General features: G+C 37.2%; 2 protein-coding genes and 3 pseudogenes across 2 annotated transcripts; 2 read left to right on the forward strand and 3 right to left on the reverse strand.

Moving 5' to 3' along the window:
- Window positions 1–10,560: 10,560 nt before the first annotated feature.
- On the reverse strand, window positions 10,561–11,010 carry LOC114034574 (annotated as a pseudogene).
- Window positions 11,011–15,733: 4,723 nt separating this feature from the next.
- On the forward strand, window positions 15,734–54,893 carry NLRC4 (NLR family CARD domain containing 4). The gene is given in 4 exon segments (XM_027850361.1): window positions 15,734–15,755; window positions 44,781–44,948; window positions 45,876–46,085; window positions 51,644–54,893. Coding segments are annotated over 4 exon segments (711 nt in total). The 3' UTR covers window positions 51,955–54,893.
- A 61-nt stretch (window positions 54,894–54,954) lies between these two features.
- SLC30A6 (solute carrier family 30 member 6) lies at window positions 54,955–94,002 on the reverse strand. The gene is made up of 14 exons (XM_027850477.1): window positions 93,947–94,002; window positions 90,426–90,512; window positions 84,153–84,237; window positions 83,480–83,522; window positions 78,355–78,420; window positions 72,974–73,054; window positions 68,772–68,807; window positions 67,230–67,324; window positions 65,296–65,344; window positions 64,771–64,890; window positions 63,473–63,575; window positions 62,495–62,542; window positions 61,541–61,609; window positions 54,955–55,995 (listed from the first exon to the last, which is right to left on the reverse strand). The coding sequence occupies exons 1-14, from the start codon at window positions 93,947–93,949 to the stop codon at window positions 55,501–55,503; spliced, it is 1,380 nt and encodes a 459-aa protein (XP_027706278.1). The 5' UTR covers window positions 93,950–94,002; the 3' UTR covers window positions 54,955–55,500.
- Window positions 94,003–104,346: 10,344 nt separating this feature from the next.
- Window positions 104,347–105,314, reverse strand: LOC114034738 (annotated as a pseudogene).
- Window positions 105,315–117,482: 12,168 nt separating this feature from the next.
- On the forward strand, window positions 117,483–119,277 carry LOC114034634 (annotated as a pseudogene).
- The last annotated feature ends 13,353 nt before the right edge of the window (window positions 119,278–132,630 follow it).

Consider the following 132,630-nt stretch of genomic DNA (forward strand, 5'->3'; position numbering starts at 1 on the left):
GCCAAAACACAAAAACATGTACAAAAACTTTTATAAAGATGATTCTACTCATCATTGGTACATGCAAGATGGCACACTTATGGACAACAAAAAATCCAGTAGACCTGAAAGACAAACAGTTCTTCTTGCTAGAGAACTGGGCACACATTAGCAGCTCTGAATGAAACAAGGCTGATAAATGAAGGCCAGCTTACTGAGATTGAACTAGATACACATTTTTCTGGAGTGGCCTCAGTGATGGGGAACACCTTGAAGCTGGCATAGATTTTATAATCAAATCTAATTTAGCCAAAGAGCTTGTAGACCTCTCAAAAAGAGTGAATGACTGGCTTATGACAATGTGATTGCCACTTATAGGAATCACACCATCTTTGCTGCATATGTTTCCACTATGATGAACCCTGATGAGGTCAAAGAAAAATTTTATTAAGACCTGGAGACTTTCATCATCACTGTGCTAAAAGAGGATAAGCCCATAATTCTGGGTGACTTTAACACCAGAGTAGGCACAGACTATCAGACATGGCAGGGAGCCCTTGGGAGAATAGAATCAGAAACAACAACAGCAATGCTCATTTAGTGTTGAAGACTTGTGCATCTAATGACCTTCACTTTGCCAAAACTGTTTTCCTTTTACCTAAAAGCAATAAAACTTCATGGATGCACCCTTGTAGCAAACATTGGCATTTAATAGACTATGTCATTGTAAGGAGAAGAGATAGACAGGATGTGAGAGTGACAAAGGCAAGGTGTGGTGCAGCGTGCTGGACCAATCATAGACTTATCCTCTCCAAGCTAAACATTCACATTCAACAAGAGCAGTGAAAACAAATCATGATAACTATCAGAAGACTCAACATCAACAGTTTAGAACACTTCTGCACGTGTGAACAATTTGTTACTGACTTGAAGAGAAAGCTGAGCCAACAACACACTGTTGGTAACAGTGGAACAGAACAGGAGAGGGCAGCTTTCAGAGATTTGGTGTACAGCATTGCATTTATTCATTTGGGTCAGAACACTTGTGAACATCAGGATTGGTTTAATGAAAATGATGGGGAAATTTAGAAGCTACTAAATGAAAAATAATAATTCTACAGGATCTAAAAAGGCAGTATTTAACTCCATCAAAAGTAAAGTGCAGACAAAACTTAGATGCAGGATTCTTGGACCAGTAAGAAGACAGATGAAATTCAGTTTTATGCTGATAGTAACAGTGCAAATTGTTTTTACAATGTTCTGAAGGCTATTTATGGGCCAAAGACTTTTGTACATCTCGACTACTCTGTGCTGATGGGGCCAGATTGATCAGTGATAAGGACATGATCCTGGAGAGATGTGCTGAACACTTCCATAGTATTCTCAACAGACCATCATTAATCAATGCTGAAGTCACTGACCATTTACCTCAGGTTGAAGTCAAAACATCTCTACCTGAATTTCTAATTGAAGAAGAGGTTTTGAATGCCATTAGCTCCTCTGGTGTGGCAAAGCAGCTGGTGCTGATTCCATTCCAGCAGAGATCTACAAGGATGCCTCTGTTGTCCATCTATATAAAGGAAAAGGAAATAAATTGTGCTGTGGGGAGGTTATCTCTCTCTTACTCCTTGCCAGCAAAATTCTCGTCAGAGTTCTCCTTAATAGGCTGATCCTTCTACTGAAAGATGGTCATCTATCAGACAGCCAGTGTTGCTTCAGAAAGGGCCGAGAAATGGTTGCCATGATGTTTGTTGCCTGACAACTCCAGGAGAAATGCCAGGAGCAAAACAAAGGTCTATGTACAATGTTTGTAGATCTGACCAAGACCTTTGAAACTTTTAGTCATGAGGGCCTATAGAAGATCATGACAAAATTTAGTTGCCCAGAGAAGTTCATCAGTATTGTATATCAGTTTCATGATGGCATGCTTGCATGGCTTCTGGTTAATGAACAATATTTTCAGGTTTTCCCAGTCATCAGTTGAGTAAAGCAGGACTACGTGCTTGTTCTCAAACTTTTTAGCATAGTGTTTCCAGCAATTTTGTCAGATGCCTTCAATGAGGACAAAAAAAAATACATCAAAGTCAACTACCACACTGATGGTAAGTTATTTAACTTGAAAAGGCTACAAGCCAAGACTAAAGTGAAGGGAAAGTTGGTGTGTGACTTTTTGTTTGCAGATGATTGTGCATTCAATGCAGCCTCTGAGGTCAAGATGCAACAAAGTATGGATCAGTTCTATGCTACTGGTGCCAATTTTGACCTGAGAATTAACACCAAGAAAACAGAGGTTCTCCACCAGTCAACGCTGTATAGCAAATGGAAAAATTTTGAATGCTGTGTATAAGTTCACTTACCTTGGCAGTGTATTTCCCAGGGATGGATACATAAGATGATGAGGTTGACACATACACACATTGTCAGAGTTAGCTCAGTGTTGGGGAGTCTCTGAAAGAATGTGTAGGAGAGAAGAGGTATTAGGCTGCCTACAAAACTGAAGATCTACAGATCCCTTGCACTGTCCTCATTGTATGCCTGTGAAACCTGGACATTCTACCAGTGCCATGCCAAGAAACTGAATTACTTCTATTTTAATTGTCTTAGGAAGATTGTGAAGACTACCCAGCAAGATAAGGTATCAGACACTGAGGTTCTCTCTTGAACTGAACTGCCAAGCACTCAAACTCTACTACAGAGAGTACAACTCCCATGAGCTGGCCACATTGTTCAAATGCTAAACATATACTTGCCTAAAAGACTATTTTACAGAGAACTTATACAAGGCAAGTGCTCACAAGGACATCAGAAGAATCAATACAAGAATATTTTCCAGGTCTCTCTGAAGAACTTTGGTATCTATTGTGAAACATGGGAGACACTGGCACAGTACTGCCCAGCATGGCACATCAAAGAAGGAACTATTCTCTTTGAACAAAACAGAATATCAGCAAATGTGAGCAAAGACTCATGAGATATGTGGATTTAGAGATATATCTAACCCAAATGTTCAAACAAACTATTTGTGCCCAACCTGTGGTAGAGCCTTCCAAGCTCCTGGGCAGGTCCTTTAACTTAGTGATGAGATGGGTAGAGTTCTGGGCCGGAAGTCAGGAAGACTCATCTTCCTGAGTTCAAATCTGACCTCATACATTTACTAACAAAAGGACTTCCAGGAGTTATGTCACCTCCCCCAACCCCCTTTACCACATGTGTTCTCTAAACTTGAACCCCTTTGTGAGAGAGTATACCCCACCACCACCACCATCCTGGTTTGGGGGGAAATGTTGTACCAGTTGTACTTACTATACCACCTTAGAAAATATCTGTTTCTAAAAGCTAATTAGATATGGCTAATTAATTGATATCAATTGATAATAGCTAATACTTACATAGCACTTATTATGTAACAGGTACTGTGCTACACACTTCATAATTATCTTATTCTCATAACAACCCCAGGAGGTGCTATTACAGAAACTGAGGCAATCAGAAGTTAAGTGACTTGCCCAAGGTCACACAGCTGGTAGGTGTCTGAGGCTGGATTTGAATTCAGGTCTTCCTAACTCTGAGCTAGGCGCTCTATTCACTGTACCATTCAGGGAAACCCACTTGTGGGGTATTCATGAATTATAATACTAGAAAAACCACCTCAATCCATTCCTGAGGGGAGAATCTGCTAGTCTGAATATGAGTTGGGAGAGTGAGCTATAGAGCATGTAATAATAATGCTTTTTGTCTTTAAATTATAGTAATTTTCCAATCCTTCCTACTTATCATGAATCACTCCTTGTGATAAAGAAAAACAAGACAAAACATTCTATAGCAGAGACCATATTAGATGTCAGTGATGATGTGTCCTATTGGTTCTCCTCTCTGCTGTAAGGGAGGAGATATGTTTCATTATCTCTATCTGGTCTTCAATGGTTAAATTTAAATTTTAAAATTAACTTTTGAATCCAAAGACTAGTTATTCTTTAAGACACCTAAAATTGTTCCCACCTCGTCCCATAAAGATTTCTCACTTTATCCTTCCTTTTATGAATTCCTATAGGATTTGTGATCTATATGTCATTTAGCATATAACTATATTATTTAAATATTTAGATTAAGTTTAAAAAATTTAACAGTTTAAATAATCTTTCTTCCAAAATAGATTAAAACATGTTGACAACAAGGAGATGTATTTTATAATTAAGTTCTAGTATAGTTTCCTATGCATGGTAGGTGCTCAAATTTATGTTGATAGCTTAAAAATCCAAGTCAATTTAAAAGTTAGTTTCTAATCAGCTGCTATGTACAAGGCCCAGTTCTAGGTGGTAAGTATTCAAAGATGAAAAAAAAAACCAATGCAATCCTTAACTTCACGGTGTTTATAGTCTAAATGGTAAGGATGGAAAAGGGATAGAATATATAAAGAAAAGAACACGTAAAGGTAGAACATGATAAGGGCAAAGGAAAAATCCAGTATAGTGCTTTAAAAATTATGAAAGAAGAGGGCTAGAAGTTATAACTCTATAGGGTAAGAAGTGCCTAACAAACATTCATAGAGATTACTGAGGAGATTATGATAACTTAAGAAATGAGAGACGGACTCAGAATTTTCTTCAAGAAAATAAAGGAGGGGCAGCTAGGTGGCGCAGTGGATAGAGCACCGGCCCTGAAGTCAGGACGACCTGAGTTCAAATGTGGCCTCAGACCAAACACTTGACACTTACTAGCTGTGTGACCCTGGGCAGGTCACTTAACCCCAATTGCCTTAAAAAAAAATAAAAATAAATGAAAAGACAAAAGGAATTCATGGTGAAGAGGATGAGGAGACAGAAAGGAGTCTTCCCTAAAGTTTTCAACAGAGAATAAAAGCAAAACTCTTTGTCTAATAAAGAAGAGGGGAAAGGTATAGCCAATACTGAGATGATAAAGGTTTAGAAGTTATTTTTGATTTCTTCTTTGAATTACAGAAAAAGAGGAAATAAGGAATGGGAAAATTAACTATACACCAAAATAAATATTTCCATCTATGATTCAAGTCAATTACTGATAAAATTGTAGGAATTAATGAAGACATATATTATTCCAATTATTTGTAAAAATTCTGATCATCAAGGTGAAGAGTCTTCAATAAAAGTCCTACTGTGATACTTCATTGTGGCATGGAGGTTACACTTGGTTCCTAAAGGATATGATAATGGAATAGAAGCTCTAATAGGTCCTACTAATCGATCAGTAAGCATTTATTAAATGCTGTTTATGAGCCAGACACTGTGCTAGGTGCTGAGGATATCAAGACAAAAATGTAAGTCTCTGACCTCCAGAAGCTTTTCTTTCTTCAGGTAAAACAATATATGCATAAGTAAGTATAGCGCTCCTCTGGACTACTTCCTAACGTATGCTCACATGTTGAGTCCCTCAGGGGATGATTAGCTAAGGTTCAAGCTACTTTGTGAGTCTGCACTCCTAAAATTAACTCATGAGCCCGTACTGTGTATTTATTGTTTATAGTCAGCCAGTTGACACAATTAGATCAAAGCAAACGAATTTAGGAAAATGATATAGCTTGAGCAACAGAAACATTATCCCCATAAATCTGGCATGCTGTCTTCCACAGTCACACACAGCCTCTGTGGGAAGAGTGCACACACACAAAGAGTATACTGGTAGGGAAAAACATACAGTACACATGTAGCCAGAGCAATTAATAAATGCCTCTGATGCTGCCGGGCCACAATGTCTTCTTTCTTCTCATAGTGTCTGAACACAGAATCTTTGCTGGCACATTAGTCATCTAGACTCCTTTGACTACTCCTCTCTGCAGCTCTATTCCTGACTTCCAGGGCTAAGTCTCTCATATAGTATCTCTTACCTTATTGTCTCTGTTACCTGCCCTTTATAGCCTGTAATTTCATCAGGTTGGCAAAAGGAAATAAATTGATCAGGGGTCTGCTATGATTCCTCTCAATTATGTAAGTAAATAATAATAATAATAATAATGTACTTATATAACTTATTATTGTAATATTAATGTATTTACCTAATATTTTTGTTTACTTATGTAGTTTGGGAGGTTGGGGGATGCTTGACCAATTGATTTCCCCCAATTTACTTAGTGAAAAGTATATGCAAATTATATGCAAAAGAAATACAAGTTATGAGCAATTGGGGAAACACTAGCAGCTGAAAGAGTAGAAAATGCCTCATTTAGGAAGGGTAGCTGAATTTGAAGGAAGCTGGGGATTCTAAGAAGATTGTTATTTCTCCTTCATTCTTGAAGAGGATCATGATATCAGGAAGGTGATGCCATGACATGAAAGTGAATTAGATTTAAGATAGGGAGAGCTGTGCAAAATCACCAACCTCATTCTCTCCATCTGGGTCCAGTGGCAAGATATAGATCAGGATGACTGGAGATGACCCTAGATGCAGTGGGACGTATATACAAATGAGTGAAACGACATTTATTGACTACTTATTACTATAGGTGCCATACATAGAGAAGATGTGCATAGAGAAGGATCTTACATTCTTAAGAGGATCCCTATTAGATCCCTCAAGCATCTTACATTCTAATAGGAGGAAAGTCTACATGTGTATACTTTGTGGTGGACAAGGAAAGATATTTTGATAAGGGAAATCATCTGGAAGGCAAATAGAACAATAAGAAGATATGAGAAGCCAGTATATTCCAGGCATAGGGAATAGTGTGTGTAAAGGCAAAGAGGTGGGAGATGGAAAGTTATGCGTGAGGAGTGGCAAATAGGTCAGCTTGGCTGGGCCACAGAGAGATCATACAGAATAATGTAGAATAAGTCTGTACCTTTACTTTCCTCTCATTAATTTCTTAACCCTTTCTGTGATACTTGAGACAATCCCCTCTCTCATGTGAATGAATGAGTGAAAAAGCATTTATTAATTACTTTCTGTGTGCCAGGGCCTATGCTAAGCACAAAAGATACAAATACATCCAAGCAAGACCCTCAGAGGCCTTAAATTCTAATGGGAGAAGACAACACATAAAAGGGGGTTAGAAAGCAGGGGTGGAAGGTAGTATAGTTGCACATACTGTCATGGTCTGGAAATGAGGCAAACCAAGATTTACAAGTGATATGGAAGCCTAATTCTGGGCAAGGTAAGGCAAAAGCTCACCTATCAGGGTCCAGCACCCCAGGGTCAGAATCTAAAGTTTCGATAGGAGGAACAGAAGGAAACGGAATAGGATAGACAGAGAGTGCAGAAGACATGGTTTAGAAATGGCCTGGAAGTAATGTGGACATCTGGTTCGAGGCAAGATCAGATGAAATCTCACCTATCAGAGCCCTGTGTCCCAGGAGCAGAGGCCATGGTCTAGTGGGAAGGGAATCTGATTATTCCATGTGGGGCTACCAAACTATCTACCAGGTTTCAGGTCCTCTGTGGCTCACCATTCACTTAAAATGATAGCTCATGAGCCCGTATTGTTGGGGTTGTAGTCAACCAGAGGATACAATTAGTTCAAAGTAAAGGCAGTTAATGAAATAACGTAGTAAGAAGATTTGCAATGAAACATTTCCTCTATTAACCTAGGGCACAGCCTCCTACAAACATGTACACCGTTGCTGGGGAGAGTGAGCATATGTAAGGAATGAGCTTATGCTTAAGAAGCTCACGTGTGGGAAATCCATGTGAAGGAACAATTCACATCTCCAGCGCTGAAGGACCAATATCTTCAGGGGATATCATTGTCCAGCTTTCCCCAGGCCTGCTCCTACTGGGTATGGTATATCTGATGGACATTTTATTCTACTAGACTCTACCAGTCTTAGGGTAACAATCTTCATTGTTCTCATGGTAACCTCTAAGTCATCTTTTTTTGTTCATAGCTTGGCTGCTTCTCTAATCTCAGCTGAGAGTTGCTCTGGTAGCTTCTGGCTACTTAGGCTTCTATAAGCCTTGAAATCTATAAGCCTTGGCATCAGATTGGATATGGGGATGGAGGGTGAGAAAGAGAGTGAGAAGTTTAGAATGAGACCTAGGTTTTGAGGCTGGGTGACTAAGAATGGTGATACCATCATCATTAATAGGAAACTTGGGAAGAGGAAAAGGCTTGGGGGGAAAAGACAGTAAGTTCCATTTTTGATATGTTAAATTTTAAATGTCCATGATATCCAGTTTGACGTGTCCAAGGAGTAGATGGAGATGCAAGACTGGAGGTCAGGAGAGAGGTTTGTTGTTGTTCAGTCATTTCAGTTGTGTCTGACTCTTTGTGACCCCATTTGGGCTTGTCAAAATATTTGGAAGATACCCTGTTTCCCAGAGCTAAAGCCCAGCAAGCAGACTGTGTCCTGAGCTTGGGATAAGAATAATCCTTTATGCTAAGGATGATATCACCCTCTGGCAAAGTGTATTGCTTGGATCAGTACCAGGTATCTACTAAGGAATTTAGCTCCACTTATTTCCCAGGGCCGTTCATTACATGCTCACAATCCCTGTTCCTTGTCACTGATAGGTGCTGCACTCCTGTTCCTGTTACAAAATTCTGGTTCTATGCCCCACAGGGTGGCCATGACTCCCAAGACTTGAGACAATGACTGTTCTCACTAGACCCAAGAACACCTGTATTGTACCAAGACCTTGACAACTACCTCAAGAACTAAGAATGATTATGTTGTGGGCCAACCCCTTTCATATGGCTCCAGCCTTAGCAGCCTTAAGCCCTTCTTTTTTTTTTTTTTTTGAGTAAGGGGGCTTCCATTCACAAATGTCATTTTTCAAACTCTGAAATTAATTAAACTTCTGTTTCTGTCTTGACTCTCCTGTCTCTTGTCTGTTTGTTTGGCTGTGACCACCCACAGGTTAGAGGCCAGTTCCAGATCAGTTAACAGGGTTTTCTTGGTAAAGATAATGCAGCGGTTTGCTGTTTCCTTCTCTAGTTCATTTTACAGATGAGGAAACTGAGATAAACAGGGTTAAGTGACTTGCCCAGAGCCACACAGCTAGTAAGTGTCTGAGGCCAGATTTCAACTCAGGAAAATGAGTCTTCCTGACTCTGTCCACTGTGCCACCTAGAGGTTAGAGCAGGACAAATAGATCTTGGAATCGTCATTAAACCGATTATAGTTGAATCCATGAGAACTTACTGAAATCACCAAGTGAAATAGTATTTTAGAAAAAAAAAAAGAAAAGGAGCCAGAAAAGAATCCTGTGGAACACCCATATATAGTGGCCATGATTTGCATGAAGAGCCAGCGAAAGCAACTGATTGAGGAGTAGTCAGGCAGTGGAAAGGACAGTGTGTTTTCAGTTCATGATTCTTTTTTTATTAATTTATTTTGATTTTTCAACAATCACTTCCATAAGCTTTGAGTTTTAAAATTTTCTCCTCTCCCTCCCCAAGACGGCACGCAATCTGATATAAGCTATACACATACATTCCTATTAAACATTTTCACATTAGTCATATTGTAAGGAAGAATTAGAACCAATAGAAGGAACCACAAGAAAGAGGAAACAAGGGGCAGCTAGATGGCACAGTGGGCAGAGGACTGGCTCTGGAGTCAGGAGGACCTGAATTCAAATCCAGCCTCAGACACATAACACTCACTAGCTGCGTGACTCTGGACAAGTCACTTAACCCCATTGCCTAGCCAAAAAAAAAAAAAAGAGGAACCAAAACAGAAGATTAAAAAAAAAAAGCAAATAGTATGCTTCGATCTGCGTTCAAACTCCATAGTTCTTTCTTTGGATGTGGGTAGCATTTTCCATCATGAGGCTTTTGGAGATGTCTTAGATCCTAAGTCTATCAAAGTTAGTCATCACACAATGTGGCTGTTACTGTGTACAAAGTTCTCCTGGTTCTGCTCACTTTACTCAACATCAGTCTATACAAGTCTGAAGTCTGCCTGCTCATCACTTCTTATAGCACAATAGTATTCCATTACATGCATATACCACAACTTGTTCAGCCATTCCCCAATTGATGGGCATCCTCTCAATTTCCAATTCTTTACCACCACAAAAAGAGCTGCTATAAATATTTTTGTACATGTGGGTACTTTCCCCATTTTTATGATCTCTTTGGGATACAGCCCTAGAAGTGTTATTGCTGGGTCAAAGGGTATGCACAGCTTTATAGCCCTTTGGGCATAGTTCCAAATTGCACTCCAAAATGGTTGTATCATTTCACAACTCCACCAACAATGCATTAGTGTTCCAATTTTCCCACATCTTCTCCAACATTCATCATTTTCATTCTGTCATGTTGGCCAATCTGATAGGTGTGATGTGGTACCTCAGAGTTGTTTTGATTTGCATTTCTCTAATCAATAGTGATTTAGGGCATTTTTTCATATGACTATAGATGGCTTTAATTTCTTCATCTGAAAAATTCATATTTCTATCACCAGCCTGTTCATATCCTTTGACCATTCGTCAATTGGGGAATGACTTATATTCTTATCCATGATTCTTACTTCTGGAATTTGCTTCATGTTTTGCTTCAACAAATATACAGTTTGTTGGTCTTTAAGGAGGGTCAAAAATATTGTCTCTAATTTGCCTGACTTTTTTTTTTAAATAAAGACATTTGTTTTATTTGATAACATCGGGTTTTTACGCCACTAGGACACAGGCTCCACCAACACCCTTAATTTTTTCCTCTGCTCTTCTGCTGAAGAACTTTGCCTTCAGAATGACTGACTGCTTGGGGAGTTTTCCTTCTCCTAGGACTTTGCAGTACCCCAACTTCACAACATCAATGAAAGAGGCAAGCCCCTCCTTGTTTTTGGCAGCTTTAATCCTGGTCTGCTCACTGACCTGTGTCCACAGCTTATCAAGTTTGACAGTTGGGCAGTAGCTTTGGTTCTTCCTCAAATGGTATGCCTCATACCCACTTTCCTGAAGTAACCTGGATGACATTTGTTGAAGTTGATTGGGTGATGGTTCAGCCCTCCTACATTACCACAGCCGAGCCTCCAGGGTGCTTCTGGTACTTGCCAATGCATCAGTGGCCATGGCTAATGTGTCTCAGACCTTCCTTGTCTTCCTTAGTTGGGAAGGCATATCATAAGCCGCCACAAAAGAGCTTGCCTGACTTTTAGGTTTGAAATATGGAGACCTCTCTCCTTAATATATGTTCTTTAAAGTTAGTATCCTGTGGAAATACATTTTTACTCAAGAGATAAACCCATTGGATTTCAGAACAATGAAAGGCATCTCAAGGTATTTATGAAAATGGAAAGAAAGCTGAGTGGGTAGAACTGACATTCCAAAAATGAGTAAAAAAAATTTTTTTCCTTTTTTGTATCACTGCTTTTATTTCTTAAATCAGAAGCATATATTACTATTTACTTTTTATCATCCTCCCTCATGTGTGTCTTTGCATTGAAGTCCCCAAGTATCAAAATGTATGTTGAATTGGCCAGGTAGTTCTTATCATATTAGTCATAGTCCTTCTTTACCTCCTCTTCCTCAGCAATTGAGATTTAAACATAAACTGCAATTGTCATCATTGTGGTCTTCTTGGTTAGGTTCATTATGGGCACTGCAAGGCAGAGTGACCAATGAGGTGTTCCATAAAATCCTGTTGTTGTTGTTGTTGTTTTAATTTTATTTTCTGAGTGGCAGGTAAGTGGACAGAGCACTGGACCGGGAATCAGGAAGACCTGAGTTTAAATGTGCCCTCCAGATTTATTCTAGCTATGTGACCCTGTGCAAGTCACTTAACCTCTGTCTCATTTCCTCACTGGTAAAATGGAGATAATAACAGCACCAACCTCTAAGTGTGTTGTGAAGATCAAGTGAGATAATATTTTCAAAGTACTCAGCACAATGCTTGGCCCACAGTAAGTGCTTAATGAATGCTTGTTCCCTTCCTCTTCCCATTCCCCTTAGAGAAGGCAAGAAGCATTTATTAAGTACTTTCTGTGTGCCAGGCACCTGTGCTAAGAGTTAGAGATACAAATGCAAACAAAGAGAAAGGCAGTTCCTGCCCTCAAGGAATTTATTACCTTCTAATAGAGGAACAGTGAAAGGGAACTAGAAAGTAAAGGGTGAAGGAGGGAGAGATGAGGTACCTTCATTGAGCCATTCCAGTAAAAATCTGTAGAGTCAGAAGCATAAACAAAGGGAGAATAAAAAAAACATAGCCAGCATCATAGAGGGATATTGCAAGTTGAGAAGACCCCAGGTAAAGAGGGAAGTTTCAGGATCAGAGGGCAGCTGAGTTATGGTAATAATAATAATTATTATTATAGCTAACATTTACACAATGCTTGCTATATAACAGGCACTGTGCTAAGCACTTTACAGTTATTCTCATTTGATCTTCACAACAACTGTGGGAGGTAGGTGGTATTATTATCCACATCTTACAGAAAACTGTGGTTATATGACTTGCCCAGGGTCACACAGTGAGTAAATGTCTAAGGCTGAATTTGAACTCATCTTTCTAACTCCAGGATTGGCATTTTATGTCCTGTGCAAGTTAGCGGCCCCTTCTAGAATCAGAAGCATAGCTGGAGTAAACCAACACTTTTTTGCCTCTCCAAGGAGAACTAATGGGTCATTCTTACATTTAGTTGCAATTTCCCTTTGTCTTCTGGTTTCAATTCTTGTTCAATAATTTGATTTTCAAAATATTTATTAAGCACCTACAATGTGCAAGGTACTGTACTAGGCACTGGGGATAGATTGTTGTTTGTCCTTCATTCTGAGAGAGGACCCTGACATCAGGGAGGTGACACCATGACTAGCAAGTGAATTGGATTTAAGAGAGGGAGGGTTGTGCAAAGTCACCAGCCTCACTTTCTCCTCTGAAGACATCTGGGTCCAGGAGCAAGATATAGATAAGGATGACTGGAGATGGCCCTGGATGCAGTGGGAGACCTTGCCCTTTTTAAGCTAAGGTCTTTCCCAGGTCTCAGTTTTTGTGAGGCAAAGCCCAATCAAGCAGTGATTAAGGTTAGGTAAGAAATGAGATGATTATGTGGTTTTGGATATTTTGGTTTTTGATATGCTGAATTATGTCAATTTCCCCCCCTAATGTTGAACTATTCTTGCATGTCTGGTATAAATCTCACCTGATCGTATGAATGATTTCTTGGATAAATCACTGTACTCTGTTTGATAGGATTTTGTTTAAAAATTTCAAGTCAATACTCATTAATGATATTGGCTTATAATTTTCTTTCTGTGTTTTAACTTTCCTTGGTTTAGGTATTAGGACTGTATTTATTTCACAACAAGATTCTGGTAGGATTCTTTCTTTTTTCAATTTTTGAGAATAATTTATGAAGTCTGGATAGTAATACTTTTAAAGTATGATAAAATTCTCCTGTGAATCCATCAAGCAAAAGGGTTTTTTTTTTCCTTTGGTAGTTTCTTTACAAATGATCTATTTCTTTTTCTGAGATTGGGTTAAGATCTCTATCTGGTCTTCTGATAGTTTGGGCATTTTATATTTTTGAAGGTATCCCTCTATTTCTTTTGTGTTCTCAGTTTTGTAAGTACATAACTATGCAGATTATGCTCTGATTATTCTTTTTATTTCTTCTGGCTTTGATGTGATTTCACCTTGCTCATTTGCTATTTTATTGATTTGATTTTCTGCTCTCTTGTTTTTAATCCAATTAGCTAACAGTTTATAATTATATTAGTCATTTCAAAAACAGTTTTTGGTTTTATTTATAATTTCTATTTTTTGTTTCCAATTTATCTGTTTCGCCTTTAATTTTTAATATCTTCTCTTTTGCTTATTTCATTTTAGGTTTATTTGTTGATTTTCTAATTTTATTCACTTTATTAATCTTTTCTTTTTCTATTTCATTCATGTGTGATTGTAAGAATATAATTTTTCCCAAAAGGACTGCTTTAGCTACATCCCAGAAATTTTGGAAAGTTGTTTCATCTATCATTTTCTTTTACATAGTTATTAATTGTGTCTGTCATTTGTTCTTTGACCTACTCGTTATTTAAGATTTTGTTGTCTCCATTTAGGTCTGTATCTTTTGCTCATGCTCTTGAAACAATGTATATTTTTATTGCATTATGGTCTGTACAGGATGTATTGACTTTCTGCTTTTTCACATTTGTCTTCAATCTTTCTGTGCCTAGTATGTAGTCAATCTGTATCATTGGTAAAAATACTAAGTACCACCCTGTTTGTGGAGTATCAAGAAAGTGTTAAAATTAATCATCTGAAATAGAAAACAAATCGAGGCACAAAGCTTTCAAGTAGTGATTTAATAGTAATGGGTGACAGGCTACCATTAAGTCAGGTCAACTAATTCCTCAGTAATTAGTGACAAAGGAGTGGTTTACAGAACTTATTTTTATAATAAAAAGAGGACTGAAAAATTACAGTAATCTTAGGAAACTTATTTTGAACATAATTCAATTGGACAAGACTGGTCATCTGACTAGTTTACTTCTCCCAGGCTTTCTTAACCCAGATTCATACTGTTGGCAACATTGAGCTGTCAAAATGAGATTACCGGGGCAACTAGTTGGTGCAGTAGATAGAGGACCAGCCCTGAAGTCAGGAGGACCTGAGTTCAAATCCGCCCTTAGACCAAACACTTGACACTTACTAGCTGTGTGACCCTGGGCAAGTCACTTAACCCCAGTTCCCTAAAAATTAAAAAAAATGAGATTACCCCCAGAAATCCTTGCCTTGCAGGTGATGCCCTTTGTAACCAGAAAGCTTACTTTAGAGGGGCCTGTAGTTTGAACTAATTCTGGGAAAGAGGAGCTTATGGTTTGTAGTTAGCTATCATCCCTCATCCTCCAGCTACCAAAAAGGGAAACCCAATCTTAGAAGATTACACTATTCAACTTAAACTTAACTTCTAATTCAAGAAAAAAAGAGAGGGGGAGCTTATCCACTAAGACTGGAAAGAGGAACTTAACCTTTTGTCAACTCCCCTTTCTCCAGCTGATAGAAATGGGAACTTAGCCTTTAAAAAGAGTCTTATAGTCCCATGATTATTTTATTCCTACAAAGATATATGTCTTACTCTAAGTTATCTGCTACTAAATGATAGTCTTATCAATTTATTTATTCACTAAGTCTACAGGTAACCTAGACTTAAGAGAATATCTATGTTAGTTTGGCTTAGTTATTAGCTAGTTTTTCCTAAAGAAGGGAGTTTAATCCTACAATCAAATTAAAAATAAATCAAAGTAATCAGTACCAACTGATCTATAGGGTATTCTTTTCAAAAGCAACAGATAAAATGTGTTAATGACTCAGTCTATCTAATTTGTGACTGACACTAATTTCCTAAAGTAGAATTTGTCATTAAAGAATCCATTACTCAACAAGTATTTATTAAGTGCCTTCTGTGTGCCACACATTGGGCTAGACAGAGAAAAATCCAACAATTCTTGCCATTAAGAGCTTATATCCTGACAGGGGAGACAACATATATATATATATATATATATATGTATATACTAGGTATAAACAAAATAAATGCAAAGAAACCCAGTGGGAGAAGGCACTAACAGTTTGGGCAACCACATAAGGAAATTAGTTAGTCAATAAACATCTATTAAGTGCCTACTATGTGCTAAGCACTGGGAATACAAAAAGAAGCAAAAGACAATCCTTGCCCACTAGAAGCTCACAAACTAATGGGGGAGACAACAAATAGGCAAATACATACAAAAGATACATACAGAAAAAATAGGAAACAATTAAAAGAGGGAAGACAAGAATTAAGAGAGATAGAAGGTGAGATTTTAGTTGGGACTTGAAGGAAGTCAGGGAAGCCAGGAGGTGGAGATGAGGAGTGAGAGCCTTCCAGGTATGTGAGACAGGCAGAGAAAATGCCCAGAACCAAAAGATGGAGTGTCTTGTTTAAGGAACAGTAAGGAAGGGGCAACTAGGTGGCACAGTGGATAGAGCGCCAGCCTTGGAGTCAGGAGGACCTGAGTTCAAATCCGACCTCAGATACCTAACACTCAGTAGCTGTGTGACTCTGGGCAAGTCACTTAACCCCAATTGCCCTCACCAGAAACCAAAAAAAAAAAAAAAGAAAAAAAAAAAGAGGAACAGCAAGGAAGTCAATGTCACTGGATGGAAGAGTACTTGTCAAGGAGTAAGGTATAAGAAAACTGGAGAGGAAGGAGTAGACCAGGTTATGAAGGGTTTAGAATACCAAACAGAGGATTTTGTTTTTGATCCTGGAGGTGACAGAGAGTCACTTGAGTTAATTGAATAGGGGGTGACCTGGGCTTTGGGAAAATCATTTTGGTGGCTGATTGGATGATAAAATGGAGTGGAGAGACAGTTGAGAAAGGCAGAACCACCAGCATGCTATTGTAATAGTCTGAGTGTGAGGTGATGAGGACCTGCATCAGGGTGGCAGCAATATGAAAGGAGAGAAGGAAGTATATAAGAGAGATGTTGCTAAAGAGAAGTTGACAGGTCTTAACAATAAATTGGATATGGGGGGGTGTGGTAAGAGATAGTGAGGAGTCAAAGATGACACCTAGCTTATCAACCTGAGGGCCTGGGATGATGGTGTTACCCTTGACAGTAATAGGGAAATTAAGAGTGGGGAAAGATTTAGATGAAAAAAATGAGTTCAGTTTTAAATATGTTAAGTTTAAGATGTTAAGTCTACTCAATATCTAGTTTGAGATGACTGAAAAGCAGTTGGATAAGGCTTATGAAGGTCATGGAATCTTGAAAGAAATCAGGGATTCTAAGTGGTCAAGATAGCTAAGGAGGTTCATTCCAGGCATGGAGGCACACCCAGGGTAAGAGACGAGAGCTGGAATAAGAAGTATCCTGGCATAAATGTTTTTATGGACTGCAGTAGGGAATGGAGAGTGTTTCTGCCCAACTTTCCTTCTTGGTCCTGCATTTAATGGAGCAATCGGCTTTCAGAAGAGATCAGAATTGAGATTGTGAGCAGCATCTGAGCTGGAGTTGGAAAAGAGAAAGCCTGATTTCTGAGGGAGAAAGGAGAGAAAAGGAGGAATAAGTTGACAGGAGACAGAAAGAGACCTGATCTGAATCTTCTCATCCCCATTTGTTGTTGTTTAGTTGTTTCAGTTATATCTGACTCTCCATGACCCTATTTGGGGTTTTCTTGGCAAAGATACTGGAGTGGTTTCCCCAGCTCATTTTACAAATGAGGAAACTGAGGCAAACAGGATTAAGTGACTTATCCAGAGTTACACAGCTAATAAGTGTCTGAGGCCAGATTTGAACTCAGAAGATGAGTCTTCCTGACTCCAGGCCCAGTACTCTATACATTGCACCAGCTTGCTGCTCTCTGAACGCATAGTTCTTGACAAGTAGTGTTCTCCAGAGCTTGACCCTCATTAAGGACTATTTGTTTGGGGGGTACCCAGCAACTAATAGAAATATTTTAGGGGGCGGAGTCAAGATGGAGGAGTGAAAGCAGTGACTTGCTTGAGCTCTCCCCCAAACCCCTCCAAATACCTGTAAAAAAATGGCTCTAAACAAATTCTAAAGCAGCAGAACCCACAAAAAGACAGAGTGAAACAAAATTCCAGCCCAAGACAGCCTGGATGGTTGATTGGAAAGGTGTATCGCACTGGGCTGGGATAGGAGTGCAGTTTGGCATGAGCATGCAGGCTGCAGCAAATCTGGATCAGGCCTCAGAAGACTGAATCGCGGGCAGCTGTGGTGGTTTCCAGACTTTTCAATCCACCAACGCCAAAGACAACTTAGAAGGTCAGTGGGAAAAGTCTGTGACTGCGGTGACAGAGGAGCTAGGTCTCAGCTGCCCATCGGGCAGTGGCTGCCTCCTGAGCTTCTGGCCCACAGACTGAGGGGGAATCCAGTGGTTGATCAGAGGGGGATTGCAGGAATCTCTTTGCCAGTGCTGAGGCAGGAATCTCTTGCTTTGCCCGTGCTTGGATCTGGGTCACAGTTCTGAGGGGCGGTCCTGGGGTGAGAAGGAGCGCTGGCGAGGTGCAGCTTGTTGTGGTGGTGGAGAGGAAACACCTTGCTCCTTATCATACCACCTTGGAAGAACTGAAAATTTACAGGTCCCTAGAAATATCTCTGAAAACAGCTGTACAAACTCCTGAAGCTTGAGACAGTCTCCACATTGGAAGCAGACTCTTACCTTAACAAAGAGTTTAAAACTCAAGTAATTGGCCGGGATCATGAGTAAGCAGCGCAAAAAGAATCAGACTATATTATCTTACTTTGGTGACAAAGAAGATCAAAACATACACCCAGAAGAAGACAACAAAGCCAAAGCTCCTACATCCAAAGCCTCCAAGAAAAATATGAATCAATCCCAGGCCTTGGAAGAGATCAAAAGGGATTTTGAGAAGCAAGTAAGAGAAGTAGAGGAAAAACTGAGAGTTTTGCAAGAAAATCATGAAAAACAAGTCAACAGCTTGCTAAAGGAGACCCAAAAAAATACTGATGAAAATAACACCTTAAAAAATAGCCTAACCCAAATGGCAAAAGAGGTCCAAAAAGCCAATGAGGAGAAAAATGCCCTAAAAAGCAAAATTGGCCAAATGGAAAAGGAAGTCCAAAAGATTACTAAAGAAAATAAGTCCTTAAAAATTAGAATAGAGCAATTGGAAGCTAGTGACTTTATGAGAAATCAAGACACTGTAAAACAAATCCAAAAGAATGAAAAATTAGAAAACAATGTGAAATATCTCATTGGAAAAACAACTGACCTGGAAAATAGATACAGGAGAGAGAATTTAAAAATTATTGGACTATCTGAAAGCCATGATCAAAAAAAGAGCCTAGACATCATCTTTCAAGAAATTATCAAGGAAAACTGACCTGATATTTTAGAACCAGAGGGCAAAATAGAAATTGAAAGAATCCACCAATCTCCTCCTGAAAGAGATCCCCAAAGGAAAACTCCTAGGAATATTGTAGCCAAATTCCAGAGCTCCCAGGTCAAGGAGAAAATATTACAAGCAGCCAGAAAGAAACAATTCAAGTATTGTGGAAACGCAATCAGGATAACACAAGATTTAGCAGCTTCTACATTAAGGGAGCTCAGGACATGGAATATAATATTCCAGAGGGCAAAGGAGATAGGATTACAACCAAGAATCACCTACCCAGCAAAACTGAGTATTATCCTGCAGGGGAAAAAATGGTCATTCAGTAAAATAGAGGACTTTCAAGCATTCTTGATGAGAAGAACAGAGCTGAATAGAAAATTTGACTTTCAAATACAAGACTCAAGTGGAACATGAAGAGGTAAACAGGAAAGAGAAATCATAAGAGACTCATTAAGGTTGAACTATTTACATTCCAGCATGGAAAGATTATATTTGTAACTCATGAGATCTTTGTATTAGGGTAGTTGGAGGGAAAAAAACTTTATGCATGTATATAGATAGATAGATAGATAGATAGATAGATAGATAGATAGATAGATAGATAGATAGATAGATAAATAGATAGATAGAGGGCACAAAGTGAGTTGAAGATGAAGGGGTCATATCTGGAGAATAAAATTAAGGGGTGAGAGAGGATTATACTAGAAGAAGGAGAAAGGGAGAGGTAGAAAGGGGTAAATTATCTCACAAAAAAAAAACACAGAAAAGAAAAGGCTCTAACAGTGGAGGTAAAACAGGGGAAGGTGAGAGGGAATGAGTGAATCTTATTCTCATAGAATTTGACTTAAGGAGGGAATAATATACACACTCAATTGGGTATGGAAATCTATCTTACCCTACAGGAAAATAGGGGGGGAAGGGGACAAGAGAGTAGGGGGATGATAGAGAGGAGGGCAGATTGGGAAAGGGGGTAATCAGAAGCAAATATTTCTGAGGAGGGACAGTGTCAAAAGAAAGAATAGAATAAATGGGGGGGCAGGATAGGATTAAGGGAAACAGAGTTAGTTTTTCACAGAATGCCTACTATGGAAGTGTTTTGCATAACTGTACATGTATAACATATATTGAGTTGCTTGCCTTTTCAATGAGGGTGGGTGGGGAGGGAGGAAGGGAGAAAATTTGGAACCCAAAGTTTTAAAAACACATGTTTAAAAAAAATGTTTTCACATGCAAGTGGGAAATAAGAAATACAGGAAATGGAGTAAAGAAATTTATCTGTCCTACAGGAAAAGAGAAGGGGAAGGGGATAAGAGAAGAGGGGAGAGATAGAAGGGAAGGCAGACTAGGGGAAGGGGTATTCAGAATGCATGCCATCTTGGGGTGGGGGGAGGGGCAAGATGGGGTGAAAATTTGGAACTCAAAATCTTGTGGAAGTAAATGTTGAAAACTAAAAATAAATAAATTTATTAATAAAAAAAGAAATATTTTATACTGTAGTGCTTCAGAAACTTTGAGGACATATAATGGACTCTCTATAACATATGGGAAGGTGGATAAAGCAAGAAATGAATTACATGAAATAGTATCTGAAACAGTAGTATATTCCAGCATCCCTAAGAGATGAAATAAATGTTGATGATTTTTAATAGGTGATAGAATAAACAAGCTCTCAAAGCCTCAATGTGGCAATGGAGTGCTACATGTAGACGATTCTCTAGATTTTTACTAGAAAGAACTAAATCATATTTACAGAGAAATGTATGGGAAGGCAATATAGTATAATGGACAGAATGATAGAATTGTAGTCAGTAGAGATCGGTTTTGAATCCTGCCCATGTCTTTTACTAGCTGTGAGGCCATGGGCAAGCCACTTAACCTCTCTGCACTTCAGTTTCCTCATTTATAAAATGATGATAATAACTATGGTATTTACCTGGCAGAGTTGTAGAGAGGATCAAAAGAAATAATGTATGTAAAGTATTTTGCAAATCTTAAAGCATTATAAAAATTACAACCATTATTATGAATGTGAATCTCTGATAAAACTCAACTATATGGTTGTTGCATGCATATCAATAGCAATAATAGTCAGCATTTATATAGCAGTTTAAGGTTTGTGAAATACATTACCCATATTATTTCATTTGATCCTCCCAACATTCCTATGACGCAGGTGCCATTATTATTACCGTTTTGTAAATTAGGAAATCAAGGCTTAAAGAGGTTAAGTGATTTGCTTGTGGCCAAACAGCCAGGATTCATACCCTACTCTTCCTGACTCCAAGTCCAACGCTCTGTCCATTATGTCACAGTGCCTCCTATGTCTGCTATAAATATTATGATCATATTGGACCATTTTCACAGAGGATCAGATATCAATCATCATGATGATGATTTTTTTTATTCTTTTGGTTTCCACAGCTCTGATCAAACATTAATACCTTCTATAATAGCTAGCATTTATATAGCTCTTTAATGTATGTCACATGGTTTACACATATCCTCATGACAAACCTGGGAGAAGGTGGCATTATTACCTCCATTCTGTAGATGAGGAAACTGAGGTTGAACAGAGGTTAAATGACTTGCCCAGGGTCACAAAACTAGTTGAGTATCTCAAGTTGGATTTGAACTCAGAACTTCTTGACTCCAGGTCCAGCACTCTATTCACTGAGCCACATAGTTGCTTCCTTCTCTATGTCACTATCTACTTTCAGAGGATCACAAAATTAGATCCAGGAGAAAAAAAAAAAACCCTCTAGGTATCTTCCAATTTAATCCCTTGTTTTATAGATAAGGAAAAAGAAGCTGAGAAAGATTAAATGCTTTGCTCAAGTTATTTTGGCAAAGACACAGAACAGATCTGATTTCCAGGCAAGTGTTCTTTGTGCTGCACCATGGATGAGCATATGGACTCCTGGGATAGTCCTCTCTGTTTCTTCGCCAGTTTTTAAATTACTTTATTCTTCCATCTCTTGTCCCTTTCCATTTCCAAAGCTACTACCCTTGATCAGAATTTTTTCACCCATTGTATTTCAATGACCTTTTAATTGACCTTTTTCCTTCCTCCCTCTGTCCTCCTCAAATTTATCTTTCACATAGCTCCCAGATTAATTTTTCTAATACATAACTCCGATCAAGCCACTTCCCTGCTCAGAAACCTCCGATGGTTCTTTTCTCTCTGCTAGATGCAATCTAAACTTAGATGTAGACAGAAGTTTTGTAGATGTGGAAGAAAGCTCAGAGATTCTTCTCCTTAGCTTGGCAGTGCGGTTACTCCAAAAGCATACTCCAACCTACTGAGGCTAGCTTTATCTAGAAACTGGCAGCATTGTTTGGTGAAAAGAGGCCTGGGAGGCTTAGTTTCCTTCTTTATAAAAAGTTAATAATATTTGGACTAGTTCTTTCACAAGGTTATTTGTGAGGAAAATGCTTTTAAAACCTTAATGTTCTATGTATATTTAAACTACTGGCACATGTTTTGCCTCTCATGAATCTTAGTTTCCAGCTAAACTAGAATAGTTGGTCTTTTGAAAATAAATCCTATGACTTTCTGTCTCTGTGCCTTTGCTTACACTAGCAGTGTCCAAATCAAGGCTTGCCAGGGGCAAGTGCCAGCAAACTCTGGAGTGGGGCCCAAAACAGATTAAAATGTAATTGGTAAGTGTTTAACAAAATAAATAAAAATAGAAAACAATATATTGTTAATTTGTGGTTTTCTAAGTCAATATTACCACAGGGAACTATTTTTATTTGAGTTTGACACCACTGGCTTATACCATTCCCTATAGCAGAATGCCTGGCCCCCATTACCACCTTACTTATAGACCCAGCTCAAATGTCAACTACGTAATCCATAAATCCTCCCAGATTCCATGCTCCTCTCTGCCAGTCAGAAATACTCCCTCTCCTTCCTTTGAAGTCTCAAAGTAGTTTGTTTATAGCTCTAAAGGTCCTTATCACACTCTACTTATTATATTCATTTGTGTATGAATGTTATCTTCCCTACTAGACTTAGTACTTATTCTCATTTATCAACTCCAGGAGAGGCAGCTAAGCCATGCTGTAGATTAGAGTTCTGGGCCTGGAGTCAGAATGTTCTTGTTCAGTCTTTGAGAAAATTGGACAGCAGAAATTAGGTTTAGGCCTTTGTGAAAGCAAAGTTGGCCATCTTTTGCCTCAATTCTTACTTAACCTTTAATTATTGAATGGGTATTGCATCAGACAAACTGAGACCTGGGAAAGACCTTAGCTTAAAAAGGCCAAAGTTTCCCACTATATTCAGGGGTCATTGCCAGTGGCCCTGACCTATTTGTTGCCATTGAACTCCAAGGCCCTTGGAGGAGAGAGTGAAGCTAATGACTGCACAGCACTGCTGCCTCACTTAGATCCAATTTACTTGCAAGTCAAGACATCACCCTCCTGATGTCATTGGTCCTTTTGGAAAACCAAGGACGAACAACAATCTATGGGTAGTAGTAGCTGCCTCACTGGGGACCCAACCTGCCAGTTCCAATTGGGCAATGCTGCTATTTCTTTCTCCTCCTCCTCCTCTTCTCCCTCTGTCCGTGTGGGGAGTCATATCCTTATATGTGGGTGCTCTGTCCAAAGGAATATAAATGTTGATCTGAACACACAACAGGCACACTTTGCACTGCTCATACCATCACACCACACAACACCAATGAATGCTGCCAGAAACACCTTGGCTCAGATTTGAGACTATTGTACGTTATAAATTGCAATGGTTTTGCTGTACATATAAAGTTTTCTGCTCTTACAGAAACATAATAGTTTAATTACAGAAAATAAAGACTTAATATTTTCCTACTGTCATGCCTCAACATACAAGTATCAAATTAGTATATCTTTGGATGGGATTGTGTTGGAATATTTGATTTTTAAAATTGCTGTTATCTCCTTTTTTTAAGAAATTTTTTTTTTTAGGCAATTGGGGTTAAGTGACTTGCCTAGGGTCACACAGCTAGTAAGTGTCAAGTGTTTGGTCTGAGGCCAGATTTGAACTCAGGTCCTCCTGACTTCAGGGCTGGTGCTCTATCCACTGCACCATTTATTTGCCCCCTATCTCCTTCTCTTATGGAAACATAAGTGTTTAATTGCAGCAAGTAAAGTCCTTTAATAATATTTCTCCACCATCACCGCTGTATGTGTTTATAAGTATGAACATCAATTTTTAAAATTAAGCACAAATGTAATTTCATAAACTAAAGCTAGTATTTATTTGAGAAATTATTAGCAATATTTATTTATATTTTAGGGCAAAAATATTTTTGGTTATGGATAAGTGGCTAAATTTAGACAGAAGAGGTAAAAATACTGATGACAATGCAGCAGAGTCTTTGCTACTAGGTGGTAGTACACCTAAATTGAAAAGAAAAAGAAAATATGTTGAATCATTTTTGCAATATGGATTTACTTCTAATAATGATGATGGTGTGAAAAAACCTCTTTGCTTAATTTGTAATGAAGTTTTGGCTGCACAGAGCATGAAACCAGTCAAATTAAAACATCTTAATACTAAACATGCAGTGTACTACAATAAATCAAAGTAATATTTTGAATGACTTTTAAAATCTTCAAATAAAGAAGAACAATGTTTTGAGAAATTTGTTACTGTCAACAAAAAGTTTTTACTTGTTTCTTATGAAACTTCTTTTTTTTAAATTAATTAATTTTTAGTTTTCAACTTTCACTTCTATAACATTTTGAGTTTTAAATTTTCTGTCCCTACCTCCCTTCCCCCCTTCCTAAGATGGCAGGCAACCTGATATAGGCTCTACATATACATTCCTATTAAACATATTTTCACATTAGTCATACCGTAAAAAAGAATTAAAACCAATGGGAGGAATCACAAGAAAGAAGAAGTAAAACAAAACAAAAAAAGAGAGCAAATAGTATGCTTCAATCTGCATTCAGACCCCATTGTTCTCTTTCTGGATGTGGATAGCATTTTCTATCATGAGTATTTTGGAGTTGTCTTAGATCCTTGCATTACTGAGAAGAGCTAAGTCTATCAAAGTTAGTCATCACACAATGTGGCTGTTACTGTGTACAAAGTTCTCCTGGTTCTACTCATTTCACTCAGTGTCAGGTCATATAAATCTTTCTAGGTTTTTCTGAAGTCTGCCTGCTCATCATTACTTATAGCATAATAGAATTCCATTGCATTCATATACCATGACTTGTTCAGCCATTCCCCAACTGATGGGCATCCCCTCAATTTCCAATTCGTAGCTATCACAAAAAAAGTGGCTATACATATTTTTGTACATGTGGGCAGCAGCTGCTTCTAGAGCTCTTGACCCACAAATGGAGGGGGGATCAAGTGGCTGATCAGAGGTGGATTACAGGGATCTCTTTGCTGGTGCTGAGGCAGGATTCTTTTGCTTTGCCCGTGCTTAGGTCTGAGTTGCAGTCCTGAATGGTGGTTCTGGGGTGAGGAAGAGCACTGGCCTGGTGGAACTTGTGGTGGCAGGGGAGAGGGAATCCTCCTCACAGTTCCAAGGCAGAAAAGAGTGCTTGTGGTCACTCACAGACCTGAGCACAGCCAGGAAAGGAGTAAACACCTCTCCTTTGATCACACCACTTTGGAAGAACTGAAAATTTATAGGTCCCTAGAAGTATCTCTGAAAACAACTGCACAAAACCCCCGAAGCTTAGGACAGTACATTCTCCACACTGGAAGCAGACCCCTACCTTAACAAAGAGTTTAATAGTTAAGTAATTGACTGGGAACATGAGCAAACAGCGTTAAATAAGCTAAACCATAGAATCTTACTTTGGTAACAAAGAAGATCAAAACATACAACCAGAAGAAGACAACAAAGTCAAAGCTCCTACATCCAAAGTCTCCAAGAAAAATATGAATCAGTCCTAGGCCATGGAAGAGCTCAAAAAAGATTTTGAGAAGCAAGTAAGAGAAGTAGAGGGAAAACTAGGAAGAGAAATGAGAATGATGCAAGAAAATCAAGAAAAACAAGTCAACAGCTTGCTAAAGGAGACCCCTCAAAAAATACTGAAGAAAATAACACTTTAAAAAACAGCCTAACCCAACTGGCAAAAGAAGTCCAAAAAGTCAATGAGGAGAAGAATGCCTTAAGAAGCAGAACTGGCCAAATGGAAAAGGTAGTCCAAAAACTCACTGAAGAAAATAAGTCCTTAAAAACCAGAATGAAGTAAATGAAAGGTAATGATTTTATGAGAAACCAAGACATTATAAAACAAAACCAAAAGAATGGAAAAAGAGAAGACAATGTGAAATATCTCACTGGAAAAACAACTGACCTGGAAAATAGATCCAGGAGAAATAACTTAAAAATTATTGGACTACCTGAAAGTCATGATCAAAAAGAGATCCTAGATATCATTTTTCAAGAAATTATCAAGGAAAACTGCTCTGATATCCTAGAACCAGAGGGTAAAATAGAAATTGAAAGAATTCACTGATCACCTCCTGAAAGAGATCCCCAAAGGAAAACTCCTAGGAAGATTACAGCCAAATTCCAGAGTTCCCAGGTCAAGGAGAAAATATTGCAAGCAGCAAGAAAGAAACAATTCAAGTATTGTGGAAACACAATCAGGATAACACAAGATTTAGCAGCTTCTACATTAAAGGATCAGAGAGCTTGGAATATGATATTCTGGAGGTCAAAGGAACTAGGATTACAACCAAGAATCACCTACCCAGCAAAACTGAGTATAATCCTTTGGGGGGAAAAATAGATATTCAATGAAATAGGGGACTTTCAAGCATTCTTAATGAAAAGACCAGAGTTGAATAGAAAATCTGACTTTCAAATACAAGACTCAAGAAAGGCATAAAAGGTAAACAGGAAAGAGAAATCACAAAGGACTTATTAAGGTTGAACTGTTTACATTTCTACATGGAAGGATGATATTTGTAACTCATGAGACTGTTCTCAGTATTAGGATAGTAGGAAGGATTATATATAGACAGAGGGCACAGGGTGAGTTTAATATGAAGGGATGATATCTAAAAATAAAATTAAGGGGTGAAAGAGGATTGTACAGGGAGAAGGAGAAAGGGAGAGGTAGAATGAGATAAATTATCTCACATAAAAGAGGGAAGAAATGGGGCAGCTAGGTGGCGCAGTGACTAGAGTACCAGCCCTAAAGTCAGGAGGACCTGAGTTCAAATCCGGCCTCAGACACTTGACACTTACTAGCTGTGTGACCCTGGGCAAGTCACTTAACCCCAATGACCAAAAAAAAAAGTATTTAAAAAGAGGGAAGAAAAAGCTTTTACCGTGATGGGGAGGTTGAGAGGGAATGAATGAATCTTACTTTCAATGGATTTGGCTTAAGGAGGGAATAACATACACACTCAATTAGGTATGGAAATCTATCTTACCCTACAGGATAATAGGTGGTAAGGGGATATAAGGAGGGGATGATAAAGGGGAGGATAGATTGGAGGAGAGGGTAATCAGAATCAAACATTTTTGAAGAGGAACAGGGTCAAAGGAAAGAATAGAATAAATGGAGACTGGAATAGGATGAAGGGAAATATAGTTAGTTTTTCACAACATGGCTATTATGGAAGTGTTTTGCATGACTACACATGTATAACTTGTATCAAGTTGCTTGTCTTCTTAATGAGGGTGGGTGGGCAGACAGGAAGGGAGAGAATTTGGAACCCAAAGTTTTAAAAACAAATGTTAAAAATTGTTTTTACATTCAACTGGGAAATAAGATATACAGGCAATGGGATATAGAAATCTATCCTGCCCTACAGGAAAATAGAAGGGGGAGGGGATAAGAGAAGGTGAGGGTGATTGAAGGGAGGGCAGATCAGAGGAAGGGGTATTCAGAATGCATGCTGTCTTGGGGTGGGGGGAGGGGAGAGATAGGGAGAAAATTTGGAACTCAAGATCTTGTGGAAGTGAATGTTGAAAACTAAAAATAAATAAATTAATTAATTTTAAAAAAGAAATTAGAACAAAATTTCCAACAATTTCTGAAATGTCCCTAAACATACTTTTGCCATTTTTTCTACATATTTATGTGAAGTGGTGTTCTCAGCATTAACGATTATAAAATCAAAATATCCATCAACTCTAAAAAACCTTGAAGATGCTCTACATTCTACAGTATCAAATATTCTGCCAAGATTTAATTCTTTATGTAAAAATAAATAAGCACATCCATCTCTTTAGTATGTAAATTTGCTGTCATCTTTAATAAATGGTAAAATTATATGTATACCAAAGAATTGTTTTAACAAATTTCTTTATGATTTATTATCAGTAAATGTTTGATTTTGTATACCTATTTTATATACCTTTATACCCAGGGTGGCATAAAAAATTCTTAGGCAAAAAGGGGTCATGAATGGAAAAAGTTTAAGAAGCCCTGACCTAGATATAAAAAGTCAGATTATAAGTAAATTAGAAGGATAAGGAACAAATTACCCTTTATATCTATGGAATGGATAAGAATAGATGATCAAGTAGATAGAGCACCAGCCCTGTATTCAGGAGGACCTGAGTTCAAATCTGACCTCAGACACATAACACTTACTAGCTGTGTGACCCTGGGCAAGTCACTTAACCCCATTGCCTAGCCAAAAAAAAAAAAAAAGAGAGAGAGAGAGTAGATGATTAAACAAAGGATAGAAAGGACAAAAATTAAAATTGAAATTTTGATTACATAAAATTTTGCACAAACAAATCCATAACAGCTTAGGACCAATTAACTAAGAAAAAAATCTCTGTGGCACATTTCTCTGGTAAAGATCTCATTTCTAAAATATACAGGGAATTGATTCATATCTATAAGAACAAGAGCTATTCTTTGCTATTACAAAAAGTGGTGCTCTAAGTATTTTGCGGTGTATGAGGACTCTCTTCTTTTCAGGCAGTTGGCTTATAAGCCCAATAATGCGATCTCTTGGTCAAAGGTAAGGGGAATTTTTTAGTTACTTTATTTGTATAATTTCAAATTGCTTTCCAAAATGCTTGTACTTATTCACAGCTCTACCAACAATGCCCTCATGTGCCTATCTTCCAACAATCTGTTGAAATTTGAGTATTCTCACCTTTTTTCATCTTTGCCATTTTATAAGGTATGAGGTAAAACACAGATATAGATATAGATCTGTTAGTTTTTCCATATCTTGGATATTAAACTTATCACAGAAATGTAATATAATTTTTTTCATTCAAGCACTTCCTTTCTCATCCTATGTGCATTAATTTTTTGTCTGTACAAAAACTTTTCAGTTTCGTGTAATCATAGTCATCTATTAATCTTTTGTAATTTTATCTATCCCTTGTTTGGTTAAGAATATATCTCTTACCCATAGCTGTGAGAAGTTTATGATCCTAATATTTTATAGTGTGATCTTTAATATTAAGGTCACATATCCATGCAGAAGGCATTGTGGAACATGGCATAAGATATTGGTCTCAGCCTAGTTTCTATGCGACTACTTTTAAGTTTTCCCTGCGGTTTTTTTTTTTTAAGTCAAATAGGGAGTTCTTTCCTAAGTAATTTGTTTTCCCCTTTATCAACTGCTGGGTTATGGGTTTCATTGTTCCTGATTCTCCTTTGTCTAGTCTGTTCCGTTGATCTATCTCTCTATTTTTAAATCAATACCAGATTGTTTTGATGACTGCTGCCTTATAATATAGTCTGAGGTCTGGAAGTGTTATTCCTCCTTTGTCCCTACTTCTTTATGTCATTTCCCTTGATATTCTAGATCTTATGTTTTTCTAAATTAATTTTATTATGCCATCAAGTTCTATAAATTATCCCTTTCATAATTTGATTGCTATAGCATTAAAAACATAAATTAGGTTTGATAGTATTGTCATTATTATATTGGCATGGCCTAGCCATGAGCACTGAATAATCCTCTAGCTATTTAAGATGGTCTATACTTCTTCTTTTTTTTTTTTTGGCTAGCCAATGGGGTTAAGTGACTAGCTCACACAACAAGTAAGTGTTCTGTGTCTGAGGCCGGATTTGAACTCAGGTCCTCCTGAATCCAGGGTCGGTGCTGTTTCCACTGCACCACCTAGCTTCTCCCTCTTAATTTCTTTAAGGCACACTCTGTAATTGAATCTAAATAAGTGTTTTGCATGCTTTGGTAGATTGATCTTCAGACACATTATGCATTTTGTAAGTTATTTGGAATGGGATTTCTCTTTCTATTATTGCCTCCTGGATTTCTGTTTCTATTATTGCCTCACCTTCATCTTACTGTACATGTATATTTTAAGCCATAATGTTGCCCTAATACACTTTATAGCGAGACAACACTTCTCTAGAGCCCAACTTCCTTTTATTTCTTGTCAATAGCTATAAATCTTGCTAAAAATCATTCTCTTCCCAGGCTACTTCCTCCCCCATTGCATGATAATGGGTTCTCCCTTATCATCAGGTCAGTCAATTTCCAGAAAAGTTGAAACCCCTCTTGCTAAGCAAGTACTGATAGTCTGGGCATGAGTTGGGGTGGATAAGTGGAATAGGTGAGCAGCCCTGAAACCCATAATGCTACCAGATGTGTTTTTAGACTTCATATCCTTAGAACTTTATATACAAAGTCTTCTGACTTCATATCTTTTATATCTTATCTAGGCCTATCACAATGACCCCAGTTATCCTGTCAGTTTTGCCCCTTGACTATTGTAATATTGATTATTTATGATTATATACTCAGGACTTTAAGCTTTAGAAACATCCTTTTTTGAGCTGTATTCCCCCTCTATTAACTCTTAGATACTCTGGGCTTTGAATTTTATTTATTTGTACCCTGAGGTTTTTTGGGGTTTTTTTTGAAACTTTTTTTCCTAAAGGCTAGGGTAAGTGGTCTCCAAGGTGGAGACTGTGGATTAATCTTAATGGGGATATGGCTTGTGTCCAACTCAACTATACCATCTTCTTCAACACTCACCTATTCAGCCTCTTTCTACCTCTGGCCTACAGTAGCTGCTGCATTAGGTGCGGGCCCCTCAGGTCAGCAAGAATATAAGCTAAGCCAACCTCGGCATCCTAGGATCTGTGCAGAATTTCACCCCCCCCCCCCAAATCCCTTCCACCAAGTTTCCTCACATTTCATTCTCTATCACCCGTAACAGCAGTGGAGTAAGTTCCCCAATCATATTTTCAGTTTTTTAGGGGGAAAGAGTGAATAGCCTAGGATGAGCAGTCATGCATGCATTGTGATTACATTATTTTTCCCATCAAATCTATCCCTCTCCCAAATTTCCTTATTTCTATTAAGGGTACTAATATACTTCTAATCATTCAGGTTTTCAACCTTGGTGTTATCCTTGAGTCCTTACTATCTAATCAGTTGCCAAATCTGGTCATTTCTACTTCCATAACATTTCTCACCACTCCCACAGTCACCATTTTAGTTCAGGCCCTCATCACCCCTTGCCTAACTTAGGAGACAATAGCTACCTAATTAGTCTACCTGCCTTGTTTCTCCCCTCTCTAATCTATCATTCCAGACTGCTACCAAAGTCATTTTTCCTAAAGCACGGGTTTGACCATGCCTCTTCCTTTCTCAAACTCCAGCAGTGGCCTATTGACTCCAGTGTCAAATAGGACCATCTTGTTTTAAAGTCTCTTTTTGTTTGATTTTTATAATGTATGTCATTATTTGGGGAGGCAGGAGGGCCAAGGCAATTGGGTTTAAGTGACTTGCTCAGAGTCACACAGCTAGGAAGTGTCAAGTGTTTGGTCTGAGGTGGATTTGAATTCAGGTCCTCCTGACTCCAGGGCCGGTGCTCTATCCACTGTGCCACCTAGCTGCCCCTTGCATGTCATTATTAGTAAGGTACTATGTGTATATAATTTATACATAATGTATATATAATTTATACATGTTAAAGTATATGTACAATTTTTTTTTTACTGATAGGAATGGACAATCAAAAATGTTTGGAGACTACTGATCTTGGCTACACATGTTGTTGTTTAGTCGTTTTTCAGTCATAACTGACTCCTCATGATCTCATTTGGAGTTTTCTTGGCAAAGATAATGGAACAGTTTGCCATTTCCTTCTCCAGCTCATTTGACAGATGAGGGAACTGAGGCAAACAAGGTTAAGTGACTTGCCCAGTGTCACACAGCTAGTCAGTGTCTGAGGACAGATTTGAACTCTGAAAGATGAGTCTTCCTGATGCCAGGCCCAGTGCTCTATCCACTGAGCCACCCAGCTGCTCTGGGTACACATGGGTATACATAATTAGTCCAGAATCTCCTTTCATTATAAAGAACTCTAAAATGATGTGTTTGCTTTTTTTCCCTCAATTTTTTAACATTTTAATTTAAAGTTTTGAGTTCCAAATTCTATCCCTCACTCCCTCCCTGAAATGGTAAGCAATCAGGTATAGGTTATATATGTGCAATTATGTAAAACATTTCCACATTATTCATTTTGTACACAAAAATTTGAATAAAAGAAAAAAATGAAAGAAAAAGTGAAAAATAGCATGCTTCAGTCTGAATTCAATCAATATCAGTTCTTGCCCTGGAGGTGGACCATGTATTTCGTCATGAGTCCTTTAGGATTGTCCTGGATTATTGTATTGCTAAGAATAGCTTAGTCATTCCCAGTTCTTCATTGAACAATATTGCTATTACTGTGTGATGTGTTACCTTTTTCTCAAGGTGTTAAGGTCCCTCAACTTCTCATGTGACATGACATGGCATGGTACGACACAGCACCGCAGAGATTATGACCTAGAAGGTTTTGTCAAAGATGTAGCAATCATTGACCTTGTTATTTAACATGATCATTGCCTAAAACATTAGGTAACTTGTAGCACTGTCCAATGCAACAGACTTGCCCATACACACACAATTTAGGGAAACACAAACACAGAAAATCCCCAAAATAAAACCAGATCTATGGAGTTGCACTTTTGAGTCCCAAGCAGGTCTCACAAAGCTCTCATGCTCTCCCTTCTGTTCTTTCAAACCTAACAGGGACAGCCTAGAAACCAACCCCGGGTGGGGCTGGAGGACCTTCTTGCTTTGACATCCAGCCTGCAGAAAGGGAAGGAAATCAGAGTTCCCCTTACAGCATCTACTATCTTCCTGTTTCCTACACCAAATGCCTTGTCTCCTTCTTTGTGGTCATTTAAACTCCAGTCACTTTCATAGCACTAAGCAGTTCTTCTTTCTTGGCTACAATTAAATATAGAGTCCTGATTGTTTCCTGGATGCATATGAAACCGTAAAACTTCTATTATATACAGGTTTGTCTTTTTAAAGTGCATATTAAATTTAACATCAAACTAACAAAATTGCCATTTTTGTGGCCCCTTCTGTACTTTTTTGCTTTCTTCTACATAGTTTTTCTTTATTCATGCTTTTTTCCTACTTTCTTCTTTTTTTTTCACTTCCCATTAACTTATCCCACAGACCCCTCCCCAATAGAAACTCTCTCTTGTGACAAATAAATACAGCCAAAAAAATAATAACACATTGACCAACAGTGATTTAGAGCATTAAAAATGAACAATTTTGAAAGACTTTAGAACTCTCATCAGCACAATGATCAACTTCTCATTCCTTTTGTTTTCCTGTCTTAAACTTTTCAACCAGTAGCCACAAGCAACCCTTGTTCATAACTGAGCATTTATGGCAACTTTGCCTTTACTATCAGAAAATAATCAAAATGATTGTTTGAAATAATTAAAAAAACACCTTTCTAGGACATTCTAGTTTTGCTACTGATCATAGAAAATCTGTTCTTGAGTGGATCAGTGTGTTCTTTCTTGAAATATATCCTTTCTAACAACAAGAATAATATGGAGGAAAGGATATATGTGAATATTTTATGTAGAGTTGTGTCTACCGATATGTAGGAACAAAGTGAGGACATTGTGCCATATAGGGTCTTTAACTACTGCCCCAAGAAACATCTTAAATGGGTTTTAAAAACCACCAGGTAGCATTGCTGCCCCTAACCTGAGTTTATTCATCATAAGAAGCAAGCATTAAGATGTCCTGTGGCACTCTAGCATTGTGTGTCCCACCCAGCATAAAGTGAGCTCAGGGGAAGTGCAAAGTCCTCGGGGGCTCTCAGCAAGCAGGCAACTTCATGTATAATTGAGATTTGAGACTATAGCCTGCTATTTAACAAACTCCTAGCTTTAGGACCAGCCTCCACTAGAACACACTAACCACACCCTTGACATGTCACTTATTATAAAGATCCAGATATGCTATGTCCTCATTGATCTTAAGTATGCCTTAAATGAATATATGGACAGTTACCATAAGAACAGTCAAAGATGCTGTAGTCAGAACACTATGTTCTGATTTTATGACCAGCTCTGGTTCTAGCTCCCTACTCTCGTAAGACATCTGCATGAAATTTATAAGATGATATTCATCAAATGCTTCAGATCCTGTGGAAGAAAAAAATGAGAATATTTCAATATTTTAATAATCCATTATTTTATCAATGTGCCCCCCCCATTAATGCAGACTACAATTCCTTCTCTTGATAGTTTTGTAAATTGCAGCAGCTGAAAAAAATCCATTACTGGTGGCCAAACATTTAATGTGATAGCTGAGTTGTCTATATTTGAAGCTGGTCTTAGACAACAGACACATCAGACCCATACTTCATATCGTTCTAACTTAATAGGAGCAGACAGAGTTTTTGTGACACATGGCATGAAATCTGAAGAAGATCATAGTGGAGGAACACTGGTATTTTAATAATATTATTACATCAACCATCTAACAAATATATAGGCACTGAAGCTAATCCTGTCTTTCCCATGCCCATAGGCAGGATTGTTGATAAAGGAAATCTATACCTAGTCCAGTTGTTGTTTTCACTGGGTAGCAGGAAACTGTAGAGTCAACAGCCAGTGTTCAAGCAGGAAGATTTTGGGAATAAGCCATGTTGCCAAAGTAGAAGAGTAGAATTATCAGTACTTTGCATAATATAGACCAGAGTGTTTTAACCTTTTCTGTTTCATGGACCTCTTTGGAAGTCTGGTGAAGCCTATGTATTCCTCTTCAGAATACTAAAATAAAATGCATGGGATTACTGAGGAAAGTAATAATATTGAAATACATTTGTCAAAATTTTTTTTTAAAAAACAAATTCACAGACTCCAGATTAAGAATCCCTGTTTTACTGATATTTAGTATATGTTTGTTGGCTTCAGTGTAAGTGCACTATCCGCTGCCTGTTGATCTGAGCACCCAACTATGTTGGGATCATGAGGAATAATCTTACATGTGGATTTTTTGGAGCAGATCATAAGTCAAAGAGAATTATTAGAGAATGGGTCATTCTGAATAGGTGAGCTTTACTCAAATAGTGGAGAGTTAATTCTATTAAGCGCTGGAAATCTGTATGAAATGTTTCTTTTATTGATGTTTTATTTTTACATTACAAATATTTCGAGATCACTTACCCATTGAGATATCTCTCATTAACAAAGTAAAACAATTAAGCAAAACTATCAATACAGTGACTGGATATGAAAGTGCATGCAATACGCTACACTTACAGTTCACCTACCTCTCTATTTTAAAATATTTTTTTAACAAAGATTTATTTTCTCTCCCTCTCACTCCTAACCCCATTGAAAATCAGAGAACAGAAAAACAAATTCCTTTTAACAAACATGCATAGTCAATCAAAACAAATTCCCTAACTGGCTAGATACAAAATATGTATCTATATACTATCTATTTCTATATCTACCTATACCTCATTCTGCACCCTAAATTCCTCACCTCTCTTCAGGAAGTGTGTAACGCATTTCATCATCGGTCCTCTGGAATCATGGATGATCATTTTACTGGCCATAGTCCTTACAGCTTTCAAAGTTGTTTGTCTTTATGGTAATTTTCTTGATGTATAAATTGTTCTCATGGTTCCGCTCATTTCACTCTTCAGTTTTATAAAAGTCCTCAAAATTGTTCATTTTTGTAATATTGAGGCTATACTATAAGTCAGTTCATATAACTGTTTCTTTATGTCCTTAAAATCATCTATTTCCCATTTCTCACAACACAATAATATTCCATCATAATCATATACCACCATTTATGCAGTCATTTTTCAATTGATAGGAATCCTTTTAGTACCCAGGATATTTTTTTTTCATCACAAAAAGAACAGATAAATATTTTTGTACATATAAGACTGTTTCCTCTTTTATCTTTTGGGTATAGGCTTGATAGCTGGGTCAAAGGGCATGCACTGTTCAGTAATTATTTTGTGCATAATTTCATATTGCTTCCCAGAAAGGTTATATCTACTAACAGTACATAAATAAGCCTGTTTTCTCACAGTCCATCCAACATTTATTATTTCCCTTTTTTGCTGTCTGCCAATCTGATGGCTATGAGGTAGAATCTTAGAATTGTTTTAATTATCATTTCTCAACTACTTAGTGATTTGAATTTTTTTTTAATTTCTAAAGATAGCCTTGAATTCTTGCCTTAGAACTGCCCATTCATATCCTTAGGCTATTTATCAATAGGGGAATTGATCAGTCAACTAACTAGCATTTATTGACCTATTTTGTGCCAAGCATTGTGCTAAGTGCTGAAGATACAAAGAAAGGCAAGAAGCTGTCTTTGCACTCCAGGAAATCAGAGTTTTGTTTGTTTTGCTTCATTCCAATTTTCAGAGCATTCGATTTTTGAGCAAGGTTCTCATCATCTGCCCTGACACATCAATTCTCCTTACCATTCCTTCTCCCCTTTAACCATTCCATTTTTTCTATTCCAATTTTTGTCTCTTGTTTTATTTCTTGAAGGTACTTTTACATTCCTTGTGGCTAGGATATTATTTTTTCTTAAGCATAATTTTAACTTGTTGCTTTAATCTTCAGTTACCTCTTATGCAACTCTCAGTCCATGGTTATTTTTTATAACTTTTGGTGTTTTCTTTGGTTTGCTCCTATCAGCAACCAAAATATCTGGGTTGAGGCTTGTGTTTGAGTTAAACTTTGCTCCTGTATTCCTGGATGGTGTGGGAAGGTCCTTCTTGGAATTGTTTGGCCTTGGCTCCTGCTATAGTTCAGGCCCAGGCTACTTAGCTGCTGCCTGGGGACTTGGTTCTGCTTTGGCCAAGGGTTCTTGGATCGTCTTGCCACTGAGGCCCTTTTCTCCTGCTTCCTCAGGCTTCTGGAGGATTTCTCCAGCGTCTTCCTCCTCCTCATTGCTGCAAGGTTCTAGGCCATCCTTCATGCTTCCTGGGGCTTTTCTCCCTCTGCCTTTTGCTGAAGGATTCTAGACCACTCCCTCAACTACTTCTCTTCTATGACTTTTCCCATATAGCCATGGGGCTACTTTGGTTTCTGCAGGATTCTGGCATTCTTTTTGTGTAGCTCTGGACTGAATGGAAGAGTTCATAGCTATTTCTCTTAATTAAAAAAAACAACAACAATTGACATTTTTAGGGCTTCGCTCAGGCATTTGTGGGGATTTGGGCTCTTCTAATTCCTAACATGCTGCCATCTAAAATGTTTCAATGGTCTTCTTATTTTATGACATCAGTATTGCTGACCTCCCTTCTTCTCCACCCCTCAACTAAAAAACAAAACAAAAACAAAAACCTCATGAAAAATAAGCATAATCAAGCAAAACAAATCCACTTTCAAAAGTCTGTTTCCTTTTTTGCACCTTGAGTTCATTATCTCTCTGCCTAGAGGTACGTAACATTCTTTGTGATAGGTCCCATTATATCATTAGTCACTGCTTTTATCAGAGTCCCTGAGTCTGTCAGAATTGTTTTTCTTTACAACTTTATTGTCAATGTATAAATTGTTCTCTTGGTTCTCATTTCACTTAGAAAGACCTAAGTCTTCCTAGGATTCTATGATACGTTTTTGTCATTTCTTATGGTATGGTAATGTACTATTATATTTATATACCACAATTTATTCAGCCATTCCTCAATTGATGGGCACCCTCTTAGATTTCAGTTCTTTGCTTAACATTTTCCCCTCTTAACCTTCCCTTCAGGATCAGGAATTTTATTTTTCTTTTATTTCCTCCCTGGTATTATCTACCCTCTTAAACCCTGCCTCTCCCCCCCCCCCACTCCTGATGTTTCCCATATGCATCTGATGTATTTTTATACCAAACTATTTGTGTATATGTCTTCATTTGTCTAGTACAGATAAGAATCAGGTTCATCTGATGCTCAGGCCTCCCCTTCCTCCTTTCTCCATGTTTATGTATTCTGCCACTTACATACTGTTCTCTCTATATCAGTGTATTTCTTTTACCCTCCTTCCTCTTTTCAAATTCTCACAACAGATCTAACCCACGCCCAAGTCCTCTGTTTCTCTTACGTAAATCCCTCCAAACCTTTTGAAGACATTAGGGTTCTAAAGAGACATAGATTTACTTTCCCTGTGCTGCTTTAGCCTGCTCTAATTGCTCAAATAGATTTACTTTTCTAGGTTTCTCTTGATTCTTCTGCTTGCATTTCAGAGTTCCTACTCAGTTCTGGTCTTTTCATCAGCAATGCTTGACAGCTCTCTATTCCATTAAAGATTCCAAAAAATTATTCCATTATTTTCCTTATATTCTTTAGAGAGTAAGTTATTCTTGGTTGTAAACCCTAATCTTTGGCTTTTGGAATATTGCATTCAGAGATCTCAGTAGCAGCTGCTAGGTCTTGTGTGATCCTGATTATGCTGCCTTGGTGTGTCAAGTGATCCCTTCTGGCTGCAAACAGTAGTTCTTCTTTGACCTGGATACTCTGGGTTTTGGCTATTACATTCTTGGGAATTTTTCTTTTGGGATTTCTTTCAAGAGATTGTCAGTGGATCCTTTCTATCTTCACCTTGCCCTCTTTCTAAAAATCTGGGGAATGTGCATTCATGTCTTCTTTTTTAAATTTTTTTTTATTTTAAACTTAAATACAAAATGAGAAAAGAAAAAAAAAACATTACCATGTACACAGCAGACCATGTACCATGTACATAAGAGAGGATTCAATATAAAATGATAAATTTCCATTTCAAGAAAACCTATATAATAAATACTACACATTGTTTTTAAAGCTGCCCAACTTTTCTTTGTTTCTTTGTTGGTTTTCTTTTGTTCTCTGCTATGTACTTTTTACTTTATTTTTTCTCCCTCCCTCCCTCCAGCACGCTAAAGAAGGCTACAATTAAGCATGGAGATATATATATACACACATACATAAATATATATAAATATACACATATGCACTCATACACATATATGCAAGACTGTACTATGCTTATTTCCTCCTATCATCTGTTTCTCTGAAGGTGGATAGCACCTTCCTTCATAGGTCCAAGTCTTTCACTGTTTTTCTAAATCAACCAGCTCATCATTTCCTATATCCCAGCAATATTTCAACCCAATCACGTCATATCTGAGCGTTTGTCTATGAAAGTCCCCCTCCCCCAATTTTCTGCATTACTTCTATTCTTGGATTCCTTGGTTTTATTTATCCAAGAAAATTTAAATTTAAAACAATCAAAATTATCCTTTTTACACTTCAACAATGCTCTCACTTTATAATATAGTTTAAGGTCTGATACTGTTGAATCTACTTTCTTTATATCTTTTTTCCCTGGTTTCTTTGAGGTTCCTGACCTTTTGTTCTTCCAAATGAATTATTATTTTTTTCTAACTCAGTAAAATAAATTTTTAGTAATTTATTTGAGATGACATTAAACAAATAGATTAGTTAGGTAAAATTGTCATTTTAAAAATTATATTGCCTTTACCTACCCATGAACAATAAACACTGTTTCAATTATTTAGACCAGAGTTTATTTGTGTAAAAAAAATTTTTAGGGGGCAGCTAAGTGGCACAGTGGATAGAGCACTGGCCCTGGTGTCAGGAGGACCTGAGTTCAAATTCAGCCTCAGACACATAACACTTACTAGCTGTGTGACCCTGGGCAACTTATTTAACCCCATTGCCTAGCCAAAAAAAAAAAAATTACGTTTATGTTCATATAGTTCCTCAGTCTGTTTTGGCAAGTATGCATTCTGCTGTTTTATACTCTCTAGGTATTTTAAATGGTCTAAACCAATATTGAACAATATTGCTGACACATGGTGTAGTTTCTCTACTTTTCACTTTTGATTATTTTAACTTTGTCTGAGATCATGATTACTATCCTTGCTTTTTTTTTACATACTAAATTCTACTCCTGCTCTTTATTTTATCTTCATGTGTATCTCTCATTTCCATGATGTTTCCTGAAAGCAATATATTGTTGAATTCAAATTTTTAATCTGCTATCCCTTTCAATGTCATGGATAAACTCATCCCATTCACATTCTAAGCTACAATTACTTGTATTTTTCTCCTCCTTATTTTTCCTCACTATCTTTCTCATCCTAATTACCCTATCCCTCCTCACTCCTCTGCTTTACTTCTACCCACTACCTTGCCCTCTTATTCCTTAACCTACCCTGTAAGAGTCCCTCCCTTATCCTTTCCTCCCAACGTATCCCTTTGCCCTACTTCTTTCTGAATTTAGAAGATTTTTATACCCTTTTAGATATACATTGTTCCCTCTTTAACCCATTCTTCATGACAGTAAGGTTCCAGCACTACTTGCCTTCTCCCTACTAGCTTCTTCAGGATAAATTTTTTCCTTTTTGCCTCATTTGTATGAAATTACTCCTTTTTATTTCTATTTACATGGTTTCATTTTTTTAGAATCACTCGATCATATTCAGCTCAGTCCATGCCTTTCTTTCAAACTACCTACATAATGATGAAAATCATAAGAATACTGCTAATATTTTCACATATACAAAGTAAACAATTTGGCCTTATTGAGTCCCTTATAATTGGTCTTTAATGTTTATCTTATATTTCTCCTGGATGTTATATGATGAATTTTCCCTTTTGTTCTGGGGGTTTTGACACAAAAACCTAAAAGTTTTTGAGTTTGTTAAATATCCATTTTTTTCCCATTCAGGATTATAATTAACTTACCTGGGTAAATTACCCTTTGTTGTAACCCTAGTTTTTTTACTATATGAAATATAGTATTCCAAGACCTATGGTTCTTCAATGTAGTAGCTGCTACATCTTGTGTAATCCTTATTTTAGCTTCATGATGTCTAAATTTTTTTTTCTTGTTGCTTCCAATATTTTCTCCTTAACCCAGGAACTTTAAAATTTGGCTATCACATCCCTGTAAGTTTTCCTCCTGCAATCTCTTTCAGGTGGTGATCAGTGGATTTTTTCTACTTCTACTTTGTCTTCTTGTTCTAGAACTTCAGGACAATTTTCCTTGATAATTTCTTGTAATTTTGTATCAAGATTCTTTTTTTTAATCATAATTTTCAGATAGTCCAACTATTCTTATATTACGTCTCCTCGATCCGTTCTCCAGATTGGTTGTTTTTCTGATGAGATGTTTTACTTTCTCTTTTATTTTTTCATTCTTTTGATTTTGTTTTATGATTTCTTGGTGTCTTCAAATGTCATTAGCTTCCCCTTGCCCGATTCTAGTTTTCAAGGAATTATTTTCTTCCTTAGGTTTTTGATTCTCTATTTCCAATTGGTTGACTTTTTTTCATAATTTTATTTATTTTCTTGGGTTGCTCTTTTTTCTTCTTCTAATTTTTCCACAATCTCTCTTATTTGATTTTTATAGTCCTTTTAAAGTTCTTCCAAGAACTCTTTTCATGCTTGGGACCATTTTATGTTTCTCACTGAAAAAGAAGTGGCTTTTTTAGCTCCATTATCTTCTTCTGAATATGAACCCAGATCTTCTCTATCCTCATAGTAACTGTCTATGGTTGAGTTTTTCTAATTTGCTTATTCATTTTTATTTATTTTTTGTTTTATTTTGTTTTTAGCAGCTATTAGTGTAACCATCTTATAGTCCCAAGATATGGGGAATGATGCCCCAAGCCTCAGTTCCTTCTTACTGTTATTTTCTGAGGTCTCTCTTGGGACCCAACCTTGGGCTCTCCTTTCCAGCCCTAAGCCATGGCTAGGGCCCCTAGCTACACGGTTTCACAAATGATCTTGCTTCCTGAAGACCCCTGGATGGCTGCAAACTATAGCTGTCCTCTCTGCCCTCTCCTGCAAATGCCCACGGCCAGCAGCTACTGCTGCTGCATTTATTAGGTGTGTGCTAGCTCTTTCTCCCCACACCATAGCTCAGGATGCATCTGGTTAGTAGCTGTGCTTGGCATCCCTCAGTAGCAGAAAGTCCTTCAATCTTTTACTCAGTGGTCAGACCCTCACACTGTCTCCAAGATGAAAGTTTCTAAGGTTGAGGCTGCCCCTCAACCCAACTGCTCCCAGGGCTTATTGTTTGTTGATTCCATAGAGTTGGCCTGAAGGCATTTGCACTTAACTCAGGACAAACCTAAGCAGCTGGAGGTCAGGCCTTTCCTGGGGCCTTCTCAAATTATCTTTTTTTTTTTTTAAGGCAATTGGGGTTAAGTGACTTGCCCAGGGTCACACAGCTAGTAAGTGTTAAGTGTTTGGTCTGAGGCTGGATTTGAACTCAGGTCCTCCTGTCTTCAGGGCCGGTGCTCTATCCACTGCACCACCTAGTTGTCCCCTTTCTCAAATTATCTTAAGAGGACAACTGCTTTACCTTGTGTTTATTTTTGCCTCTCAGAGGAAATGTACTGTCTTTTTTGTGGAGGAAATTTGAAGAACCAAAAGTTCTCTGACCTCTGCCATCTTTCCAGAATCCTCTCCATGACTTAATATACAGGTTTCAGGGTGTTTTTGTTTTTGTTTTTTTAAATAAAGCCTGATGACTCTTAAGAGTGTCTCTCCTTAACCTATTTTTTAGGCCAGTTGTTTTTGATGAAGGGAGATGAATTACATTTCCCCTTCTATTTTTTTCATTTTTAAAAAATTTTGTTCTGATATTTCTTGCTGTCTTGAGGATTCACTTATGTCTGTTTGGGCTATTCTGTCAGATAACTTACGTAAAATTGACAACTTTCTGTTTTAAGATGTTTATTGTCTTTCCAATTCTTTTTTTCCAGAGTTTTAATTTATCTCTTGCTTAATTTTTTCTAGGTATTCATGCAGGCTTCAAGGAAAATCTAATTTTTCCTTTGAGTTTCTGCTTGCAGTTGTTCTACAGTTACATTCTCCTATGTTGTATTTTGGGGCATCTTTAGAGTTATAAAAACTCTTTATAGTATTCTGTATTTTCTTCTGCTTGGTCATCCCTCTAGATTTAGTTCATGAATTGGGGCTCTGTGCCAGAACCAGGCTTTGCTTCTCACTGTACTTTTGGGGAAGATGGTCAGCCCTGCTTGGTCTCAATTTGGGTCACTTGGAGCTCCTGAGGTGAGCTCAACCCCCAGGTTTAAGCATCTCTACATCTTTGAGTTTCAGAGTGATGACTCTCCAAGACTCTCTATGGTATTTCATGACAGAGTGCTAGGGAACTTCAAAGTCTTGGGGTCTTCTGGTCTGAGCTCTGCTGCATTATGCTGATGGCTTTCAAGATTCTTGCTGTGGCTTTCCAACCTCTGTAGCACTTTTTCAGGATAGTGTTCCAGTCTTGCTGGCTCCAGACACAAGAGCCTTGCAGACTACAAGTCCCTCTGGTTCATATCTGGTCATGTCAGGAGGCTGCTGGCTTGTTTGCCTATGCTGGTGCTGGTTTTGCTACAGGCCATTTCCCCCATTACCTATTAATATCTGGATGACTTTATGGTAGTTCTGGGATAGAAGTAGTCACTGTAGTTTCTCTTTGGATTTCATGATCATTATTTGACCAGGCATGATTTTTAAGTTTTTACTGGAGTGGATATGGAGGAGCTAATGTCTGCTTCCATTCAAGTGGCCATACAAGTTTTCTCATGTTTCTCTGAAGTCTTTGTATTTGTCATTCCTTATAGTCTGAATAATAATATTTCTATATCATAATTATTCAAACAATTGTTAAGTACCTATCCTGGACCTACCCTGTTTCCAGTTTTTTTTGTTTTTGCAACTACAAAAAGTGCTACCATGATTCTTTTGGTATACATAGGTCCTTTCTGTCTTTGACTTCCTTAGTATATATGCCTAGAAAAGGTTGTGTTAGATCAAGGATATTAACAATGTAGTCACATTTTTCACATAATTCCAGATTATTTTCCATAATGATTGAACCAATTTACAACTCACCCAATAGTACATTAGTATATCTTATCTTTTCATAACTCTGTTCCTCAACACTTACTATTTTTGACCTTTTACCATTTTTGCCAATTTGATTGGTGGGAAGTTTTACCTCAGAGTTGTTTTAGCTTGCAGTTCTTTTTTTATTAATGATCTGGAGCATTTTACATATAGTTATTGACTTGCATTGCTTCTTTTGAAAACTTCTTGCTCATATCCTTTGATCACTTAATTGGGAGTGCCTCAGTCATATATTTGTGTCAATTTCTTATAAACTTATCAGAACTACTTGCATCAAAGATTTTCCCCTCCAATCTGCAGTTTTTCTTATTTTAACTCCATTAATGTTGTGCAGTGTTCAAATTTTTATATAAATTAAATTGTCTATTTTATCTTTTGTAATCTCCTCTATTCCTTTCAGATTATGAATTCTTCCCCTAACTACCTTCCACTCTAAATGTTGGATGTGACTTTTAGTATTTAATTATTCACTTAGAACTTATGTAGTATAAGATGCCAGCTCAAATTCACCTTCTGACATACTACTTTCTAGTTTTTCCAATCAGTTTTTGTTGAACAGGGCCTGCTTCTCCTAGTAGTTTGAATTCTTGTCTTATTGATAGTGCATAAGTTCCTTGAGGACAAGGGCAGTTTCATTTTTGTCTTTGTATCCCCAACACTCAGAATCATGCCTGGCACATATAGATGCTCAATAAATGCTTATTGATTGATTGATTAAACAATGGGCTATGTGTTCATTCTTACATTATATTTAAAGAAAAACATGTAAAGTACAGGCAACTTCATTGATAGTAGTGGGCCTACTTCTTAGTTTGTCAAGAATTCATCTGTAAACCCATGCTGAAGTACAACTAACTCTAGAATTTTTATGTGCTTGTCTCTTTTTCAATACACTGATAGCTAAAGGCCTGATGAGCCCAAAGAAACTGCATTTACTTTGTTTGACCCATTTGTTTCACATTGGAGATGGAATGGATTATATAATCAAGTCAATATCCTCTGAGTGTTGTCATCTTGAAGAAATCCAATCTATTTGAAAATTAATGGTGTGAAAACACTAGGTTAACTGTTGCCTTCTGTTTCACTAGGTAAGAATATGTGTAGAATAATAAGTCATGACCAAATACATACCAATAAATGCTTAGGTTGTGTGAGCTTATCTTTGTTCCAAACTAAAGGTAGAAGAGAAACTAAAAAAAGTTACAGATGAATCCTTTAAAAACATTTCATTTGTTTCTATTTTTTGACATGGCTTTTCCCTGAGAATTAAGATTTAAGCAAATAGGCAATTGTAGAAACATCTCAGTTTGTCTGAAGTTTATAGGCTCATAGTGCTAGGATCATAAAGTCAGAACTGGAAAGGATCTCCAAGTTCACCACAGTTCAGCAAATCAGGTGTTCTGCACATCATACCTACTACATTATTAAAGCATTTTAAGAAACAACTGATCATTGGAATTACCTTTTTCCTGGCTCAAAAATTTCAAATTTGCCAAAACTAAGCAAACTTGATTTATCTGAGGCTTTATGTGAACTGGATAAGAAAGACAACAGCTGAAAATGAGCATCTGCATGCATAGATTAGGGTAGTGAAAGCAGATGTGATCTTGGCCCTGGAGTAGCAACCCATTTATAGGAGACATCTGTGGTCTCTTTTGTTCACCTTATAGCTTTCCACACGCCCAGAAATGAATCAGTTTAGCTTATTTCTAAGCTACACTGAGTTAGGACAGAGAATAGGTGTCTCTTATTTTACCAGCAAATCCCTTTTAATTATTATAATACCATGGACATTTTGCCTCTTCAGGGAGGGCAGGGCAGGGCAGGATGAGACAAAGAGAATTTCCAACATTCCAGGCTTCCTGCATTCTTCCTGACATATCTCCCAAGGATGAACATAGTAGCCATTATACACAGAATTCACTTCCTCCTTATTTCATAATGAACTGTGTTGATGTTGGAATCAACCTGCACTGAACTACTTTCCGCTGTTTTTAGTTGATGTGTTAGATGTCCTGAAACAGCTGATGACACAGTTGCTCCTCTGGGGATGTGATGTGAATCTATACCTGACGAGGCTGATAGAGCAACTGGAAACACTGCTGCGGTTCGTCATACTTGAATTCAGTGAATGAAGTCTTGCAGACACTGACATCCAAATCTTGGGCAAGTGCTAGAGGGACAAATATATGGAATGTATGTGAGAGAATAAGGCCAGGTCTAGACAAAATTGCAAAGTAGGCAGTTTTCAGTATCCTTCCCCTAGTGGAGAGGTCTGGATTTGAAGTAAGGAGAGAACTGGGTTCATACCCCATCTCTGACTTTTACTCAATGGGTGGGAAGACATTTAACTTTCCTTAACTTTAGTTTCCTCACCTGTAAAATGGGAACAGAAATACCTGTAGCACAGGGCTTCTTAACCTGGAGTCTGTTAACTTAAAAAAAATCAATAACTGTATTTAAATATAATTGATTTCCTTTACAATCCAATGCATTTTATTTTATGCATTTGCAAACACTATTCTGAGAAAGGGTCCCAGATTGCCAAGATCCTTGACACAAAAAAGATTAAGAACCATTCCTGTAACAGAACTACTTTACAAGGTCCTCGTGAAGATTGAATGAGATAATGTGATAGTATGCTTTGAAAATCTGAGAGTACTTTGTAGTGGAAAGTTTCAAATTTTCTTTTGCAAGATCCTTGGCTTTTCTCCATCCCCAGTCAAATCCCCTATACTCAATGGTGGGAGCAGCAACTCTAGATAATTTGAATAACCTCACTCAGGAGATCCCTGACAAATTCATGGGGTTGGAAGGGAAGACTCTGGACAAAATTGGGAGGCGGCTGAACGTTGAGGGACAGAACATTAGACTGTGAATGAAGTTAATCATGATCACACCTGGTAGTGAGGACAGACTACCTGAAAGAAATGAGGGCAACTTGTGGTATATGAATGTGATGTAATATTATGGTATAGCAAGAAATGACAAATATGAGTAATTTACAGGACCATGGGAAAATCTGTATGAATTGGACTACTGAAATAGCTTACAGTTATTCTCCCTGCCTCAAGCTTCTCCTCACTACAATCCATCTCCAACACAGCTGTCAGAGCAGCTTTCCTAAGGCACACCTCTGACCATGTGACCCCTGTACTCAATACACTCTACTGTTACCTCAAGGATCAAATGTAATGCTTCTTAGCTTGGAATGTGAAGTTCTTTGTAACTTGGTCCTTCCCAACTTTTCCAGGCTTCTTACACTTTATTCCTCTCCACAATCTATGATTTCTTTTTGTTCCTGGTACACAACATTCCATCTCCCACCTCCTGACTTTGCACTGGCTGTCCCCAATGCCTGGAATGGGTTGGCTTTCCACCTCTGCCTTTTAGAATCCATGGCTTCCTTAAAAATCTTAGTTCATGTGTAGCATTTATTATACAGGTTTTTTTGAAACAGAAATGTATTGTTTTATATTGAATCCTCTCTTATAGTCTGCTGTGTACATGGCAATTTTTTTCTTTTCTCATTTTGTATTTAAGTGTAAAATAAAATTTACCAAAAAAACAAATGAAAAAACCCCTCAGCTCAAAGAGTACTTTTTGTTTTTTTTGGCTAGGTGATGGGGTAAGTGACTTGCCCAGGGTCACACAGCTAGTTAAGTGTTATGTGTCTGAGGCCGGATTTGAACTCAGGTCCTCCTGAATCCAGGGCTGGTGCTCTATTCAAGGAGTACTTTTTGTGGACATCTTACACAGTCCTCTTCCCTCCCTCCTTGCCTATTTCCCTCTTAGGACCTTCTCCTCTAAAGATACCTTCCATCTATTCTGTATCTTTTATGTACCTAATTACTTACATTCTATCTCTCCCAATACAAGCTCCTTGAGAGCAGAGAGCCCTATTTTTGTCATTCCATTTCCCCAGTCGTAGCGCAGTACCTAGAACATTGGAAGCATAATAAATGCTTGTAAATCTAAACTGCTTGATGTAGAACGAAGTAGGTCCAAAATAATACACACAACTACAACCAATGAAAAGGAGCTAATCTCATCAAAAGGAAGCTATACTCTGAGAAATTGAAAAACCAGTGATGATATTGGAGAACAATAGATTCTAAGCTCCTTGAGAGGTTTTGTGTTTTGTTTTTTTTTCTGTAGCACCTAGCACATGGCTTGGCACATATTAGTGCTTAATAAATGCTTATTGATTTAATTTAGAAGAGATGATGGTGGGTTTAGAGCGTAGCCTGCCTCCTTAATACATGCCAGATTTTATATCATTTATTATTTTATTGTATTGGTGGCATATAATATATGTAAACATCGATTACCTTAGCAACTTACTGGGGAATTTTTTTATATTTTTTTATTTTATTTTATTTTATTTTTTTATATTTATATTTTCATTATATTTGGATCTATTTTATATACTTACAGTACAAATAAGCCACAAAAGTGCGGAAAAGAATAAAACATTTTCGGTAATCAATAAAGGCAATACAAATGTAATGCACTTTCTGGTTGACTTGTTCAATAATTGCCAAATCAATAATGTGTTTCTTTTTATACCCCAGGGAAATTTTTAGTTTGTTCCTTTTGCTCCTCAGTCACTATGTTGTTTCCTTGCGCTTATATGATTTATTATTTGCATCTTATACTCTGGAATTTATAAGTATGCAGTCATGGGACACTGATCTACTATTGTTCTTTTACAGCTAATGATCAGTAAATTATTATTGCTTTGAGCAGCTGTACCCTCTCAGTGCCTCTCTTCTCTCTAGGCCTTACTGCTGTCCCAATGGTTGTTCAAGGAGGGACTGTGGCTGTCCTCATCTAGACTGGCCCTTCCTAGATTCTTTAGTCAGAATGGCCAGCAAACTCCAAGATCAAAAAGATGATGCAATCTACTCTCAAAGTGAGTAGTATTAGACATTCATTGCCATGCCCCATCCTCACCCCCTAAAAAAAAAAAAGTGCCACCCTTAAGGTCTACCCAAAGTTCCTCCCCAACATAAAAGTAAACAGGACATGTTTGCCAAATATTTGGTCACCATATATTTCCCTGTTTTATTCCTCATTTGATGCTGATGATTAGAGAATTGGTCATCATGACTGCCTGGAGCAGAGAATATTTTGTGATTTTAAAAAGGGATATAATTTATCAGAGAATTTTTATGCCTTTCTGCTCTACTGAGGTAAAGGTTTGTGTATTTCCCCCTGCTGCTAGTGCGTTTCGAGATCACTTTCAATTTATATTGTCTATATCTTGTATGTTATTTTTTGCATGTTGTTTTCACCATTAGAATGTACACTGCTTGTGAGCAGGTATCATTTATTTGAATTTCTTTATATGTCCAGCACTTAGCACAATGTCTCACAAGTTGTCAGATACCTTGGATTGATGACTTATTTTAAATAATCAACTAACTATAAACAATATGATCATATTATTTTATCCACACAGTTTGCAGTGCATTGAGCACTGGATCTGGAACTAGGAAGACCAGAGTTCAAATGGCCTCAAACACTGATTAGCTGTGTGACCCTGATATAACCTCTTAAACAAGACTTAACCTCTTGTTTGCTTCAATTTCCTCATCTGTAATATGGGGATAATAATAGCACCTACCTCCCAGGGTTGTTGTGAGGATCAAATAATAATACATTTAAGCATTTAGCACAGTGCCTGGCACTTAGTAGGTGCTATACAAATATCAGAAATTGTTATCATTCTCACGTAATTGTGAGGATGTAATTGCCTATAAAAACTGTTTGTTTACAAAAGCTTTTTGCTTCTCATATTGTTGTGCATATACAATTACAACAAGGAGGTCAAGAGGTCCCAGAAACCACTTCAGTCTGATTATCCTTGATCTTCTTCAGTAACTTGCCAAATAGGAACAGGGTGACCTGTTTGCCTTAGAAGCAAGTCTATTTCTGGTCTACTTTGTTTGTAGAGAATTGTTATTCTATTTCCTGTCATTTGATTCCAGGCCATTCTAGAGAATGGTGGCTATGAAACCTTGAGAATCTTCTCTTCTGTCATCTATTCCTGTTGGGAGGCTTTGATCCAGAACCACAGCTCACTGCTTATGACTAGATCTCAAATAGCTTCTCTGCAGGGAAAATAAGAGAGGTGTCCCTGTTTTAGGCTGTCACATAGGATGACACCCTTCTGTTTGCCAGAATTATTCTGAAGATTTAGGGGGACAAAATGATGGCCTTTAGCTCTACTAAGATGGTGTAAAAGGCTCTTTCTCTCCTAATGAGAACAGGTGTGTTGAGCCCAAAGATGGCTGGTGTAAATCACAGATTATAATAAATTCCAGGTGTTTCCCTATAAATCAGCAAGCATTTATTAAGCACTTACTATGTGCCAGGCACTGTGCTAAGAACTGAAAATACAAATACAAGCAGGAAGACAGTCCCTGCCCTCAAGGAGCTTACATTCTAACTAGGAAGACAACACATAAAAAGATGAAAAGAGGTGTGGGGTATGGGATGAGATAAAGGTACTCTGTGTGAGGGCATAATGGATAAAGTCCAGGGTGCAATTCTATAACCTCTAGGATCAAGTTCTCTTTGGGGCAGCTAAAGCTTTTCACAATCTTTCTAGCAATATTACATATCATTCTCCTTCATTCATACTATGGTTATTGTTTTGTCTAGCTCTGTAAAATATCCCTTCAGTAGTTTCACTGATAGAGTACTAAATCTGTCAATTAATTTAGGTATCATTATTTTAATTATTTCGGCAGTTGTTTTACTGGCAGTCCAATCTCAGTTTTTCACATGATCACCTTGATACTCTCTTCTTTTTAGGTTTTAATGATAGTGCTCTCTTCTGATTCACTTCTCACCTATCTGACAATTCCTTCTCAGTCTCCTTGCTGAATCTTGATCCTGGTCATGCCCACTAACAGTGGGTGTCCCCAAGGCTCTTTCCTAGGTCCTCTTCTCTCTCTACAGTCTTTCATTTCATAATCTCATCAGTTCTCATGGATTCAATTATTTCCATGCAGATGATTCTCAGATTTGTCTATCTCCCCCTAACTTCTCTCCTACAATCTTACATTTCAAACTGCCTACTGGACATCTCAAACCAGATGCCCCATAGGCATCCTAAACTCAACATGTCCAAAACTGAACTCATTATCTCCCTTACTCCGACATACTTTTACCATTTCCTAATAACGTCTCTATTATGGTTGAGGGTACAACCATTCTCCGACTCCTCATTCTCTCTCTCATACACCCTCCCCCATCCCCCACACCCAATCACTTGTTGAGTCTTGTTATTTCTCCCATGGTTATATGTCTTGTAGAGTCTCTCTTCTCTCCTCTGACATTGCCACCACCCTAATGCAGTTAGTTTCTCATCACCTCAAACTTGCATCACTGCAACAGACTGATAGTTATTTGCCCGAGCTCAAGTCTCTCCTTACTCGAGTCCATTCTCCGCTTAGCTATCAAAGTAATCTTCCTAAAGCATAAGTTGGACTATGTCTCCTTTTGTCAATAAAATCATGTGGCTCCCAGTTACCTCCAAGAAAAAATATCACATTGTTTTCTGATATTCAATGCTGGTCTAAACATGGCATTTATAAATAACCAGGTCAATGATTCTTTCAATTAGCTCTATATGCAAAGAAAATTTAGAAAATGTGGCTTTGAAATGACTGAAGCTCACTTCAAACTAACACTATCATTATTTCTATTCTTAGGATCATTCTTTGAGAAAATACTTCTGGAAAACTTCCAGCAGTTGGATTTGGCAGGGAATTGTGTGAGCAGTAATGGATGGTTTGCCTTTATGGGAATATTAGTGAACCTCAAGAAATAGGTTTTTGGTTGTTTTTTTTTTAACTTCAGTAGCAAAGAAGAATTACTTCCTGACCCGCAGTTGGTCAGAAAATTTGGTCATGTATTACACAAGCTAAATTATTTGCAAGAAATCAGGTTAATTAGATGGCAATTTGATGATAATGATCTCAATGTTATTCAATCTAATAAATTTAAACTAGTCACTGTTTAAAAAGTCTCAACATACAACTGTTTAAAAGCTTGGCTCTAAGTTCTGAAATACTGGATCACTGTTAAGTGTGTAACATAGTCTCTACAATTAACTCTTAAGTTTGTATAAAATGAAAAAAATCATTCTCTCCACCTTCCACTTTGAGCCCTGGAATGCTGCTCACTACCCATTTAGTCATTCCATGTTTACTGGTTGAATCTGAATTAAATATGAAGTCAGTCAATAGGGACCAGGTAGGAGTCACTGAAATGGAAGCACTGCAGCTATTATTTGTATCTATTCTCTCTTTTATCAGAAAGCAAGCTCCATGAAGGCAGGTTTGTTTTCTTTTTTGTCTTTGTAATTCCAGCAACTGGCAGTGTCTTGTATGTATTAAGTACTTAATAATGTTAGTTGAATCAAACTGAATTGATAGCTGATTTATCTTTGTATTAGCTTCAATACCTACCATAGTGCCCTGTACATGTTGGATTCTTTAAAGTATCGGTTGCATAAATGACTTAATGAAATGTACAAAAATGAGTGCAATAACAGCTTAAAAACAGAGTAACTGTACCTAAACATTCTTAGATTCTAATAGCTTAATTCAAATAATGGAGAATATTAAAAAACACCTTCTCTTATTAGAGATAGATCAGTATCCTTTACCCTAGTAGAAAATCAGCAGCTGCTCATAGCACACAGCCACAATACTGTTAATCACAGGCATGAATTCTAGGTTTTTTAAATCAGCCACAATACTGTTAATCACAGGCATGAATTCTAGGTTTTCTATCAAGGAGCTGCTATGCCTTTTTAATCACCAATCATAGGCTTCAGTCATTGGAAAAGGAGAAAAAAGAGATCCATGTCTGCATTCCACAGGAGTCAAAAACACACCACCCAAATCATTTTAACATCCCCACCTTACAAAAAATGAACCTAAAAGGAAAATACGATGCTAGTTCAAAAATCTAGCCTTACCTCCATGTTGTCTGGGAAAAAAACAAAAACAAACAACTATTCACTTAGCACCAAACCGTCCACCTCCCATTCTCATGGTAGCTCAAGTTAATGGCTTTGGTGTCAGTATAGGTTAAAAGCTGGCCATTATATTGAGGTAGTCACTGCAATAAAAAAGTCTGGGCTATTCAGCAAGGGGGCATTGATATACACATGTGGGTGCTGCTCAGTTCAATGTCTGCTGAACACATCTTTGGAAAAATTTTCATCAAAGTCAAACTAGATGACAAGCACTTATCCTTTCAAATTTCATGTCTTGATACCTACAACTGGCACTATGGCAACATCAAGGTTGTTACTTATAGGCCATTTGCTAGCAAAACTTTTTTTTTCCTGTGGGATAGTCTAGAAAATATGCTTTTTGAAACAAAATGCGTAACAGACTAGCATCACCCAAAGCAGATGGCAGCATGAATGAAACGCCAGCAGGCAGAGCCAGTTCTATTTTCACATCCCATAAGCAACTTTGAATAACCATTCTCAACTAATGTAAACAGTAATTAAAGCACCTTTGGTGGGGCACTTGTATAGGTGGCCACCTTTGAACGGTTGTGGAAGAAAAAGGCTCCATACAGACTCAAGATCAGCACCCAAACACCATTACTCTCATAGAAGTAGAGGTTGTATGTAGGGGATGAAAGAAGAAACCACATGGAAAACATACCTTTTACCACCTCTCAAGATATGGAAGTTCTTCCGGTCTCTATGAAGACACTCACAGGCACGTGTGGTCAGTCACTGGTGGTAAACCCTTCCTGTAGTGGTAGCCTTTTAGTAGGCACTGCCATAGGTGTGGTACAGCATAAAACCAGAGAGAAGGAAAGCGGCCTTACCTTATTTTAGTAAGTCATACTCTCTTCAGGGTATGACAATTTTGATCAGATTTTTCCTACATCCCCAACTATCCACATGACACTATAAATGTGGAAGATAGATGACTTCTCATCAAGTAATTATCAGAATGTGCTACATATTTCCACCGGACGATACAACTCTACTCCATGGAGTTGTCTTCCTCTATATATTGGTAGACTAGACCTCATCCTGATGCAAATAAGGGTCTTTCAAAATGCTTCAAAACAGCTTCTTCATTCCTCCAAGCCTCCAACTTATAATCCCTCAGTGACAGAGAAAGATTTGATACTTTGTTGAAGGAGGGATGGTCTTCATGAACATTTTGAATTCAATGAAAATCTTCTCTAGATGGATGTTAAAGAGTTCAGGTCATGAATCCTTAAAAGCAGCACCAAGTGGAACTTCCAAATTATAATTGCTGGAAAATCCTTGGCAAATGGGGAAGTTTAACTTCATTTACTCATTAAATCGCTTTTTAAAAAACTGTGGTCATAGAGGTCATATAAAGTTGACTACGTTTAAGAGAACATGTGGGTATTACTATGCTTTATACAAAGCAGCACTAGCTATACTGGAAAGTCCACATAATAAACACATGGAAAACATTAAAAATAAATAAAATGTCCTATGCCATTTTCAAAAATATTGCCACCATTACTATTTCACCATTCCTGATAAAGCAGGACAATAAAGTACAATTCTGCTCTCAGGAGATGTAATATTGTATAACAATCTAAAGTCCATTTTGTTTTTGTGACATCATACAGTGTAAGAACAAAATATTTATGCTAATTTGCAAGCATGATATGGCCAATACAACTATGTTCATGAAGTACAGAACAATGAACCAGTAGAAGGGTCATAAATTATACAAGCTGTATAATTATGGCTGTTTCTACCATTATTTCCTTACTGGAGTAATCATAGAATAAAAATCTGTTCATTGCACATTGATGAATAATTTGTTAAAAAGTTAACCAAAAGTGTAATGAAGAGAAGTATGGTTCATTTAAAATTGCAGAAAAATTAGTGAAAATCCTTATTGATAGCTAAATTTAAACAACAACAATAAAAACCATGATAAAAATCTAGTCACAACATTTGAAAATCTTGGTCAGTAAAACATGTATAGAAAACTTCAAGTAAAAGGAAAATTTGATTTTTACTTTGTAACACAATAACTTCCAAAAGCTAGTGTGGCCCCAAAGAAAATATAACTGACTTTGGAAAAGCTGTAGTAGAGATCTTTACTTTTATAATGGTAATTTCTTATTCCTGAAATTCTTACCATTATTCAGGAAACAGATTCATAATCTCAACCGAAGAAAACATCTTTTAACTAAGAAAATGAAATGTTGCCACTCTGTGAAGTGATTCCTCATAAAGCTAACATGATATCATACTGCAATCAATTTCAAAAAATGAAAGAGAAGCAAAATCTGAATTTAGAGGAACACACTTTCTATATAGCAAATCCATTTAAGCCCTGCAAATTCTGGAGAATTTCATTAGCTTAAACGCATTTTATGAAAATACAGTTTTATAGGCTTCATGAAATGGGGATTAGACCATCAATTCCTAATATTTAGAAAGAATGATCAGATGTTGACATTTCTGGCCAGCTAAAGAGACCAGAGGTCAAAAAGTTGATACCCTTAATAAGAATAAATAAGATCAAATGACAGTTTCTTATGGTCTGGGTTGCCCTCTACTGTTAGTTCCATATTTGCTTGGTATATTTGTAAAACCAGTCCTGAATCCTTGAGCTGCTCCCATTCCTGGTGCTCCAAATCCTTGACTGAACATATTGCTATATGGTGTGGATCCATGATTAATGCCCAAACCATAAGGCCTGGTTTGTGTATTTAGAAGAATAACTGGGGTCATATTTTTCCCTGGTGTATTAAAAGAAAATTCTGGAGGTGCAGTACTGGGTTTAGCTGGAGTTGATGTGAGAGGGTTCAATTCATCACCCTTTAAAGGTGGCATTGGAATTATATGATGATCTGGAAGGTTTAGCATATTGGCTGCAACAGGTCCTGATATTAAAGCAGGCCTCATCCAATCATCTTTGAAAATTTGAACAGTCAGAGTTGACACCAAAGTGTAGAGCCTGTTGGTCACATGAGCAAGAACCATTTGCTCATTGGCATCTCTTCGAATTCGAACATGCACCGATCCAGCCTAAAAGAGAATAAGGACACAAGAAAGAGTCTGCGTGAGGCAAACTAAGCTGTTGGTAAGAAAGAAAGACTTCATTTATGATTTGCTTGTGACATTTTCTTAAAAAGGGAACGCATAATTCCTTAACACTTCATAAACAGAGATTACTTAGGGGAAAAGTTCATAAAACCATTTTTGCATGGTAAATAAAAGTACAGGCATTAACCAGGAGAGGGCATGTAGGTTTCTGAATAAACTCAGTTCTCCAGAAGAATCAAATGGCACACAAATTAACCTAGTTTCCCTGCTAGTTCAGTTATGGGGCATCTAAAACCAAAAAGGGGTTCAAGATGGCTTTCCAATATTAACAGAAGAATTATACAGAATAGAATGCTATCAGAAATTCTTTGGTCAATCATGTAGTCAGTATTTGAGACATAAGGGCTGGCTAAATTGTTTGAATTTTACTTGACTGTTTTTATGTAGTTTATACCATATAGTTGCCTTTGACTTCTTCACCTCCCACATTTAATTAGTCACTAGGTCTTGTCAACTGTTTTATGAAGTGTTCTAAATTTGTCTCTCCTAAAACTCCCGTAAAAGTTTGTTTTTAATTCATCTATCACATTTTAACTCAATCAATCATATTCTAAATTTGTAGCACTTATTTTTGTGCATCATACTCACCCAAACAGACTGTCAGTTCCTTGAGGGAAAGAATTCATCCCTATATTTTTCACAGTATCTTTGAAACACAAGGCATTTAATAAATGTTTGCTCCATGAATTCTCTTTTCTTCTCACTACCACCATAATCTGCTTCTTCATTATCAAGTGACCCACAGATTTCCACAACAGTCCACTCTTCAGTCACCTTTCTTCCCACTTCACTTCATCCTGCACATGACTAAATAGACTAATACTGCTTAAAACACTGAATGTTATTTTTTTTAAAGAACCTACAATGACTTCCTACTGTCCAATCAAAATACCTCCTTAATTTCTGGTTAGTTCTTGTCTGTGTTCTGGAAGGATAAGGAATCACTGTCTTTCTCTGACACATATAAAGCACACAGTAGGGTCTTAACTCTTGGTTATCTGAGTACTCTGTTAGCTGCGATAAAAGGAACCTTTATAAATGAATTATACTGCAGCTACATTATTTAGAAATTCTCACAATTCTGTTATGTGACTAATCAGCCAATCCAGGGATTTCATTTGTTTTTACCTGGTCAATTCAGTATCAAGAAAGAACCGCAAGACTTCCAGCGGTGGAGCCAAGAGGTCTCCCTACATTTGCCACCAAAAAACTTTAAAATAATGCCTCAAATTGAAGGCTAGAGTGGCAGAGCCAACAAAAGGTCAGGACAAGACATTTTTCTAGCCCAAGACAACTTATGAGATTGGAAGGAGAGATCTGTGACATGGGGATGGAGGCTGGCTTGAAGTCCAGGTAGATGAAATGCTAGTGGTGGGACTGCGTAGTGGCAACAGATGTAGTAGCAGTTTCAGGAGCTCTCAAGCCAGAGATGGTAAGGGGACCTGGCAATCGGTCAGAAAGAAATTACAGGGGACTCCTGTGCTAATACTGGACGTGGAACCAGACACTGGTAAATCCATTGCCTATATTCACTTTGGGGTTATGGTTCAAGGCAAGAGGTGTACTTTTGGTCAAGAGGAAGTGGGAACCTTGTGGAGTAATATCATTTTTGGTCACAAGGGACGAGGGACCCCGAGGAACAGTATCACTTCCTGCTCCAAGGCATCAGGGACCCTGTGAGATAGTATCATTTCCAGTCCCAAGGGAGCAGGACCCCTAAGGAGCAGTATCAACTGCAATCCCAAGGGATCAGAGGTCCTTCCAGGATAAAGACCAGAGTGCAGATCAAGAGAGCAGTGATCACACTTCTCCCAAGATCATATCACCCTGGAAACACCAATAACTTCCGAACTCTGAGAACCAGCTCTTAAAATAGCAGTATTAAAAAGCCAGAAGACTGAGACAGTACTCCTCCTCACCAATTTTCCCATGGGGAACTGAGCCCAACTTTAACATAAGTTCAAAATCAAGAAATAGGATAGAAAAATGAGCAAACAAATAAAGAATCTGACCACAAAAAGCTGTTATGGTGACAGGAGAGACCAAGACACAATCTTAGAAGAAGACAATGAAGTCAAAAGAACTATAAGCAAAGCCTGAAAGAAAAAAATGTGAATTGGACACAAGCCCAACAAGAAATCCTACAAGAGCTGAAAAATAATTTACAAAATCAAATTAAGAGTGGTAGAGGGTCACCTAGGTGGCGGAGTGGATGCAGCACTGGCCCTGGAGTCAGGAGGACCTGAGTTCAAATACATTCTCAGACACATAACACTCACTAGCTGTGTGACTCTGGGCAAGTCACTTAACCCCAAATGCCTCCCCAAAAGAAAAAAAAGAGTAGTAGAAGAAAAATCAGGTAAAGAAATGAAAACAAAGGATTAAAAATAACATCTCAAAAAACAAATTGGCCAAATGGAAAAAGAGGTACAAAAGCTCACTGAATAAAATAATTCTTTAAAAATTAGAATTGGTCAAGTGGAAGCTAATGACTTCATGAGACATCAAGAAACAAAAAACAAAGTCAAAGGAATGAAAAAACAGAATAAAATGTGAAATATCACATCAGAAAAACAGCTGACCCAGAAAACAGACTGAGAGAGATAATTCAAGAATTATTGACTACAACCAAAAACAAAACAAAACAAAACAAAAAAACCCAAGAATTACTGACTACTTGAAAGCCATGATGAAAGAAAAAGCCTAGACATCATATTTCAAGAAAATACCATGGAAAACTACCCCAATAGTTTAAACCCAGATGGTAAGATAGAAATCCAAAGAATCCACCAATCATCTCCTGAAAGAGATCCCAAAATGAAAACTCCCAGGAATATTACAGACAAATTTCAGAGCTCCAAGGTCAAAGAGAAAATACTTCAAGTAGCTAGAAGGAAACCATTCAAATACCATGAAGCCACAGCCAGGAACATACAAGATTTACAGGCTTCCATGTTAAAGGAGCGGAGGGCTTGAAATATGATATTCTAGAAGGCAAAGGAGCTAGGATTACAACAAAGAATAACCTGCCCAGAAAGACTGAGTATAGGCATACTTAATTTTATTGAATTTCACTTTATTGTGCTTCACAGATAATTGTATTTTTTTTTTAAATCGAAGGTTTGTGCAAAGTATATGAACAGACATTTCTCAGATGAAGAAATTAAAGCCATCTATATTCACAAAAAAAATGCTCTAAATTACTATTGATTAGAGAAATGCAAATCAAGGCGACTCTGAGGTACCACATCACACCTATCAGAATGGCCAATATGACAAAACAGGAAAATGATAAATGTTGGAGAAGATGTGGGAAAACTGGAACACTAATGCATTGGTGGTGGAGTTGTGAAATGATCCAACCATTTTGGAGAACAATTTGGAACTATGCCCAAAGGGCTATAAAAATGTGCATACCCTTTGACCCAGCAATAGCACTTCTAGGGCTATATCCCAAAGAGATCACACAAATGGGAAAAGGACCTACATGTACAAAAATATTCATAGCAGCTCTTTTTCTGGTGGCAAAGAATTGGAAATTGAGAGGATGCCCATCAATTGGGGAATGGCTGAGCAAGTTGTGGTATATGAATGTGATGGAATACTATTGTGCTATAAGAAATGATGAACAGGCTGACTTCAGAAAAACCTGGAAAGACTTGTGTGGTCTGATGCTGAGTGAAGTGAGCAGAACCAACAGAACGTTGTACACAACAACAGCCACGTTGAGTGATGACTAATATTGATAAACTTAACCCTTCCTGGCAATACAAGAATCTCAGACATCTCCAGAGGCCTTGTGATGGAAAATGCTATCCACACTCAAAGAAAGAACTATGGAAGCCAAAGTGTCATTTTTTTCTCTTCTGTTGAATTTTGTTTCCTCTTTCTGATGGTTCCTCCTATTGGTTTTAATTTCTACTTACAACATCACTAATGTGACAATATGTTTAATATGAATGTAAATATATAGCCTATATCAGATAATGCGCCGTCTTGGGGAAGGTGGTGGGAAGGAAGGGGGAGAAAAATTTTAAACTCAAAAGCATATGGAAGTGTTTATTGATAAATCAAAATAAATTAATAAAAAAAAGAAAAAGAGCACAAAAAAAGGCAAAATAAATAAATAAAAATAAATAAATAAATAAATTGAAGGTTTGTGGCAACCCTGAGTCAAGTAGGTCTATCGGCACCATTTTTCTAACAGCATGTGCTCACATTGCGTCTGTGTCACATTTTGGTAATTCTTGCAATATTTGTAACTTTTTCATTCATTATTATTACATGTGTTATGGTTATCTGTAATCAGTGATCTTTGATGTTACTATTATAATGGAGGGGGGGCAGCACCATGAACCATGCCCATATAAACCTCTAATGACCTCTTAAGTGTTCAAGTGAAAGTTAGAGTCCATTGATGCAGCAAATTTCATTGCTGTCTTATTTTAAGAAATTGCCACAGCTACCCCAGCCTTCAGCAACTATTATTCAGATCAGTCAACAGCCACCAACAACAAGGCAAGACCCTCTACCAGCAAAGAGATTATGACTCACTGACGGCTCAGATAATGGTCAATCCAATCTATTAATCTAGGTACTGTCAATAATTTCATTAAAGAGAATGATAACAATGAGACAACATGCCAAAATTTGTGGGATGCAGTCAAAGCCGTAAACACGTACATCAATACATGGTGGCAAAGAATTGGAAATTGAGAGGATGCCCATTAATTGGGGAATGGCTAATCAAGTTGGGGTATATGATTATGATGGAATATTGTTGTGCTATGAGAAATGATGAGCGAGATACTTTCAGAAATATCTGGGAAGACATATATGAACTCACGCAAAGTGAAGCGAACAGAATCCAGAGAACACTGTACACAGTAACAGCAATATTGTAAGAAAGGTCAACTGTGAAAGACCTAACTACTCTGATCAAGACAATGATCCAAGACAATTGCAAAGGACCAATGATGAAAAATGCTATACACCTCCAGAGAGAGAAACATACTTTACTTTCTTGATTTTTCTTGTTCTTTTTGGTCTGTGTTTTCTTTTGCAACATGGCTAATACGAAAATATATCTTGTATGACTTCACACATATAACTTCAAATTGCCTGCCTTCTCAAGAGGGAACTCAAAATTTTTAAGAAATGAATGTTAAAATTTTTTTGCACGTAATCAGGAAATATTTAACAAAATAAATAAAAATATATTAAAATGGAAAAAAAACGAAATAACTGCAATGATTCACATGGTGGGGAACAAGACTGCTGAGAAAAAAGAGAAAAATCTCTCAATACTCATTAGTTTACCAAATGACTGCTTCTATGGGTCCAGTAAAATTCAAACCCTTCAATAGTTCAGATTTGACTATATGAAATAAGTATCAAAGAAATATTTAAAAATTTTCCTTTTAATATATCTTCATTTACTAAAAATATAACACAGTAGAAAACCTACCAATGAACCAAATCCCAGAGTCCAAAAGTGCTCATTTCTGACTTCTAAGACTCCATCCAAGGTAGAAACCTAAAGATAAAAATCATTGATAAAGTCCTTCTTTCCATGTTCAATGCACTCTAATTTCTACCAACTACTGTTTCCTAATATCTAAATTGCACTATAGCTTATGCTTCCAGCAACTGACATTAATGAATTTATTATAATTAGTGAGTTTTTATAAGGCAGTAGTGAATAAGGATTTAGCTTTAAAGCCAGGAAGATCTGGGTTCAAGTCTTTGACATATACTAGTTCTACAAAGTTGAGCAAATCACTTAATATCTCAGTGCTCTATGCAGCTCTCTAAGACTGTAGGTTGCAGAGGTGTCACTTTGAATCGATAGAAGAACTTCCCTATACTGATCAAATCACAGGTATGGTCTCTTATCGCTAGAGATTTATAAAATTAGATAATAGTGAGGTAGAAATCCAGAACTCAAAGCTTTGAAGTAGTAAAGCCCTTCCCTCATTAACCAGAGCTCTGGGATTGATCACAATGCTAGTTTGGAAAAAGAGTTGTAGATGCTACACAATGAGTACAGGGGTCATTGAAGCCCAGGTAATGTTCCAAAGGATGACTGCGACAGAGACAAGTGAAAAGCAGTTGAAACAAGGTATGCCACTTTAACTACTCCAGTACCTGTCTTTGGTAAATTCACTGGCTGGTGTTGATAATTCCTCTCACTTATCTGCCTTTTGTTACCATGTTGTTACTCTCATCTAGGCTACATTATTGAAATGATTATAAACTTCCAGAGAGCAGGAAATACATCAATCCTACCTGAAGTCAACAGAATTTTGGGTCAATCCTACCTGAAGTCTAATAGAATGTTATTCACACCTACTCCTTAACCAAAATTTCACAATATTGGTGATTTTACTAAGTAACCCATTTAAACATCAGTTATTATTACCTCTCTGATAAGTTTATCCAATTGCCCAATAACATGAGGTGGGGTAGTCTAGGAGAAGAAAATAACAATAAATTAGGACCATTATATGACAGACGACTAGTTGAATCAATGACTTAGAAACTATAAGAATTTGGTTACATAGCATACAAAGTGTCACCTCTGAGGTTGCAAGAAGAATAACTATCAAATTTGGAGACAAGACAGGGAAGTAAGGCTAAAAGATTCTAGAGTTCTATAATACAAATTCCTGAGGCTATCTGCCCATACTCAAATTAGTTCATTTGTTGGGGCCCTCTGCCCATCAACCTAAATGAATGTCTAGATGAAAGTGGTTATAAAAGTGTCACTTTCCCTGCTTCTGGAAGTATTATCATGTGTATTTGGGGAAAATGGGGAGAAGGGGAGAGGCAGAAGTGCTTGTTCTACTCCTGGAGATAATCCTGCCTGACCAGCCTGACAGTTACCCTGGTACCAGCCTAATTATCCTGACCATGAGGGTCAGGGCAATTAGTGAATAGAAATTCAAATGTAAAGTCTGTAGCAAAAGAAATCTGTTGTTTTGGTTCAGTAAGACTAAAAGATTCATTTTCTGTAGCTAGAGATTATGAATTCTACACTGTGTATACATAAATAAGTAAAAATGAGAAGCCACACTTCTTTTTCATTTAATATGATTCAGTATAGGGAAATAACCTCACTAACTTGGTTTTGTCATACATTACAAATAGAGGACTAACACTCTATCCATTATCAGTCAGCTATGAGCTTTCACTGTATCCCGATATCACATTTTAGGAGAAATGATTTCATTTTAGTGCCTAAACCTAAATCTAGGTGCCAAGTTATAATGAGTTCTCTAGTAACTTAAAAGTGTGTAATTATGTAGTTTGTCCATTAGGTGAAAAAAAATTAGGAAAACAAGAATCATACCAAGCAGGCAAGTTTAGAGAAGAAATAACCTAAGAAAACTTTCCTTACCTGGAGTAACACCTTCCCACTATATACACTCATTGGATACATAGTACCAACTGTCATCAGAGCAATAGCTATGGCGGAAGCAGTGTCTACAGCAAAATAATTACTGAAATGAGAAAATAATGCCAAAAGTAAATGAAGGTTCCTTAAACCACCTTGTAATTCAAGCTACTTGTGACCAATCCTCAAAATGCATGGTATTATTAAAACTGGTCAATATCAGGAATGGAAAAGACCTAAAGAATTCCCAGTTTTTGAAGATAAATTTTTCCACTACAGTTGAGTCTTTAAACCGTTTAAAAAATAAGCTACCGACATAATGTACATACAAGCAGGTATGTAGACAAATAAGGTTTTTTTTACAACAACTGTTACATTAGGTAATAATAAACCTAAGCGCAGGATATCAGCATTACAAGGAAATTACCACATCAAGCAAGAGATAATGTGGAAGTTCATGTTATACCAATGATATTAATAATAGTTAATTTCCTTGTCAAACATATCTATTTTAATTCTTACATCTCTGAAGCAAAAACAGCTTATTTTGTGTAAACAAATGGAATTTTAAGGGTTCATTCAATTTGCTACAGAAATACTAACTTCTTGATAGGTACTGTGAAAGTTTAGAACTCCCTGAAAGATGGGGAAGGGGGTGAGTTCTCTAGTACTTTATAGATAAAGGCTTTTCTGCTTAAGAGCACAAAATTCCACCAATGGTTTGATTTGTTCAGAAGCTGCATTATGAGATGGTTCAATGCTCCAAAGTCATAGGCTTCTCATACATACTCCTTTCCTAAGTGCTTTTCAGTATATGAAGTATTCTCTTGTAATTAGTGCCCTAAAATAAGGCAGGCTTTATTAGCGATAAAGCGATATTATTCTAATAGCAATAGCTACCATGTATGTGTAGAAGCAAGGTGGGTATTAATAATTTAAAGCAAATAGTTGGGTGTTTCATTTCCTTAAATCGTTCCCACATTAATTTGTTCTGTTTTTCTGGTGATAGCTCACAAAAAGATTAACTTTCAGTATTTTTACTAATCATAAAAATCTTGAGATATTTAAGTGGAAGGAATCTTAGTGGTTATCAGTTCCCACTTTCTCATTTTAACCATGGGGTAGCTGAGGCCTAGAGAAGTTAAACAACTTGACTGAGTCAAAGCAGCATGTTAGTGACTCAGTTGAACTAAAACCCAGGTTTCCTGATTTCTGATCCAGGCGTACATTGCTTTGGCTCCCTTATAAGTCAGGTCCACAGAGTAGTTGTTAGTACTAATAGGAGTAAGAAAAATACTTACTTTATTTCAATTAACATATATGTAATACAAAGAGCAAAAGCTCCAGCAAGATCGATCAAGACAAAAGGATTCATTCGAGGCAGGAATATACTGCTAAGCCCAGGAATGATTCCACACAAACTGCAAGGAAAAACAAACCAAAGTAGAATTTTTTAATAATATTCTGCTGAACATTTACAAAGAAATGAACTGCATTTCAGTAATACATCATTTATCTTGTTTTTATAGAAGGAAAACTTTGGGACAAAACTTAATAACTGGCAAAGGTCTACTGGATTTTTTTTTTTTTGTATTTTATCTCTGGAACTTAGGCTTATTCAACAAATTTAACAAACATACGAACATACCAACAAAAAGCATATAAGAAGAAAAGTTATGTTAGAATAAGAAGCCACCTTCTATGCTATGTACTTAGAGAATGAATACTTTAATTTGTAATTTCTGAACAGAGATTAATTTCTTGTACTTTTAAAAATTATGTATTATTGTTTAATCAAATTATAAGCAAACCTCATTCAAGCTCACCTTCTACTAAGATCAGCAACATGTTCCTGAAGCCAACTAGTAGTAGCAGCTACATAAAATAAGAGATTTTATTATTAACATGACATCTAGGGAGAACAATTCAACAACATTCCTAATTTCCTTAACTTTTAGATAAGTTTAATGAATATTGGGCAAAGTCATATGCAGAAGTACTTCTGATAAGATTCCTTGGAGAGCTTTCTCTTTTGCATGTGTCACCTACAAGCACACTTCCCTGTTCCAGTTGTTAATGCTTTCTTCCCTCCATTTGTTTTCATGGTGTACTCCCAAAGTAGACAATTGGCTCCTGAGGGCAGGGAATACTTTTTATTTTTGTCTTTATATCCTCCAACACCTAGCACAAAGCCTTTTGAACAACAGGGGCTTAATAAATGCTTGTTAAATTGAACAGAATTGTAGGCCATTTAGTCAAAAATCTCATTTGCTCCAATATACTGTAACCAGTTGGCTTGAAAGAACTAAGGTGCATATATAGTACAGTGCTCTATATAAATCTATTTCAGTGAAACTTTCTAGATTATTTCATTCAAATTTCTACATGTCACTAATATGTTCATCTCAAATTTTATCCTTTATTTTCTGGACCATTAGTCCCCAAATTCTAGATTAAAATAAATATGATGTAACTTATAAAACTGTTTGAGCTGAAATGAGAACTTCAAGCATCTGTGTTCTCCAGGTTACCCTACTTTGCAAAGTTTTAAGACCTACTACAAGGGTGCTTAACTTTTTTGTGTGTCACAGACACTTTAAGGCAGTCTGGTCAAATTTATGAACCCCTTCTCAGAATCATGTTTTTAAATGCATAAAATATATAGGATTAAAAAAGAAACCTAATATATTGTAATTTAGTTACCAAGATAAAAAAAAAGTTAACAGACTTTAGATTAAGAATGTCTGTCTTAGTACACAGCTCTCCTTGAATATCTCAAGTTCCCTGACATGCCATGACCGGCTCCGCCTAACCACCCACTTCACCTCCTACTACCACTTCTATCCATCCATTGGCTATGGGCCCTTTCTTGGGTTGAAGGATCCCAAAATATTGAGGTTTCTTAATTAAACCTTATTAACTGGAGCACCAAAGTGACACCTAGTCTGAATCAAGAAAACATCTGACTTGCAAAATATTCTGAAAGAAAGTTTTGTTATTTCCAACTATATGCACTTATAAAGTATTGCCCAATAGATGTCCTCTTGGACTTGTTTTAACTGGATTAAAATTATCTGTAATTAATTCAATTATTTCATTTAAAGAGAAACATTAGAATGCCTCAAAATATGGTTCTTTTAAGGTTAAACATTCCCTTTATAAGACTGTTTACTTATTAATTTGCTTAGCAAAGCCTTTTTTCCTTTACAGATGGTATTAATATACTTCAGCCTACTCTATAATTGAATTATTCAGATCTGAATTAACATTTTTTGTGTTTTGAGCTTTAAAACTGCTATAAAAAAAGTTAAGAATCATTGCTCTTTACCTTTCTTCTCTTCAGAACACATTTTTATATTTGATGTATGTGATTAATATTTTAGGCATAATGAGGCTATCAGAAAGAAAAATAAAATCTTTGGCTTGAAACTGTCATTTCATTTGTGTAGGGAGGTCACAGTGAGGAAACTTCCTTTACCAATTCAGTTTTTACATACGTTCTGCAATTTGTATTCTCAGAAAGTTGCTTGAGTCCTGAGAAGTTAAAAGACTTGCCAAGAGTCACAAAGCTACTATGTATCAAAGCTCGGACTTGAATCTGATCCTCTTGATTCTGAGGACAACTCTCTTTCCACTATGTCATGTTTTCTATTAGAAAAACATATCATTTTACAAGGGAGATTGAGCAATCAATAAAGGTAAAAAAGCTCATTTTTAAAAAATGAATTTTCTTACTTATTATGGCAAATGAAAAACATACCTTCAGAGACATAAGCGAAAGGTTTATTCCTAACAGAAAGCATTGTAAACAAGTTGAATGTGAGAGCCACAAAAGTACCAACTAATAATCGTCCCCTAAAGGAAAAAAAATTCATGTTTATTTTCCTTTAACAACAAATGATATTTCACATGATATATATCATTATCTATACCCTTAAGATGGAGAAACAGAAAGATGGAGAGATAAAGTGGTTTATTTGTTTGCTGTCTTTCAATGACTCAAGAGTCAAAACCAGAACCTGAACTTGGTCTTAATTGATTTATTTATTTTTAGTTTTCAACATTCACTTCCACAATACTTTGAGTTTCAAATTTTTTCCCCATCTCATCCGTCCCCCCACCTCAAAATGGTGTGCATTCTGTATGAACTTGGTTTTTAGAGCCCTCTCAGGTGTCCTAGCTATTGGACCATATACTTCTGTTCACCCTAAGCAATAATAAAAATAATAGCTGACATTTATAAAGCACTCTGAAAAGTACTTTACACACAATATGTCATTGGAGCCTCATAATAACCCTATAAGAGAGGAACTATGGGTACTATTACCATCCCTATTTTGCTGTTTACTCGTTTCAGTTGTGCCCAAATCTTCATGACCCCATTAGGGTTTTCTTGGCAAAGATACTGCAGTGGTTTGCCATTTTCTTCTACAGCTTATTTTACAAATGAGGAAACTAAAGCAAATTTGGTTAAGTGACTTGCCCATGATCACACAATGAATAAGGTCTAAGGCCAGATTCGAACTCAGTCTTCCTGACTCCAGACTTTGTGTTCTATCTACTGTACCACCTAGTTGTCTGTCATCCCTGTTTTACAGATGAATTAATTAAGGCTCAGAAGTTAAGAGACTTGCCTTTGGCTACACAATCAGTAATTGTTAGAGAGAAGATCTGAACACAAGTTCAAGTATTTAATCTACTACTGCACACTGCCTCTCAAGTAGTATAGAAAAAGAATATTCGGCATTCATGGTATTTTATAAAGATCCATTTTTAAAGTCAAATTGTATAAATGTTCCCCCTGTAAATATACAGAACAAGTTATACTTTGATTAGTTTGGAGTAGACATGGACAATCTTCATGCCAATTATTTCATAATTTATAATAACAATTTTAAATGTTTTATATATATATACATATATATGCATGTATATGTATTTGTAATGTGTGTATGTATATTTACACACACACACACACACACACACACACACAATTTAACAATGAAAGGATGAAGGAGTGATGCTTGTGGTGCTATCCTGGGAAGTATAATCTAGGACTGCTTGCAAACTTTTCAGGGCACTGACTAGGAAACTAAATAAAGCTGAGGAAGAAAACACTGGGGCAGCCCAGTGAACAAAATTACTTTTGGGATCTTGTCTTTGAAGCACTTTGAAAAAGCATACTTACAAATGTTTAACTTCAGCTGAAGAAAAAGCAATTGTTATCTATTAAAACATATTTATTAAACACTGAAATGAAAAGTAAATAAATGAAAAATGACACATTAAAATATAATCTTACGTATGTATCTCAGGCTGCTCCAAGAAACGTTCCACACTAAAGAAAGGAATTATATAGATTTTGTTAAATAAATTCTATAAATTATTACAAAAGAAAAATTATTTTGTTTGACCTATCCAAACCTAATAAAACAAAATTACCCCAACTCTCACAATAAAAGTTAACTTTTGAATATTGGAAGTAATGGAGAATAGGGATAGAATAGAGAAACTAATTAATCCACAGATTCATTTGCTACTAAAGGCCTCTACCAAAGACTTCTAAATAACCAAGAAATGGATTTGGCCTAGGCTTAGTAAACTTGATTATCTGATTTTTAAACCATGAAATATACTAATAACTTCTGATTTCATCACTGTGGATGCTTTTCTCCAACTAATGAAGACCACAACTGCTCTAAGCAAAAGTTCTTTGAGAGTTGCTGTGGCCAATCTGATGACAAGTCGCTCCAACCTAGGCTGTTTCTGGATGTCAGACATACAGTCCATCACTGGGCTCAAATTGAAAGACTTTCCAGCTCACTAAGAACTTTCAAAGTGTATAATCTTGATAGCCCATGGTCATATCTAAGATACAATGAGATATCAGTGTAAGGTTTGAGTGGAGGAGCATGTAAACTTAAACATTAAAAAACAAATGAGACTTTTAAAAAAGTCCAGGGTTAGGGTTATAGCATTAAGAAAAATTCTCTGTTGAAATGAGTTTCTACTTAAAGTGAAACAGGGTTTGAGATACCACACTAAGAATTAATCAATCTCCTCTATTCGGCATTTAAAATCCTTTATAATCTGGTTCTGTCTTATCTTTCCAGGGTCCATATTACTCCCCTTCACTAATCTGGAGTCCTCTAAATTTCAACTAAAATCTCACCCTCTGCAAGTAACCTTACTCATTCTCCTTTAATGATAATGCCTTCCCTCTTAGATTACCAATTTATTCTGTCTATATCTTGTTTGTTCATGTCTGTTTGCATGCTGTCACTCCCAGTAGATGGTGAGCGTCTTCAAGACAGAACGTTTTTGGGGGCAGCTAGGTGGCACAGTAGATGGAGCACCAGCGCTGGATTCAGGAAGGACCTGAGTTCAAATCTGGCCTCAGACACATAACACTCACTAGCTGTGTGACTCTGGGCAAGTCACAACCCCAACTGCCTCACCAAAAACAAAACAATACCAAAAAAAGACAGACTGTTTTTGCCTTTCTACATGCACGGCACATGATAAGCTTAGAGACTGACTGTTTAACTTAATAATGGATTAAAAAAAATTAATGCTTTTGGGGACCAAAACTAATAGTCTGAGGATCTGAATATTCTGATCAATTCAAATCAACTGCACAAATGTTAAGCGCTTATTATTCACACCTGGTTGAATGGCAAGCCCCCATCCCACCACCACCAAAGAGTAGTTTTTGATGGTTCAATGTAACACAGCAGGAGGTCTCCAGTGGAGTACCCCAGCGATCTGCCTTGGCTTTGTGCTGTTTTAACATTTTTACCAATGACTTGGATAAAAATACAGATATTATATACTTATCAAATATTCAGATGACATAAGGCATCTTATGTCATCTAGACATAATGCTAGACAGGCTGGACAGCTAGCATACCAGATGACAGAGTTAGGATTCAAAAGAATTTGGGGGCTGAATCTAGTAAGATGAAACTCAAAAGAGATAAATGTCAAGTCTTGCACTTAGGTAACAAAAAAAAAAACCAACAACTTTATAAGCATAAGATAATTAGATTGTCATTGTTCTGGGAAAAAACAAACAAACAAACAAAAACCTGGATGACCGTGATAAGTGAGCTCAATTATCGTCACTAGTGCAACGTGGCAGCCAAAAAAGCTAATTCAACTTTGGGCTGTGTTAAAAGAGTAAGGAATAAAGAAACTTAATAGTCCTGCTGTGCTCTGGCCTGTGGTGACAACCCCTAGGTTATTGTGCTCAGTTCTGAGTAGCACAGTCTAAGGACAGTGACAGACTGGAGAGCATCTAGAACAGGTCAACCAGGGTAGGAAAAAAGGACTTTAGTCCATGTTACATAAGGATCAGTTGAAGGAACTGGGCATGTTCAGCCAGGAAAAAAGACGACTCAGGATGAACATGCTAGCTATCAAGTACATGAAGGGCTGTCCTGTGTAGAAGGGCTTAGAGGGCAGAATGAGTGATGGATGAAAGCAAAGAGGCCAATTGAGGCTTCATGTCTCACAATGAGAGTCCTCTGAGAGGGGAATGACCTGGAGAGTCCCCGGGTCTTGCAGCAGAGAAAGGATGATCACTTGTCAGTATGTTAGTGTGGGGAATCCCTGTTGTGTAGTCATTAGACAGCTGATGTCCGTTCCAGCTCTGAAATGCTATGATTGTGTGATATGTGAAAGGAATGGGCTATGCTAGGTACTGAGGACAGAGAAATGAAAAAACAACAGTCCCCACCCTCAAGGAGTTTAAAATCTACTTCAGTATAATTTGAAATAGAATGTGATAGGGGAAAAGGAGAAATATAAAGCATTATCAGCTGGAAGGAGAGATCATCTTCTGCTAAGAAATTAAGATAGGCTTCATGGAGGAAGTGGCATCTAAGATAAGCCATGAAGGACGAGAAAGATTTCAACAGATGTAGATATAAAGGAAGTACATTTTAGGCAAGGTTTGAGCTAATTCCTTAAGGCAGAAGATGAAAAGGAATGAGAGAACAGTTAACAGTTGCCCAATTTACCTGAAACATATACTGCATGATGGAAAGCAATGTGAATAAGATTAGAAAGTAGATTCAAATGAAATAATATATGTAAAACACTCAACTAAAACTGCTTTAAGTAATCAATCATCTTCATTGCCAAATCTGATGTCCTTTTCTCAGTCCTTCTATTTCCTCACTTCTGAAGTTCGGGTTTTCATAACACCACTGTGTCTTGATTCTCCTCCTATCCGTCTAACCACTCCTCTTAGGGTCCTTTGCAGGTTCACCGTCCATAGGCCCCTAACTATGGGTATTTTCCCAAGGCCTTGTCCTCAGCCCTCTTCTCCTCTCTCTCTATACACTCTCTGAGATCTCATGAGCTCCCATATGATTAACTGTATTCTCTATGAAAATGACTCACTGATCCATATGTATGTGTATACCTACACATATGTATGTGTGTATATACATATTGTGTATATATGTGTACGCATAGATAGATATATACAGATATAATTCTTTACTAATCATATCCCTTAGTTTAAGTTCCAGATACATATTGCCTATTAGACATTTCAAACAGGATGCCCTATAGAGACCATAAATTTAACATGTACAGAGTGGAACTCATTATCTTTCCCCTAAATGTCCCTATTTCTGTTGAGAGTGCCATTATTCTTCCCGCCTTCCAGGTTCATAGCTACAGAGCTAAACTCGATTTTTCACTCTCCTTCACCCACACATGCAATCAGTTTCCAAATGTTGCCATTTCTATCTCTGTAACACCTCTTACATCCATGTCCTTTTCATTATTAACAAGGTACCAGCTTGGTTCAGGTCCTCAACACATCTTGCCTGCAGTACTGCAATAACCAGCTAATTCCTTTCTGTCCCAAGTCTTTCTCCATTACAATCTACCTTCCTCACTGCTCCCAAAGTGAGTCTCCTTAAGCACATATCTGATCAGGTCATTCCCTTGCGCAATAAACTCCAGTAATTCTCTATTACTGCTAGGATGAACCACAAACTTTTCTGTTTTAAAGACCTACATAATGTGGTCCCATTTCTTTTCAGCCTCATTATACATTATCCCCAATTCTGTCACTTCACAGTCCAGCCAAACTGTCCTACACATAGCACTCCATCTCCCGTCTTAGTGCCATTGTGGTAGACATCCTTGATGCCTGGAATGTACTCCCTCCTCACTCCTGCCTCACAAAATCCTAAACTTCCTTCAAGACTCAATTCAAGCACCAACTTCTACACATTAGTATCCTTCCTCTCTAACTAACTTTATACTTGATTAACTTGCAATTCCCTTCTCCCACCATCTCTTTTGGAGATGACGCTCTTATGGATATACAATATACCACTGTACCTAGTAATTCAATAGTGACATTACTGTAAATATATAGCTAACAAGTAACCACTGCCTCTACTCTAAAAGGGTGGCATAAGCAGAACTATACCTCAAAAAGGTATTAGAAATCAGAATTAAACTTTCATAGAATATACTTACCTTTCTTTTAATATAAAGAGAGCTCCCAACTGTGCCAGAACTGTGGAAGCAAATACTGCCAAGACTTCTAATCTTTCAAACCTAAAATCAGAAAATTAGGCTTATTACTTCCATTTCAAATGTTAAATATAATCCCACATTCAGCATCTCTAAAATAGACTGTTCTTATAGAAATGAGAAACAATAAAAAAAATACAAGAGGAAAAAAGCAACTCTTTTCAATAGGGTAAATATGTATTTTATCATCTTCTGGATTCTGCATATAATATGAATTAAAATAGCCACCCTCTTCTCTTTTAAAACTTTATTTTTGGCATTTATACATCTAAGACCAATCCCTTCATTTTACAGGTGAAGAAATAGTGGTTAAATGATTCATCCAGTGTAACATTGCTAGTAAGTGTATGAAATAAGTTTTGAACCCAGATTTCCTGATTCCAAGTCAGTATTTAAGACTAAACAAATAAAATCACACCAGATACAAAAATGCACTTTCAAATTAAACTATTATTTTCTCTAAGTTGGCATTTTTCAAACTAGAGACTAGAACCCCTATAAGTTAAGAGAGATTAGAGGTACAGAATGTCAGACAGCTTTTAGAGCCAGTATAAAGGCAACACACAATTTAACAAGAGTAATCTGGTTTCTTCCAACAATATGGTCCTCTCTGTATGTTTTCTTCCTCTTAGTCTTTAAAATCTTGCTTTAAAGTTGAGCAGGAGACAAGCATTTGAAGTCTAGTTGTTTGAGGATGATAGTGTTTTTGTAAGACTAATGGTAGTCTAGTTCTTTTGAGGAATAGTGGTATTCTTTGTTGATGTTGCAAAATTAAAAGGTTTAACGATCATATCCTTAAAGAAGAGAAAAATGGCAAATGCTGAAGGGGATGTGAGAAAACAGATACTATAATGTGCTACTGGTAGAGTTATGAACTAGTCCAACAATTCTGGAGAACAATTTAGAATGACTTCAAAAGGGCTATAAAACTATATATACTCTTTAACTAAGCAATATTGCTACTAAGTCTATACTCCAAAGAGATGAAAGAAAAAGCAAAAGGACCCAAATGCAGAAAAATATTTATAGCAGCTCTTTTTGTAGTGTCAAAGAATTGGAAAAGAGGGGATGCTCATCAATTGGGGAATGGCTGAACAAGCTACAGTACATGAATGTGTTGGAATACTACTGTGCTATCAGAAATGCTGAAGGGGATGGATTCAGAAAAATGTGGGAAGACTTATATGAACTGATGTCAAAAAAAGTGAGCAGAACCAGAAGAATAATGTACAGAATAACAGCAATGGAGTAAAGATAGCCAGCTGTGAAAAGACTTAGATACTCTGATCAATCCAATGATGCATAACAATTCCAAAAGACTCATGCTGAAAAATGCTATCCATCTCCAGAGAACTGATAAGATTCAGAGTGTAGAATGAAGCATATATTTTTTTCTTTATTTTTCTTACTTATCTCCCAGAATATAGCTAATATAGAAATATGTCTTGCATGATTTCATATGTATAATGGGTATTGTATTTCTTGCCTTCTCAATGCATGGGGGAGGTGGATGAGGGAGAGAATTTAGAACTGAAAGTAAAAACAAAATTAAAAAAAGTATATTTCTGAGTTGAATTGCTATCAGCAATTCAGACTTTACAATCACATATTATAGGTAAAAGGGACCTTAAAGGTGATCTAGCTTACCTCACCTAATATAGAAATCCCTTCTAAAACATTCTTGTCAAATGGGTCTCCAGTTTCTGCTTAAATACTTGCCCTGACACGGAGTTCAATACTTCATGTGGCAACCTAAATGCAGGATTTTACATTCCATTGTGTTAAATGTCATCTTGCTAGTTTCAGTCAAGTGTTCCAATGTGTCAAGATAATTTTGAATCTTGATCTTTTCATCTATTATATCAGCTACCTATCTTAACTTTGTGTCACTTGAAAAATGTGTACCTTCCATATCTTTGTCCAAGTTACTGATAAAAATGTACAACAGGATAAAGCCCTATTGCAGGAACATTAGAGATTTCCATACAGGTAGACTATGAAATCATGAGTCAATACTCTTTGACTAGTCTGTTCAATCAATTGTGAATTTACATTAAATGTAATATTATTTCCTTCCTGTTTCATCTTATCCTCAAAGCTATAATGAGATTCAATTCTTTTACTAAAATCATGGTTAATTATGTCTATGGCCTTCTCTTAATCTACCAGTTTAACGATCCTATCAAAATGGGGGAAATAATTATTATGGCATGCTTTCTCCTTAACTAAACCCAAGTTGTCTACTAGTAATTGTTGCACTCTTTTTAAAAGTCACAATACATATAATAATATTTTACAACTGTGCTGGGCATCAGCAACACATCTTTAGTTGATCTGTAGTTTCTACAATTATGTCTTTATCACACCCAGAATCATATTTATAGTCTCCAGAATCCATTTTTCCCCCATTCTGAAAATCTGTACCTGTCTGATCTTACAGCACCTCTCTTATTCTCCATGGTTTCTCAAAGATTACTGAGAATGGCTCTGAAATCATACTTGCAAATTTTTTTTCACATTCTAGGAAGTAATTTCATTTAGATCTGAATATCTGAACTCACTTAAAGTTAGATTTTCTCTTAATCCTCTCATGTCATGAATTTTATTTATTTCTTAACCATGACTGTTCTTCTCTTTTTAGTCTTTAAAGAGAAAGGCAGAAACCCAGTAAGTATTGAGTAGCTAGTTCTGGCCTTCAGAAATGGGACAGTAGACAAGAACGAGGCTAATATGTAGAAAGCACACAGAAAGGACCAGAGAAAGGTAGTCACTGAGGAATTTGGCCTTGTAAGTAAATAGCCAAGAGTTGGATTTAGGAGGAAAACCACTGTGGGAAAGTTCCAGGAAAAAACAATTGAGATGATTAGAGATCCTAGGGGCAGAATAGAAAACAATGCTAAATTTGGATTCAGAGGACCTGGCTTCTAATCTCAACTCTGCCACTTACAACTTGTATTACCTTGGACGAATCACAATCTCTCTGGGCCTCATTTACCTGGGGACGGACTAGATAGATGACTTTTGAAAGCCTTTCCAACTCTAAATCTATAATCCATGCTCCTAAGGCATCAAACCTATTCCACTAAAGATGGGAATAAAAAGGGACATCTAGGCACTATTACAGATGACAACCTCTTTGGGTTTTAAGTGAGCCAAAGCTATTCTAGTTCCATCAGGAAATATCAGAATTCTGTCCAGACAATCCCTTTTCTGGGCATTTGCAACACAATCCTCCCTATTTATGGAAAGAGGTGAGACGGTAGACTCCATTTGTGAAACAGACACACATCATACCTTGCCTAACCCAAAACCAAGCCCAAAGAACCTGTTAGAATCTCCTGCCCACGGGGGCAGCAAGGTAGAGCGCCCACCCTGGAGTCAGGAGGATGTGACTTCAAATCCAGCCTCAGACACATAACACTCACTAGCTGTGTGACTCTGGGCAAGTCATTTAACCTCAGTTGCCTCACACTCCCCCACCAAAAAAAGAATCTCCCACCTTTCCAGAAAATCAAGAGATAGCACGAGGGTGAGAAATTAGTACAGAATTTACCACTGATTTTCTGTTTGTGAATTCTCATTCCTTCCCTGGAGATTTACACTACTATACTCCACACTCACCACACCATCTGATTTGCATTTTAATGCTAATCTGAACTATAAAGCAACATCAACATCAAGAGGTCAATCTTGATGAAAACATCCTTAACTTTTCCTGTCAACTCTGATGGGGGGTTAGGGGGAGAAGAGGGATCTGCTTATCCATCTACTGGTCTTCCTAATACTTGCTACTTATAAGCTGTGTGGCCCTACGCAATTCACGTAATCTCTGTTTGCCTCAGTTTCCTCATCTGTAAAATGAGGATAATAATAACACCACTTCCAAGGGTTATTTCAAGGATCAAATGAGATAATATTTGTAAAGTCCTTTGCATAGTGCCTAGTACATAGTAAGTGCTATATAAGAGTTGATTTCTCCTCTGGTCAGAGAAAAAAAAATAAAGAAGTGCAAGTCCCTCTGATGGCCTCCTCTACCTTCTGAAAAGCTAAAATTCAACTAGAAAAAGGAAAATTTTGCCCATGTCTTATTTTTGGCAGAATTAAACTTCTAGCAGATGTCCAGATGCTTGAAATTCTGCATCACTATCACAACTTCTGTGTCAGATCTGTAACTGGTACAAGGGAAGTATTCATTATCTACATCTACTATCTAGTTCGGTAGTCCACAGTATAATTCTGTAACAATATTGCTTCTATTGCTCTTTAAAAAAAAGTCATTACTCCAATGTTCTCTACCATGTTTCTACTCAGTTTTGTAGATTTCAACACAGATATCTTTATCATAGACAATGCCATTCTACTGTTCTTCCGGTTAGATGCTTGTTCTGAATAAAGTATATTCTTTCTTTGCCAAGGCATGTATCATTGTTTTATGAGAGCATAGTTCTCTTCCTGCTCAAGTTTAAGTTATTTCAAGCTCACTTTGTTAAAGTAGAAAGCTATGAGTACAGCTAGTAGATTAAATTCAACTTCGGTATGACTCCATTGCTATTACACTTGCTATTCCAAGAATCTAGCCATCCTATATTGCATTAACTCCAAAAGACACATTTATCACACCATCTGAAATGACAAGTCTCATGTGAAGGTCCTTTGTGTTTTCCATTACTAAATGATACAATATCCTTTGTGAGTCAGTAAGTGAGTCAAAAAGCATTTGTTAAGCTTATTGTTTATTTACAGTGTGCCAGGAGCTTTGCGAAGAAGTGGGGATATAAAGAAAGGCAAAAGACAGTCCCTACCCTTGAGGAGCTCACAATCTAATGGGGAAGATAACACACAAATAACTATGTACAAGCAAGCTTTATACAAGAAAAATAGGAAATAATTAACAGAGAGAAGGAAATAGAAGTAGGAGGGATTGGGAAAGGCTTTTTGTAGAAGGTGGGCTTTTAGCATGGACCTGAAGGAAGCCAAGGAAGCCACAAGGTATAGATGAAGAAGCACACTGCAGGCATAAGAGCCAGTGAAAATGCCTGGAGCTAAGGGATGGAGTATCTTGTTTGAGGAATGGCAAAGAGGCCAGGTTCAAGATATAGATTTCCTTCTTTTTCATATAATTTACTTCTTATAATTTCAAGTTCTCAGAAAAAAATCATTCTATTATCTTCATCAAAAGGTATTTTCCTCCTTATTTTTTTCACCAGTCCTCTAAGTTTATAATATTTATCTTCAAGAAATTATCTGACTAGCATTTTAAACTGCTTATTATATTTATCTATTTTATAATTAACCACTTGGCAGAAGACATTATTCAAACTTACCCAAACGAGTACACTGGACTTGGTTTCCTCACCATTACCCAGTAGCTTATCAGACATGTCACTAAACTGAATTAAAAAAAAGAAAATACATTTAATTAGAAGTTAGCTATTTCAAGCTAAAGATCTACATTTTAAAAAGCTCAGCTTTAAGAATTAACAAGTTTCTGTGACTGCCCATAGTAAATTAATAATAAGCACTTCTAAGAGGATTATTAACTATTTTATTTTGAATGTGTGCTCAGATCTTTCTTGGATAACTTTCAAGCATTGAATAAAAACTATTGGCAAGTTATAGAGAAACTAAGCAGATCATTTCCATAAGATTATAACATTTTACAGAGTCATTTAGATGGAAGTGATGTGTAAATCCTTAACTCAGTTTTTTAATTAAACCATATTTTATCTCACAAATGACATATATAATATTAAGGTAAGGAAAAATAACATAAAATAATATCTTTTACTTACATGCTCAATAATGAAAACAGTTCTTAAAAGTTAGAACACGGATACCTCTTTATATTAGCATTCTGCATGGGGAATGTAATGCATGCGTAATTGTTCCATCCCTTGAATAGCAGAGTGCCATAAACAAGCCCTAGGCCATTTACCTCAGAGGGGCTATATTCATTTTGTTGTCTTTTTTTCCCAGCTCCAAAGTCTAATTTTTATCCTTCAACCAAATTTCTGGTAAAAATTTTCTTTGAGTGACCAGGCCTGACAGAATGGTGGTCTTACCCCTGTAGAGGTCCACATTAATTAAGTTTATGTCCCAGAAAGTCAATAAACATTTATTAAGCACCAGTTATGTGTCAGGTACCGTGCCAAGTGCTGGGGATACAAAGAAAGGTAAAAAACAGTTTCTGCTCTCATGGAGCTCACAGTCTAAACGGGGAAACAACATGCAAACAATTAGGTACAAATAAGGGACATAAGAGAATAAACTGGAGCTGATCAACAGAGGCAAGTCACTATACTTAAGATGGTTCAGGAACGGTTTCCTGTAGAAGGTGAGATTTTAGCTGAAACTTGAAGGGAACCAAGAGACATGAGAGGGAAAATTCCAGGCCTGGAAGACAGCCAGTGAAAATGCCCAGAGCTGGGAGATGTCTTGTTGGAGGAAAGGCCAGGAGGCCAATGTCACTAGATCTCAGAATAAAATGTAAGAAAAGCAAAAGGGGGCAGGGGAGGTAATGAAAGGCTATGGACATCAAAAGAGGATTTTTGTTTATATGATTTATTTATCTGAAAGTGGCACCCCCAAGGAGATTGCAGCCTGTCAAGGAATTTGCTACTGATCTTGGGACAACGAGGAAAACAATGTTTTGTTCTGGTATACTGGAGATTTTGGTAACAAGTTCCTGTGGAGAGTACGTAATAAATCATCAATCACTTTGTGACATCAGACGTTGTAGAAACATAATGGACTTTGGAGTTTGGGGACCAGTAAAAAATTCTTCATCAACAGGATATGCAACAATTTTTATTCACCAACAAAATAATCAGATTCCTTCAGTCAACCAGAAAGGAATGTGACTCAACTACCATGTTGGGTCAGAAAACATATTGATTGAAGCAAATGGAATAAATATTATCTTCAAAGGTAAAATGATAATATTTTAAAAGGTGAGAAAAATATACTAGTTCCTTTAATGATGTTTTTGAATTGAATAGTAATATATAGTTTGGCCAAAATTTGTTTTTAGTTGAGAATTGCATTTTTAGCTTTATTCAGCAAAAGGAATTTAACAATCCAACTCTTCAGGACCTCATTTGGGGTTTTCTTGGTAAAGATACTGGAGTGGTTTGCTATTTACTCCTCCAGCTCATTTTACAGATGAGCATCTGAGGCAAACAAGGTTAGTAGTGACTTGCCCAGGATCACACAACTAGTTAAGTGTCTAAGGCTAGATTTGAACTCAGGAAGGTAAGCCTTCCTGATCTCAACCCAGTGCTGTATCTACTGTACCACCTAGCTGCCCGAATTACTATTGACCTTCCTCTAATATATGTTGATCAGAAGGTTGTTTTTGAAGGATTCTTAATGGTTTTCTTAAGTTGTGGTCAGGTAGGTGAACTTCTACAACTACATACTCACTAAATTGGGTACATTTTTGTTACTTTTAGGGACAGTGTGAATAATTTTTTGGAGAGTTATATAGCTATATTTAGCATAAGTACAACAATCCTGTTTTTTTTTTTACCTTGCAATATAGATATTTCCATATTTCTGTATAAGCTTTATTTTTGTCATGCCTTATGGTAACACAATATTCTATTGCATTATGTACCAAAGTCAGTGTAACCATTTTCTCAATGTTGGGAATTTTGTTTTTTCATTTTTTTTTACTATCATAAAGAACATGTCTACAATTTTATAAAAATTGGTCTTTTTTTCTTTTCAACTAAATTATTAGTAACGAACTACTGACAAAATCAGAGGACGGTAAAGGCTTGGCAGGAAGTCAGGGATGCTAGCACACTATTGGTGGAGCTATGAATTAGTACAATAATTCTAGAAAATAATTTGGAACCATGCAAAAAAGAAATGATTAATCTGTCCAAACCTCTGACCCAAAATACCCACTACTAGGCAAATACGCAAAGTAGGTCAAATATCCAAAGGAAGGACGACCTTTCCTATATATAAAAAAAATTAATAATAGCACTTTTTGTTTTTTTCTAGCAAAGAATGAGAAATAAAATAGGTGACCAGTAACTGGGAAATGACTAAGCAAATTGTGATATGTGGATATAATAAAATATTATGGAATATTACTGAGTTATAAGAAACATATATGAAGAGTTTAGAGAAGCATGGAACTGACAAGTGAAATAAGCAGAACTGAGAAAACAATACGAACACTATAAATGCAAAGAAATTTTAAAAAGTGAAACCAATCAAACCTAGACCTGGAAAAGTGTTGAGAAAATGCACCTCCCTTCCTTGTGGGGGGCTGTAGAGGGGAGGAAGGAGTGCCTTTGGTTGTATAATACTGCATATATCAGGCAGATGTGGTAGCTTTGAACTTTTTTTTTTTTTTTTTGCTGAATGGATAAATGACTGGCTTTCTGAGAGAGATCTTAAAAATTAATGAAGGTGATGATAGCAATAATTTCTTGAATGTATGGCATATTATGTTTCTATGATTATGAGGCAAATAAAATTTCAAGGTTGTGATTGTATATTTGCCCAATTTCAGCTGTTGATTAACTGACAATTGCTATAAATATTGAGTTCAATAAGTGATTTTTATTAAAAATTTATTTCTCTAATATATATTCCTGAATCTCAAAGCCAGAATCCCAGTCACCAAAATTCATGAATACCATGTTCTATATTGTGGAAGTGTTGAGCTCTTGTGTCAGAAGAGAGAATACCAGTGAAATCACTGATGTATATTTCCAATACTGGCATTACTAAATTAAAGGATAAGGCTAGTTTTATGATTCGTTTCTTACTGCCTGTTTTCAAAAACGATAGCACATGAGGGGATAAATGTACCCATATTTCAGCAGAGCCTCACCAATATTGGATTTTTATATTTTATTATTTAAGAGATGAAAAATTAAAATCTCAGCATTCTTTTAATTTTCTTAATCATTTATTATTTACAGTTATAATTATTTTAATTATTTATTATTAATGAGACTGAACATTTTTCCAAATGTTTATTTACTATTTGTGATTCCTCTTTTATAAATGACCTATTTAAAACTACTAGCCATTTGTTTACTGAAGACCTGATACTACACCTTTAGATCAGCATAAGGTAAGTTACACTTTCTTGGGGCAGGTAGGTGGGGCAATGGATAGAGCATTGTCCCTGGAATCAGGAGGACTGGAGCTCAAATCTGGACTCAGACACTTAACACTCATTAGCTGTGTGACACTGGGCAAGTCACTTAACCCCCACTGTCTCACCAAAAAAAAAAATGTTACACTTTCTTTAATGAGCTGTCTCACAGTGACTGCCATTCCATTTTCTTCTAGCACAATGCTGCATTTTTAGGGCACTACAGTTACTCCTCTCCATTTAAGCCATACTTATATTTTATTTTCCCTAATGGTTTCAGATAACTTAATATACTTTCAGTCCTAGTTTGGATGTATCTCTCTCTCCTACTAAACTGCAAAATTCTTAAGAGCAGGGATCTTCTGAAATTTAAAAAATTTTATATCTCATGCCCTCACAAACACCTAATACTGTGCTTTGCAGCTGGTAAGTACCTGACAAATATTTACTACATTTAAAAGTAAGTCTTCTATCTTGGAAATGCATTACGGCAGAGGTTTTTAAAAGAATTTTGAAAAATTCCTTTGCAAGTTAAAAATCTTATTTCTTTCCTATTTAACTTTCACAACTAAGATTATTTCACCCAGAAGATTACCTTTCTTTTTAATAATACCTTTTTATTTGATAGCTTTTGTTTTTATGTTATCTAATTTCTCCTACCAGGGCCATTCCCTATATCAAAGAATAAAAAAAGAGAAAAAAACATGTTTTCAGCAAAATTGCTGTAACCAACATACTTAAAAAATCCGACATGTTCAGTGTTCCTTATCCATAGTCACCTGCCTCTGCAAAGAAGGGAAGGATGTGACTTCTTATAAGTTGTTTTTGGGGCCAAGCATGGACATTATAATTTCACAGCAATCAGTTTTTATTGGGTGGTTGTTCTTTCCATTTACATAGTTGTAATCATTGTGTATATTGTTTTACTGATTGTGCTTACGTCACTTTACCTTAGTTATATAAATCTTCTCATGATTTTCTGTATTTATCATATTTATTTCTTACAGCACAGTAATATTCCATCATATTCGTGCACCACAACTTGTTTAGCCATTCCTCAAACAATAAGCATGTATTCTACCACCCCCCATTCTTTACTAATTAAAAAAGTACTGTTATAAATATTCTGGTGTAAATGAAGCCTTTCTTTTTTATTTCTGACCTCCTTGGGGGCACACGCATAGCAGTAGAATCTCTAGATCATTTCATTCAACTGATTATACTTCAAAACCCATTTTCATTTTCTAAAAAGAAAAAATCTCTTTGGTCTTTTAATGAAAAGAAGTAATTCTACATGAGCAGTAAGAATTTTATTTTTAAAAACCTACCTGAAAAGATCAAAGATTGTCAGATATGTATAGGCAGTTAAAGCTGTTTAAAAAAAAAGGAGGGGGGAAAAGAAATGTTATTGGAATAATTGCTAAGAATTAACTAGCTTGAGAACATTTGATTGACAAGCCAACACAATTTTCTGTATTATTCAGGTCATCAACTTCCAGCTATCAATATTTATTTTTGGCAATTATCTAATTATTTGGTTTAAAGTAGACAGGAAAAAAGAATTAGGCTTTATTCATATATTTAAACTAAAAAAACTAATTATATTAATTTAACTAAGCAATTACTAAAGATCTACTTTGTTTAGATAACACAGCTTTCCTATATATCTGTGGAAATTGGTATAGAGAAAAACATTGCTATAAGAATAATAGATCAGTGGTATAAAGTGTCACGAGTATTCTCTGCTTTGAGAAAATATATCTTAAAATTGAACATTAAAAAAAGGGATTAATGACATTTTCAAAACATTTTTTAGCTTTAGAAAGAAAATAGTTATCAAGCTTCCTTTAAATATTACATTCCTAAAGTCCATCGAAAATGTTACTTAATTTACAAAAATTAAATTTATATACATTTCTAGAATATACCTAGAATATAAAACAAGGCATATTTTTATTTAAAATCAGAAAACTAAATGTAATTAATAAAACTGTAACATACCTATACTGTTAGTAGAACTGCACCACATAAGTAGGAATCCAGTACACAGTAAGTTTATAGCACCAAAAAGTAAGATCTTCCAGGACTGTGAATGAAAAATTTGTGCTTATTTGCAAATAAAAAAAGAAACAAAAAACCTTTGAATCAAAAGGACTGCATTACTTTACCAGAAATATAATATAGTGGTATATCCTTTTTGTTTGCCATCTTACTAAATTGCCATCTTACTAAAATTACAAATACTGTGCTAGCTATTTTAAATAGAAATACTCCTATGATATGCAAGAGAAGTATTACTCCTTTATGGTTAGGATGCTTTTAGAAAGAAAAAAATTTTGATTTTATATTTAAAATTCTGAACTTAACAAAAACCAAATGAGTATTTTCATGCACATAGCAAAAGAGAAAAAAAGAAGTGTATGTGAAACTGCCAATCTCTATTATGTACAACTTGCTTTTTTTTAAAAAAATAAAATAAATTCCAACTATTTGAATGAAGGCTGAAAATCACTAATAAGAGAAATGCAAATCATAATAATCCTGAGGTTTCACTTCATATGCTACAAATTAGCAAAGACAACAACACATGGGAATAGTCAAGGTTGGAAGGGCTGTAGGCAGAGAGGCACCCCAGGGCATTTTTGGTGGAGCTATGAGTCAATACAACCATTCTGAAAAGCAGATATACAAATAAAGTAATTAAAATGTTCATATCCACTGATCCAGACATTCCACTAATATGTTTAAATCTCAAGAAGGTCACAGATAAAAAAAAGGCCTTACATACACCAAAATATTTATAGCAGCACTTTTTATGTAGCATGAAGAACTGGAAACAATGTAGATGCTCATCAAACAGAGAACAGCTAAAGAAACTGTGGTACAAGAACATGATGGAACATGAGTGTGCCATAAGAAACAATGAATATGATGAACACAGAGAAATATGGAAATATTTGCTAGATCTGATGTTGAGTGAAGTAAGTAGAGGCAAGAAAACAATAGACACAAGGACCACAACAATGTAAATGGAAGGAACCACAAAATAATCAAAAGTGAACGTTGCAAAATTACAAAGAACAAAGTGTAGACTCAAACGAGATTTGAGAAGGCACCCCTGGCCTACTTTTTGCAGATCTGGCCAAGTTCACAAGTGGAACACTGCATGCATTTTCTGACTTTTAAAAAATATATTCCTGAGGCAGAGTGAAGGCAGGAACTTGCCTGACCTCTCCCCCAAACCCCTCCAAACACCTTTAAAAATGACTTTAAACAAATTCTAGAGCAGTAGAAACCACAAAAAGACAGAGTGAAACAAATTTTCAGCCCAAGACAATCTGGAAGGTCAATAGTAAAGGTCTGTTGCACCAGGCTGAGAAAGAAGCACAGTCCAGTGCAGGCCACATCAGCACAGACCAGGCCCCAGGAAACCAAGAGTAGGAGGTTTGAATGAGGGGACTGAATCACTGGAAGCAGTGGCAGTTTCCAGATTTCTCTGCCCACAAACGCCAAAGACAACTTAGAAGGTCAGCAGGAAAGACCTGGGTGAGAGAGGAGCCCAGTCTGGCCCCAGCAAACCAGGAACAGGTCTTGGGAGTGACTGAATCAGTACCGGCAGGAAGCTGTTTCTGGTGCTCTTAGCCCATAGAGGGTATGGGGATCAAACAACTGGTCAGAAGGAGACTAGAGGGGTTTCTTTGTTAGCACTGAGGCAGAACTCTGTTGCTTTGTCCATACTTAGATCTGGGTCCCAGTCCTGAGTGGTGGTCCTGGGACGAAGAAGAGCACTAGAATAGCAGAGCTTGTGGCCTCAGTGGAGACAGGACGCTCCTCACGGTTCCAGGGCAGAAAAGAGTGCTTGTGGTCAATCACAGACCAGATGATGGGAGAGGAGTAAACACCTCTCCTTAGATCATATCACCCTGGAAGAAATGAAAACTTACAGGTCCCTAGAAGTATCTCTGAAAACAGCTTCACAAAACCCCTGAAGCTTGGGAAAGTTTACCCTCCACACCGAAAGTAGAGCCCTACTTTAACAAAGAGTAAAAAAGTCAAGCAACAGATTGGGAAAATGAGCAAAGAACAAGAAAAACTTCTGACTATAGAAACTTACTTGGTGACAAGGAAGATCAAAACATACAACCAGAAGAAGACAACAAAGTCAAAGCCTCCAAGAAAAATATGAATTGGTTTCAGGGCATGGAAGAGCTCAAAAAGGATTCTGAAAAGCAAGTAAGAGAAGTAGAGGAAAAATTGGGAAGAGAAATGAGAGTAATGCAAGAAAATCGTGAAAAACAAGTCAACAGCTTGCTAAAGGAGACCCAAAAAAATACTGAAGAAAATAACACAAAAAATAGCCTAACCCAAATGGCAAAAGAGGTCCAAAAAGCCAGAGAAGAAGAATGCCTTAAAAAGCAGAATTGGCCAAATGGAAAAGGAGGTCCAAAAGTTCACTGAAGAAAATAATTCCTTAAAAATTAGAATAGAGCAAATGGAAGGTAATGATTCTATGAAAAATCAAGAAATTATAAAACAAAACCAAAAGAATGAAAAAATAAATGACAATGTGAAATATCTCACTGGGAAAACAAATGACCTGGAAAATAGATCCAGGAGAGATAACTTAAAAATTACTAGACTACCTGAAAACCATGATCAAAAAAAGGGCCTAGACATCATCTTTCAAGAAATTATCAAGGAAAACTGCCCTGATATTTTAGAACCAGAAGGCAAAATAGAAATTGAAAGAATCCACTGATCATCTACTGAAAGAGATCCCCAAAGGAAAACTCCTAGGAATATTATAGTCAAATTCCAGAGCTCCCCAGTCAAAGAGAAAATATTGCAGAAAGAAACAATTCAAATACTGTGGAACCACAATCAGGATAGCACAAAATGTAGCAACTTCTACATTAAGGGATCAGAGGACTTGGAATATGATATTCCAGAGGTCAAAGGAGCTAGGATTAAAATCAAGAATCATCTACTCAGCAAAACTGAGTTTAATCCATGAGGGGGAAAAATGGACATTCAATGAGATACAGGAATTTAAATGCATTCTTTAGAAAAGACCAGAGCTAAATAGAAAATTTTACTTTTAAATACAAGACTCAAGGGAAGCATGAAAAGGTAAACAGTAAAGAGAAATCATAAGGGACTTATTAAACTTAAACTATTTACATTCCTACATGGAAAGATGATATTTGTAACTCATAAGACCTTTTTCATTATTAGGGTAGCTAGAAGGAGTATTATGTAGACAAAGGGCACAGGTGTGAGTTGAGCATGAAGAGATGATATCTAAAAAATAAAATTAAGGGTGAGAGAGGAGTGTACTGGGAGAAAGAGAAAGGGAGAGATAGAATAGGACAAATTATATCAAATAAAAGAAGCAAGAAAAAGCTTTTACAGTGGAGGGGAAGAGGGGGGAGGTGAGAGGAACGAGTGAATCTCACTCTCATCAGAATTGGCTTAAAAAGGGAATAACATACACACTCAATTAGGTATAGAAATGTATTTTACTCTACAGGAAAGTAGGGGGCAAGGTGATAAGAGAAGGGGGGGTGATAGAAGGGAGGGCAGATTGAGGAAAGGGATAATCAGAAGCAAACAATTTTGAGGAGGAACAGGGGGAAAGGAGAGAAGAGAATAAGTGGGGGGCAGGATAAGATGGAGGGAAATAAAGTTAGTCTTTCACAACATGACTATTATGGAAGCATTTTTCGTGACTACATATGTATAACCTATATCAAATTACTTGCCTTCTTAAGGAGGGGGTGGGTGGGGAGGGGGGAAGGGAGAGCAGTTGGAACTCAAAGTTTTAAAAATGAGTGTTAAAAATTGTTTACATGTAACTGGAGAAAAAATAAAATACCAAAAAATAAAAAAAAAAAGATATTGCTTGGTTTTGCTGTACTTTTTTCCTCTTTTTTTTTCTTTAAAAAAAAATTTGTCATTTGGGATGGCTCTGGAAGGGGCACTGGGGGAATAATAGGAGAAATTCAGGAATTGTTAAAAAAAAGATATTAAAAATTTTTTTTTAAATAAATTCAACACTAACTTTCAAAACTATCTTTTTGTCTGTGATCCTTTCTGGCCTTATGTTTTCTTCAGTGCTTTAAAAAAAAAAATGGTTCAATGACCCTCTTTTTCTTTTGGCCACTCTATCCATAACTTCCCTCTTCCCACCACCTATTACCCAATGAGAAAGAAAAAACAAAAACAAAACCCCCAAAACTCTTCTAATAAATGAATGAGAGTGTGTGTGTGTGCGCACGTGTGTGTTTTCTCCTCCAAGCAAAACAAATGTCCACATTGGCTGTGTCAAAAAATGTATGTCTTACTCTATATCTTGAATCCATCAGCTCTCTCTTAAGAGGTGGGTAGCATACTTTATCATCAGTTCTCTGGAATCACAGTTGGTCATTGCAACGAACAACTCTTCTGAAGTTTTTTTTTTCTTATGATGTTGTTATTGTATGAATTGTTCCCTTGTTTCTGCTTAGTTCATGTGTGTTCTCAGATTTCTATGAAACTGTCTCCTCTATCACTTCTTATGATTCAATAATATTCCATTAAATTCACCTACCCTCAATTTCCCTCATCTATTTTTTAAACTTTAACATCTCCACCTTCTCTTTTCCTTCTCATCAACAGGATCATCCATAATATAAAACTGCAAGGGCCCTCAGAGCCCATGACTAAAACCTAATCCCCTAACTTTACAGATGAGTAAACTGAGAACAAGAAGTTAAGTGACTTGCCCAGGGTCACACCTTTAATTGTCTGAGGTAGAATTACAACTTAAGCCCAATGCTCTATCTATGGTGCCACCTAGCTGCCTATAAAAATAGAGACAGAGAGGATGTAACTTGCCTAGGTTCTTTTGAATCCAAATGCAACACTCTTTTCATTAGCTCTCACCCTCTCTCCAAAGGAGAGATAAAGAGTCCACAGGTATACTACTAAGACCAATCTCTTGACCTGTACCTTTGATCACACTTCCTCCTGCTTCCCCAGGATCTGGTTTCAAAAGTCACTGAATTCAACAAACATTCATCAAGAGGCTATTATGAACAAGGCACTGGCATTTCCACTTCTCATGAAAGTGATTTTCCAGCCAAGTCAATAAATCAACAAGCATCAATTGAGCACTTACTAGTGCCAGGCACTGGACTAAGCACTGGGAATACAAATAAAATAGAAAGAAAGACAGTTCTTCACATTGCAATGGAGGAAGACAACATGTAAAACGAAGCTGAAATGGGGGAATGGGATAGGGGTGCTCTGATGGAGCATGGTAGCGCAAATCCAGAGAGTCAGGAGTAGAGCCTGGAGAGGAAAGAAGACATGGTAGATCTGGGTATCTTTCCTAGGAAATCAATAAGAGACAGGTAAAAAAGGACTGAGGTGCATTTAATAATGGTCCTAATTGAAATCATTCAACATTTTTCTGTAGTAGGTCAAGCTATTTTCTCTGGCAATGAATGATCTTGTAGTCCAGAAACAGAAGCACAGAAAGTAAACTGTGGAAAGGAGCCAGAACTGAGGATTAATACGCCTTAGATAGCATAAGTTTAATAGGGTGAGAGTCACAGTGTTTTTAAGAACACCGGAAAACTGATCCAGGCTGGGCAGGGTTAATAGTTTATCCTTTCAAAATGAACACAGTTTTGAAGTAGGTTTTTTCTCCTATATGAGTATAGATTTCCCCAGGTGTCCTTTAGTGCAAATTATTCATTATAATAGTTTTTTGTTCTTATATCACCAGTTAAGCATGCCATTTGAAATTTAATAATCAGGGTACTGAATTAAACATACAGAATATATTGATTATAGAGTACATAGAATTGAAATCTTTCTAAAATGTTAGCAGGTCCTGGTCCTATGCAACAATAGTGTCAACAGTACCAAAGTTTCTGCATATTATCCATATTTCATTGAAGTCACATTTTATTATTTTGAATAAAATGATGGTAACAGAAACAATATAGAAAAAAATTCTTAGGTATGCCACCAAAAAATGTGCTATTCACAACTTCACCTGTTTTTTAAATAGTCTTACCTCAACCATTTCTTTTGTTCTAGTTTACCGCTTGACTTATGAATGAGACAATATACCCCCAGACTGTAGGCACCACTGAGGAAAATTAAGATTATGAGAAAAACACTAACCAATTTTTCTTCAAATAATTTTTAAATTAGACCAATAATCTCTACTTAAAGCATTTCCTTCAAATTATAATCACAACCATGTATTAAAAATTGACTTACCCTTCGATCTGCTGCTACCAATTTAAATTCCTGGGATAACTTGCCAACAAAAGATCTTTGTGATTTTCGAAAGAGATGTATTGTCCCCTGTAAAAAAGAAACAATGTAACCTAAATAAATATTTCTTTACCGTGTAAGCATAACATTTTACTGAGTGTCTTATCTATGTTTTCACAATACAGATTCAATGTGAAGTGGAAGATGCCAATCAGTCTGCTAATTCTGAGTCTATGTTATTAAGATGACATTTCTGAAACAACCATAAGAGCAAGAGAGAGACAGATTCCCAATAGACTTTCACAAAATCTCTATCCTGTATCCTGATGCTATGCCCTATTACCTCTAACCTCCATATATTTCAAACAACTATTGTCCAAACTCTATGACTAAAGAATTTCAAACAAAAAGTATAAAACTGCTGGGTTTTAAAGGGAAGGAAAAGTCAGAAACTTTCAGTGTTATTAAAAAATAAGTCAACTGATCAGTGTGAAGTATTTCAATATCTATGTCTTTAAACAAATTTTTTTTTCTGAAAATTACACAGAGAGCAAAGGCCACATAATTACTAAACCAAAGTTTGCTTCATTTTTATTTTTTTTACCAATTTAGTCATGTTGTGAAATATACAGACCCAAAGGGGAAAAAAAAACAAAAAATACAGAAAATGAAAAATAGTATGCTCTGATCTGCATTCAGACTCCGTCAATTCTTTCTTTGGAACTGGATAGCATTTTTCATCATGAGTCCTTTGGAATTATCTTGGATCATTACATTGCTGAGAATAGCTAAGTCTCCATAGTACAGTATTGGTGTTACTGTGAACAATTTTCTCCTGGTTCTGCTCACTTCACTTTGCAACAGTTCATATAAGTCTTTTCAGGTTTTTCTGAAATCAGCCTGCTCATCATTTTTTTTTTTAATTTCTTTTCCAATTACAAATAAAGATAGTTTTCAACATTCAATTTTTGTAAAATTTTGAATTCCAAATTTTTCTCCTTCCCTCCTCCCAGAGCAAGCAATCTGATATAGTTTATACATATATAATCATGTTAAACATATTTCCACATTAGTCATGTTGTGAAAGACGACTCAGAACAAAAGGAAAAAACCATGAGAAGGAAAAAAACAAAAAAAAAAGTGAAAATAGTATGCTTTTATCTGTATTCAGACTCCATAGTTCTTTTTCTGGATGTAGTTAGCATTTTCCAGCAGGAGTCTTTTGGAATTGTCTTGGATCATTGTATTGCTGAAAAGAGCTAAGTCTATCATAGGTAAATCATCTCACAATGTTGCTGTTGCTGTGTACAATGTTCTCCTGGTTCTGCTTACTTCACTCAGCATCAATTCATGTAAGTCTTCCCAGGTTTTTCTGAAATCCACTTGCTCATCATGTCTTATAGCATAGCAGTATTCCATTACATTCATATACTACAATTTGTTCGGCCATTTCCCAACTGATGGACACTACAAAAAGAGCTGCAACAAATATTTTTATATAAATAGGTCCTTTCCCCTTTTTTGGATCTCTTTGAAATACAGACCTAGTAGTGGTATTTCTGGATCAAAGGGCATTAAACTCAAATTTAAAATTCTAACTTGGCTACTACAAGTGGCCACTTAATTGATATATTCCAGTTAAATAGTTGACCAAATCCTTGAGGGAGCAGAGGCATGGAGCTGTGACAAAAGATTAGAAATCTTGAAATAAAGCTGAAAATAGCTTCTTACACTTACACACACACACACTTCCCCTCTCTAATTCAAGGAGACATGAGACCCCTCAATTCAATAACTCAATTTCACAAACATTTACTGAATACCTACTATGTGCTAGGAATGTGCTAGATGCACAAGGGATACAAAGACAAAACTAAACAGTTTCTGTCCTTAAGTTTTACTGGGCAAAACAAACATGTAAAAGTAGAAGTCAGTAATTCCATCACCCAGCATTTATTGAGTACTTACTATGTGCCTGATACCGTGTTAAACTCTGGGGATACAAAGAAGGGGGAGGAAAACATAAGTAAACATAATTTTCAAGGCAGCAAACTTCCAAGGCAAGTATCTGTCATCCTGGCTTCTATTCTCCCAGAGAGTACCTAGAAACTTTATAGCATCATATAGATTTAGGACTGTAAGGGACCTTAGAGGCCATTGAGTTCAGCCCCTTCATTTCACAAATGCCAAAAGGAGGCACAGAAAATGACTTGCCCAGTTACAACAGGTGACTAAAGCCAGATTGGAATCCAGTTCTTCCTTATTCCAAGGTCATTGCCCTAAATTACTTCAAGATGCAGCTCAAATCCTACTTTCTGCAGAAAGTCTTTCCTGGTCTGCCCCAACACCCTTGGGCCTTCCCTCTGATTAGCTCCAATTTACTATTTATATATTGTCAAAATGGGCAGCTATGTGGGGAAGTGGAAATAGAGCCAGCCCTGGAGTCGGGAAGACTCATCTTCCTGAGTTCAAATCTGGCCTCAGACACTTAGTAGCTGTGTAACCCTGGGCAAATCACTTAACCCTATTTGACTCAGTTTCCTCTTCTGTAAAATGATCAGGGGATAGGAAATGGGAAACCACTCCTGTATCTTTGCCAAGAAAACTCCAAATGGGGTTACAAAGAGTTGGACACAACTGAAAAGACTGAACAACAACATGTATATTTGAGTGTGTTGTCTCCATTACAAAACATATATGGGAAACATACACACACATATATCTTATAAACATATATATTTGTGCTCTGTCTCCCCCATCAGAAGGCGAGCTTGAGGGCAGGGACTATTTGTTTTTTGCCTTTCTTTGTATCCTCAGCACCCCAGGACCCGAATTTAGTAGGCACTTTATAAATGCTTGTTGACTATTCCTGTCCAGTCATCCTTGGCAATTCACTGGATATGGGGAGATGAAATCTTACGTTGTTTTGATTGGCATTTCTCTGTGATGTGGAGCACTTAAAGCCTGGTGCACTACAAGTGCTTAATAAATGCTTGTCTATACTGTCCTCGCATTAATAACAATTCTCATTTTGAGAATTCTTTGCTAATGTCCTGGGACCGCTCATGCCCTGCGGGGCGCCTCTTAGTCTAGTTATTTTTACATTAAAGCAGAGTGGAGCCTCAGGCACCTGTGGACAGACCAAAGCACCGGGCAGCCCGAGGGCGCGGGAAGTCGACTCCAATCCGGCGGGCAACCGCAGCTGCCCCCGGGCCAGTGAAGGCAGGAGCAGCCGACCCCAAGGTCACTGGCAGCCGCCGGCAGCCCCCAGCAGCCCCGACAGCTCGGGAGGCTGGAGGCCCCGACAGATGGGAAGAGGAAGCTGAGAGTGGACGCGGGGTGCGAGTGGGGGAACCTTCCAGGAAGCAGCTGTCACCTCGCTTCCGGAGAGACAGAGGACGGAAGCCAGCCGAAACGCCCCAGCCCCACCTCGCCAGGGCCGCCGCACTGTACAGTGGAGGCTCCGAGGGAGCGCCACATACCCCGCGTTCCGGCCCCGGGCCCGCGGCCCACAGCCCACTCACCATGATAAGGGGCCGCGCAGCTCCCGCCGCCGGAAGTCGTTCTGCCACTGGCCGGCTGCTCCCCCCCGCCTCCCTCCGAGCGGAAGGGGCGGGACTAACGCAGGCGATTGGCTGAGGTAGAGGAATCCGGAAGTGAGGAGAGCCTAGATCTCGGAGGGAGCTACGAGAGTGAGGGTATCACAGTAGTTGTGTTGTTTGTGAACCGCGTTAGCCTGAACCGAAGGGGCCCAGCGTGCCCGTAGGCTGCAGGGACAACCTGCTCAGAGCCTAAAAGGGAAGGCAGGTTCATTGCCTGAGGGGGCAGAGATTATTAAGTGGCAGAGCCCGGATTCCAGTTCATGGTAGACTTTCCCAAAGGCTTTTCTGGGATGTCTAAATATGTGTCTTATGGTAGACTTGTCTGAAAGTTGTTTTTTTTTTTGGTGGGGGGGGTGTCTTGTGATAGACTTGTCCAAAGGTTTTTTTTTGTTTGTTTTTTTTAGTATCTGTGTGTCTTATGGTAGGCTTGTCTGAAAGCTGTTTTGGGGAGAATGTGTCTTATGGTAGATTTTCCCAAAGGCTTTTCTGGATGTTTGTATATGTGTCTTATGGTAGACTTGTCTGAAGGCTTTTGGGGGGATGTTTGTGTATGTGTCTTATGGTAGATCTATCTGAAGGCTTTTTGGGGAATGTCTGTATGTACACCTCTGATTTGCCTTGGTGCCAGTAGTTCCCAGCTGAGAAAACCCTCTCCACCTCTGTAGGTATGATGCCTGCTCTTGGATTTATAATCTCGGTGACCTGTTGTAAGGTCCGGAATTCCTCCACCTAGGGAATCTTGTATCCCCCTCTGAAACAGTTTAATACCAAAGGAAGAGATCAAAGAGCTCCAGACTGATTACAGGTAGTAGTTTAATCAATTGGATTACTTACATTGGGGACTAGTATGATGGATCCCTGCCAAGAATTTAGATAATCAGTGGTCTGGGGCAGCAGCCAGACTAATGGTGGATCCCCATGAAAGAACCCCAAAAATCCCTGTGGTAATTATAGAAAACAGATAAAGGGAGGAGGAGCTGGAAAGTGCATCGCTACTGATTGGTGGCTGTTTTTGGTTTTCTGCTGAGTAAGGAGCTTGGGCATTAAGCCAATGTTAAGCCCAAACATAAGTTTGTGTATTGATCATGTACCAGACACATATGGGTCATGATATTCTTGTTATGACTTTCATAGGTCATAGTATTTAAGTTTTGCCTCAGTGTCAAAATTATGATTCAGTATCTTAAGTTTTGATTTTTAACAAGTCATCACTTTTGGGCTTTTACTTTCACAGAGTTTAAGTTTTTATGAATTTTCACTTACTGCTGTATTTTATGACTTCTCCCCAATCGGGACCCCAAAATCCACCCCTGAAGAGCCACCCACCCGAACATTCTTTCCAAGTAATTTCCACAAGGTCTCTGGGGTGGCTGTATACTAGGGTGTTTAGGGCCTTTTTGGGTATAGCCAAGATGGTCCCATTTGTAAGCATAAACCACACAAGCAATATAAGCACACATAGGAAAACAACGTGACCGATGAAAAAAATTACCACAACTGTTAACAATTTTCTTCTATCCCACCTGTAGGGAGGTGAAGGAAGAACCAATGGCATTTGAGGATTAATGGGAGAGCTGAATTTCTGAACTTAGTACAGGTCAGCTGAGTTTCTGAACTAGGTTCAGAGACAAATAAACATGGCTTGGACAGTTTTACAACATATTGTGGTTGACAATACAATCAGTTACAAAATGGGATCAGAACAATTTGATTTTCTCAATTACCCCCTTTTTGTCAAGGGGAGACTTGTACGATGATGATCATCAACTTACACCCAATGTCCTAATTAACACATTTCATCTTGGAATCTAGATATCACATGTAGTTGGTCTCTGGAACATGTTTTCTTGGGGTCATCTGGAAATGTCTTGTCCTAAGGGGCAACTGTTTTCCTGATTCCAAGTTACTTGTAGAAACTCCTTAGATGTTCTTGCTAAAATCTTTTACAAAACAGCCTCTCAAATTTTTCTTCTCCAATAGCCAGTTCATATTGAGAAAACCAGCTCAAACCTTAGAGTTCTGATCTTAATAATAGAGCTATAAGGGGGAGTATCAAAGTAGGAAGCCACAGTTTGCGTGAAGCTTCAGAAAATTTAGGTTTTTACATGCCTCATTAGAATAATTTATATTTAACATACAGGATTATCTGATCTTGTTGCTTTCTCAAACTTTTCCACTCTGATTCCAATTCCTTTAGGAAGATCAGATGCTTTTGGGGATCTAATCCTGTATATGAAAATATAAGTAGCAACACTTTTTTTTTTATTTTTGGAATTTTAATATTTTATTGGCATCTTTTGTTTCTTTATCACCTAGATTTCCTCCTGTGTGCTCCCCCTCCACAGTCCTAGAGAACCATGTCTTATAGCAAAGATTATTTTTTTTAAATTTTTTTTATTTTTAGCATGTGTTTTTAAAGGTTTGGGTTACAAATTTTCTCCCTTCCTCCCTCCCCACCCACCCTCATTGAAAAGGCAAGCATCTCGATACAGGTTACAGATGTGTAGTCATGCAAAACACTTCCATAGTAGTCCTGTTGTGAAAAACTAAGTGTATTTCCCTTCATCCTATCCTACCCCCCATTTATTCTACTCTTTCTTTTGACCCTGTCCCTTCTCAGAAGTGTTTGCTTCTGATTATCCCCTCCCCCAATCTGCCCTCCCCTCTATCAACCCCCTGCTCTCTTGTCCCCTTCTCCCCTTATTTTCCTATAGGGTAAGATAGATTTCCGTACCCCATTGTGTATGTTATTCCCTCCTTAAGCCAAATCCTATGAGAATGAGATTCACTCATTCCCTCTCACCTTCCCCCATTTCCCCTCCACTGTAAAAACCTTTTCTTGTTTGTTTCATGTGAGATATTTTACCTCATTCAGGTAACATCACTCTTGCAGGTAAAGGCTTGCCACCCCTAGGTTCATTGGTTATACAAATGAATTTACTTATAAGAGGCTGACTTTATGCTAATTATAATAAAAGACTTAGGAGGATACTTAGGCAATTAATTCCAAAACAGTGCATATCAATAAGTTGTTTATAATAAAACAGCTAACTATAGGCATGCAGTAAGAACAGGTGCTATTTCCACATTAGCAATAAACTTGAATGAGATTGACTTTTCCGTTAATGTAACACAAAATATTCCATGAGTTACATCCCTCTAAGAAAACTGATTGCACTAAAATTATCTTCCCCAAACCAGACTGAAGATGTTTCTGATTTCCACCCCACAAATTAATAGATTCATATTTTTGTTTTACATTTTACCTTTGTCCATTTATTTCCATAGTATTCTGAAAGAATGAGCTATTTCAGGGATTCAATCTTATATGTATACACTATGTATGCATTAGCAGGCTGATGACAAGCCTGAGTACTAATTGTGGTTTGGGATATAGAATGACTATACATTTAGATTGAAAACAGCAAGATTTCACATACTTGCATTGTGCTCATTTCTTCTACAGACCACTTCCTCTGATTATAGAAATTTGTTATAAAAGGAAACAGCAGAAACATAATTGTACCAGCATCAAACTGGTCTTTCACATTTAAGCCTAAGGCCACATGTGTGACAGGATAAAACAGCCTTAGCTCTGTTTGAGTTCAGGTAAGAGTCAAAGTTTAACAACCAACCATGCAGTAATAATTCTACCTCATGACCAGACTCAGGAATAGCCAGGTGGGAAACATTCCCACCCGTTCAAAGGAACATAATGGGAAAACTGAGCCAGAAGGATCCCACCTTAGGCTGAGGCTAAGGTTTTCCTCTCGGCTTTTTCCCAGATGCAGACCTCCACCTGTAACAGTTCAGAATCACATTCCCTCTGAGTAGCTTGTGGCATTTCTCTGGAATGGTGGATTACTGACTTAATGATCCATCAGACAACTATACCTAAATTCAGACCTCAAAATAAAATCAGTTACAATCCTAAGAACTTTTACCTCAAATGGCTAGTTTCACTTATCACAGCTTAGGGCTAAATACAATTATTTTTACTCTCATGGAGTTGGAATAAGCAATAAAAATTTACCAGGACTCACATACATAAAGAGATTTCACTTAACATTTTTCACTTGTTTTTCTTTCCTTCTCAAGTTTAAATTCTTCCCTGGTGCAAAGATTAATCATTAGAAATAATTTCTGTATTATACTTAAACTTGCAAATCTTCAGCAAACCAAGTTCATTGTTTAGGAACTCCATGACCCAAACAAGGTCTTTTCCCAGGACTGATGACCTTGCCCACACAGATGGTTTCTAGGAACCTGGCAAGTTTACAAAATAAGGGGAATAAGCCCCAGAGAAGGGGCTGACCCTGATGCCCCTGCCTGCCCACCCCATTATATATTATTCCTCTAGACTAATGTAAACCACAAACTTGGTGGGTGGCAAGTCCCCTATTTTCAATCTTAATTGAGTTTGTTTTGCCTTGATTGAATTTCTCCCATGTTCTTCTATGGCTACCCACTTGCCAGGATGTCTTTCAGGATTCCTATATAGCATCATGTATTCTGTACCAGTATCTACCAGAGCAGACATGGTTTTTTTTGTTTTTTTTTTTTTAGGACCTTAGTATATGGTAACTGGCACATGAGGCCTTTGGTCACCCCCTAAAGCCCTGCATTGGAGGGGACCTTGGCCATCTTCCTAAGGGTGGGCAGTTGGCAGTATCCACTCCATTTACCCTTATTACTGCTGTGGACTGTGCTCTTTGATACCCCTCCCTTCTCCAAGGTAGATTTCTCTGAATGGACAGAACCAATCCAGGCTTTCACCTCATCACTTCCTTTCCACACACAGTAATCAATTACCAATTTTAGGTTTTAACATTAAAACAATAACCCCAAATAATTAGCAATCTTGCAACTTTCATAAGTGATAGCCAGATTGTTTTATGTGTAACTTCCTCTTAATTACAGGCAAAGGTGGAAATATCTACTTCCCTACATGGCAGTTATAAAACATTATAAGACAGAGTTAGCCAGGCTGATAAAATAACATAATTGGTTTTAAATAATTTTTCTGCCATCTTTTAATTTCTTTCAGTTCATACTCTAATAACATCCAACTTATGAGAAGTTGCTTGACATAAGTGATAACAAAAGTTTACCAATTTGAAACAATATTATTATTATGTATTTGAAACTTGAACCAAGCCCATTACCAATCAGGTGACTTCAGTTCTGTTGAATGCATTTCAAAATAACCTTACACAGAAAATCAGGCATCTCATCATCACTGGCATTTGTATACTGATCACATCTAATTAAGGAACTAATAATAACAGTTAAAATTTATAGTGTTTGCCAGGCATTAGGGTAGGTATTTTACTGTCATGTGAAGTAAGCTGAGGTAACTTGCTTAAGGTCACCCAGTTAACAAATTTCAAGAGGACGGAGCCAAGATGGCAGAGTGGAAGCAGTGACTTACTTGAGCTCTCCCCCAAACCCCTCCAAATACCTGTAAAAACAACTCTAAACAAATTCTAGAGCAGCAAAACCCACAAAAAGACAGAGTGAAACAAATTTCCAGCCCAAGATGACCTGAATGGTTGATGGGAAAGGTCTGTTGTGGTGGGCTGGGAGAGGAGCACAGTTCAGCATGGGCTGCACAGGCAAAAATGGAGCAGGCCTCAGGAGACTGAATTTCATGCAGCTGTGGTGGTTTCTAGACTTCTCAACCTACAAACACCAAAAACAACTTAGAAGGTCCTAGGAGTATTATAGCCAAAATCCAGAGTTCCCAGATCAAGGAGAAAGCATTACATGCAGCCAGAAAGAAACAATCCAAGTATTGTGGAAACACAATCAGGATAACACAAGATTTAGCAGCTTCTACATTAAGGGATAAGAGGGCTTGGAATATGATATTCCAGAGGTCAAAGGAGCTAGGATTACAACCAAGAATCACCTACCCAGCAAAACTGAGTATAATCCTTCAGGGGGAAAAATGGATATTCAATGAAATAGAGAACTTTGAAGCATTCTTGATGAAAAGACTGGAGCCCAGTTGAAAATCTGACTTTCAAATACAAGACTCAAGAGAAGCATAAAAAGGTTAACAGGAAAGAGAAATCATAAGGGACTTATTAAAGTTGAACTGATTACATTCCTACATGGAAAGATGATCTTTGTAACTCATGAGACCTTTCTTAGGATTAGGTAGTTGTAGGGAATATAAATAGATATGTGTGTATATATATAGATAGATATAGACAGAAGGCACAGGGTGAGTTGATATCTAAATCTATTTGCATGGACAGTGAACAGAGTGAACATAAATGATACTATGATATCTAAATTTGGATATCTAAAAATGTTAATCTAAATCATTTGGTATTAAACTTGTCCCACTGTTTGGGAGGGAGATGCAGGATTTCCCTAGGTGGGGGAATTCTGGATCTAACAAGAATTCCATTGTAGTCAGCAGGATACAGAAAGAATACCAAGTGAGTTGGGGCTGGCTAGTGAAGGGAAAACAAGGCTGGTGGCTAACATGAGATAGCCCTTTTCCATGCCATTGAGAAGAGCCACCACCAAGGAAGGGAAAAATGATGATATCTAAAAAATAAATTAAGGGGTGAGAGAGGATTATACAGGGAGAAGGAGAAAGGGAGAGGTAGAATGGGGTAAATTATCTCACATGAAAAAAGCAAGAAAAAGCTTTTACAGTGGAGGGGAAGTGGGGAGAGGTAAGAGGGAATGAGTGAATCTTCCTGTGTTTGGATTTGGCTTAACGAAGGAATAACATACACACTCAGCTGGGTATGAAAATCTATCTTACCCTACAGGAAAATAGGGGGGAAGGGGATAAGAGAAGAGGGGATGATAGAAGGGAGGGCAGATTGGGGGAGGGTTTAATCAGAAGCAAACATTTTTGAGGATGAGGAGGGACAGGTTCAGAGGAGAGAATAGAAAAACGGGTTACGATAGGATGGAGAGAAATATAGTTAGTCTATAAATTGTTTTTACATGCAACTGGGAAATAAGATATACAGGCAGTGGGGTATAGAAATCTACCCTGTGCTACAGGAAAATAGAAGGGGAAGAGGATAAGAGAAAGGGCGGGGGGTGATAGGGCAGATTGAGGCAAGAGGCATGCAGAATGCATACCGTCTTGGGGTAGGAAGGGGAGAGATGGGGAGAAAATTTGGAACTCAAAATCTTCTGCAAGTGAATGTTGAAAACTAAAAATATCTAAATAAAAAGTTAAAAAAAAAACATTTCGGATCTGTGCATTTCCCCAGTTTGTCTTAGTGCCAAATGATATAATAAATTCTAACTTATCTTTAAGTATCAAATTAGGAGTAACACATTTCACTTAAAATTAAAATGAGTCCAGAATGAATTCAATTACCTTTTGGTTGTGTCCTGATACACAAAAGCTTTCCCCTTTTTCATGAACCAGGAAAGGGTTAAGTACCAGTCCAATTCCAAAGTGCAAGCCTTGAAACTTTCACTGACACAGCCCTCAAACCTGCTTGTCTCTAATCAGTGAAATGTCCTTCTTCTCTAGCTGTAAAACAATAAACCAGTCATTTCGGGTGTGTGGCGGAGGAGGGCAGTGATGGAAAGAACCTGACCACAGTTAAGAAATGTGAAGGAAGAGAACAAAATCTTTACCCACAACTTTTTCTTTCCAGTTTCCAAACTGTTTACTCTCAAACCCTCTATTCACTGTCCATGCAAACAGATTATAACTTTCTTTCTGTCCGTGCTCCTCTCATTCCAACATGCATAAACCTTCTTGCCTTTCCTTGTACCTACTTATCCCTCTAGTGGATTTTGATTAAAGCCCCTTTCAAACTGTATGTCTTATTTCTTTCCTATTCTGATCCCACACTTTCCCTATGGTCCTCTGCTTACCCTTACCAAACAAAACTCAAGTAATCTTCACTTCACTGAAAATATTTTCTCTCTCTCTCTCAACAGTAGATCAAACAATAGATTACTGTTTGATAGTCATTTGACTACTCTGTCTTGTGTACCTAAACTATTCCACTGAGGTGGATGACATATTTATGGATGATTATGAATGTTGTGACTTTCCTCTAAGATTATTGCCAATTTATTGTCTCCTTCTTGTTCTTACATAGTTGTTTACATGTTATCTCCAACATTCGACTGTGAGATCCTTGAGAACAGGGACTTTTTTGCCTTTGTCCCCAGGGCTTAGCACAGTGCCTGGCACATAGTACTTAATGAATGTTTGTTGACTTGACTGTAATGAATACCACACTAATGGAAGTTAAGAATTTGAGAGGGAGGGCAGCTAGGTGGTACAGTGGATAGAGCACTGGCCCTGAAGTCAGGAGGACCTGAGTTTCAAGTCTGGCCTCAGACCAAACACTTGACACTTACTAGCAGTGTGACCCTGGGCAAGTCACTTAACCCCAACTGCCTAAAAAAAAAAAAATGAGAGGGAGAGTAGAAAGTTTAAAAAAAAAAAAAGCCTACAAGACTTACAGTCAGAAGACGGCAAGAATCTCCACTTGGCATTTACAACCCTGAAGAAATCACACCATCATCCTGAGTCAGTTTTCTCAATTACAAAATAGGCAACCTACATGGGATTACTGTGAAGGAGCAATCATTGTTTTTATGTAACCCGTATCTAGTACGGAGACTAGCAAACAGTAGGACCTTACAGTATGTTTCTTTTATCAAAAATTTATTTATTTTTAGTTTTCAACATTCACTTCCACAAGATCTTGAGTTCCAAATTTTCTCCCCATCTCTCCCCTCCCCCCACCCCAAGATGGCATGCATTCAGAATACCCCTTCCCCTCATCTTCCCTCCCTTCTGTCACCCTGCCTTCTTTTATCTGCTCCCCCTTCTATTTACCTGTAGGGTAGGATAGATTTCTATACCCCTTTGCCTGTATATCTTATTTCTCAGTTGCATGTAAGAACAATTTTTAACATTTGTTTTTAAAATTTTGAGTTCCAAACTATCTCCCTTCCTCCCTGCCCACCCACCTTCACTGAGAAGGCAAGCAATTTGATACTGGTTTTATACATGTGTAGTCATGCAAAACACTTCCATAATAGCCACATTATGAAAAACTAACTATGTTTCTTTTCATCCTATCCCACCCCCCCATTTATTCTATTCTTTCCTTTCACCCCGTCCCTCCTCAAAAGTGTTTGCTTCTGATTACCCTCTCCCTCAATCTGCCCTCCCTTCTATCATCCCCTCTTCTCTTATCTTCTTCCCCCCTATTTTCCTGTAGGGTAAGATAGATTTCCATACCCCATTGTGTATGTTATTACCACCTTAAGCCAAATCCAGTGAGAGGAAGATTGACTCATTCCCTCTCACCTCTCTCCTCTTCCCCTCCACTGTAAAAGCTTTTTCTTCCCTCTTTTATATGAGATAATTTACCCCATTCTACTGCTCCCTCTCTCCTTCTCCCTATACGATCCTCTCTCACCCCTTAATTTTATTTTTTAGATATCATCCCCTCATATTCAACTCACCCTGTGCCCTCTGTCTATATATATTCCCTACTACTACTCTAATACTGAGAAAGGTCTCATGAGTTACAAAGATCATCTTTCCATGTAGTAATGTAAACAGTTCAACTTTAATAAGTCCCTTATGATTTCTCTTTCCTGTTTACCTTTTCATGCTTTTCTTGAGTCTTGTATTTGAAAGTCAGATTTTCTATTCAACTCTGGTCTTTTCATCAAGAATGCTTGAAAGTTGTCTATTTCACTGAATGTCTATTTTTTCCCATGAAGGATTATACTCAGTTTTGCTGGGTAGGTGATTCTTGATTGTAATCCTAGTTCTTTTGACTTCTGGAATATCATATTCCAAGCCTTCTGATCCCTGAATGCTAAATCTTGTGTTATCCTGATTGTGTTTCCACAATACTTGAATTGTTTCTTTCTGGCTGCTTGCAATATTTTCTCTTTGACCTGGAAACTCTGAAATTTGGCTGTAGTATTCCTAAGAGTTTTCCTTTGGGGATCTCTTTCAGTAGGTGATCAGTGGATTTTTTCCATTTCTGTTTTGCTCTCTGGTTCTAGAACATCAGGGCAGTTTTCCTTGATAATTCTTTAAAGATAATGTCTAGGCTCTTTTTTTGATCATGGCTTTCAGGTAATCCAATAATTTTTAAGTTATTCCTCCTGGATTTATTTTCCAGTTCAGTTGTTTTTCCAGTGAGATATTTCACATTGTCTTCTCTTTTTTCATTGTTTTGGTTTTGTTTTATAATGTCTTGATTTTTCATAGAGTTGTTAACTTCCATTTGCTTCATTCTAATTTTTTTTTTTCAAAAGGCAGAAATTAAGGCATTTATTTCAAAATCTGAGTTACAGTTGACCCCTTTACCGAGTGCCAGTGGTAACTTGCCACACCCGTACCAACTTGTCTGTGTATCCAGCAAATAGGGTCTGGCCATCAGCAGATCAGGCTAAGGAAGTACACTGGTGAGGTCAGCCTTGCTGCTGGTACTGATCACTTCTTGCTTGAGCTCATCCACAATGATCTTGCCCTCTAGGTCCCAGATCTTGATGCTGGGCCCAGTAACAGCACAGAGCCAGTAGCGATTGGGGCTGAAGCAGAGAGCATTGATTATGTCACCACCATCCAGAGCATAGAGGTGCTTGCCCTCACTGAGGTCCCACAACATGGCTTGACCATCCTTGCCTCCAGAGGCACAGAGAGAGCCATCAGGAGAAACTGTAACTGTGATTAGGTAGCCTGTGTGGCCAATGTGGTTTGTCTTCAGTTTGCAGTTGGCCAAGTTCCAGACCTTGACCAGCTTGTCCCAGCCACGGGAGACAATGATGGGGATGCTGCTATGGATGAAAAATGGACACAAGACACCCACTCTGAGTGGCTCTCATCTTACACAGTGTATTTACAGACACTCAGGGTGTTCCACAGCTTGATAGTCTTATCCCGGGAACCAGAGACAGTCTGGCGGTTGTCTGAAGAGAAGGCCACACTCAGCATATCCTTGGTGTGACCAACAAAGCGCCTGGTGGTAGTGCCAGTTGTGAGATCCCACGGTCTTAGTGTGCCATCCCAGGAGCCTGAGAGTGCAAACTGGCCATCAGAGGAAATGACCACATCACTAACAAAATGTGAGTGACCCCTGAGGGCATGCTGGGGGATTCCATAATTTGTTTCATCTCTGGTAAGCTTCCACATGATAAGGGTCTTATCTCGGGAGGCTGACAGGATCATGTCTGGGAACTGCGGAGTCGTGGCGATCTGGGTCACCCAGCCATTGTGGCCTTTAAGGGTACCTCGAAGGGTCATCTGTTCAGTCATGATGACAAGATCTCGGTGGATTGCTCCAGGAAGAAGGATGGATCCAGATTGCACGGAGAGAGACCAGCCTGCTCTCCTTCATGCCAAGAGCCCAGCAAGAAAAAAAAAAGATGCTTCATTGTAATTTTAAGGAAGTATTTTCTTCAGTGAGTTTTTGGACTTCCTTTTCCATTTGGCCAATTCTGCTTCTTAAGGCATTCTTCTACTCCTTGGTTTTTTTGACCTCTTTTACCATTTGGGTTAGGCTATTTTTTAAGGTGTTATTTTCTTCAGTATTTTTGGGGGGTCTCCTTTTGCAAGCTGTTGACTTGTTTTTCATGATTTTCTTGCATCACTCATTTCTCTTCCTAGTTTTTCCTGTACTTCTCACACTTGCTTCTCAGAATCCTTTTTGAGTTCTTTCATGGCCTGGGATCGATTCCTATTTTTCTTAGAGGCTTTTGATGTAGGAGCTTTCACTTTGTTGTCTTTTTCTGGTTGTGTGTTTTGATCTTCTTTGTCACCAAAGTAAGATTCTATGATCTGACTTTTTTTGTGCTGTTTGCTCATGTTCCCAACCAATTACTTGACTTTTAAACTCTTTGTTAAGGTAGGGGTCTGCTTCCAATGTGGAGAATATACTGTCCCAAACTGCAGGGGTTTTGTGCAGCTGTTTTTCAGAGATACTTCTAGGGATCTATAAATTTTCAGTTCTTCCAAAGTGAAATGATCAAAGGAGAGTTGTTTACTTCTTTCCTGGCCTGTGCTCTGGTCTATGAGTAACCACAAGCACTCTTTTCTGCCTTGGAACTGTGAGAAGGATTCTCTCTCCACCAAGACCACAAGCTCCACGACGCCAGCGCTCCTTCTCACCCCAGGACCACTACCTAGGACTGTGACCCAGATCCAGCTATGGGCAAAGCAAGAGAATCCTGCCTCAGCACCAGCAAAGAAATCCCTGCAATCCCCCTCTGATCAGTCCCCTGATCCCCGCTCTGTCTATAGAACAAGAGCTTCGGAAGCAGCCGCCATCCCAGGGCTTCACCAGGACTGGGGCCAGACCAAGATCCTCTTTCGCCAAGGTCTGATAGACCTTTCCTACTGATCTTCTAAATTGTCTTTGGCATTTGTGGTTTAAGAAGTCTGGAAACCACTACAGCTCCCCTTGATTCAGTCCCCTAAGGCCTGCTTCAGGTTCACTGAGGCCTAGTCTTTGCCTGCACAGCCCATGCTGAACTGTGCTCCTCTCCCGGCCCAATGCAATAGACCTTTACAATCAACCATCCAGGTTGTCTTGGGCTGGAAATTTGTTTCACTCTGTCTTTTTGTGGGTTCTGCTAGTCTAGAATTTGTTTAGAGCTATTTTTATAGGTATTTGGAAGGGTTTTGGGGAGAGCATTGCTTTTATTCTGCCATTTTGGCTGCACCCCTCGACCTTAAAGTATGTTGAAGGAAGTAATGTGAGTTACTTTTTAGTAGTGATAATTACTCAGCCCATGAAAAACATGTACAGTATTTGGCTGAAGTCTGTAGAAGTAGAATGAGAGGACACTATACTGCATTTGTTTTATTTCTAATTATGATTTGTCATGATGTATTATTTACCTGAATGAGAGTATTGAGTTAATTTTTGCAGGCTTATATTAAGTTCAGAAGTAATCTGAGAGAAAACTCAGTTACAATGCTGATATATAACTAGTTTTTCTTTCTTCTCTCCCTCAGTTTTCTTATCTTATCTTACAGTTTATAGGGCATGATAGGTAATTTTTCCCTATCAACTAGTATACTAGAATAGAGGAAATTTCTTGCCAGGACTTCTATATGCAGATATATATCTATTCATTTTCTCTTCTTTCTAAAAAGTATCTTGGTGTTTTCATCAACTCCTGTGTGTTTCAATTTGGAGGATTCCCAAATATCCCCTGAGGAAAGACCACTAGGGGCCAGGGTGGGCATCTTGCATCTGTCCCAAAGCAACCACTTCCATCTGTACCAGCACAAGACATCTTCTTCCTCCTGCCAGCCCAATCCCCTAACTGGAATGTGGAGAACCCCCAATGCAAAGAACAACCTTCCCCTCAAGTACAGGCCTCCAATCTCTTGCTGCACCTGTCGTTTGAGGGTAGAAGAATGGCACCCTCTCCTCAGTGATGAACATTTTCACACCTGATCATACCCTTTCACATCCTTGTAATTTGGAATTCCTATAGATCATCATCCAAACTGAACTTTATATTCCCCACCACCCAATTATTTCCATCTCCCTCAACCCTTCCACCCCAAAGTTTCATCCTAACCCTACCCTGCCCTTCCCCTATGCTCTCTGGAATGCCTGTTTCATAGGCAACAAACTTCCTTCATCCTAAATCTTTTCCTCTCTCACACCTTCAGTTCAGTCATTTTTCAGTCATGTCTGAGACTTCATGATCCCACTGGGGTTTTCTTGACAGAGATACTAGAGTTGTTTGCCATTTCCTTCTCTAGCTCATTTGACAGATGAAGCAAACAGAATTAGTGACTTGCCCAGGGTCACACAGCCAGTAAGTGTTGGGGGCCAGATTTGAATTCAGGACTATGAATCTTTCTGACTCCAGGCCTGGCACTCTCTCCACTGTGCCACCTAGCTGCCCTAGGGTGTTGTTTTACCTCAAACAACACCCTAGCTCCCTACCAAGGACATAACTTCCCTGACCACTTTTTCTAGTAACAGCTGCACTTTGACTCATTCATCTCAGTTCACTGCCAAATCTTGTTTTTACTTTCACATGATCTCTTGTATATATGTTCTTCACTCACAACCACAATCCTGGCTCAAGCCTTTGCATTGGCTACGTTGCTTGGTTTCAATTCCATGGAGGAAGATGCTCCCCATGCTAGGTATTCCCTGGTATTCCTTACCATCCCCAAATCCTGGCTTTCCTGCCTCTTTTTGTATGTTGTTTCTTCCTTTATAGTATACGCTTATAGAGGGTAGGGACTGCTTCCTCTTGGAATCCTTAGCTCTACTTAGGGCTCAGTTCAAGTGACCCCTCCTACTCAGGCCTTTTCTGATAATCAATAAACATTTACTAAACACCTACTATGAGGCAAGCATTATGCTAAGTGCTAGAGATACAAATACAAAAAAAAAAGAGTTTCTGCTCTCAAGCAGTTTACAATCTAATAGGGGAAGAAAACACACAAAGGAAGGAACAAGGGGGTAGGCATGGAGATGAGGAAGGTACCTAGTAGGCAAGGCATAGTGGAAAAGTTAAAAAAAAAAATCTAAAATGAGTGCATTGGGGCAGGAAATGAGATGTCTATCCTGTGCCCCATCCTTAATTGGAGTTTCTCCCACTGCTACACATTACTCCCCCCACCTTGCCAAATTACTTATATATATTTTTCATTTATATTTGTATATGTAAGAGAGAATGTTAGTACTTCCTAGGTGGGGACTAATTTCATTGTTGCCTAAGTAATCCCAACACCTGGCACATTGTCTGTATAAAGTAGATACTTAATGTGCATAGCTGTCTTTGTGCCTGTTTTGTCAAAACTCCTTGAGGTCAGGGAATATCCCTTAATTTTTTGTGTCTCTGCCAATTCCTCGAAAACTGGAGATGTTTTAAGAAGTATTTGTTGAATGAATAAATACAGCTTTATCAGGCTTTACAATAATTAAAAGTTCATTTGTTTATTTACTTGTTTTTAAAACCAGGACCACCAGACCTTGCTTTTTGCCATATCGTTGTACCCTGTGGACCACTGGGCCTTTCCATCAGCCTTGCAGCAAGACCCTCTGATACGTTTTGTTCTACCTGTTAGAATGTGAGCTTCTTGAGAGTTCTATTGAAGATATAGTTCCAATCTGTATATATTTGTAGCCCTCATTTCTTATACTCCAGCAGCCTTCTAGAATACCTCCACCCAGTTATCACATAGGCTTCACAAACTAAGCATGTCCAAACAGAACTCAGGTTAATTACTAAACACATCCCTTCTTCAAATTTCCTTATTTCTTTCGAGGGTACTGCAATCCTTTCAGTCATGTAGTTTTGCAACATTGTAGCTCCCTAGCTCTTCACCTTCCTCTCATCCAGTTGCCAAATCTTTCTGATTTTCCCTTCACAGCATCTTCTATTTTTTTTCCCACTTTGGCCATCCACACAGACTCTAACCCCATTTAGGGCCGTATCACCTCTCATTTACTACTGCAATGGCATCCTAAATTTTCTTCCTGCTTCCAGGAATTCCCCTTCTGTAATCCATCCTCCAAACAGTTACAAAATCATTATTCCTAAAGCACCATATCACTCCTACTTAAAAATCTTCAATGGTTTGTTATTGCCTCCAGGATCCTTAGCCTGGTGCTTAAAACCCTCCACAGCTGCTTCCAACTACCCTTCCAGTCTTATTTCACCTTCCTACCCTTTATACATTTTCCATTCTAGGCACACCAGCTTGCTAGCTGTTGGGAAGATGAGACATTGCCATCTCCAGCCCCTGTGTCTTGGCACAAATGGTCCCATATGTCAGGAATTCACTGCCTTTTAAAAAAAAGTCTGTTTCATAGAATCCCTAGCTTCCTTCAAAGCACATGCCGCCTTTCTTGATTGTGCCCTGTCTGCCTCCTCTCTCTAACCCCTTTACCACCAGTATTCTCTTCTTTTTGAAATTACTGAGTAAATAGATAAGCTGTTCTATCTGGAAAAGTTACTTTGTATTTACTTCTGAACATGCTGTATTCATTAATTCTGCTTCCTGCCACCATCTCTATATTATAAGCTCCTTAAAGGTAGGGAATCTTGGTTTTTTATCATCCACGCCAATAAACTTGAATTAGAGACCAGGCTGAATAAACAAAGTTATTCTTTGGCCAGGGGAGGATAGTGTTGCATTATAGCTAAAAAACCTCTCCAGATCTGCAAATGGACTAAGCCTTAAAACACCCAGCAGTTTAGGGCAGGCATAATTTCAGTGATTTTGAATATTGCCAAGGAATAATACAATAATATTCAAAGAAGGCATCAGTCTAAGACTACAGTCAGTTATTACTAATTCTAGTTTTAGTGGAAGGAGACAGATTCAAATTCCCTCTTGTCTTTATTTCTGGATCTTGCTTTTTTCCAAAGACTATATAAAGAAGATGTAAACATAAAATCATGCTTATTTTGGAGTAAAATAAGGATCCATTGAAAAAAAAACCCATTTTTTTTATGTTACTGTAAAAGCACGATGGATGCCACAGACAAGGCAAAAAATAATTTGAAGATGGTACCACCTTTCATACTTTAAATGTGCTCTAAGTCTAGTCAAAAACATTGACATTGACTATGCTGTGGTTTCAGGTTTTTCATTAAGATATAGTTTAAGAATGAATGAATGAAAAAAACATTAAGTGTGTATTATTTGCAAAGTACTATCCTAAACACCAGTGATATAAATGGAAAACTTGATAGTTCCTGCTCCCAAGGAGTTTGCATTGGGCGAGGGGGGGGTTTCCAATACATTTTTGGCTTATTAATGAGTGAGATTCGTGATTAGTCCTCAAAAATTAACCAGCTGCCTTGTAATATTCAAATTTTAAAATATTTCGAGTCTAGAAGATGTTAAAAGTAGTAAAAGTTAACAAGATTTCGTATTTGTGGATCTTCTTTTTAAACTAAGAAACCATTTTTGGCACCAGACTGGGACAGAGTCCTTCCACAAAGGCTTACCCTTCGTCTCATTTGGGGAGGTAACCCTGTGTTCTCAAAGGCTATGCCCAGGGAGCAAGAGCTCTGACAGATTTTTACTATATTGGAAAGATTTTGAGTAATATCTTGCAACAGGTTATATCTGCTTTCCAATGACCAACTGCTGACTATAGCAACACATGAAACAGAAAAACCTAAAATATTTTTCTTTATGCCTGCAGAGTGCTGGGAAAAGGGGCAAAAGGGGCTAGAAATCACCCCTTAGCTCAGTAGATGGTGCTATAAAATGTAAGATTATTATCCAATGAGCAACAGATGGAAATACTATTAGAAAAACTGATTAGTATCAATTTTTCTTTTCTTTTTTTAATTTTAAAAATATTTTTTATTCTTTTTGCTATTATGTTTTTTAAAAACGTTTTTATTCAGTTTTGAGTACGAAATTCTATCCCTCTCTCCTTCCTTGCCTCTCTCCTCCCTGAGATGGTAAATTATCTGATATAGGTTATACATGCACAATCCATTTTGTACAAGAAGACTCAAATAAAAGAAAAAAGCAAAAGAAAAAAAGTGAAAAATAGCATGTTTCAGTCTGTATTCAAACAACATCCATTCTTTCTCTGGAGGCAGATATTGTGCTTCATCATTAGTCCTTTGGGATTGTCTTGGCTCGATATATTGCTGAGAATAGCTAAATCATTCTCAGTTCTTCATCATACAATATTGCTGTTACTCTGTACAATGTCTTGCTGGTTCTGTTTACTTCACTATGCATCAGTTCACATAAGTCTTTCCAGGTTTTTCTGAACTCATCCTGCTTGTCATTTCTTATAGCACAATAACATTCCATTACAATCATATATCACAGCTTGCTTAGCCATTCCCCAATTGATGGACATCCCTTTGATTTTCGATTCTTAGACACCACAAAAAGAGTTGCTATATTTTTGTACAAGCAGGTCCTTTTCTAATAATATTTTTGGGATATCGACCTAATGGTGCTATTTCTGGATCAAAGGGTATGTACAGTTTTACAACCCTTTGAGCATAGTTCCAAAGTGCTCTCCGGAATGGTTGGATCAGTTCACAACTCCACTAACAGTACATTAGTTTGTTTTTTTTTTCCCTCATCCAACTTCCCACATCCCCTCCAACATCCAACATTTTCCTTTTTTGTCATATTAGCCAATCTGATAGGTGTGAGATGGTACCTCAGAATTGTTTTCATTTGCATTTCTCTAATCAATAGTGATTTAGAGCATTTTTTCATATGAGCATAGATAGCTTTGATTTCTTTGTCTGAAAATGCCTGTTCATATCCTTTTGGGGAAATGACTAGTATTTTTTTATAAATTCGACTCAGTTCTCTATATATTTGAGAAATGAGGCCTTTATCAGAGATACTTGTTACAAAAATTTCCCCCCAGTTTTCTCTTTTCTTACAATTTTGGTTGTATTGGTTTTGTTTGTGCAAAAACTTCTAAATTTTGTATAAACAAAATTATCTATTTTACATTTTGTAATGCTCTCTATATCTTCTTTCATCCTAAATTTTTCATTTACCCATAAATATGATAGATAAACTATTCCATGCTCTCTTAATTTGCTTATAGCATCACCCTTTATGTATAAATCATGTACCTATTTTGATATCTTGGTACACGGTATGAGATGTTGGTCGATACCTAGTTTCTGCTATACTGTTTTCTAGTTTTCCCAGCAAGTTTTGTCAGATAATGAGTTTTTGTTCCAAAAGCTTGGGTCTTTGGATTTGTCATATATTAGATTACTATGGTCATTTACTATAATGTAATTTGTATATAGTCTATTCCACTGATCCAGCTTTCTATTTCTTAGCCAGTACCAGATTGTTTTGATAATTATAATGCAGTTTGAGACCTTATTTTGCATTTTTAGCTGATTGCCTTGCTGTCCTTGAGCTTTTGTTCTTCCAGATTTTTTTTCTAGCTCTATAAAATAATTTTTGATAGTTTGATTGGTACGGCCCTGAATAAATAGATTAATTTAGGTAGAATTGTCACTTTTATTATATGGGCTTTGCCTACCCATAAGCAATTGATGTTTTTCCAGTTGTTTAGATCAGGGCTTCTTAAACTTTTTCCACTCAGGACCCCTTTTCCATTTTGGCAGGGTTCCTTGGCATTGTGTGGCTTGAGGACATGCATAGTGCAAAGTGTTTTGTGTTCAGAACCAAGGCTGCAGTGAAATTGTGTGATGCAATACAGGCAAGTGCTGCCAGAAACACCTGGAATTCATTAAGTGTTTGATTTTTAATTAATTTTTGGTTGTTGCATGTTCAGAAACCTTTTACTATTGCCAAATTTTTCCCGACTCCATATGGGATTGCGACCCACAGTCTATGAAGCGCTCTTTTAGATCTGACTTTTTTTGTGTGAAATGTGTTTTATAGTTGTGTTCATATAGTTCCTGGATTTGTCTTGGCAGGTAGATTCCCAAGTATTTTATATGATCTACAGCTATTTTAAATGGAATTTCTTTTTCATCTCTTGCTGCTGGACTTTGTTGGTAATTTATAGAGATGCTGATGATTTATGTGAGTTTATTTTGTATCCTGCAACTTTGCTAAAATTGTTAATAATTTCAAGTAGTTTTTAGTGGATTCTCTAGCCTTTTCTAAGTATAAGATCATATCATCTACAAAGAATGATGGTTTTGTTTCCTCATTACCTATTCTAATTCCTTTAATTTCTTTTTCTTCTCTTATTTGTTATAACTAACATTTATAGTACAATGTTAAATAATAGAGATGATAATGGGCATACTTGCTTCACACCGGATTATATTGGGAAGGCTCCTAGTTTATTCCTATTACAGATGCTTGCTGATGGTTTTAGATAAATATTACTTATCATTTCATTTATTCCTATGCTTTCTAGTGTTTTTTTTAATAAGAATGGATGCTGTATTTTATCAAAAGATTTTTTTCTGCATCTGTTGAGATAATCATATGATTTCTGTTGCTTTTGTTATTGATATGGTCAATTATGCTGATAGTTTTCCTAATATTGAATCAGCCCTATATTCCTGGTATAAATCCCAGCTGGTCGTATTGTGTGATGCTTGTGATATATTGCTATAATGTCTTTGCTAGTATTTATTTTAAATTTTGCATCAATATTTACTAGGGAAATTAGTCTATATTTTTCTTTCTCTGTTTTGGCTCTTCCTGATTTCAGTATGAGTACTATATCTGTGTCACAAAAGGAATTTGGTAGGACTCCTCCTTTGTTTATTTTTCCAAATAGTTTATATAATATTGAGGTTAATTGTTCTTTAGATGTTTGGTAGAATTTGCTTGTGAATCCATCTGGTCCTGGGAATTTTTTTTTTTTTTAGAAAATTCATTGATGGCTTGTTCAATTTCTTTTTCTAAGATTGGGTTAAGTATTTTATTTCTTCTCCTGTTAATCTGGGTAATTTATATTCTTGTAGATCCATCCATTTCATTTAAATTGTCAAATTTATTGGCATATAATTAGGCAAAATAGCTCCTAACAATTGTTTTAATTTCCTCTTCATTGGTGGTGAATTCACCCCTTTCATTTTTGATACTAGCAGTTTGGTTCTGTTCTTTCCTTTTTTTAAATCAAATTAACCATTGGTTTATCTATTTTATTGTTTTTTTTCATAAAACTAGCTTCTGGTTTTATTTATCAGTCCACTGGTTTTCTTACTTTCAATTTTATTAATCTCTCCTTTGATTTTCAGGATTTCCAATTTGGTGTTTAATTAGGGATTTTTAATTTGTTGTTTTCTTTTTTTTTAGTTGCATGCCCAATTCATTGATCTGCTTTTTCTCTATTTTATTGATGTAAGCAATTATAGATATAAATTTTCCCCTAAGTACTGCTTTGGCTACATTCCATAAATTTTGGTATGTTGTCTCATTGTTGTCATTTTCTTTAATGAAATTATTGATTGTTTCTATGATTAGTTCTTTGACCCACTTTTTTTTTCTGGGCAATGGGGTGAAGTGACTTGCCCAGGGTCACACAGCTAGTAAGTGTCAAGTGTCTGAGGCCAGATTGATATTTGATTAGTATATTGATATAGTATTGATATGACTTCATTGTCTATGGTACCTCTTAGCAAGATATAGCTTCCTTTCTTATTTCTTTTAATTAGATCTATTTTGGCTTTTGCTTTGTCTGAGATCATGATTGCTACCCCTACTTTCTTTGCTTCAGCTGAAGCATAATAGATTCTGCACCAGCCCTGTACCTTTACCCTGTGTGTATCTCTCTGCTTCAAATGTGTTTCTTGTAAATAATATATTGTAGGATTCTGGTTTTGAATCCATTCTACTATCCACTTCCATTTTATGGGTGAGTTCATCCCATTCACATTTACAGTTATGATAACTATTGTGTATTTCCCTCCATGTTATTTTTCCCTTGCTAGCCTCCCTTGCCACCCACCCTTTCCCACATCAAAATTGTTTTACTTTTGATCACATTCTTCCCCAATTACCCTCCCTTTTATTAGTCCCCTCCTCCCCCTTCTATGATCCCCATCCCTTTTTACTTCCTTTTAGGGTAAGATAGATTTCTGTATTTAATGAGTGTGTATATTACTCCCTCTTGGAGCCATTTTTGATGAGAGTAAAGTTTAAGGTTTGCCTGCCACCCCCCCACCCTCCATTATAATATCTTTCATGCCTCTTTTATGTGGGATAATTTACCCCAATCAATCTCTCCTTCTTCCTTCTTCCAGTGCAATTTTCTTTTTTACTCCTTTATTTTTTGGGGGGGAGGGGGGAATTATTTCCATCAGAGTCACCTTATATTCATACCCTTTGTTTATATATATTCCTTCTAATTGCTCTTATAGTAATAAAGTTCTTAAGAGTTACGAATATTATCTTGCCACATAGAAACATAAACAGTTTAACCTTATTGAATTTCTTATATTTTCTCTTTCTTGTTTCTTTTTTGCCTTTTCATGTCTTCTTTGAGTTTTGTATTTGGAGGCAAATTTTTATTCAGCTCTGTTGTTTTAATTAGGAATGCTTGAAAGCACACTATTTTGTTAAATGTCCATTTTCCCCCTGAAAGATTATATTCAGTTTTGCTAGGTAGGTGATTCTTGGTTGTAATCCTAACTTCTTTGCTTTCTAGCATATCATATTCTAAGCTCTCTGGTTCTTTAATTTGGAAGCTGCCAAATCCTGTGTAATTCTGACTGTGTTCCATGATATTTGAATTGGTTTTTTGTTTTTCGTTTTTGTTTTTGTTTTTGGACTACTTGTAGTACTTTCTCCTTGATCTGTGAACTCTGGAATTTGGCTATGATGTTCCTGGGAGTTTTCATTTTGCATCTCTTTCAGGTGGTGATTGGTGGATTCTTTAAATTTCTATTTTGCTCTCTCCTTCTAATATATCAGGGCAGTTTTCTTTGATAATTTCTTGAAAGATGTTCTCCAGGCTTTTTTTTTTCTTTTTTTTTTTTTATCATGGCTTTCAGGTAGTTCAATAATTTTTATATTATCCCTCCTGGATCTATCTTTTAGGTCAGTTGTTTTTCCAATGAAAAATTCCACATTTGCTTCTATTTTTTAAAACTTTTTTTTTACTTTGCTTTATTGTATTTTGATGTTTCTTAGAGTCATTAGCTTCCACTTGCTCAATTCTCATTTTTAAGGAATTATTTTTTATTCCATCATTCTTTTCTTTTTTTTTCTTTTTTGAATTTATTTTTAGTTTTCAACATTCACTTTTATAGGATTTTGAGTTCTAAATCTCCCCCCACTCCCTAAGATGGCATGCAATCTGAAAAAGGCTATACATATACAATCACATCAAACATATTTCTATATTAGTCTTGTGAAAGAAGAATCAGAACAAAAGGGAAACTCCATGAGAAAGAAAAAAAAAACAGAAAAGAGAAAGTTGTATGCTTCAATCTGCATTCAGCAGACTCCATAGTTCTTTCTCTGGATATGGATAGCATTTTCCATTATGAGTGGAGACATTATTTTCTTCAGTGAGCTTTTTTTTTTTTCTTAAGGCAATTGGGGTTAAGTGACTTGCCCAGGGTCACACAGCTAGTAATTTATGTCAAGTGTTTGGTCTGAAGTGGGATTTGAACTCAGGGCCTCCTGACTTCAGGGCCAATGTTCTATCCACTGTGCCACCTAGCTGCCCCTTTCAGTGAGCTTTTGTACTTCCTTTTCCATTTGGCCAATTCTGTTTCTCAGGATGTTATATCTTTTCCCATATTATTGACTCTTTTTTCGTGATTTTCTTGTATTACTCTCATTTCTTTTCCCAGTTTTTCTTCTACTTCTCTAATTTGCTGAGGGTTTTTTTTGTTTGTTTGTTTTTTTGCTTTTTGGTGAAGCAATCAGGGTTAAGTGACTTACCTAGGGTCATGTAACTAGTGTCAAGTATCTGAGGCCGGATTTCTAATTTGCTTTGTAAAATCCTTTTTAGGCTTCCCTCCCACTCATTTCTTTCCCTGAGCTACAGCCATGCCTGCCACAGGCTCTGAGCTGCAGAGCCAGCTGGCCCTGGAGCTGAGAGCCGAGCCTCAGGATGCTGCTGCAGCCACCCCCACCAGCCTGGACTCCGATCCTAGCCCCAGCCCCAGCCCACCATCAGGACTGCATGGGGAGAAGCAGTATCTGGAGTGGATCAAGCACATCCTGCAGCACGGCTGCAAGGAGGACCGTACGGGCACCAGCACCGTGTCTGTGTTCAGCTTGCAAGCCCACTACAAACTCCGAGATGAGTTTCCTTTGCTGACAACCAAGCGTGTGTTCTGGAATGGTGTGCTGATGGAACTGCTGTGGTTTATTAAGGGTTCCACAAATGCTAAGGAGCTCTCTGCCAAAGGAGTAAAAATCTGGGATGCCAATGAATCTCAGGACTTTTTGGACAAGCAGGGGTTCACTACCAGAGAGGAAGGAGATTTGGCTCTGTGTATGGCTTCCAGTGGAGACATTTTGGGGCAGAATACAAAGAGATGAACACAGATTATTCCGGACAAGGAGTGGATCAAATACAAAAAGTCATTGACACAATCAAAAGTAATCCTGATGACAGAAGGATCATTATGTGTGCTTGGAATCTTAAAGATCTTCCTCTGATGGCATTGCCTCCATGCCATGCTCTCTGTCAGTTCTATGTATTGAATGGTGAGCTTTCTTGTAGGCTATACCAGCGATCTGGAGATATGGGCCTTGGGGTGCTGTTCAACATCGCCAGTTACTCCCTGCTAACCTACATGATTGTCACAGGCCTGAAGCCAGGTGATTTTGTACACATTCTGGGAGATGCTCATATATACTTGAATCATATTGAGCCACTAAAAATTCAGCTTCAGCGAGAACCAAGACCTTTCCCTAAGCTCAAAATTCTTTGAGAAGTTAAAACCATTGATGATTTCAAGGTTGAGGACTTTTTGATTGAATACTACAACCCTCACTCAGCTATTAAAATGGAGATGGCCATCTCAAGCAGCCTGATGCCCAGCTAAAAACAAGTTCCATCTTTTCCATGATAAGAAGACAAGGAGAAAATTTAATTTACCCTTTGACATAAACACAGGTCCTAACAGATCAGATTATTATCTTATATACATATACACACAACTTTAGCAGAAGTGAATGCCACTATTCCAAATGTACAGAATGGTTGTAAACAAAGCTACAGTATTTGTGTCATAAGATTATTAAAATAAAGCAGTTCTTGCGTTCAAAAAAAATCCTTTTTTAGCTCTTTCAGGAATTTTTTTTGGGCCTTAGACCAAATTACATTTTTCTTTGAGGCTTCACATGTGACCATTTTGACACTATTATCCTCTTCTAAGTTTATGCCTTGATCCTTCCTGTCATCATAGTAACTTTCTATCATCAAGTTCCTTTTTTTTGTTGTTGTTGTTGGTTTTTGCTTATTTTCCTGCCTTTTTTGTGACTTAGTGTTTTCATGTGAGAGTTTGGCTCTGGTCCTGCACTGTCCCAAGTTTTTTGTGCTGGGGCTCAGGGCCTTACTGCTGGCTTTCATTGAGCTTCAGGTCTCCACTGCTTGCTTTCACTGGAGGGTAGGTTACCTTTCTGGATTGTACTGGGTAGGGAGGAAGTTTGTAGTCTCTGTTTTGGCCTCCCCTGTGGGTTTTAGCAGCTGGCCTGCCCCAGGAATGGGGTGGATTGCTATTGTAACAGAGTCTTTCTGGTGGCTGGCCCTGGAGAAGGGATCTTGTTTCTGGTCTGCCCAGGGGTAGGGCCCTGCTGCTGGGTTGCTATGGAAACAGAGCCTCTCCGCTAACAGGCCCCAGGGATGAGGTCTCACTATTTGCCAGCCCAGGACAGGGCTTCACTAATGGTCAGCAATGGGGGCTGATGGCTTGTGTTGAGGGTGAGGTTGCTGGGGGTGGGGCCTTGCTGTGCTACACAGACTGCTTACTTGCCTTGGGGCTGCTGGTTTGCAGGAGGGCAGGGCCTCCTTGGTGCATTGCTCCAGGCTTGGAGCCTTTCTGCAGGACCCCTGCTGTGAGGCCAGGTGCTGCTGCTCTTGGACCAAGCTCCCCTCTCACCCCAGTGAGACAGACCTTTCTTGTTGTGTTGGTACGACATTTCCCTGGGGCAGCTAGGTGGCACAGTGGATACAGCACTGGCCCTGAAGTCACGAGGACCTGAGTTCAAATGTGCCTCAGACCAAACACTTGACACTTGCTAGCTGTTTGACTCTGGGCAAGTCACTTAACCCCAATTACCAAAGAAAAAAAGACATTTCTCTGCTTCTTGGTCAATTCTTCTATCAGATTTTGTACCTCCTTGTCCATTTGGCTAATTCTACTTTTTAAGGACTTGTTTTCTACAGTTAATTTTTGTCCTTCCCTTTCCAAGCTGTTGACTCTCTCTTGCATACCTCTCATTTCTTTTCCCAATTTTTCTTCTACCTCTTTTATTTGAATACTTGTTGAGCTCTTCCAAGAAGGCTTTTTGGGATTGAGACCAGTTCATCTTCCCCTTTGAGGTTTCGGATGTGGGTGTATTGATGATGTTGTCCTCTTCTGAATTTGTTCCTTGATCTTCCCTTTCCCCAAAATAAGAATCTATGGTCATTATCTGTTTCTGCTTTTTGTTCATGGTGTTTGCCTATTTCTTGACTTTAAAAAAAAAAAAAATGTTGAGTTCTCCTGCTGGAGCAAAGGAGGCTCTTACCCAAGCTTCTTTTCCTGCTCACCTAGGCCTTGCACTTGAATGTTTAGCTCCTGGTTGCCTGGGCCTTGTAGAGAGATGTTTTGCTGCTGGTGGATGTCTGTGAGCCTGGAGCTTTGCCTTCTGGAGTTGTGCTTCCCAGAGTTGTGTTGGAGCACTTGATGATTTCGCTGCTGGAGAATGCTATTGCCTGTGATGGTTTTCTGAGCTGGTGTCTGCTGGTTCCCTTGTCTGCATCAAGACTCTTGAAGGGTCCTGGTGTTGGCACTTGCCTGCTCCACCAGCCTGGATCTCAGGATCTCCCCCTGGTACGCTGAGGTGGGGCTTGCTGGGACACTTCCAGTCCTGTACTGCTCCCCCTCCCCGAGAGCGAGAGGGGCCTTTCCTGTTAATCCACCAAGCTTCCTGAGCTACAAGACTGCTGTTGCGTCTTTTTCCTGGCTCACAGTTTTTCCTGAGTTGATATTTTCTGGGCTTTCAGAGGTCAATGAGGGAAGGTGAGAGCAACTTACTTTTTATTCCGCCATCTTGGCTCCTGGAAGCTGACCCTCTAGATCAATTCTGAGGCAGTTTTCTAGTTGTTTGGAGGAGAATTTGGGAGTGTTTCAAAGGGTTCCTTCCTCACTTCACCATCTTGGCACTGGAAGTTCCTCTAATTTTGATATTTTCAATATAAATGACACAGACATTAGAAAGTTGCTACTAAAATGAAGAATGGCTCAAAGGGTCTCCTTGGAAATAAAGGATTTTTCAAAGTTAGTTTTCATCATTCATCCAAAGACAGTGAGAAACATGATTTCATGGACCACTTAAACAGTTTTTATCACAGTGCTCCTTATTATTTATAGGACTAGCATGAAAATAACTTCAACTTACATAACAGCATCTGTTGTAGAGGAAGAAGAGAAAAAGAAATTCTACCAGAAACTCAGTAAGGCTTTTACTTTTAAAATTAATGTGATATATACTTTGATATTTGGTAACCTTAATGCAAAGATACAAATAAGCAGGATGGAAAAATGTTGGGAAATATCATTCTGGAATAAAATAAGGTGAAAGACTATTATACTCAGAGAAACCTCATACATGTCTGGTACATAGAGTACTTAATAAATCCTTATTGGTTGTTTGAGAAAATTATATGGTGCTGAGCATGAAAAACACTGAATAACATCACAAAAAAGAAATAAAACTGATTTTTTTGTTGACAGGAAATAATTTATTCCTGATGATATAGGATTCACTCCTGACTCAGGTGTCTTTGTATAGTCATACCATCAACTTGCTAGAGAAAAGGTCAGGAATAAAATGATTAAAGTTTAGGCTTGGTATTAGAATGAAATAAGATACTCTTAGGTCTTTCAACAGTTAGCATAAGAAGGGTTACTTATCCAAAGCATGAAATGGGTATTTAACAAAGATAATGCAACACTTAGTCTGAACAGACAAGTTCCTTCTTGACCCACCCCAACCTACTCTGTTTCATATGGAAATGGATCTCATCTGCAGGCTTGGTGTGATGATGCATATGACCCCGGCTAATCCTCCCCTCTTCCCCCAAGTCTGATAGGCCCAGATTCCATGGAGTTGGACCTTTTTAATCCCCTTAGGTTGAAAGAAAGCTACATCTATAAGGCCAGAGACCACGAGGAAGCTGTATCTACTGAGGCTTCGCTTGACCTTTATCCTTCTGGGTCAACCAAATCTTTAGAATAGACTCTTTACCTCTTGGAGAAAGAACTAGCCTAACCTATATGGGATGGGAGTGGGGAGGACGAGGAGGAAAGAATGTAGTAGATAATGGTAGATAATGATCCTATCACAATGTACAAGGAAAATGGAATATGGAAGGAAGAAAACAACAACACACATTATCACAATAATATCATCTATAAGTTTAAGTGGTATAAATCAACTGCCAGTAATGAGAAGAACAAAAGTTCCCCCCCCCCCAAAAAAACTGCCTAAGTCAGACTTGCAAACACTTCACTTGCTGAAGATAGAGATGGTGGTAGGGAAGAGCAGCACTGATTTAGAATACAAACTTTTGTAAAATCTTACACAGAAGGATAATGGAAGTTAATGAACAGTATTGTCTCATAAAAAAATGAGAAATAGTGGAGGTAAAAACCATTCTTAACAAAGCTTGCCAAGAACCCAATTTAGTAAAGTCATCCAAAGAAGATTTAAGAATGAAAATGGAAGGATAATAGATGAGATATAGGAAATCAATCAATCAGTCAGTATTTATTAAGCATCTACTGTGTGGTAGGCACTGTACTAAGCACTGGGGATACAAAAACAGGCAAATGGGAGTCCCTGCTCTCAAAGAGCTTACAATTTAATGGGGAAGACAATATGAAAACAAATATGCCAAACAAGCAATATTCAGGATAAATACAAATTAACAGAGAAAACACTAGAACTAAGAGGGGCATTGAAAGGCTTCCAGTAAAAGAAGGGTTTTTATTTGAGAACTGAACCTAGGGAATTCAGTAGGTAGACTAGAAAAGGGGAAATGTCAGCAAAGTTTTTTATGACAAATTTTATCAAGGACAGGTTAATTCCAAATGTTGGAATTATTGAGGTAAAAAATAACATTGAAAGGAACAAAGATAAGAGAAGCAGCTAGACCTAGACCAAATATATGCAAATGAGGCCCCTATCAGAGGCAACACAATTTTGAGAGCATTGAGAGATCAATTTTAAAAGTATCTCAAAGAAGAGCAAGATATAAAACTTGTGGGGAAAAAAATCCCCCTTTATTACTCTCCAAAAAAAGGTGACTAAGAAAGCATCAATAACTACAAACCCAAGTGCCTGTTTTCCTATCTCTGGAAAATTTTTATGAGAATAATCTACACATGGCTTAAGGCCATCCCCTTGAGGTCATCTGAAGGGAATAGGCAGTATTTTATGTGATATTCCATGACACATTACATCTTTATCATCATGGAATTAACCAGAAGATGTCAAAAATACAAAATTCTACTGTACTTATTGTTTGTTGACTATAATGCATTTCATTAAGTACAGGAAAATACCTTAAAGATTTTCCTCTTACAAGCTGTATCCTATGCATAAGTCATAATTATATAAGATTCCTTGAGAAACCTACTAGATAACTTTGTTTGATGATCCTTTGATCATTTATATCAGGTCAGACGAGAAACAAGGAGATTGCTTGCTTGCCAAAAATGTTCCATCATTGTTACTAAGACGCAGTGCCAAGTTCTAGTCAAAGAGGATTCCTCATAGCTGATGAGGTACTCTAGATGCTTCCACCTGAAGATCACATTGTACCAATTGCATCAAGCCCTAGTACGCTGCAGAGCCCCCCTGTTGATATTCATAATCAAAAGATGTGATTCTCACCGTCCCCACAGGAAAAACCAGCTGGATGAAGAATGCCTATTTTCCATACTACAATATGCAATTGGATGGACAATTTGTGGAGTTTATCTGTTAGTATATATAATCTTGGCCAAAGGTTGGGCCAAGATTTGATCAGTATTGTTTTTGGGAAATTCCATATTTCTCTTGATGACCACAAACTATTACATGAAACAAAGGCCTATCTTTTTTTAATACCAGTATTCTACCTGTATTGTATGACTACAAGTCATGGAACACTTTCCTTTTCTAAGGGTTGAAATTGAGGACCATACAAAAGGCAGTAGTTACTTGCTGGGCATAAGCAGGCTACACCACATTCTAAACAAGGAATTAAAACCAAGCATAGTCAAAGATGTCAAAGAAGCAAATGATTCAAAATATGATGCACTAGTCAGTGGAGAAAGCAAGGAATAATGTATGTTCCATTGATAGTTTTGTAGTGTCAAAAGAAATTGAGGAAGACCTCAAGTATGTTGTGTGTATCCCCTGTGGCAAAACGAGAGATCATGGACAGGAATCACACAGGATGGGCAGTCACGGATGCATTGCAGTCCATTTCATTGGCAGGACAAATTTTGAGATTTTAGAATTACTGACAATCACTCCAAGAGTACATGTTAACATATTCATAATGTTAACAAGTAAGCAAGTTCAATGATTAGAATGATAAACATGACAATTTTTTCACATTACATACTCATGCAGATGGAACTTGCTGTGATTTTTCAAGAAAATTGTCAGTTTTGCTGTAACCAAAAATATATATTATTTGGCTGTGGATTAGAATAAAGTTTTTTGTGTTTTTTTTTGTTTGTTTAAAAAGTAAGGTGTCTAAAATTTTAGTGATTGTCATCTATTTTAAATAGATTATGGGAAATTAAGGATTGACATCTCAGGCTGGTAGATTATATATAATTTTGACCCATAAGTAGATAACTGCTATTTTAAAGTGTGTTTAATACATGCCCTTCAGGCAAAGCTGCTTTTGTATAGCTAAGTATATGTATTCCATGTTGTACTAAAATTTGCCTTTAGTCTCATCAGGATGTCTACACCATAAGAATTTAAGTCTCTTTAGCAGAAGGACTGTCTAACTTTTGTCTTCTTATTCTCAGTGTTTTGCACAGTGTATGGTAGATGGTAAGGACTCAATAAATGGTTGTTGATTTATTGATTTATTCACATGGAAGTGATGCTAGGTTCTTAAAAGCTATGCCAATACAGCATATGAACTCTGGCAGGTTGGAAGCCTTTTTGGAAATTAGGCTTCAAGATGGCCCAGGGGCTACTACATTTTGCTGAGGACTAGCTTCGCTAAGTTCAGAGAAACTTACCACCCATTTGACTGTACACTGATATAATATATTATTATAATATATACACAAACATATATCTATATTTTTCTTTTCACCACAGCAACTCTTGTAAAATATCTACCAAATTGTGAAGAGACTGGAATGTCAGTGGAGACAATGCTCTGACAAATAACAGATCCCTGAAGGATGTAACTGCTGCTTATAAACAAATACTTAAGTCTATTATTTCCCCTGGATAAACCATAGCTAATTGCAATTACCTGGGATGTTAATTTTAGACTGTCAGCATCTTCCACTTCCTGCTGCCTCCCTATAAAAGCCTGGGAGATTTTTACTAATATAGCACATATTGATTTTCCCTCCCTCAATATAAAACACATTTTTTTCTTAGAATACAGCAATCTCTGTTATGGAATTCTGCCAGTCTTTTTTTCCAACATGATGCAAATTTTTGGTGAAATTCAAAATATGGTAATAATAATAATGGAATACATTTTTGTAATGCACTTTTTGTAGGATATTTTAATAAGGGTTCAAAATTACTGTTTTGTGTCATCAAAAAGAACTTTAAATGTTCATCTGTTAATACTGATCTATAATGAAATTTTACATATTTCATCTTTGAAAATGTCTTTCCATGCAAATACTGTCAAATGCTGATGTCAGGCTGAGCATATGATTTTAATTGAATAAATTCATCACTTGGAAGGCATTTATGGAACTCTTTTTGATTTTTGCTTTTTAGCATGTCATTACGTTATAAATTAATCACTTACAATTAAAGGTTGGGTGGAAGCTCCTTAACTGCAGTTAAATGGATTTTGAAATGTGTAGATTTCTTTTGCACTTGCATCAAGGTCTGAAACAACACTGCTGGAACTGTAGTTTTGGAATAGAAAGTATGTGCACTGCAAATTCATGTGGAAATGGAGATCTGACTTTTTCTTTTAAGTTTTGACAGCACAGGAAGTGCTAGAAGTTACTTGTGATTCAAACATTAGTGGTTGAATTGACTTTACCCCAATACAAGTTTTGCATATAAGCACTGTTTTGCCTTGTAAGTTTATGTTGAATTCACTAACATTATCAAATCTGCAGCAGCAGCTTATTTCCAGTCATTCAGTCTTCCATAATAGTGGTTGAGGGCAGTTCTTTTTGTTCAGAAAGCGTTCAGCCTCAAAAAGTCGTAATAAAAATTTTTTCTCTTGTTTTGACATGGTGGGAACAGACTATTTGAAAAAACATCACGACAGTACACATGGCACTCAAAATACTGTCGCTATAATCACATCACTGCAATTTGGAGTGCACAGAGAAACAGTGTGAAGCCAGTACTATGTCTGATCTATGTCTCTTGACTCCTTTCTGACATTGTAGTGTGATGGCAACCAGACAATACATAACGAATGAGCCTAGCAGTGGTACAATAAAACTTTATATAGGGATACTGAAATTTTGAATTTCATTTAATTTTCATGTCACAAAAGGTTCTTTCTTAAAAATATTTTTTTCAACCACTTAAAATGTAAAAGTCATTATTAGCTCATAGGCCTGTGTACAAAAATGGGCACCAGGCCTTGGTTTGCAGACCCTTGCTTTTTAAAATCAACCAGTGAAAGCTAGTCTGTCTTTTCTCCATTCCATTCCTTTCTCTACTACTGGAGTAATCAAAAGATGATCATTTAGAGTTAGAAGGGACCTTAAAGGTCAAGTTCAACCTCTTAACTTTATACATGAGGAAACCACGGCCCAGAGAACTTAAATTCTTGCTTTGCCCAGAGCCGTGAAGCTAGTAAGCATCTGACATGGGATTTGAACCCAGGTTTTCCCAACTCCAAGAACAATGCTGTATCCACTACACTATGCTGCTTCCATATTCATAAAACATCTTTCCAAAGAACATCATCCTTCTACTCCTAAGTTTTTCATGGTTTCCCACTACCTACTAAGTAAACTAGCTTTCAAAGATTCCAAAAGCTTGCTCCAACCTAATCTTCCAGCTTTTTTCATATTTCTTCCAATATCCCAAATTGGACTCCACTTTGACCTTACCTTCTTTATCTTCCTGCCTTTATTTCCCCTTCCTCTATATTTGGAGTATCCCTATCTGTATCTGTTGAAGTCTTTCCTTTGAAGAGGCAACTCAACCAAGTCAAATTTTATAAGAATACAAGCCATTCCCTAGTTGATAAAGGGTCAAAGGATATGAATAGGCAGTTTTCAGATGAAGAAATCAAAGCTACCTATAGGCATATGAAGAAGTGCTCTAAATCACTTTTGATTAAATGGAAATTAAAACAGCTCTGAGGTACCACCTCACACCTATCAGATTGGCTAAATATGGTAAAAAAAAAAAAAGGAAAATGATAAATGTTGAAGAGGATGTGGGAAAATTGGGATACTAATGCACTGCTGGTGGAGTTGTGAACTGATCCAACCACTCTGGAGAGCAATTTGGAACTATGCCCAAAGGGCAACCAAAGTGTGCATACCCTTTGATCTAGCAATACCATTACTAGGCCTGTATCCCAAAGAGATCATAAAAAAGGGAAAAGGACCCACATGTGCAAAAATATTTATAGTAGTCCTTTTTGTTGTGGCAAAATATTGGAAAGTGAGGGGAATGCCTATCAATTGAGGGACGGCTGAATCAGCTGTGGTATATGAATGTAATGGAATACTACTGTGTAATAAAAAATGATAAACAGGCTGATTTCAGAAAAACCTGGAAAGACTTGTATGAACTAATGCAAAGTAAAATTAGCAAACCAGGAAAACATCGTACACGGTTATCAGCAACATTGTTTGATGATCCACTATGAATGACTCAGCTCTTCTCAGCAACACAAGGATCCAAGACAAGTACAAAGGACTCACGAAGGAAAATGCTGTCCACATTTAGATAAAAGAACTGATGGACTCTGAATGCAAATTGAAGCATACTTTCCCACTTAACTTGATTCTCTTTTGTGATTGTTTTCCTTTTGATGTTTCTTTTTTCACAACTGTGATTAATATGGAAATGTTTTATGTGATATCACATGTATAACATATAAAATTGCCTACCATTTTCAGAAAAGGGGGAGAGTGAAAAATTTGAAACTCACAATCTTGTAAAAATGAATGCTAAAAATTGTTTTAACATGTAATTGGAAAAAAAAAATGAAGGGGCCTTTCCTAACCTCTCTTCCTTTCTTCCCTTCCCTTGCCCCAGCAGACAGAGATCCCTCTTCTTTAGATTTTTCATACTTTACACTTCTCCTGGACATCTCCTTTACATTTATACTCTCCTTTGTGGCACCATTATTTGGATATGGCATTTTATTCCTATTTGATCATAAGTTCAGTGAGAACAAGGTCTATGTAACTTCTTTGTAATCATAGTTAAGTAGCACAAAGTGCTTTGCAGGCTGTAGGTTAATATTAGTTACATAAAAGATTTTTTTTATTATTTTATTCTTTTTTTTTTTAGGCAATTGGGGTTAAGTGACTTGCCCAAGGTCACACAGCTAGTACATGTCAAGTGTTTGGTCTGAGGCCGGATTTGAACTCAGGTCCTCCTGACTTTAGGGCCGGTGCTCTATCCACTGCACCACCTAGCTGCCCCTAAATTAAATATTTAATAAATCACTTATTAAACTAGTTTTAACATGTAATCGGATATACAAAAATGTGTTATAGTTCTCTAAATTATCTAGTTTACATCAAATCTTCCACACAGCACTGGCTTGCCTCTGATTTCCAAAATCCTTTTTTGTGCTTCCTATTTTTATCAGAATATGTGCTCAGTGAAGGCAAATTAATTTTCAAATTAACCTAAATGAAACAGTATTAGGAACATAAATATATGAGCAGGAAGGAATAGATAATTTATCAAGATGTCAAATGAATTGATTTGTGGATTATCTTACAGTAATGCACTTTCACTAACATGGGCTGGGGCTTTTTGCCTTAACAGTCTTGTCCACTATTACCATTCTTTTCCTGGCTCTACTTCTAAACTGTCCAGACTTGATCCTGGTGCCTCTCCTTCCCTCTGATCCTGAAATGTCCTTCTGCCCCCATACACCTTGTCTCCCACTATTTTCTCCCAGAATATCCATTTTGAGGGAGGGCCCAGAGCAGACATCCTGTATTCTTCTCTGGACTTTGCCACTATACGGTGGGGAAGTAGCTTCCTTCCTGCCCCTATTTTTCCAGCTCCTTTTTATGTTTTGTCTCCCACCACCCCCCATTGGAATGTAAGCTGCTTGAGGAAAGAAACTGTCCTTTTGCTTATTTTTGTATCCCCAGTACTTAGTACAGTGTCATCCTTTTACCTGTGTGCTTGCCAAAATCCTCCCTATTCTTCACAGCCCAGTCCATATGCCACCTACTCCATGAAATCTTTCTTAATTCCCACAATTGCAAAGCACTTTGTTTATTATGCCTTTTTTGTCTAAGTTACCATATGTCACCTTGCATTTTCTTAATTTGTCTCTATTATATTGTAAAGCCCTTGAGATCAAGCATAGTGTCTTTATCATCTTTGTAAGCCCTTGTATTGCCTACACAAGGTTTTCCGTTTAATAGGACAGCAAATATTTGTTGAATTCAGTTAAGTTAAAAGCTTAACACAGTCCCCAGTATCATAGATTCAAAGGTGAAAAGCTACTTAGATCTAACTTCCTCATTTTATAGATGAGAAAATGGAGATCTAGAAATAACTTAATGGAAATGGCAGAACCTGTATTCAAACCCAATCCTCTGACTCCAAATCTAGTGTTCCTGTCTTTGTTCCATGCTGCCTTTCCTAGTATTGCCTACTGAAAAATTCAAAAGTACTCAATGACCAACTGATTTTACTTTTAAAAAATGTACGTGAGGATTTTCTGATACAAGAACTTACGACAACATAATCTATTTTCAGAAAGAAATGAGTGAGGTCTGTCAGAATATAGACTTCACCAAAATGATAAAATTCTTCCTAAGTAACTTTAGAAAGACCTCTTGTCTGAGAGTGGATAGATAAGGTATATTTTTTCTAAAACAATAGGTTTTTTGCTTAGGCATTTGGGGTTAAGTGATTTGCCCAGGGTCACACAGCTAGTAAGTATCAAGTGTCTGATGCTGGACTTAAATTCGGGTCCTCCTGACTCCAAGGTTGGAGCTCTATCCACTGCGCCACCTAGCTGCTCCCTAAAATAAGAGAGTTGTAGGAACCACAAGGTCATGTAAGGTAACCTACACCTAAACATGAATCCTCCCAACAATACTGACACATCCATCTAACTTCTACTTGAAAACCTCCAGTGAAGGGAAATTTACCACCTCTAATGTACATCAGTGTTCAAAATTTTTTACATATGTATGCAGACATAAAAAAAATTGAATGAAAGTTTTCTGCAAGTTATCTGGCATTATTAAGTTAACAAAATCTTAAGTGTTCAAATATTCTAATCTTTAAAAGACAACATTACAGAATCAAATTTGACTTCATAATATCTAATTCAGTTGAGAAATAGGGGATACAAATTATTAAACAAATGAAATTATTTTATTTGGAGCATACTAAAAAATATTAAATTAATTTGTGTATCATATATACATTATTTTCTCAACTAAATAAAATACTAAGATGCAAAGTATGGTATTTCAGAAACCTAGTCAACTACTATGGAAAAAGAAAATCTTTGAGTAACAGTCCCAGCAAAGCAGAGTCACCTCCATCAAATTATAGGATATGAATTTGCTGCTGCTTTTTTTTTTTTTTTTAAAGATTACTTAGGTCCAACACACTGGAAAAAAATTAACCATGTAACTTTATATTCAACCATGTAAAATTAACATATAACAAGCAGGTAAAGTCTCAAAATGTTGAGATGATTTCAAGGTGAATTTACTGATTGTATTTTAATCTTTCCATTACTGCCTTGTGAAGCAAAACTCTAAAGGCCACAGTAACACTGAAAATAGCAACCTACATCTTTCCTTACTGAAATGAAATGAGAAATAGCTAACAAACTAAAGTCAAAAGCAGTGCATTTTCCCATAACGGTTTTTGTAAAATGCAAATATTTATAACATGTAAAGGTTGTATTCTTGATTGTTTTTCTGGGTTTTTCCTGGGCTCAAGACATGGTTGTATGGTATATGACAGGTATAGTGAAGTAGTCACTATTTAGAAATGATCTTTCAACCTAAAGATACCCAATGAGCTAATGATTAATTTGTTTCCTTGCTTTGTCCAAAAGCCTATTCTGTCTCACTGGCTTATCAACAATTAAAGTTAAAAGTATATCTTTTAGGAAATTAGTCAGTGGACAAAGCAGAAGATCGCAAAGATACATTAAGCTTAATTTTTTTTTTTAGATAAAGTTAAAGCATCCATATCTGTTGACAATCACTACAAAATTATTTCCTTAGATCCCTATTATATTCTAATTCAGGTTTCATAACAAGTCTATGAAAAAAGATGCTTTAAATTAAAATGGAAAAACATTGTAAAAATGGAATCCTTTAGCACTAAAATAGCACTAAAATTTAAAAGAGAATGTTGTTTAAAAAAAAAAAAAGTAAAAATAACTCCAATACCTGGACATTAACACAGCAATAAGATGTTCTGATATAAGTACTTGTAATAATCTTAAATTATTTAAGAAAAAATGAGAAATTATTTTTTTCCTTTAGCAAATATAGTTAGGTAGATGTGTTATCATTAACACATACCCATCCCATTGCAACCTACTGGGATAAAAAAGACAAGAATCATTAAGGACAGCAAGAAAATATAGGATGGGATCTGTAGCACTAAAAGATATCCGTACCAGGGAGATCAAAGATACATATGGGTATTAGTGTCTTGAAACTACTCTTAAAGACTTAAAAATTCAAAATTAAGTTTCACTAAAGTTAAAATAAATTGTTCAACCCAAATGTAAGTAGAGGAATTTTAAGATGCTTAAAACAATTCAAAAAAATGAAAATGAAGGGGCAGCTAGGTGGCACAGTGAACAGAATTCTGGCCTTGGAGTCAGGAGGACCCGAGTTCAAATCCAGCCTCAGACACTTAACACTTACTAGCTGTGTGAGCCTGGGCAAGTCATTTAACCCCGATTGCCTCGCCAGAAAAAAAGCAAAAAAAACCCAAACAATCAAACAAAAAAAGCAAAAGCAAAAGATCCTTTCAATGACTGGCTTGTTTCCCAAAGTGCTAAAAGCTCATTGCTCTAGGAAACCAATGCTAATTACCTCTTAAAAGTTACAATTAAAATGTAAAAATTAATTTGATGAGCTTTCACCATCAAAAATGCTTTAATATGAGATTCTGTCAGTTGCTGTCACTTGCATATTATTGTTTTGAAACATATTATAAAAACTGCTATGATGTTATAAAAAATTAAATGAAATTTCCTTTAGAGACTCTTTAAACATTTAGGATAACTGTGTAATAAGAATATACCCTTTCTTTATGCTCATAAGAAAATGGGTGTGCTATATAATATTATAATAAAATAATTCCAAACTAATATCTTACGTGTTAAAAATTTCACCTCTTTCACCTCCCAAAACACCACCCAAAACACAGGACAGCTAATTAAGGTCAGGCTACAAATGGCTAATAACCATTTATCATCTACTTTTAGGTAAAGGTTTATAAGAGGAAATCTTTTAGAAAAATTAATGAAAAAAGTATTTCATTATAAAAATTTTATCTTGTGGGACAAATTCTTATTTTTACCATATGTATGTATACACACACACAC

Source organism: Vombatus ursinus, unplaced genomic scaffold, assembly GCF_900497805.2.
Source record: "Vombatus ursinus unplaced genomic scaffold, bare-nosed wombat genome assembly UNPS02009062.1, whole genome shotgun sequence".
Classification (NCBI taxonomy): Eukaryota; Metazoa; Chordata; class Mammalia; order Diprotodontia; family Vombatidae; genus Vombatus; species Vombatus ursinus.

Excerpts from the sequence above, each read along its gene's own strand:
- SLC30A6 (XM_027850477.1), bottom strand. Across the intron at positions 78,421-83,479 it reads ACAATCTTTGATCTTTTCAG|TTTAGTGACATGTCTGATAA; the intron begins GTAGGTTTTTAA and ends TTTTTAATTCAG. Across the intron at positions 61,610-62,494 it reads TGGATAAACTTATCAGAGAG|GTTTCTACCTTGGATGGAGT; the intron begins GTAATAATAACT and ends TTTTATCTTTAG.